The 143,528-nt window shown below is 49.7% G+C and overlaps 2 protein-coding genes and 1 non-coding gene across 3 annotated transcripts; all 3 read left to right on the forward strand.

Annotated features, from left to right (window-relative positions):
* Positions 1–21,294: 21,294 nt before the first annotated feature.
* On the forward strand, positions 21,295–35,084 carry LOC113916036 (vomeronasal type-1 receptor 48-like; the record flags this gene model as incomplete). The annotated part of the gene is given in 2 exon segments (XM_027581886.1): positions 21,295–22,122; positions 34,962–35,084. Coding segments are annotated over 2 exon segments (951 nt in total), but the record flags the coding sequence as incomplete, so codon positions are not given.
* A 3,276-nt stretch (positions 35,085–38,360) lies between these two features.
* On the forward strand, positions 38,361–38,464 carry LOC113919072. Its single transcript, XR_003518809.2, has one exon. It is a non-coding gene; the product is annotated as a U6 spliceosomal RNA (small nuclear RNA).
* Positions 38,465–48,837: 10,373 nt separating this feature from the next.
* WNT7A (Wnt family member 7A) lies at positions 48,838–114,738 on the forward strand. Its single transcript, XM_027585333.2, has 4 exons — positions 48,838–49,137; positions 54,056–54,282; positions 73,493–73,764; positions 112,295–114,738. Exons 1-4 carry the CDS (start codon positions 49,067–49,069, stop codon positions 112,772–112,774), a joined length of 1,050 nt encoding a protein of 349 aa, XP_027441134.1. The 5' UTR covers positions 48,838–49,066; the 3' UTR covers positions 112,775–114,738.
* The last annotated feature ends 28,790 nt before the right edge of the window (positions 114,739–143,528 follow it).

Consider the following 143,528-nt stretch of genomic DNA (forward strand, 5'->3'; position numbering starts at 1 on the left):
TGGCAAGATCTCATTCCTTTTGATGGCTGCATAATATTCCATTGTGTATATATACCACGCCTTCTTTATCCATTCCTCTGTCGATGGACATCTTGGCTCTTTCCACAGTTTGGCTATTGTGGACATTGCTGCTATAAACATTGGGGTGCACATACCCCTTCGGGTCCCTACATTTGTATCTTTGGGGTAAATACCCAGTAGTGCAATTGCTGGATCAAATGGTAGCTCTAATTTCAACTGTTTGAGGAACCTCCATACTGTTTTCCAGAGTGGTTGCACCAGCTTGCATTCCCACCAACAGTGTAGGAGGGTTCCCCTTTCTCCACATCCCCGCCAACATCTGTCGTTCCCTGACTTGTTAATTTTAGCTATTCGGACGGGTGTGAGGTGGTATCTCATTGAGGTTTTGACTTGGATTTCCCTGATGCCGAGCGATATTGAGCACTTTTTCATGTGCCTGTTGGCCATTTGGATGTCTTCTTTGGAAAAATGTCTGTTCATGTCTTCTGCCCATTTCTTGATTGGATTATTTGTTCTTTGGGTGTTGAGTTTGATAAGTTCTTTATAGATTTTGGATACTAGCCCTTTATCTGATATGTCATTTGCAAATATCTTCTCCCATTCTGTCGGTTGTCTTTTGGTTTTGTGGATTGTTTCTTTTGCTGTGCAAAAGCTTTTTATCTTGATGAAATCCCAATAGTTCATTTTTGCCCTGGCTTCCTGTGCCTTTGGTGATGTTTCTAGGAAGAAGTTGCTGCGGCTGAGGTCGAAGAGGTTGCTACCTGTGTTCTCCTTTAGGATTTTGATGGACTCCTGTCTCACGTTTAGGTCTTTCAACCATTTGGAGTCTATTTTTGTGTGTGGTGTAAGGAAATGGTCCAGTTTCATTCTTCTGCATGTGGCTGTCCAATTTTCCCAACACCATTTGTTGAAGAGACTGTCTTTTTTCCACTGGACATTCTTTCCTGCTTTGTCAAAGATAAGTTGACCATAGAGTTGAGGGTCCATTTCTGGGCTCTCGATTCTGTTCCATTGATCTATGTGTCTGTTTTTGTGCCAGTACCATACTGTCTTGATGATGACAGCTTTGTAATAGAGCTGGAAGTCCGGAATTGTGATGCCGCCAGCTTTGCTTTTCTTTTTCAATATTCCTCTGGCTATTCGGGGTCTCTTCTGGTTCCATACAAATTTTAGGATTATTTGTTCATTTCTTATCTTCTTTGAAAAAAGTGGATGGTATTTTGATGGGGATTGCATTGAATGTGTAGATTGCTCTAGGTAGCATTGACATCTTCACAATGTTGGTTCTTCCAATCCATGAGCATGGAACGTTTTTCCATTTCTTTGTGTCTTCTTCAATTTCTTTCCTGAGTATTTTATAGTTTTCTGAGTACAGATCCTTTGCCTCTTTGGTTAAATTTATTCCTAGGTATCTAATGGTTTTGGGTGCAATTGTGAATGGGATCGACTCCTTGATTTGTCTCTCTTCTGTCTTGTTGTTGGTGTATAGGAATGCCACTGATGTCTGTGCATTGATTTTATAGCCTGCTACTTGACTGAATTCCTGTATGAGTTCTAGCAGTTTTGGGGTGGAGTCTTTTGGGTTTTCCACATATAGTATCATATCATCTGCAAAGAGTGAGAGTTTGACTTCCTCTTTGCCGATTTGGATGCCTTTGATTTCTTTTTGTTGTCTGATTGCTGTGGCTAGGACTTCTAATACTATGTTGAATAGCAGTGGTGAGAGTGGACATCCCTGCCGCGTTCCTGACCTTAGGGGAAAAGCTCTCAGCTTTTCCCCATTGAGAATGATATTCGCTGTAGGTTTTTCGTAGATGGCTTTTATGATATTGAGGTATGTACCCTCTATCCCTATACTCTGAGGAGTTTTGATCAAGAAAGGATGCTGTACTTTGTCAAATGCTTTTTCTGCATCTATTGAGAGGATCATATGATTCTTGTTCTTTCTTTTGTTAATGTATTGTATCACGTTGATTGATTTGCGGATGTTGAACCAGCCTTGCAGCCCAGGGATAAATCCCACTTGGTCGTGGTGAATAATCCTTTTAATGTACTGTGGGATCCTATTGGCTAGTATTTTGGTGAGAATTTTTGCATCCATGTTCATCAAGGATATTGGTCTGTAATTCTCCTTTTTGATGGGGTCTTTGTCTGGTTTGGGGATCAAGGTAATGCTGGCCTCATAAAATGAGTTTGGAAGTTTTCCTTCCATTTCTATTTTTTGGAACAGTTTCAGGAGAATAGGTATTAATTCTTCTTTAAATGTCTGATAGAATTCCCCTGGGAAGCCATCTGGCCCTGGGCTTTTGTTTCTTGGGAGATTTTTGATGACTGTTTCAATTTCCTTAGTGGTTATAGGTCTGTTCAGGTTTTCTATTTCTTCCTGGTTCAGTTTTGGTAGTTGATACATCTCTAGGAATGCACCCATTTCTTCCAGGTTATCTAATTTGCTGGCATAGAGTTGCTCGTAATATGTTCTTATAATTGTTTGTATTTCTTTGGTGTTGGTTGTGATCTCTCCTCTTTCATTAATGATTTTGTTGATTTGGGTCATTTTTCTTTTTGATCAGTCTGGCCAGGGGTTTATCAATCTTGTTAATTCTTTCAAAGAACCAGCTCCTAGTTTCGTTGATCTGTTCTACTGTTCTTTTGGTTTCTATTTCATTGATTTCTGCTCTGATCTTTATTATTTCTCTTCTCCTGCTGGGTTTAGGCTTTATTTGCTGTTCTTTCTCCAGCTCCTTTAGGTGTAGGGTTAGATTGTGTATTTGAGACCTTTCTTGTTTCTTGAGAAAGGCTTGTATTGCTATATACTTTCCTCTCAGGACTGCCTTTGGTGTATCCCAAAGATTTTGGACAGTTGTGTTTTCATTTTCATTGGTTTCCATGAATTTTTTTAATTCTTCTTTAATTTCCTGGTTGACCCATTCATTCTTTAGTAGGATGCTCTTTAGCCTTCATGGATTTGAGTTCTTTCGGACTTTCCTCTTGTGATTGAGTTCTAGTTTCAAAGCACTGTGGTCTGAAAATATGCAGGGAATGATCCCAATCTTTTGGTACCGGTTGAGACCTGATTTGTGACCTAGGATGTGATCAATTCTGGAGAATGTTCCATGGGCACTAGAGAAGAATGTGTATTCCATTGCTTTGGGATGGAATGTTCTGAATATGTCTGTGAAGTCCATTTGGTCCAGTGTGTCATTGAAAGTCTTTATTTCCTTGTTGATCTTTTGCTTAGATGATCTGTCCCTTTCAGTCAGGGGGGTGTTAAAGTCCCCCACTATTATCGTATTGTTGTCAATGTGTTTCTTTGCTTTTGTTATTAATTGCCTTATATAATTGGCTGCTCCCATGTTCAGGGCATAGATATTTACAATTGTTAGATCTTCTTGTTGGATAGACCCTTTAAGTAGGATATAGTGTCCTTCCTCATCTCTTATTACAGTCTTTGTTTTAAAATCTAGTTTGTCTGATATAAGGATTGCCACCCCAGCTTTCTTTTGGTGTCCATTAGCATGGTAAATGGTTTTCCACCCCCTCACTTTCAATCTGGGGGTGTCTTTGGGTCTCAAATGAGTCTCTTGCAGACAGCATATGGATGGGTCTTGTTTTTTAATCCAATCTGATAGCCTGTGTCTTTTGATTGGGGCATTGAGCCCATTTACATTCAGGGTAACTATTGAAAGGTATGAATTTAGTGCCATTGTATTGCCTGTAAGGTGACTGTTACTGTATGTTGTCTGTGTTCCTTTCTGATCTTTGCTGCTTTTAGGCTCTCTCTTTGCTTAGAGGACCCCTTTCAATATTTCTTGGAGGGCTGGTTTCGTGTTTGCAAATTCCTTTAGTTTTTGTTTGTCCTGGAAGCTTTTTATCTCTCCTTCTATTTTCAATGACAGCCTAGCTGAATATAGTATTCTCGGCTGCATATTTTTCTCGTTTAGTGCTCTGAAGATATCTTGCCAGTCCTTTCTGGCCTGCCAGGTCTCTGTGGATAGGTCTGTTGCCAATCTAATATTTTTACCATTGTACGTTACATATCTCTTCTCCCGAGCTGCTTTCAGGATTTTCTCTTTGTCTCTGAGACTCGTAAGTTTTCCTATTAGATGTCGGGGTGTTGACCTATTTTTATTGATTTTGAGAGGGGTTCTCTGTGCCTCCTGGATTTTGATGCCTGTTTCCTTCCTCACATTAGGGAAGTTCTCTGCTATTATTTGCTCCAATATACCTTCTGCCCCTCTCTCTCTTTCTTCTTCTTCTGGGATCCCAATTATTCTAATATTGTTTCGTCTTATCGAATCACTTATCTCTCAAATTCTGCCCTCGTGATCCTGTAGTTGTTTCTCCCTCTTTTTCTCAGCCTCTTTACTTTCCATCATTTGGTCTTCTATATCACTGATTCTCTCTTCTGCCTCATTTATCCTAGCAGTTAGTGCCCCCATTTTTGATTGCACCTCATCAATAGCCTTTTTGATTTTGACTTGCTTAGATTTTAGTTCTTTTATTTCTCCAGAAAGGGTTTCTCTAATAACTTCCACGCTTTTTTCAAGCCCAGCTAGTATCTTTAAAGTCATGATTCTGAACTCTAGGTCCGACATCGTACTAATGTCCGTATTGAGTAGGTCCCTGGCTGACGGTACTACCTCTTGTTCTTTTTGCTGAGGTGATTTTTTTCGTCTTGTCATTTTGTCCAGAGGAGAATAGGTGAATGAGAGAACAAAATGCTAACAGGTTTACAACGTCCCCAGCAAATATACTGTATACAAATCAGAAAAGACCTGAAACCAGGGGAAAAGAAAGGGAAAGAAAGAAAAAAGAAAGAGAGAGAGGAAAAAAAGATAAAAACAAAAACAGAACAATACAAAAAAAGCAGAATGTGATCAAATATGATCAGGCTAGTGCATAGATCAGTGCCACACACTAGATTTTGTGCGTATTTTGGTCTGTTAGAAAAAAGTGCCTCCTAAAATTTTAAAGGAAGAAAGACATATATGTACAAAATAAGGGTTGATACAATGAAGGGATAGAAGATGACTGTAAAGATGAAAATTATAAAAGATTTTATAAAAGGACTTGATAAGATAAGAAGTTGTTTGAAAAAAGAAAGAAGATTTAAAAAAAAAAAGAAAAAAGGGAGAGAATGTGATCAGGCAGGAGACTAGAACAGAACTATACACTAGTGATTTAGGGTATATTTTTATCTGTCAGAAGAAACTGTATCTCAAAATTTTAAAGAGAGAACAACTTATATATATATGCCAAAAATAAGGGTAACTACTATGAAGGGATAAAATATGACTCTAAAAATGAAAAATAAAAAATGTTGTTTTTTTTTTAAAAAGAGATTGATAAGATGTTGGTTGAAAAAGGGAAAAAGAAAAAGAAAAAAAAAACAGTTAACAAAAATTAACTTTGATGAACTAATGAATCATGGTAAAAAAAAGCCATGAATTCTATGTGCAGTATTCCCCTAGCGCTGGAGTTCTCCCGTTCTCCTTGATGGGTAAACTTGGTCTTGTGGCTTGCTGGCTGTTTGTGCTGATCTTCTGGGGGAGGGGCCTATTGCTGTGGTTTCCAAATGTCTTTGCCTGAGGCGGAATTGCCCCGCCCTTGTCGGTCCGGGCTAAGCAGGCTGCTCGGGTTTGATCTCAGGAGCTTTTGTTCCCTGCAAGCTCTCCGTACAGCCTTGGACGACCAGGGCAAAAATGGTGGCCTCCCAATCTCCACCCGGGGGAGCTGAGAACTCGGGGCCCCGCTTCTCAGTGCGCCCCCAGAGAAAAGCAGTCACTCCCTTGTCCCCGGTCTCCGGCCGCACTCCGTGCTCACCCGGCCTGTGACCGAGCGTTTGTATCTCTGGCACCTGACCCTGTGTGGAGTCTCCAAACCCAGCAGATCCCTGCGGTGCGCTCCTGCGCCGCTCCTCCCTGGGAAGGAAGGGGAGTCTCCCCGGATCTGCCGCTTGTTGGGTCCCTGCTGGAGGAGCAGTGGCCCGACTGGGCCGCGAATCACAGTTTATGGCAACCCTGAGCTGAGAGCCCGCGCCTCGGCTCTGTCTCTGCAGCTGGCTTCCCCGCTCTGATACCTGGGAGCTCTGGCGTACTCAGTCTCCCCTGGTCTTTCTGTGACCCCAAAGGTCCTGAGACCCCACTGTCCCGCGAGGGTTCCACCCCCGCTTAGCCACTGGAGCGACGTCCCTCAGCGGAGCCGACTTCTAAAAGGTCCGATTTTGTGCTCTGCGACTCTATCACTTGCCAGAAGCGGCTGGCGGAGGCCCCTCCCCCACCGTCTATCTTCCCGAATATCGCCTCGGATTCACTTCTCCGCACGTCCTACCTTCCAGTAAGTGGTCGCTTCTCTGTTCAGAGAGTTGTTGCTACTCTCCTCTTTGATCTCCTGTTGAGTTCGTAGGTGTTCAGAATGGTTTGATCCCTATTCAGCTGAATTCCTGAGACCAGACGAAATCTAGGTCTCCTACTCCTCCGCCATCTTGCTCCGCCCCCGGAAACATTGGCTTTAAATGACACATTAGACCAGATGGACTTAACATATATATAGAACATTCCATCCAAAAACAGCAGAATACTTCTCAAGTGCACATGGAACATTCTCCAGGATAGATTATGTTAGGCTACAAAACAAGTCTCAATAAACTCAGGAAGATTGAAATCCTATCAGGCATCTTTTCTGATCACAATGGTATGAAACTAGAAATCATTTACAAGAAGAAAACTGGAAAAACTATAAATATGTGAAGTTTAGACAGCATGTTACTAAACAACTACTAGGTCATAAAAGAAATCAAATGAGAAATAAAAAAATAGAGACAAATGAAAACAGAAATACAACATACCAAAATTTATGAGATACAGCAAAAGCAATTCTAAGAGGGAAGTTCATAGCAATCCAGGCTTATTTCAAGAAACAAAATAAATCTCAAATAAACAACTTAACTTATACCTAAAGAAACTAGAAAAAGAAGAACAAACAAAAATTACAGGCCAATATTCCTGATGAACATAGATGCAAAATCCTCAACAAAATATCAGTAAACAAAATTCAACAATACATTAAAATGATCATACACAGTGATCAACTGGGATTTATTCCAGGGAGGCAAGGATGGTACAACATCTGCAAATCAATCAATGTGATATGCTACATTAATAAAATGAAAGATAAAAATCATACAATCATCTCAGTAGATGCAGAAAAAGCATGACAAAATTCAATATCCATTCATGATAAAAACTCTCAGTGAAGTGGCCTCAACATAATAAAGGCCATAAATTACAAGCCCACAGCTAACATCATATTCAACAGTGAAAAATGGAAAGCTTTTCCTCTATGATCAAGGAGTAAGAAAAGAATGCCAACACTAGCCACTTTTATTCAACATAATATTGGAAGTCTTGGACAACCAATTAGGCAAGGAAAAGAAATAAAGGGCATGAAAATTGGAAAGGAAAAAGCAAAACTGTCACTATTTGCAGATGACATACAGAAAACCCTAAAGACTACACCAAAAAACCTGTTAGAACTAATAAGTGAATTCAGTGAAGTTGCAGGATACCAAATTAATATACAAAAATCAGTTGCATTTCTATACATCTATGTCTATACACTAATAATGAAGTGTCAGAGAAATCAAGAAAACAACCCCGTTTACAGTCATATCAAAAAGAATAAAGTGCCAACACCTGTTGTTTCTTGTAAAGGGGAACCCTCTTGCACTGTTGGTGAGAATGCAAACTGGTACAACCACTGTGGAAAACAGTATGGAGGTTCTTCAAAAAGTTAAACAGAACTACTCTATGATCCAGCAATTGCACTAGTAGGTATTTACCCAAAGAATACAAAAATACTAATTCAAAGAGATACATGCACCCCAATGTTTATAGCAACATTATCTACAATAGCCAAATTACAGACACAGCCCAAATGTCCATTGACTGATGAATGGGTAAGGAAGATGTGGTATATACATGTATATATACACACAATGGAATATTACTCATCCATAAAAAACAATGAACTCTTGCCATTTGCAATGACATGGATGGAGTTAGAGAGTATTATGCTAAGCAAAATAAGGCGGTCAGAGAAAGACAAATACCATATGATTTCACTCATATGTGGAATCTAAGAAACAAAACAAATGAGCAAATGGGGAAAAAAAGGAGAGAGGCAAGCCAAGAAACAGACTCTTAACTATAGAAAACAAACTGATGGTTACCAGGGGGGAGGTGGGTGGAGGAATGTTTAAATAGGTGATGGGGATTAAGGAATGTACTTGTGATGAGCACCAGGTGTTGTATGAATGTGTTGAATTGCTATATTGTACACCTGAAACTAATATTACACTGTATGTTAACTAAGTGGAATTTAAATAAAAACTTAAAAAAAGAAAAATAAAGTGCCTAGGAATAAATTTAAGCAAGGAGAACTGAATGGGAAAAAGTATTTGCTAGTGATATATATGATAAGGGGTTAATATCTAAAATAAATAAAGAACTCATACAACTCAACAGCAACAAACAAACAGACAATCCAATTAAAAATGGGCAGAGGCCTTGAATGGACATTTTTCCAAAGAAGACATATAGATGGCCAACAGAACATGAAAAGATGCTCAAAACTATTAATCATCAGGAAAATTCAAATCAAAACCATAATGAAATATCACCTCCACCAGTCAGAATGGCTACCCATCTAAAAGACAAGAAATAACAAGTGTTAGTGAAGATATGCAGAAAAGGGAAACCTCTTGCACTATGGGTAGAAATGTGAATTGGTGCAGCCACTATAAAAACAGTATAGAGGTTCATCAAAGAATTAAAAATAGAACTACTGTATGATCAGTAATCCCAGGGCTGGGTATTTATATGAAGAAAATAAAAACACTAACCTGAAAAGATATCTGCACCCCCATGTTCACTGCAGCACTCTGTACAATAACCAAGATATGGAAGCAATCTGAGCGCCCATCAACGGATGAAAGGATAAAGAAATTGTGGTGTTTATATACACAATGGAATATTATTCAACCATAAAAAGGAATGAAATCTTGCCATTGTGACAACATGGATGGACCCTGAGGATATTATGGTAAGTGAAAATAAGTCAGAAAGACAAATACCATATAATCTCACTTTATATATGGAATCTAAGAAACAAAAACAAAAGCCAAGCTCATAGATGCAAAGAATATATTGAAGGTTGCCAGCGGTAGGGGTGTGGGGGGTGGGAGAAATGGGTGAAGGGAGTCAAAAAGTACAAACTTCCAGTTATAAAATAAATAAGCCATGGGGATGTAATGTATAGTATGGGAACTATAGTTAGTAATCCTGTATTACATACTTGAAAATTGTTAAGTTATCATAAGAAAAAAAATTCTGTAACTATGTATGGTGACAAATGTTAGGTAGAATTATTGTGGTGATAATTTTGCAATATGTATGAATATCAAATCATTATGTTGTAGACCTGAAACTAATATAATGTATGTCAATTATGCCTCAGTAGAAAAAGATGGCATCATATTAGTTGAAGGTGAACTGTGATGAATTAAAGATGTATCTTATAAACCCTTTATTAATCAACATTGTGTAAAACTAAAGAGGACTACCAATAGCCAATTATGAAGATTGAGTCATTAGATATACAATTAATGCCCCCCAAAAAAGGCAAAAAGGGGGAGAATCAAAGAAGAAAAATGTGAAAACATGTGACATGTAAAAGACAAATACCAAGATGACAGACTGAAACCTATAATATCAATAATCTCACTATATGTAATGGTGAAACACCCAATTAAAAGGCAGAAATTGAAAAATTAGGTTTACAAAGCCAAAGCTAATTCTAAACTGTCTTTAAGAAATCCCTTTTGAACAGAAGGGTAAGTTTAAAATAAAAGGATGAAAATAACACTTAAAAGAAGGCTATGGGGGCTATATTGATGTAAAACAAATTAAATTTCTGTACAACAGCTATTATCAGGAGTAAAGCAGGACATTTCATAATGATAAAAAAGTCATTGCATCAAAAGTAGTAGAAATCCTAAACATTTAGGGGGTAGTAACTAAATCTTCAAAATACTGAAGCAAAAAAATGGTAAGAACAGAAAGAGGAAACAGACAAATTCACAGCTATTTTCAAAGATTCAAAATTCTTCTCTCAATGATAGAAAAAGTAGGCAGAAAATTATCAAGTGTGTGGATGATGCGAACAACCCTGTCAGCTAACACAATGTTATTGACATTTTTATAGAACTCTCCACATAACAGTAGCAGAGTATATATTCTTTTCTAGTGTACATAGAATATTCACCAAAAAAGACAATATATTCTGAGGCATAAAACAAATATCAATAAATCTAATGAGCTGAACCATACAAATTATGTTTTTTGACCATAATAGAATTAAACAAGAAATCAATAACAAAAGATGCCTGGAAAATAATCATATATTGATAAATGATAAAATGCACTTCTAAATAACACATGATACAAGGATTCACTCAAAAAGGATACTAGGGAATTTTTATAAATGAATGAAAATGGAAATATGTATGATGAGGCTAAAACTGTGCTCAGGTAGAAATATATAATATTAAATAGCTATATTATAAAAAGAATGGTCTCAAACTTACGTAAGTTTCTACTATGAGAACTTGGGAAAGAAAAGAAAATGAAATCCAAAGTTTAAGCAAAAGGATTAAAATTATAATGCTAAAACAGAAATCAATGGGGGGTGGTATGCCATAGAGAAATTAGTGGCACCAAAAGTCAGTTCTTTGAAAATATCAAGACAATTGATTAAGCTGTAGTTAGACTAGGACAAAAAGAAATAGGAGTAGATTAAAAATCAGGAATGGGAAGGGAGACATTACTACAGAGCCTATTAAGCAATAATTAAGGATTTTCAACAAGCCTGCCAGATAAATCATTTTGGGGAAAATGGTCTTTTAAACAAATGATGCTAGGACAACTAAATATTCATATGCAAAAGAATTAAGTTGGACTCTTTCATCACACCTCTTGGAGGAAGTTATTGTAGTCAATTTTCCTGACTCTGGGTTAAGTAAAGCCTTCTTAAATATAACACCAAATGTGTAAGTGATGAAAGAAAAGGAACATATATTGGTAGAGTTACCATACAACCCAGCCCTTTCACTCCTAGGTTTATAATCAGGAGAACTGAAAACAGGTATTCAAACAATACTTTTATATTAATGCTCATAACAGTGTTATTCATAATAATCAAAAAAGGAAACAACTCAAATGGAACAATGGAACAACTGATGAATGGAAAAATAAAATATGGCATATCTATACAATGGAATATATATTCACAGACAAAAAGGAATGAAATACTGATACATGCTGCATGGATGGACCTTGAAAACATTGTATTAAGTGAAAGAAGCCAGTCACAAACCATCATAAACTATATGATCTCATTTATAGGAAATGTCCACAATAGGCAAATCTATAAATATAGAAGTGGATTAGTGGTTAAGAAACTCTAGGGTTGAGAGAAAATGAGAAATGATTTCTAAAGAAAAGAAATTTCTTGGGGCGCCTGGGTGGCTCAGTCGGTTAAGTGGCTGCCTTCGGCTCAGGTTATGATCCCAGGGTCCTGGGATCGAGTCCTGCATCGGGCTCCCCGCTCCGTGGGAGACCTGCTTCTCCCTCTCCCACTCCCCCTGCTTGTGTTCCCTCTCTCGCTGCCTTTCTCTCTCTGTCAAATAAATAAATAAAAATCTTTAAAAAAAAAAAAAGAAAAGAGATTTCTTTTAGGATTATGAAAAATTTTTAAAACTGTGGTGATGGGCATACTTCAGTGAATATATTAAAATCTATTGTATACTTTAAATGGGTACATTTAATTAGTATGGTATAGAAATTATATGGTGTAATGAATCGTATGATATGTGAATTTTTTTCTGAATCATTTTTCCTTTATTTTTTACAACGCTATAAACATCTTTATCAAATGTGTTTTTTTAAAATATTATCTTACATAAAACACTGTAAATTTAAGGTGTGCAACATGTTGATTTGATACATTTATATATTAGAAGATTATTGCCATTGTATCAATAGTTAACACCTCTACCTTGTCACATAATTATCATTTTTTGTGTGTGGGTTGGAATAACTGAGATCTGGTCTCTTAACAAGTCTGATTATAATACAATATTGTTATCTATGTTCACTATACCATGCAGTAGATCTCTAGGACTTATTTGCTACTAGTTGCAAATTTGTATCCTTTTTTTTTTTTAAGATTTTACTTACTTATTTAAGAGAAAGCAAGTGAGAGGGAGAGAGAGCAGGAGAGCTGGAGGGTCAGAGAGAGAAGCAGACTCCCTGCTGAATGGAGAGCATGATGTGGGGATCGATTCCAAGACTCTGGAATCATGACCTGAGCTGAAGGCAGACGCTTAACTGACTGAGCCACTCAGGTGCCCCGCAAGTTTGTATCATTAAACAACATCTCTCCTATTCCCCCATTCCTCAGCCCCTGGTAACTGCCATTTTAGTCCGTTTTTATGAGTTTGGCTTTTTTTAGATTCCACATATCAGTGATATCATACAGTATTTGTCTTGACTTATCTCACTTAGCATAACATCCTCAAGATCTATCCACATTGTTGCAAAATGAAAGATTTCCTTTTTTCTCATGGCTGAATAAATATTCCATTGTATACCTACATATACCAAATCTTATTTATCCATATACCTATATATACCAAGTCTTATTATTTATCCATTCATCCATTCATGGGTGCTTAGGTTGTTTCTGTACCTTGGCTATTGTGAATAATGTTGCAATGGACAAGAGAGTACATGTATTTCCATATCCTGTTTTTGTGTTCTTTGTGTATATATGGAGAAGTGGAAATGCTGGATCACTTTTAGATCTATTTTTAATTTTTTGAGGAACCTCCATATTGCAGATACATAAAAAGATACTCAACATCATTCATCATCAGAGAAATGCTGATAAAATATCACCTAACACCTGTTAGAATGATTATCTTCAAGAAGATAAATGTTGGCCGATGTGGAGAACAGCGTCCCCTCATATACTGTTGGTAGGAATGTAAATTGGTGCAGGCACTGTGGAAATCAATAAACCTGCTTTAAAGTTTTATTTGTTTATTTTTTTAGTAATCTCTACAGCTAATGTGGGACTTGAACTCACGACCTTGAGATTAAGAGTCTCATGCTCTTCTGACTGAGCCAGCCAGACAACTCAACAAACTTGCTTTAAAATTAGAAAGTAGGTGGAAAATTTTATTGTGACAGATTTGACAACTTAGAACAAATTGACAAATTTTTTTTAAGACATAAACAACCACAGGTCACTCCAGAACAAATATATAAGTTGACTAGCCCATAGCTATCAAAGGAATTGAATTAACAATTTAAAAATTCCCACAAAGGAGAATCCATCTGAGATGCAGTTAGTGGTGAACCAACCAAATATTTAAGGAAGAAATAATACAAATGTAATAAAACATCTTCCAGAAAATAGAAGAGGAGGGCACATTATTAACTTATTTAAGGCAAGCATTACCTTGATACAAAACCAAGGACATTCCAAAAAAAAAAAAAAGACCAAAATTCCTCATGAACATAGGCAAAAAATTCATAAAAAGAATACACAGAATCCGGCAATACATTTGAAAAAATCATAACCACTGAAAGTGTCATTAAAGAGACATGAAATACTTAGGAATAATTTTAACAAAACTTGGAAGATCTGTACACCAGAATCCACAAAATTTGTTCAGAGATATTTTAAAAGACCAAAAAAGCAATTCAGTCATGTCATCAGGCTCCACTTCTGATTCTTGTTCTCTTGCTATTTGCACCACATCTGCAATTACTTCCTCCCCCCAAGTCTGGAACCCTCAATTTGTATAAATGGAGTATCTGCGAAGTGCAATAAAACAAGGTATGCCTGTAGTTCTCTACATAGTTCTCCAACAAAAATTGTGCCTCAGCTAGAGAATATTGCTTAATATACACATAGCCTCAAACCCGGTGTATGATCAGTTGTGCCTTATAAGTGCCTTTTGTATGTTTAGTTTAATTTATAGATGACAAATGTAATGACAATGATGGGGAATTTGACACACATAATAGTGACAAACCAAAGTATGCTCTTTCATAAATGTAAGGCACATTTGTAAGTGCTGACATTAATCATATTACTTATACATCATTTCCACCCTAGTAGATGTACATTATTATTCTCAGAGTACGTATGAAAAAGTGTGTGTGCCCTTCCTTCTTTCCCTTCACCTTGTAATCTGTTCCACCCAAAAGATCAAGAGCACACAAACTTGTATTGGGGTCTAGCAAGGGGAGTCTTCCTTCCATTATACCCTCCACTTCCTTTGTGACCACTGGATCCAGTGATATGACCTTACCATTCTTCACTAATTGGTGACCCACTTGATGATATTATCATGTGATTATCTATGATTTGGATAAATGCACAATTTCTACAGTGATTGATTTTTTTGATCAGGGTGTTACAGAGTCTTAACTGCCATATCTTTCTGATAGCTTCACTATCAGCTCTAAGAGCTCTTGGTGGTAACTTTTCAAAATGAATGCTCAGATTTCTTTTTCTTTTTTAAAGATTTTATTTAAAGATATGAATTAATTGTCATCATGTTGCCTGTGAAGACGTTGTTTTTATAGATTGTCCCTGTAAATTTCTGTTGTATAGGACTCTTGGGGTCTTTCTCCTTTTATAGAACCCCCCTTAATATTTCTTGCAGGGCCAGCTGAGTGGTCACATGTTCTTTCAGTTTCTGCTGGTCGTGGAAGCTCTGCATCTCTCCATCCATTCTAAATGACAGCTTTGCCGGATAAAGTATTCTTGGCTGCATGTTCTTCTCATTTAGTACCCTGAATATGTCTTGCCAGCCCTTTCTGTTTTGCCGGTCTCTGTGGATAGGTCTCAACATGAATGGCCTAAATGCTCCCATAAAACGGCACAGGGTTGCAGATTGGATAAAAAGACAGGACCCATCCATATGCTGCCTACAAGAGACTCATTTTGAACCTAAAGATACATCCAGACTGAAAGCGAAGGGATGGAGATCCATCTTCCATGCCAGCGGACCTCAAAAGAAAGCTGGGGTAGCAATTCTTATATCAGACAAATTAGATTTTAAACTAAAGTCTGTAATTAGAGACACAGAAAGACACTATATCATTCTTAAAGGGTCTATCCAACAAGAAGATCTAACAATTGTAAATATCTATGGCCCCAACATGGGAGCAGCCATCTACATAAGCCAACTGTTAACCAAAATAAAGAGTCATATTGATAACAATACGTTAATTGTAGGAGACCTCAATACTCCACTCTCAGCAATGGACAGATCATCTAAGCAGAAAATCAACAAGGAAACAAGAGCTTTGAATGATACATTGGACCAGATGGACCTCATAGATATATACAGAACATTCCACCCTAAAACAACAGAATACTCGTTCTTCTCAAGTGCACATGGAACTTTCTCCAGAATAGATCACATACTGGGTCACAAATCAGGTCTCAACCAATACCAAAAGATTGAGATTATTTCCTGCATATTCTCAGACCACAATGCTTTAAAGCTGGAACTCAATCACAAGAAAAAATTTGGCAGAAATTCAAACACTTGGAAGCTAAAGACCACTCTGCTCAAGAATGTTTGGGTCAACCAGGAAATCAGAGAAGAACTTAAACAATTCATGGAAATCAATGAGAATGAAAACACCTCAGTCCAAAACCTATGGGATACTGCAAAGGCAGTCCTAAGAAGGAAATACATAGCCATCCAAGCCTCACTCAAAAAAATAGAAAAATCCTGAATTCACCAACTAACTCTACACCTTAAAGAACTAGAGAAAAAGCAACAAACGATGCCTAAGCCATGTATTAGAAAAGAAATAATTAAAATTAGAGCAGAGATCAATGAATTAGAAACCAGAAACGCAGTAGATCAGATCAACGAAACCAGAAGTTGGTTCTTTGAAAGAATTAATAAGATCAATAAACCACTGGATAGACTTATCCAAAAGAAAAGAGAAAGGACCCAAATTAATAAAATTATGAATGGAAAGGGAGAGTTCACGACTAACACCAAGGAAATAGAAACAATTATTAGAAATTATTATCAACAACTATATGCCAATAAACTGAGCAATCTGGATGAAATGGAGGCCTTCCTGGAAACCTATAAGCTGCCAAGACTGAAACAGGAAGAAATTGACAACCTGAACAGGCTAATAACCAGTAACGAGATTGAAGCAGTGATCAAAAACCTCCAAAAAACAAGAGTCTAGGGCCTGATGGATTCCCTGGGGAATTCTACCAACCATTCAAAGAAGAAATAATACCTATTCTACTGAAACTGTTTTAAAAAATAGAAATAGAAGGAAAACTTCCAAACTCATTCTATGAGGCCAGGCTTACCTTAATCCCCAAACCAGGCAAAGACCCCATCAAAAAGGAGAATTTCAGACCAATATCCCTGATGAATATGGATTCCAAAATCCTCAACAAAATCCTAGCTAATAGGATCCAACAATACATTAAAAGGATCATCCACCACAACCAAGGGGGTATTTATCTCCGGGATGCAAGGGTGGTTCAACATTCGCAAATCAATCAATGTGACAGAACACATTAATAAGAGGAGGGAGAAGAACCATTTGGTCGTCTCAATTGATGCAGAAAAAGCATTTGACAAAATACAACACCCCTTTCCTGATTAAAACTCTTCAGAGTATAGGGATAGAGGGAACATTCCTCAAGTTCATTAAATCCATCTATGAAAAACCCACAGTGAATATCATCCTCAATGGGGAAAAGCTGAGAGCCTTTCCCTTAAGATCAGGAATACATCAAGGATGCCCACTCTCGCCACTATTGTTCAACATAGTACTAGAAGTCCTAGCAACAGCAATCAGACAACAAAAAGAAATAAAGGTATTCAAATTGGCAAAGAAGAAGTCAATCTCTCTCTTTTCGCAGATGACATGATACTTTATGTGGAAAACCCAAAAGACTCCACCCCCAAATTACTAGAACTCATACAGCAATTCAGTAATGTGGCAGGATACAAAATCAATGCACAGAAATCAGTTGCTTTCTTATACACTAACAACGCAACTGTAGAAAGAGAAATTAGAGAAACAATTCCATTTACAATAGCACCAAAAACCATAAGATACCTTGGAATAAACCTAACCAAAGAGGTAAAGGATCTATACTCTAGGAACTACAGAACACTCATGAAAGAAATTGAAGAAGACACAAAAAGATGGAAAAAATTCCATGCTCATGGATCGGAAGAATAAACATTGTTAAAATGTCTATGCTACCCAGAGCAATCTATACCTTCAATGCTATCCCGATCAAAATTCCAATGACATTTTTCAAAGTGCCGGAACAAACAATCCTAAAATTTGTATGGAACCAGAAAAGACCCCGAATCGCCAAGGAAATGTTGAAAAAGAAAAACAAAGCTGGGGGCATCACGTTGCCCGATTTCAAGCTATATTACAAAGCTGTGATCACCAAGACAGCATGGTACTGGCACAAAAACAGACATATAGACCAATGGAACAGAATAGAGAACCCAGGTATGGACCCTCAACTCTATGGTCAAATAATCTTTGACAAAGCAGGAAAAAACATGCAATGGAAAAAAGATAGTCTCTTCAATAAATGGTGCTGGGAAAATTGGACAGCCACATGCAGAAGAATGAAACTCTCTAACACCATACACAAAGATAAACTCAAAATGGATGAAAGACCTCAATGTGAGACAGGAATCCATCAAAATCCTAGAGGAGAACATAGGCAGTAACCTCTTTGACATCGCCCACAGCAACTTTTTTCAAGATACATCTCCAAAAGCTAGTGAAACAAAAGCAAAAATGAACTTTTGGGACTTCATCAAGATAAAAAGCTTCTGCACAGCAAAGGAAACAGTCAACAAAACAAAGAGGCAACCCACAGAATGGGAGAAGATATTTGCAAATGACACTACAGATAAAGGGCTGGTATCCAAGATCTATAAAGAACTTCTCAAACTTAACACCCAAAAAACAAATAATCAAGTCAAAAAGTGGGCAGAAGATATGAAAAGACACTTCTCTGAAGAAGACATACAAATGGCTGACAGACACATGAAAAAATGTTCATCATCATTAGCCATCAGGGAAATTCAAATCACAACCACATTGAGATACCACCTTACGCCAGTTAGAATGGCAAAAATGGACAGGGAAAGAAACAACAAATGTTGGAGAGGTTGTGGAGAAAGGGGAACCCTCTTACACTGTCGGTGGGAATGCAAGTTGGTACAGCCACTTTGGAAAACAGTGTGGAGGTTCCTCAAAAAGTTAAAAATAGAGCTACCCTACGACCCAGCAATTGCACTCCTGGGTATTTACCTCAAAGACACAGATGTAGTGAAAAGAAGGGCGACATGCACCCCAATGTTCATAGCAGCAATGTCCGCAATAGTCAAACTGTGGAAAGAGCCGAGATGCTCTTCAACAGACGAATGGATAAAGAAGACGTGGTCCATATATGCAATGGAATATTACTCAGCCATCAGAAAGGATGAATACCCAACTTTTACATCAACATGGATAGGACTGGAGGAGATTATGCTAAGTGAAATAAGTCAAGCAGAGAAAGTCAATTATCATACGGTTTCACTTATTTGTGGAACATAAGGACTAGTATGGAGGACATTAGGAGAAGGAAGGGAAAAATGAAGGGGGGAAATCGGAGGGAGAGATGAACCATGAGAGACCATGGACTCTGAGAAACAAACTGAGGGTTCTGGAGGGGAGGGGATGGGGGGATGGGTTAGCCCGGTGATGGGTATTGAGGAGGGCACGTTCTGCATGGAGCACTGGGTGTTATGAACAAACAATGAATCATGGAACAGTACACCAAAACAAATTATGTAATATATGGTGATTAACATAACAATAAAAAAATTAAAAAAAAACTAATGATGTATTGTATGATGACTAACATAATAAAATTTAAAAAATTGTTTAAGATAATTTTAAAAAAAGATTTTATTTATTTATTTATTTAAGAGAGAGCCCAAGAAGGTGGGTAGAGGGAGAGAGAATCTGAAGCAGACTCCCCGCTGAGCACAGAACATGATGCGGGGCTCGACCTCATGACCCTGAGATTATGGCCTGGGCCAAAACCAAGAGTCAGATGCTTAACTGACTGAGCCACACAAGTGCACCTGAATGTTCAGATTTCTATTTGGCATTTCTTACTCAATTGTGTTTTGTTTTATTTTGTTTTCCCCTAATTTGCTAATAGCCTCTCCCTCATCTTTCACAAAATGACCTTTCCAGATGTAGCCTATTTCAGAATTTTCTTCCATTTTATTTTCTCTGTGGTATTATGTCATTTCAAGTATCTCTGAGGGCAGCTAGTTTTCTCCACTAATGTAAAATGGGATTTTTTGGTGCCTGGTACATAGGTAAGTCAGATGCCATCTCAACATCAGCTATTCCTAAGAGCCTTATTTGAGGAAGGATGGAATGGAATATTACTCAGTCATCAAGAAATGAAATCTTACCATTTGTAACGAGGTGTGTGGAACTAGAGGGTATTATGCTAAGCAAAATAAGTCAATCAGAGAAAGATAATTATTGTATGATTTCACTCACATGTGGAATTTAAGAAACAAAACAGAGGATCATAGGAGAAGGAGGGGAAAAATAAAATAAGACAAAACCAGAGAGGGAGACACACCATAAGAGACTCTTAACTACAGGAAACAAACTGAGGGTTGCTGGTGGGGAGGTGGGTGGGGGGGTGGGGTAACTGGGTGATGGATATTAAGGAGGGCATGTGATGTAACGAGCAGCGGGTGTTATATGCACCTGATGAATCACTAAACTCTACTTCTGAAACTAATAATACACTCTATGTTAATTAATTGAATTAAAAAATAAATAGACGGATGTGGAGGGGATAGAACAAAAAAAAAGAGAGAAAGATTAACTTTTTTTTAATGCTATTAATTAATTTCTGTTTTAGAAAATCAAAAATTCCCAAAGACTTTAGAACAAGTGCCCACCTTGGATGTAACTTCTTAAATGCTATCTTATGTTGATAGCAACTAAATATAATACAAGTACTTGTCGGGTACCTGTGAAAATATTTGAGCCTTACATTCTTGATTTATAGACGACAAATCTGTGAAAATATGTGTCTGGACCCATTTTACAATGTTATGTACCTCATATTTCTAAGTCTTGAGTTAAAGTAAATACTTGCATTGTACAGGGAAAATATTCCTTGAGTAGGGCCATCACCTAGCTCTCTAGTATAAATTTTACATTTGATCCTCATGAGATATCAGTAATTACTTGAAAGAGACTGGCATGCCTGAACTTCTATGGAGAAACAGCTTTCAGGGTGGGGTGGACACCAGTCTTCTGGTTAAAACCTTTCAAGAAAATAACCCGGAATCTATTTAAATTGCTGTTATGTTTACTACCCTAGTACCATGTGCCAAAGAATAGAGAGAAAAGAAATTTGGGAATGTGTTCCTGCAAATGATTGATAACTTGATTCTGCTCACTTAAAAGTGTTTCCCCAACCTCTGGCATGAGAATGAAAAATGCATAAGATGTGAAATTGTCTTGGGGATTCTGAGAAAAGAGTAAAATTCCACCAGTGCCCTATGAACATAATTTATTAAAGTGATCTATTATTTTGGTAATTGTTCCTCCTCTCTCTAGGCAGGGACAGAGCTAGGGAATTATTAGAGAATTGCATCAATTCTCCTAAGTCATATGTATGAAGAACTAAATAATAATAAAAATAATAGCTAACATTTCTATGACAATCCATATGCATCAGGCACTCGTCCATGTTTGGTATATTGACTTAATCTGTTTATTTTCATAATATCTTTAGGCTATAGGTATTATAGTTATCCTTGTTTTACATGCAAGATAACCAAAGCTCAGATGTGTTGAAGTGGCTGCTCAGGGTCACGCTTGTACCAAATGTCAGATCATATTAAACTCACTAAAGGGTAGGAAGCAGTACATTGAGATTACTCCACCTATTTTGAAGATGGCAATAGTGCTGGTTGAACTGATGGTGTTGTTCACATTTGTGATAAAGACTTTTTCTTGAGCTTCTCCTCAGGCATTTACTACATGCTCATTTTCCACCATAAAGATAAATAAAAATAACAAACTTTCCAGTTTTATTGACATAAAAAATGCCTTTTTTTCTGAAGTTGGAATTGGGATCACAGTCAATACCATCCTTCTTGTCTTCCACATCAACACCGTGTTTCTCGAGCACAGGCCTAAGCCAACAGACCTGATCATTGGTCACTTGGCCCTAATCCATGTAGTCATGCTACTAACCATGGGGTTCATGGCTACAGACATCTTTGGGTTCCAAAAAACTGGGGATGACATAAAATGTAAATCAGTTATCTATTTGTACAGATTGATGAGGGGCCTATTTTTTTGTACCACCTGCCTACTGAGTGTCACCCAGGCCATCACCCTGAGTCCCAGAAGCTCCTGTTTAGCAGAGTTCATACATAAATCGTCACATCAGAACAAATACTGCATTCTCTTCCTATGAGTCTTTAATATGGCCATTAGTGGTCGTTTCTTAATGTCCACTATTGCCAACCCCAATGTGACCTTAGCCCGTCTTCTATTTGTCACTGAATCCTGCTCACTTTGTCCCATGAGTTACTTCCTTAGGTACATATATTTTGCACTGGTGACATTCCAAGAAGTCTCCCTGATGGGGCTCATGGCCCTCTCAAGTGGGTACATGGTGATTCTTTTGTATCAGCTTAAAAGTCAGACCCAGCATCTTCACAGCACCGATCTTTCTCCAAAAGCCTCCTCAGAAAAAAAGGCCACCAAGACCATTCTGTGACTCATGAGTTTCTTTGTGGTCATGCACTTTTTGGACCGCATTGTCTCCTCTTCTTCAAGAATGTTGTGGAACAGTGACCCTGTGTGTCTGTGTGTCAAAATGCTTGTGGAATATTACTCAGCCATCAGAAAGGATGAATACCTACCATTTGCAAAGTGAAATAAGTCAATCAGAGAAAGACAATTATCATATGGTTTCAGTCATATGTGGAATATAAGAAATAGTGCAGAGGACCGTAAGAGAAAGGAGGGAAAACTGAGTGGGAAGAAATCAGAGAGGGAGACAAACCATGAGAGACTCTGGACTCCGGGAAACAAACTGAGGGTTACAGAGGGAGGGGGGTGGGGTTGTGGGGTAACTGGGTGATGGGTATTAAGGAGGGCACGTGATGTGATGAGCACTGGGTGTTATACGCAGCTAATGAATTGTTGAACACGACATCAAAAACTAATGATGTATTATATGTTGACTAATTGAACGTAATAATATATATATACATATATATAAAGTTGCAGAGCATTCCAAAACCTGATTCGATAGAAATTGAAGAGCAAAGAACTAGGTCTCCAATACTGAAGATATTGACAAACGTTGAAGAAATTTAAAAAGGGACTTAACCAGATTTCCAGACCTGGGAAGACCTCCTGCACTCCCCCCACCCCTGCCAGAGTTCCCCTGCATCCCAGTCTGACCCTTTTCCTCTTTGCCTTAAAATATAAAAAAGTCTTCCTGTTACCCAAAAAAACCTTCTCTTGAGCAAACAGTTCATCTAGCTATCCTACATCTCCTTTCCCTTTATCTGCCAGATTTCTTCAATATAAGTTTTTTTAAAAAGGGATTTAAAAACATGAGCAAAGATAAAAGGACAATAAAAGTAAAAACGAAGTAAAAGTGAGTCTCATAAAAGTAAATATACAAATTCTAGATATAAAATGAAAATTTTTAAAATTGAAATTAAAACTCATGCATGAGTTCTACTTTTGCCATGGTGGAACCTTTCACTGATTATAGTTAATATATTTGGACAAAATATTTTTTAAAAAACCATCTGAGGACACAAAAGGAAACAAAAAGTCAATTGTGGGGGGGAGCGAAAAGCTGGAGATAGAGCCTACAAAGAAGATAGTTTCCCATTTCTTTTTATAAAGCATTTTTTTCTTTCTCATGAAATGGCATGAAGAAGGTAATGGAAGTCATGTCCTTCTGACCAAAAGAAACAAGGAAAGGAGCCCTTGGGGGATAGAGGGTATGAGAGGGAAAGCCAGAGATGAGACAACCAGAGAAGGGGTTCTCCAGTTCTGTACCTGTCCCAGCAAGGGTCTCATCCTAACCCCTGAACATGTTTGGGTAACATGAGCCAACAGAGCGGAGATTTAGCCACGGGGCGCAGGAGATGAAACAGAATTTACAGACTGAAACTGACCAGGTTGTCTTCTAAAACAAAAACATCACCATTCTCCATAGCAGGTCTGAGAGCACAGCAGAATATTCAGAAAGTCCAAGACACAATGCAAAATTACCCACCGTACAAAGAATAAGGAATATGTGAGCAACTCTAAGGGACAGATACATTCAACAGAGGCCAAACCCATTGTTCACACAGATGTTGAAATTACTGGAGACTTTCAGGAAGCTTTTATGACTATGCTCTATAAAGTAAAGGAAAATAACTGAAAAGGAACAGAAGATAGGATTCTCAGTAGAGAAAACGAAATTACAAAAATAGGCAAATGGAAATTTTAGAACTAGAAAATACTATATACCTGAAATAAGACCTCTCTCCCCACTTAATCACAGAATGGAGATGATAGGAGACAGTCAGCATACTTGACAGCACATTGACTGAGGAATATGAGAAATGAGAGTGAGTAACATGGACAGAGCTTCAGTGACCTGTCACACAATATCAAAAGGTCTAAAATACATGTAATTGGTTATCATGATAAGAGAGGGGAAAGGGATGGGGGAAATAATTTTTTAAAATAATGATCATAAAACTACCCAATTGTGATTTAAATACACGGAATTTTAGCAAACAGAAGCAGGAAAAATTCAAAGAAAACCATGCCTAGACAGATCATAATAAAACTGCTGAAACCTGAATATAAAAGCATCTTGAAAGAAGCTAGAGATGAAAGGTACATTCCATATTGGGAAACAATGATTTGAATGACAATGGATTTCTCGTCAGAAAGAACAGATGTCAAAAAAACAGTGGAAAAAATATCTTTAAGTAATACAAGAGAAAAAAAAAAGACCCCCCCCCCAAAAAACACCTCCCAAACCTGTTCTATATCCAGAAAAAAATATCCTTCAGGAATAAGGGTAAAAGGAATTAATCCTCAATTAAAGTAAAACTCAAAGAATTATTTGCCAGCCAATGTGCTCAATGAGAAATGCTGAAGTAGTTCCTCCTGAAGGGAAGTGATCCAGAGGGAAAGTTTGTACGTCAGAAATTAAAGGAGAGCCCAGAAATGGCAAATAGCTGGGTAAGTGAGAAATATTACTTTTTATTTCTTCCTAGATTTTCATTAAAATGCACAGGACTGTTTAAAGCAAAACTTATAACACGAATTAGTGGCGGTTTCACTATGTGTATGTGTAACACATAAGGCAGGAATGGTGTCATGATGAAGTTAGATGGCGTTAAAATTTTGAGGATTTACATAAAATGGTACTGTATTAATTCCAAGTAGATTGTGAGAAGTTAGATATGTATGTTATAATCCTCAGGGCAGCAACACATATTGCCAAAATGCCACATGATAAATTAAATTAGAATATTAACATTATTAAGATAATTCAAAAGAAAGCAGCTGGAGAGGAGAAGAATAAAAATCAGAAGAGACAAATAGAAAATACATAAGGAAATGACAGATCTTAATCCAACTGTATCAATAATTATACAAAATGTTAATAATCTCAACAATCCAAATAAAGGCAAAGATTGAGAGTGATTTACGAAAAACAAGTCCCTATTGTATGTTTTCTAAAATAGGAATACTTTAGATAGGTAGTGAGAGGTACACCACATAAAAAGTAAGCAGAGGATGTCTCAGGTGGCTGTTCTAATGTCAGATAAAATACATATAGCAATTGTTTACCTTTTTAAAAATGGGTATAAAATACGTAACACATAAATTGTAACATCTTAACCATGGTTAAGTACGTGGCTCAGTGGCATTAGCACATTGACACTGTTGGGTAACCATCCCCACTGTCCATCTCCAGAACTCTCTTCATCTTGTGTAGGTGAAAAACCCTGTCCGCATGAAACATAACTCCCCACTGTCCCTCCGCCCAGCCCCTGGCGACCACCAGCCTACTTTCCATCTCTAAATCTGCCAACTCCAGGGACCTCAAATAAGTAGAATCATTCAGTATTTGTCCTTTTGTGACTGGCTTATTTCACTGAGCACCATGTCCTCGAGGTTCGTCCAAGTTGTAGCCTGTGTCACGGTTTCCTTCTGACCCTCAGAGTCCCCTTCCCATGTTTCCTCTGGCTAGAACGACGTGGTTTCTATTAGTACTTCATGAGAGAAAAGAAATGGGGAACTCACCCTCAAGCAGGATGCATCTCCCAAGTTCTGGCTCACTCCATAACTGGCCTGCTTTCCTTCACTTTTGAGAGTTCTCGGATAGATTTTAGCTGTAATTAGCAAGAGCAACAGGTTTCACCAGAGTAGAACGGGAAATTTTCCACTAGATTTCAACTTAAAATGTTTTCACTTTATTTTTGTAGTTTTCATATGGATCTGATGGTAATAGAAGTTTTCCTTCATATTAGTTTGGACTGCAAATTTTACAAATGTGTGTGATTCAGAATATACATTCTCTAGTTATTCCTCAAGAACAAGAAGGAAGCAAATAATCATTCATAAAATAGTTCCAAGAGTAAGATCAGCTATGTATGAGTGAAAAAAATCTATTTTCAGAACATTCATAAACCTGATTTCTGTTGAAATTAAGAATTCTGATGTTGTAATAACCAACAGTGCAGATATTATAATAACCACGTATGTCAGTCATATAAGCCTGAAAATATTAAAGACATGAATATAAGACTTACGCCATGAGCAAAGATAAAAAACACTTGAAAAAGAAACCAGATATATATCAGCCTAATTCCTGAGCACATATGGCACACATATAAAACAATAGAGCTACTTGATCTAATACACAGAATCTCAACTAGTCGTACAGGCTGACTGACCCAGACCAGGTCGATTGCCTTCTACAGCAAAGCAACATCTCAAGAGGCATATACCAGGACTGAGAGCACAACATAACATTCACGATGTCTAAATATAATACAAAATGACTCAGTGTACAAAGTATCAGGAAAATGTGACCAATTCTAAGGGAGGAACACAATCAACAGACGCCAACCTTATATTCTACGATGTTGAAAATACATTGCTAGGTAGTCACTCGGTTTGTGGTCATTTGTTATGGCAACCCTAGAAACCTACCAGGGTTTTCTTCTGATGTGTAATAAAGTGTGACTCACTGAGGAGCGCTTTACCGCATTCATTGCATTTATAAGGAGTATCATCTCTGCAGAATTTTGGTGGCTAAGGAGCTTTAACTCCTGGCACTCTAGCTTCTCGCTTTCCTTGAAATCAGAGGAATTCTTTACAGTATGACTTGTCTGCTCCCTTCCCTAGTGACGGCCTTCCTACATTTATTACACTTATGGAATCTCTCCACTATTAATCCCGTGAGAGCTTATGAGGTTTGTTATGACTGAAGGTTTTCCCATACTGATTACATTTTAAAAGTTTTACTCCTGCCTGGGTTGTGCTATTACAGAATAATTTCCCACAATCGTTATGTTCATAAGAATTCATGCTAGCAGCTTCTCTTGTTTTCGTCTACACTACATTTGAAATGCCCTCAAATAATGATGGGGTATTTTTCTTAGAGGAATAAGCTCTGAGCTCAGATGAAATTGGTTTTTCACTTTTACCATATTCCTGTCCTTCCTCCACAGTCAATGCTTTATTGTAAATGAACACAACTGGCTTGAACTTTCCTTTTCCATAAATTGTGTAGATAACTATTCTTTGTGAATATTTTTACAATCTACTTAGGCATATTCTTGGTCAGAAGTGTCCTGCTGTGTGTCTGAGACTCTGGTTTCAGGTCTACTCTTCAAGAACTAAAAAGAGCTCAAGTGCAAATGGTCCCCGCCCTATCCGAAAAAGTCCCCGTCGTAAGCCAGTTGGTACCAAAATGGACAATGTGGGGAAGACGACATGGGAATTATTTCAGATATAATCTTATATAATGCAGAAAATCCATAAGGCACACACAAGAAGTAAGCAGAGGAGAATGAAAGATAAAGCGCACAGACTGGAGTTACTAGAAACTGAAGAGCTTAGAGAGATGTCAGGGAGAATAACAGAGTAAGGACTTCCAATACCCTGCTTCCCAAAAGCAATGAGGACACTGGAAAAAAATAGTCAAAACCAACCCTTTCAGGGGCGCCTGGGTGGGGCTCAGTCAGTTGAGTGGCTGCCTTCGGCTCAGGTCATGATCCCTGGGTCCTGGGATGGAGCCCCGCGTCGTGCTCCCTGCTCGGCAGGAAGCCTGCTTCTCCCTCTCCCTCTGCCTGCCTCTCTGCCTACTTGTGCTCTCTCTCTCTCTGTCAAATAAATAAATAAAATCTTAAAAAAAAAAAAAACAACCCTTTCAGACTCTTGAAATTAACCAAAGATTTGTAGTAAGAGAGCATTTATTCAAGAAATGTGGCTGAATGTGGGTAAGCCCAGCAAGTTCTGTGGCATTGAAATTGCTCTATCCGTCTCCTCTCTTTCCTGGTTCGTGGGTATCTTTGAAAATGTCCGCGGGTATCTCTGAAAATCAGGAGCCAGCAGTCATGGTGAAAATCTACAGCCCAGCAGCCAATGGAGGAGAAAGAACTGGTTGGAGCCCTCCAAGAGAACTGTCACTATTTTACCTGTCTGGAAATTCCGGAGATAACCCCACTCAAAGGCCTTCTCTTCATTTGCCCTTACTCGGAATTACCCACCGTGAAAAGCCTTGTCAACAGGCCATCTGTCAAAAACTATCAGTAGCAGTTGAGCTCCCTGAGGTGGTGATAATAGGTGGGGTAAAAATCAAGTTAACCAAAAGCTTTTAGAAAGTAAAATCTGGAGAACAAGCTGTCAGTGGGGGGGGGGGGGGGGGGGGGGGGGGGGGGGGGGGGGGGGGGGGGGGGGGGGGGGGGGGGGTGGGGGGGGCAGGACGGGGCGGGGGAGAGAGCTCTGAATTCCAGGGAGTCTAAAAACCACAAGCACACATAGGGTATTGTGCACACTCAGGGCTTCAGGTATGCTAGGAAAGACGTGACAAGGCCCTGAGCTCTCCCCTGGGACCGATCATGATGCTTTGTGCAAGCAGGAAGCCAAGGCTAAGACAGGGTTATTTAGTGCCCTGTAGTGTCAAAGTCATGCCCCTCAGTCCCAAGATGAGCAATGTTAACACCCTGGGCAGGTATCCTTTTATCTCATTTTCCTCAATCAGAGAAATATTACCTATGGTTGTGACCTTTACTACCTCCACTCCCATTCTCCCATCAGCTCACCCAACTGGCTTCTGTTTGTACCACCTGACAGACACCAAGAGCATCAGTAACCCCCATGTGCCAAATCTAATCATCCCCTCTGGGTCTCTCTGTTCAGTCTCAGTGGGTTTTCAGCACAGGGTGGCTTCACCTTTGTTGAAATTAGCTCTTCTCTGAAATCCACGTCATTGCATTTATCTGCTTTGCCATCTGCCTGACTGTACACCCTTTCCTCTGTCTCCTTCAGTTGTTTCTCTTCTCTCTAAATGTTAGTGGGTCCAGGACTCAGGGTGAGGTCTGTATACTTCTGTCTGCACCCTCAGTGCCATGGTATTAAATATGATCCAATTCCCATGACTTCCTGTCTCCCTCCTACCTAGAGTGCTCTCCACAAGGATATCTAATATATCTCATACTTAACAATGCAAACGCAGAAGTCCCCCCTGTCCCCTGTCCTGCCCTGGGGAAAAAAACTGTCCCTATTTTTCCTGCCCCAAGTCTCTTTTCCTCTCTGTCCAGTAGTATCAGGCAACATGAACCCTCTCGGTGGCTGTCATGAGCATACCATGAAGGCGCGCGCACACACGAGGTGTATCTTCCCACAACATCAGCTTTATTGAGTCACAAAGCAAGGTTAACATCATTATAAAGCAGGTTCAGGATTCCAAACTCAATGACATTTCACCCCATAATTAACTTGGCTTCTTACATGACACACAAAGCAGAACATAAGACAATCCGCACGACAAACAAGATAACACGGAGGGCAGGAAGTGAACGAAGCGAACGCCAGGTCAGTCTGTGGACACGCAGTGGAGATAAGGCCTCGGTCTGGTCCGGATCAGCTCTCGGCACTTGCTGCTTCTGATGTTCAGTGAAGGATCTCAGTTCTGTGTGGAGATCAGTCAGGCAGAGAGCCTTCAGCCGCAGCTATCTTTTTGAAGTGGTCAGACAGAGGGGTCCATGTCTGAGGAGTCTGACGGTTTGCTGCAAAAATCCTCCCATTTTAAAGAGATTTAATCAGTCTCGGGCCCCTGCAGACCTCTTCCGCTTGCGGTCAGTCCCTGGGGTGTCGTCAGCTGGCGCTGGTCTCGGCAGTATCTGGTAGCTGCAGTCCACTTAGCTGCTCGTGTCATTGCTTGATGCAGGCCCCTGCGTGACATGAGTGACTCCATCTTGCTTTCTATGGTTGCCCAAGCCAAAAGCTCAGGAATCAGCTTTAGTTTTCTTTTCTCCCGTATCCATCACACCTATCCCATCAGCAAACCCTGCCTTCTCTAGAGCCAAAATAATATATACCCCAAATCCAACCACTTTTATTCTATCACCTAGTCACATGGTGTGATATAATACAATATATGTTCTATTGATACCCATCTCTGTGGTGGCAAGATCTGCTAGGTGCTCACAAATCCTCTTCAAACAAGATTCATTTCCCAGTCTCCTTGCAGTTACTTCAGACCAGATGACTGAGTTCGTGCTGCTGGAATATGGAAACAAGTAGCATATGTTGCCTCAAGCCTAAAATGTCCCCCTCAATCGGCCTCTCAGAGGCTAGAAGCAGGGGTCGAGGAGTTGGCAGTCACAAGTCATTCCACCCCAAACCCCAAAACACCTTCTGGGGTTGCCTCCCAGAGTTGCCTCTCAACCACATCACACTATGCAGTATGAGAAATAAACTTTTCTATGGTAAGCAACTGAGATTTGGGAGCTTATTTTTGGCACTGCAGCCAGCATGTACCCTAAAGGACACATACAAAAAGCACATGTAGAGATGGACCCACTTGGACCAGTAGATATCTCTGTGGCAGTGCTTGAACTGGGTGCATCAGACAAGGAGAACCTCTGCCTAATTCACAATGTTTTTATTTTCGTAAGGATAATGAATATATAGATTTTAGGTGTGGGTAACAAATTTAAAAGACAATCCCTGCATTCCCCTCCTTCTGCTCCTGGAAAACTCTATCCCCTAACTGTCCTTTCCTAGCTCACCTCCATGGTTCCCTGGGCTCCATGGCCCTGGCTCAGGGCTAGGGAAGAAAAGGAACTATGAGACACAGTCGGTGAATCAGTCAACAGACACTTACTGGCACCAATTCCCCTGGGCCCTGTGCTGCTGCAAACTGGGCACTAGGAGATAAATGAGTCATGTTCCTCGATCCTGGGCTCCCACAGTCTGGCAATTTCTCCTCAGAGTGACCACTCCGTGTCACGTTAACCAGCTCACAGGCTAAAGATGGGACTTGTCCAGGATACAAGGGAGCCCACTCTCTGGGTCTGTCTCTTCATCATTGTCCAAAGCTAGGAGAGAGGCGGAACAGAAGAGATCACTGCATCAGGGCTAGGATAGTGGTGTGTGCTCAGATCAAGGGGAAAGGCCACAAAGGTAGAAGTGATCAAATCAGGAGCACCTAAAGAAGACCTGTCTAAGGTGGGTCTTCATGGCTGAGCAGGGGCTCAATGAGACAGCAAGAGTAAGGGAAGGAGCATGCAAGGCTGCGTGAAATGATCCTTTACTTTCAAGGCACTGATGGCCTCAGTTTGGTAGAAACACAGGGGGTGTGCATGGGAGAGGCACTCTGGGCAGACGCCCCCATATGAATTTGGACTTCACCCACAGGGCTGCCCCAACCATTGTATAGACTGTGTCCTTGGGTGCCTGGCTACAAGGGCAAATAGGGCTGAATTCCAATCAAGCTCAACCCACCAAGCCATGCACCCTGGCACAAGTTTGGGTCTGCCAGGAGAAAGCAAAGCGATGCCTTTTTCTCACCTTCCCAAATGTGCTGTGTAGTCTAACAGCAGCCTGGTTTATCCTGCCCCCAACACCACAGTTCTCAAAACCTTTGAAAAGGTTTGTAGGATCTTACTGAATTTTCACAACTCTCTGGAATAGGGATTATAAGCACAATTTCATAGATGAAGAAATGAGGCTGAGAGGTGGAGAAAGACAAAACTCTCCAAGAGGCAGTTCTCAACTTCCAGGGATCCCCCCCGGGCCAAAAGATCTTGGGACAAACCAATGAGACTCTTGGCCATTTGCCCTCTGCAAAACAAAGGCTTGATGAATACAACTAAGATTTCTTATATGCATTATATAACATGACCAGAAATAGAAATATGAACAAGGCAAGGCGAAATCATAGCTCTTGAAATCATCCTAATATTTCCTTCCACTTTATTGGACTGTCTTTGGTGCAAATTCATCTATAAAAGGATGGCATATCCCCTCGTGACCTGTCAACAGAGACCAGGTCATGACCACTTTTTAAAAGAAATTTTTATTGTTATGTTAATCACCATATATTACATCATTAGTTTTTGATGCAGTGTTCCATGATTCATTGTTTGTTCATAACACCCAGTGCTCCATGCAGAACGTGCCCTCCTCAATACCCATCACCAGGCTAACCCATCCCCCGACCCCCCTCCCCTCTAGAACCCTCAGTTTGTTTTTCAGAGTCCATCATCTCTCATGGTTCGTCTCCCCCTCTGACATACTCCCCTTTTCTTCCTCTCCTGTTATCTTCTTCTTTTTCTTTTTTCTTAAGATATGTTGCGTTATTTGTTTCAGAAGTACAGATCTGTGATTCAACAGTCTTGCACAATTCACAGCGCTCACCGTAGCACATACCCTCCCCAATGACTATCACCCAGCCACCCCATCCCTCCCACCCCCAACCACTCCAGTAACACTCAGTTTGTTTCCTGAGATTAAGAATTCCTCATATCAGTGAGGTCATGTGATACATGTCTGTCTCTGATTGACTTATCTCACTCAGCATAACACCCTCCAGTTCTATCCACGTCGTTGCAAATGGCAAGATCTCATTCCTTTTGATGGCTGCATAATATTCCATTGTGTATATATACCACATCTTCTTTATCCATTCATCTGTCGATGGGCATCTTGGCTCTTTCCACAGTTTGGCTATTGTGGACATTGCTGCTATAAACATTGGGGTGCACGTACCCCTTCGGGTCCCTACATTTGTATCTTTGGGGTAAATACCCAGTACTGCAATTGCTGGATCGAATGGTAGCTCTAATTTCAACTGTTTAAGGAACCTCCATACTGTTTTCCAGAGTGGTTGCACCAGCTTGCATTCCCACCAACAGTGTAGGAGGGTTCCCCTTTCTCCACATCCCCGCCAACATCTGTCGTTCCCTGACTTGTTAATTTTAGCCATTCTGACGGGTGTGAGGTGGTATCTCATTGAGGTTTTGATTTGGATTTCCCTGATGCCGAGCGATGTTGAGCACTTTTTCATGTGCCTGTTGGCCATTTGGATGTCTTCTTTGGAGAAATGTCTGTCATGACCACTTTTTGATGAAAATCCATTTTGTGGCCCCTCCTAAGATGGCGGTGGGGGGGGAGCTACAATTTCACACATTTGAAATGTTAGAAAGTTCACTGAGAAACCAGTGCAAGTAATACTCCCTGATTTTTACCTAATACTACTTGGGTGGAAAATAAATGAGATTTTGGGGGAAAAGTCCTGCTGATTGAATTCTGTTTCCTGGCTTATGAAAAACAGAACCTGATAAAGAGAAGAGGATGTCCCCCTAACCCTGGCCAAGGTCCCTGAAGCATCCAGGCAACAAAGATTGGAGGAAGAAGCTGCGTGTGAATTCAGACCCTGAACTAGCTTCTGAGTGCAACTATGTGGTTTGCTATCCAAGAATGGATGATGGTATTGAAACACTGGGTAGGTAAGTTTCATTACTCCCATCCCTGTGTATATCTGGAACATTAATTAGATACATAAAATTCATCAAGAGTTGTACTAAAAATACGTAAGCTGTTTATAAAACAAGTTGTTAAGGGGCTTTCTAAAAGTTCCAACAACCAAGCCAGTTTACAGGTAGCCAGTACTCAGTGGCTACTAGAAAAAGCTTTGAGTACAGTTTCGGCGCCATCTCGTGTCTAGTATTGAGATCAGCACGTCCAAACAAGGAAACAAATACATAGAGCAGAGGTATGAAGGAGTTGATCTACTCTGGGAGGGGTGAGTAGCCAGGTGTTCCTGAAAATTTAGAGAGGGAAGGGAGATGCAACTGGAGGAGTAGGCTGGGGTCAGCTCCTGAAGGAAGGCTTTATCTCATGGGCACTGAAGGGGGTGAGCACCTCAGTGATGTCATCAGATGTGTGTTTTAGAACAATTCAGCTGTAGGCATATAGGCATGGGCTTCAGGTGCTTATGGGGTCAGCACGTGCAAGACTATGCTTACTGTCTCAATTCTTGGGCCAGATCATAGGAAGAACGGCCTTCTACCAGAATATAAGCAGGGATTATTGGCTGATTTGTTCACATTTCTATCCACACTGCCGGGTACATGATAGTTTTTATCAAAAAATAAAAGGGGCGTATTTTACAATATAAAGATGACATGATAATACTGTCAAAATGCAGATCCCCTACCCCATCCATCCCTAAAGCACCTTTTTAGTGAATAAGGGATACACTCTGACTTCGCACCAGCCCAATGGGCAGACATCACTCTCCTGACCTTACAGATGAAAACAAGGAGGCTCAGTGAGGTGGCCCTGCTAAGGGGCAAGGATCTCTCCCCATCTGTGACTCTTTCACTACTCAGACCCTAGAAAGCTCCTTGCTGCCTGTTTCATGTACTTTGGGACCAGGCAAGGCTTAGCTGTGTGTCAGCGGTGTCACACACGTACCCGCTGGACTGCCAGGTTACAGCATCTACCGCACGCCAGGGAAATGTTCTCTGAACAGCGTGAGGGACATTTACAGCTCCAGAAAAACAGTCTTTCAAGTGACCTTCCCAGGACGAACCCCAACGACAGAGGCAAAATTCAGTCCCACTAGGAAATATGAAAAGTCTGTATCATCCCCTGAAGGGGAGGGCTTAAGAGAGGCTGCACACACCAGCGTCTTCTGCCTCCTTCCATTGCCCTAATTTTACAAATGGGGAACCTGAGGCCACCAAAGGAAGAGAGTCTCTCTGAAAGTTACTTCGCAAGCTCAAGAGACCGGAGCGCGCGGCTTTCCCGCTGGTCCTAGAAAAGAGGGGTCCAGAGGCGTTGTGCCACAGGACTTCCGGAGCAGCCTCACCTCTGCACACCCCCAGCGCCTCCACCAGCCGCGACCCACTGCGCCTCGGTCCTGTCACCCACCTGCTCGGCTCCCCGGCATCCGCTCTGCCCCGCCCCTCGCTCCGCCTGGCCCCGCTCCGCTCCACCTGACCCGCTCCGTCCGCCAGCTTGGCTCCGCTCAGTCCAGTTCGGCCCACTCAGCCCTACCCGGCCCCACCCGGCCCCACCCGGCCCCAGCCGGCCCCACTCGGCCCCACTCGGCCCACGTGCTTGGCCTCTTTCAGCCAGGAGAACGCAGTATCTTCTCACCTCTGCCCCATCCGGCCCCAGGGCCACATGCTGGGCACAGCCGGGCTCCACCGCGCGTACCTCCTCGTCCCCTTCTTCAGTAACACGCAAAGCCCCCCGTACACCTGCCAGCTCCTCTCCTACCAGGCGTTCTGGGGGAGCTAGTCCAACACGACCCCGCAGGGGTGTCCCAGGATTTCCGTCATTGCGGAGGCTGGGCGGACTGAGGGACAGTCCTGGGTTCTGGCATTTGGTAGACCTGGTGTGGCGTCCAGGTCCTCCACATCGCCACTGGAGGACCTTGGGGGGCACTTCTCCCTTCGGAGTCTCAGTTTCTATTTGCAGAATGGAGCTGTGGATAATTCCGCTTTCCTGGGGCTAGTGGGAGGACCAGGGAGCCCGTGAGCACGTGTTGAGCGCCATTTGTGTGCGGAGCGAGTGTGGACGCAGAAAAGATCCTGGCGCAGCATCCTCCAGGAGCACACAAGACTAAACAGGGTGTGTTTTAGAAGACCAGGCCCTCTGCTTTGCTCTAGCTGTGTGGCTTTGAGCACGTCACCTAGACGCACTGAACCCTAAGTTTCCGCTCCCTGAGGCAGGCAATAGCTCCTTTCGCAAGCAACAACCATCTGCGCTTGCCCTCCCCCTCCAGCCCAAGACGTCTCAGAATGAGGCTGCCCAGGTGTCAGTCCCATTCTCCGTTGTTCAGAAGGTTGGGTTGGGTCAAGGATAGCCTCTCGTAACAACCCTCGTGTAACTAAGATTCATTCCAGAAACATTAAATAGCTTGAACTCAGAGATGGGAGAGAGGGCAACGGTTGGGTACTTGAGTTGCAGGCTGCAGAAACGGAATTTATTAATTTAAATAAAAACAATTGTTGGAAGGATACCAGGGAGATAGTGGAATAAGGGAAGGCTGAAGACAAGGGTCAGTAAAGCAGGAAGGAGCCGGGCTGTCCCAGGTGGTTTTGTGCCCCAAACTTCTGAACAATCTTGGACACTACTGCTATATGAAGGCACCACAACCCTTTCTGCTGTCTGACTGGGCTCTCACTGCTAATGGGGCATAGGTGTCCAGGCATTCTTCACATTGACCTGAGCAGGTTTTGAAGGATGAATAGAAAGTTGCCAAAGGAAAAGGGAAGGGGACCTTCCGAGTAGGAGCTGCATGTCCAGGGCATGTCCAGCATAGGGCAGGAATCTTGGGGCAACTCAGAATTCCGCTTGCCACACTGTGCCAGTCATCTTACTCAATGCTCACAAAAACCCTACAAAAATAGGTATTACTAATTTTTTGGAAAATTTTCTTATAAAAATGTTAAATGCTTTTATAAAGAATTCAAGCTATAGAGCAAAATGGTACAAAAATGAGGGGGGTAGGCTTCACACATATTCTAGTAACCCAGATATCCAGGGTTAAAATTAGGCCACATCATCCCAGATATCTTTCTAGGTATATCTATTGCTGGAGGCAGGAAGGAGAGAAGGAAGGAGGAAGCTTGGGTGGAAGGAAGGTGGAAGGAAGGGAGGAAAAGAAAGAACTATAAATTGGGATGACACTCAGCATGCTAATTTTTGTTTATTTCCATTTGGAATGTTTATTTTAATAATTACACAAATATAAGTTTAAGTCCTGAATTTTCATTTAACACTGTATCATGAAAAATTTCCAAGACTTTAAATATGCTTTGGAAGCAGCATTATAATGGCTGTACAATATTCTATCAAATTCATGAATTATAAATAATAATTTATTTTACTATTTATCTATAGTTGGACATTTTAATTATTGCTAATTTTCACTATTATAAATAACACTGCAGTAAACATCTTTGTATATATGTCTGTGAACCTATCTCCGATTATTTCTTTAGAAGTAGCATTACTGATTTAAAGACTATGAATATTTTTGAAATAATTCTCAGTTTGCTTTCCTAAAGTTAGTATTAATTTATAACCTCACAAATAGTGCATGAGTACCTGTTTTAGTGAGTACTGAGAATTAACATTTAAAGTATATTTTGTCAATTGTACAGATTAGAAATAGTATTTTATTGTGGCTCTATTGCATATTTCTCTAGCAATGAGTTTGGTAATTTTTTATATATTTTTGTAATTAATGTTTTTCAATCCATAATTGTCTATTCATGTTCTTCTTTATTAGAGTCATAGTGATTTTTAGAGCCTCTTATTATGTCTTAAGGATAGCTACCTCTTGTCAAAATTATTTTTACCCAACTAAATATTTACTTTTATATTGTTTATAGCTTTGTGCTTGTTTTTTATGATGTACAGAAATTTTAACTTTATTACATCATTTTTTCCTTTGTGATCTCTTTCATTGCCTTTGTCTTAGAAAATTCCTTTTTACCTTCATACCAGTTAAAAAGACACATCTGTTTTCATCTAGTATTTTAGAGTTCCATTACTTACACTAAAATCTTTAATAAACCCTTTAGTATGTTGTAAGTTCATTGCTTAGTTATGCTTCGATAGGTACATTTCCAAAAGTCTTTGCTGAATGAATCATCCATCTCGCTTGCATTTGTTTATGATGTTTCTTCACAATACACCTGTTTCTTAGTCTGTGTGATAAATTTTAAAAATAAAATATGGAGCTGATTTATACTGAAATTTAATGAAAGAAAAAGAATCTAATTGAAATAAGAACAGTTGCTAACTTTACTCATTGTTTTGTTACTGTTATCGGATATTATTTCCTACAAGACCCCCTAAGATTATAAAGAACATTAAGAAGTTGGGGGTCATGTGTTTGTTTAAATTAAGTGTTTCACACTCAGCTCTATTTTTCCCTGCTGTGAAGAATGAGAAAAGTTAAGTCCCTCACACTCTCTTCCCTGCCCACGCCCAACATTCGGCTGCCGGGCTATTGTTTTTTAATGCCAAGGTCTGTGATAATCACATTTACTCTGCCACCTCCCTTCCCTTGGATGTTTAGACCTAGTTCTGGGTTTATTTGGAAGCATTGCTTACTTCTGGTCCTGTTACTCTGCCTTTTCCCTCTCCGAGTTCCCTGTCTAAATTTATCTCTTGGTTGGCATAGTCCCACTTATAAATGTGAAATCAGGCTTGTTCAAAGACACTTTGCCCATGGCCAATCAGTGCAGGAGTCGAAGATTCTCATCTACATTCACCAGACTCCAGAGACAGTGCTCAGGAGAGCAATGGGAGCCACGAGCTTTTAGTCTTGGGGTGAAGGAGTATGGGTACTCTCTCTTCTGGAACCTTCTAGGGAGGCCAGAGGAGCCTGGATAGGATCGCAGCTAACTCTGATCCGGGGGGTTAGATTCGGGGCTGGGCAGGCTTTCTGTGGTGCTTCCGAGAGGGCTGAGGAAGGAATTAATGACACAGGTTGCTGGTCCTCTTGGCATAGATTTATCTGGAGTCTGACGACTACGGACAGAAAGTAGAACAATGAGTGTACTAGCTTTGGGGGCGCATATACGAAGATTGGAATGATACAGAAATTAGCATGGACCCTGTGCAAGGGTGATACACAAATCTGTGAAGCATTCCATATTAAAAGAAAAAAAAAAAGACAGTAGAACAATAGGGAAGCCCAAAGCATCTGTTTCCCTTCTATTAGAAACAAAAATTCCCCAACCAGGAGCCTAAACAAAAAGAAGTCTATTTTCCTTTCACTTCGGGGAAAAAATGAAAGCCCAGAGGTGCAGTCTGGGCTACAGTGGCAGCTCATCCACGCTGGCAAGCCCCGGGGTCCTTCTTGCTTTCCATTCTGCCCTTCTTTTCAAGATGGCAGCCAGAGGACCACCAAGAAGGGGAAATTCAATGGACTAAGAACCTGGGACTTCCACCTACATCTCTGGCCACAACAGAGTCCTGGCCTCTCCTAGCAGCCCCGGGTGCTGGGCTATGTCATTTTGTAAGTCTGTCAAAAGACAGAAGCTTCGTCTCATGGTAACAGACATTTCTTCATTGCTTTTTAAGCTATGATAGTGACAGCTACACCTACTCGTTTACGGATCTTTGTTGGAAGTGCCAAATGTGGGTCAGGCACAGGGCTCACTATTGTGTGTACGGTGGTGAAGTGACAAGGGTCTGGTCACATGCGTCACTTGGGGTGCTCACTATGTGCAAAGCACATGATATGTATTACTCCTTTTATTTCTTGTAACCGCACGGGGAAGTTAAGTATTATTATCTTCATCTTATGGACAAGTAAACAGAGGCTGTGAGAGGCTAATAATCTATTCAAAGGTCCATAATTATATAACAGAGTCAGAATCCAAACCCATGTTGGCCTCCTCCAAAGCTTCGGCTCTGAATAATTTTTTCACACCAGTGGTTTCCATCCCTGGCTGCATCCAATGCCTGGGACCTATCCCTCAGATTCTGATTTAATTGGTTGGAGGTGAAGCCCAGGCATCCCTAAGCTTGTATTATCTTGTTTAATCCTCACAACAACTGGAGATGGAGGTATTTTTCTCTCTATTTAAAATTAGGTAAACTACAATCCAGTGAGGTAGACTCACTGGCCCAAAGTCACACAACAAGTCCACAGTGGAGCTGGGATGTGTGTCCACATCTCTTTACCTTCTCTAAAGAGCTGGCCTTGGCTCCAGAGAAAGGTGACTTCCGTTAAGTTGTGGGGTACACTGGCCAAGCTCTCTGCTCCAGCCAGCCCAGAAGAATGGGAATGTGTGTGCCTGAGGGGCAGGGAACCACGTGGAAGCTGGGTGATAAACGGGTTGGGTTATGCCAGGATGTGCGGCGGAAGCCCAGCCTGCTGAAGGCAGAGGTGTGGCTGGGCCAGGGTGGGGGCCGGACATGGGGATGCACTTTTTCCCCAGCACAACAAGCTGCGGGCTTCCTCCTCCCTAGCTGAGCCCTGCCTGATATGTCAGGCCTGGAATGGGCCACTAGCCAGGGACTGGAGGGCTGGCAGGCAGGCAGGGGCCCAGGGCCAGTCCCCAGAGGAAGTCACATGGCGGGGGTCACAGGCCTGACCCAGGAATGGTGAAGGGAGGGAGATATTTCAGGCCTGAGAGGAAGGGCCGGGCCCACGAGATGAATCACCCGGGACAGATTATCCTGAGGAAGACCTTGGGGGTGGAATTGTGATAAGCACCGTTCTCCCAAGGTGACCAGGATCCCGTGGTCTGCTGGCCACTGATCAGCCAGGCCACGTGTGATGAGAACACTCAGATGTATCTAAGAAGGCCCACGAGCTCCAGATGCATTGCCAAAGTGACTTATCAGAGACCTTATACCATGAGGATGAGCATTTCCACTTTTCCGGACGAGAAAACGGCGCTCTGGAGCTAAGTCACTCGCTTGAGGTCACGTGGCTGAGGTGGGATTTGAAATGGGAGCCTGCCTTGCAGCCGGCAGGCCTCCCCAGAGCGGGGCGCTAAGCCTAGGACTGCCCTCCCTCTCCACTTGCTCCCTGTGTGGATCCAGAGTCTCACAGACAAAATGGCTGGGCTCTACTCCTAATGGCAAGCCCGGCCTCAGGTCTCAGGCTTGCTTCTGGATGAGGCACTAGACTTTTTCAAACTCCTCAAGGTATGAATGGGAAGGATGGATCTCAGAGAGGGCAAAGGGCTTACCCAGGATTCCGGAGTAAGTCAGTCAGAGGCCAGCTCTATCTGGCTCCTGCCTCCCAGCCCACGGGTCTGTGCACTGCACTAGTATTTGGATCCTCAACAGCCTCTCCTCCAATGAAGCCAGACGTTGCTGGCACTTGGAGAGCTGCTTAGAGGCAGAAAAGCGACTCCCCCTATGCCAGGAAGCCCTGTTTGATCTGGAGGGGACCTGGGCATCTGTATTTGTAATCAAGTCATTCTGATGGACTAAGAAGTTTGAGAAACCCTGGCAGGGATGATCTTTAAGATTCCTTCTGGCCCTAAAGGCTGGGTTCCAATATATGTCATTACCACCACCACCACCACCACCACCACCATCATCATCAAATACCAACTTATGCTGAGCGCCTGATATATGCCAGACACTCTGCTAGATGCTTTACATATATGACTGTGTGTAACTCAGAGGTAGCATTATTATCCCCATTTTACGGAGGAGGAAACTGAGGCTGAGGGGGTTAATCATTTTCCTAAGATAGCACAGCCAGTGACGGAGCCGGGACCCAAGGCTGGATCTGCTGCTCTGGTGGGCTTAGCACCCTTTCATATGTGACTCTTCCCCAAGCCAGCCATGTTTTGGGAGCCTCCAGCACCTGCTTTGGGATTCAGTCTCCCCATCTACGGGAGGGACAGTCTCTTTGCACCCTTCACACTCTGCCCCAAATTTGCAGACAGGCCTTTGGGTTTGCTGCCCAGCTGAGCAGTTAACAGGACTTTGGCAGCAGGAGGCGTGAGACGCTGCTTTTCCAGCCTTGATGCCCAAGTTCCAACTCCTCCCAGTCAGGATGCCTTGGCCCTGCTCATCCTGGCCCCACTGTGTTAAGCGCTGAATCACAGACCTGGAGTGAGCGGACCTCACACATAGCAGTGGGAGGGCTGGGATGGAGTTGAAACCAGTGCAGAGGCCCCCGTTGTTGGCAGGGGTGGAGAGATGTGGGGGAAGACAGAAAGGGAATTGATACTTTTATTAAGCATTCACTGTGTGCCGGACACTCAGCTAGTTGCCAGGCAAGCACCTGAACCTCTCAACATCTCAGTTTTCTCTTCTGGAAAATGAAGTGGTTACGAGGAGTAAATGAGGCCCATTCAATGACTCAGTCACCCAACAATCAACCATTGAAGGCTGATTATGTGCCATGCCAGCCGTCATTCTAGGAAATGCAGCAGCGAGGTGATGAGTATCTGTCCCTCATAGGGCTAACAGTGCAGCCGGGAAAACAGACTTATAAAAATAAGTCAACAAAGAAACACATTCGTGTAAAGTTGGAGAGAGTGGCAGCAAATGCTAGGAAGTGAAATAAAGCCAGGGTGAGATGTGTGCAGAGTGTTGCGAAGGGACAGGATGGATGGTCAGAGGCTGCTTGAATCAAGTAAGGAACCACCGATAAAAGTACCTGGGAGAAGAGCGTTTCCGGGGAGCAAAGAACTAAAAGAGCCCATCAGGGAGCCTGGCACACAGTGGGTGCTCAATAAATGGTAAATGCTATCATAGTTCAGAGGGAGGGAACAGTTCCTTATTTTACCGGGAGGGGGGGTGTCTCTGTGTTGCTGCTGCTTCCTAGCTGTGGGGATGTGGCCCGCAGGCACCCCCTTCTCGTCCCCCTTGCCCCCACCCCAGGAGAATGGGCCCGGAGGTCGACAGCCCCAAGCAGGAGGAGGAGGCCGAGCTTCTGTGGGAAAGGCTGCATGCACACCGCCCACCAGCCTGACACACAGTGGGAGCTTTCCTAAGTGGAGACTGCGGTGCCAGTCACACGGGGGGCTGGACGCTGGACAGCTACAAGATAATAGAGGCTCCCTCTCTCGTGAAAACCTCCACAGGGCTGGGTCATGGCCGGTGGCTTCGCACATCCACAGAATGAAGTCTACAGGCCTTTCCTCTCAACTCCTGAGCAGCTTTGGCAACCTTTTTTCCAGCCCTCCCGCCCCCCGTCTCCTCCCAGCTCGTGGCTCTCTGCGGGCTGGACACCCTGGGTCCTGCGAACATCGCCCGAGCATGGCATCTGTGAACCCTCTTCTGGAAGTGCTCACGTGAGGCGACGGGGGCCGACCACCACACAAGTCAAGGTGATACAGCGAGCCCTCTGCTCTGACTGGGCCAGCGCGGGGCCCCATGGAGATTAATATCCCTGGTGGAGGAGTCTGCCAGGGAGGCTTCCGGAGGAGGGGAACTGCATCTCAAAGCGTTTTGGTCATTCGGTTTTCACTGAAGAGGTCTTCTCTGGCCACATTGGCCGAGAGGCCCCATCAAGCCACTCTCTTTCACGCTCCTTATTAAGACTGCACTGTGATGGTGAGCAGGACCCCGTGCTGGCCCCTGACCTCATGGAGATCCCCCTTCCAGCACAGGGAGACAGACAAGAAGGAGACAAGGCACAGGAAGAAAAGCAGGGTCCCCGCAGTAGCCAGTGCTGTGAAGGGATTAGATGGGGGAAGGGAGGGAAGGTGGCTGGAGGTACAGCTACTGTGGACTAAGTGGCCTGGGAAGGTGTCTCGGAGGGGTGACATTTCAGGGACTTTCTCAAAGCCCACACAGGATAGTCACAAAGCGGAGGGGAGAACCTCATTCTCTTGGCTTCCTTAGAAGAGCTTCTGCTCCATGCCCCGTGGTCCCAGACTTCCCCCTGGCTGAAAAACCCACACCTTTCCAACAGCCTTCCCCAGACACCCATCACCGGGGGGCCTGGTTCACGGGAATCTCTGCTCCTCCCAGTTGCTCCCCAGCAGCTCTAAATACTTGAGTTATAGAAACTTTTTCTCTGGCTTGTGTTGCTACAGTTTTCTTATAAGCACAAATGAAGAAACAAAAGAAGCAAATACACATGGGAAGATTCTACAACCCGAACCCCAGGAATCCGAGAATGGAGACTGTCTTAAACATGGACATCCTATCCTGATCAGTGGTGGCACCAAGTGGTGGCTGTGGCCTTTCCATCAATTTAATGCTATAGTCGCATACACAGCACATTGTAAGCACTTGACATGTGGCATCTCAAACCTCCCAACAACCCTAGGAGGGCGAAACTCTTATAATCCCAAGTTTACAGATGAGGGAACTGAAGGGAGGAGAATTTAAGTAACTTTCCCAAGGTCACCGAGATAACAGAATGAAGCCAGAATTTGAACCACTCTAGAGCCTTCATTTACAATAGGGTCTGGTAACTAGCAGAACTCGGCATATTCCTAACAATACTGTCCTTGGGACCCAGGCAGCCGCTCCTTCTGTATCCAGCAGGGGGAGCCAAAGGCCAGGGTCCTCTGTGCCCCTGCCCCAGGCATGCTTCCTATGGTTGCAGCACCTGCTGAAGAGACACCCTTCTCCCTTGATCCAGGCAGAAAGAGCCAAACGGTGAGGAAAGTCTCTTGCTTAGCATAGCTCTGCCAAAGAAGAACTTCCTGCAGTAGGTCTCACTGAGTCAGGAAACAGTTAGTCACAGCTGGTTCGGGGTCTTGCAATGAATCAGACACAGTTCCTGCTGGGGGAGCTCTCAGTCAAGTGAAAACTTTTTAGCCCCAGAGAAAGCCCAACAACTCTTAAAAAAAAAAAAAAAAAAAAAAAAAAAACTGACCTGGATTTTGCAGCTATTAAGTGGCAGAGTTGGTATTCAGACCCAAGCCTTTTTGACGCCAAAGTCTATGGTCTTTTTCTCAAGCCATGGTGGTCCTCAGTCACGCTGGGTGCTGGGGATACAGAGGTGAGAGAGGGTCCTGTCTGCAAGGATCTCAAGTTCTAATGGAAAAGGGAGGCACGTGAGCCCAGACATCCTTCTGGTGGGAAGGGCTCTGCCAGGATCAGCTAAAGGGCCATGGAGTACAAAGGAAAAAAATGCATTAAATTGTGCTCTCTTCAAAGGAGGGGGTCATGTCTGTTGTGTTTACTGCTGGATCCCATACCCAGCACACTTTAATCTTCAGTGAATGTTTGATGGATGGTTGAATGAAAGAGGAAGAGACCAAGTGCCTAGGACACAGGCAAAGTTAATCAGGGAAGGCTTTTCAGTGAGTTCACATTTGGGAGGACCGTGAAGGATGAGAGGCGTTGGCCAGGTAGAAAAGAGGGGAAAGGCATTCCAGACATATGAAAAGGAATAACAGGATGGAGTAACAGTCTCAAGTTTGTTTGTTTTTATTACAACCCACAGTATACACACACAATTGGAGCCTTATTATGTATAATGCCCTCTGTTATTTTCTGGTCTATTTCCATTCTGTAAATATTAGTGGCCACCCACTAATTTTTTGTGATATGGACACAGGGGATTTGGGAAAATTAGAGGCTGAAAAGGTGACTTGGAGCCAGACTGTAAAGATCTTTGGATGCTCGAGTTGATGAGTTTGGACCCTTTTCAGTCCTTGCTTCCCCTGTGAGGTCTGATCCTGCAAACTCTTTTGGCCCTTCTCTAGCTCTTTGAGAAACTTCCTGCTCACTCCTGACTTCTTCCTCCCCAGTTGGTTCTTTCAGTCGTGCTGAGTTGGGGCTCTGTGCTGGGCTGTCTACACTCAGCCTTCTCGGCCTCCCCGAATCTCAGCCATGCCTGGGTTTGAAGGACTGCGCACTTCTCGCTGTGGAGACCGTCACCCTCGAAAGCCCACATCCACCCACCTGAGCGCCAGCACACTCATTCAACCGCCCCTTCAGTGACCACAGACACATCACCCTCCGACCTGCTTCTCCCTGTCCCATCTCTGTGTTGTCCTCACCAGCCACAGTGCCTCCAGGACAGAATCTTGTCCTTGGGGACATATCATGCTGTCTATTCTGCTTTCAAGGCAGCGCTCCAATCCGTCCACTTTTCTCCTTGCCACCTGTCACCACCCTTGTGTGGGCTGGGCCTTCCTGCCCTGCATATCTGTTGACACCTCCTGCCTCCGTGTGCTGCCCCCTTCTCTCAATTCCCCATAACAGCTGCCATGAGCCTTCTGAAGCATGAATCTGATCGTGTGACAGCCTGCTTCCCTTTATGATAAAGCCCAAACCTAGTAATATGCCCTGTGTCCCCAGACTCCCTGTTGAGTCTCATCTCTGCGACCCTCCCTACCCCCATTCCCTCTGATGCTCCATTCACCAGGCCCCTCAGACTTCCATGGGCCCTGCTTCCTCTGGCTTTGAAAACTCTGCCTGGTGAACCCCAACTCATTCCTTCTGGATCCCAGTTTCGGAACACCTCCTCCAGGAAGCCTTCCATGACCCACCCATTTGGAGCCCTCTTCTCTGTGTCCCCACGGTCCTCTGCGCATCTCCCGCCTTGACGCCTAATACCTCCTTCTCTATCGTAGTGGCCCCGCCTCTCTTTTCCATTAGACGGGAGGCATAATTGAAGGATTAAGAGCAGATGCTGAAGTCAAAACTCCGTAGGTTCAAACCCCAATTCCGCCACGTACAGCTGTGGGAGTTTGGGATTTTATTTAATCCCTCCATGATTCGCCTTCTCATTCTATAAGGTGATGATAATTATGTTAATAACAAAAACATTAACAAAAAAGGATGGCACCTGCCTCACGGTATTGTTAGAGGATTAAATGAGTCAGCGTGCTGATGACAGGGCCTGACACATAGTGAGTGCCACCTATGGGACTGATCACCAAATCAGCCCTCAGAAGAGTTGCTCCAGGAGGGCAGACCCTGGATTTATTTGACCCACTGTTACAGCCCAGCACTTGCCCCAATGTCCTGGTCATGAGCGTCCCCCCACATTTGTGACGTGAATAAATCTTGGGTCGAAGAGGATGGCAATGCGTACAGGAAAGAGAGGACACGTTTGGGTGATGGCTTGGAGGAAAACCGCTCCGAGCTAGGTGCTGACTCCATCTGAGGGTGGGAGAGGAGGAGGGGTACAGGAGGAAGGAGACAGCGAGGACAGACTTTGTGACTGTCCCTCCCAAGCCCCTGGCTGTTGCAGGCTCTCCCCACCACTGTCATTCATTGCTACCTCCATCCACGGGAGAGCTCCAGCCAGCCTAGAGATTACTGTTCGTTCCCTTCTTCTCTCTCTCTCTTTCCTACCCCCCTCTCAGTTGGGACCTTCCAAGTCCTGTCAGAGCTGCTTGTGACCCAGGCCCATCGTCCTCTCTTCTCCCCACACCCCACACCCCACCTTAGTTGTTCTAGTTACAATTGCTGTGTAACAAGCACCGTCCCAAAAATAGCGGCATGAAACAATCATTTCATTATACTCACAAGTTATGGGGCTTGGGAATTTAGACAGGGCATCCCCTGCGGGGATGACCGCAGAAGCCCCTGTCCACAGTGCCTCAGCTGGGAAGACTGAAAGGGAGGGATGATGTGGAGGCCGGGAATTGGAATCATCTGGAGACTCCTTCACCCACGTCCGGCACCTGGGCTGGGATAACTCCAATGCTGAACTGGGACTGTGGACTGGGCTTCCTCACATCATGGCAGCCTCCAGACTCCTTCCTTCAGGGCTCCAGCAGGAGTGTTCCAGAAAACAAGGCAGAAGCTGCATTGCCTCTTATGACCTAGCCTGAAAGCCTTCCAGCATCACTCCTGCCACACAGAAGCCCACCCGGATTCAAGCAAGGAGAGCACAGAGAGCCCACCTCTCAATGGGAGGCGTGTGTGGCTGTGTTTTAAAACCACCCACATCTTGTACCTGAATCCATGGGGTATTCTCCTCTCTGGTCTGCCTGGCTCCACTTTGCCCAGCCCTACCATTCACCCCCCACCTCCCCGGATTCTCCACGGGGCAGCCAAGGGGGAGCTTTTGAACACACACATCAGATGAGTCACCCTTCTTCCTATCCCTCCAATGTCTTCCCATGGAACTTCCCCCGTGAAATCTAAGCTCCCTGACTTCCCTATATAGCTCTGTGGGATCTGTGAACCCCCATCTCCTCCCATCCATCGCACTGGCTTTCTTTCTCGTTCTTGAGCACAGCCCCACATCCCCTCCTGGGGCTCATGCCCACCTCCAAGCTTTTGCATTGCTGTCCTCCCTCCTGAAATGCTGGGACCCCAGATCCTGTGTCCTTCAGGTCTCAACTCAAATGCCACCTCCTCAGATCTCAAATAATCCCCGGGCACCCAATGTTGTCTCTCTCACTCTCTGTTTTATTATCTTCACCCCTCCCTGAGATGTCTGAAATTACATAATTGTGTACCTCTGGTTTGTCTCCCTCACTAGCTCCAAGAGAGAAGGTCCTGGATCCTTCTTTCCTTATATCCTTTGTGCTCACTATGATCCCTGGCACAGACATTTGTGTGATGTGAATGAAGCCATGAACAGCGGTTTTCAGGGGCGATTCAAAAAAATTCTAAAGGATAGGCAGGCCTGGCGAGGTGGTGGTGAATGCTCGTGTGTGTGTGGGGGGGGGCTGTTTCTAATCTGGCTCTCCCACTTACTAGCTGGTGACTTTGGGAAAACACCTTCGCGTCTCTGAGCCTCAATTTCTTCAACTGAAACGTGAGTCCAACAGCCGCTAGCTCACTGGACTGGGGTGTACATCATAGGAAGGGATCTGCCCCTCTAGTCAGCTAGAATGCTCAGAGCGCCCTGTTTCGGGGAGCTATGCTGAGCTACAGCACCCGCCGCGCCCACCAGGGGTCGCCGCGAGCGCGCGCTGAATTGCCAGTCGCGCCAGGCGCCCTCGGGCGGCTAGCGAGGCCCACGTCTGGGTCCCGTACGGGGCATCCTGGCCTCAGCCCGACTCCGACTGTCCGCTAGAAGCGGCATTCCAAAAGAGGCTGCCCTACCTGGGCACCCACCTGCCGCATCCCCTCGAATAGACCGCGGTGGGGAAGGAATATACTGAGCCAGTTATCCCCGCTCCGCGGAAGGGGGCGCCCTCCTCTGAAGCTGGGCTCGGAAGCCTGGGGAAAGGGGGAACCCGGGTGTCACCTAACACCCCCCCCCACCCCGCCCAGCTCTGAGCGCTCGGCCGGGCAGGGAGGACGAGGAGGCAAGCCGGGGTGCGGGGGTTTTCGACTGAGCCTTGATCCTCTCAACCCCGCAGGCAGTCGCCGGGCGCCAGCTCAACCGCAACTTGCGAGTTAGCGACCCGTGGGGGTCGAGCGGACTCCCACCGCCCCCTGCCCGGCTCCGCGCCCGGGAGCCGGGAGGGGGCGCCGCGGGAGCGCGTGGGGCAAGGCGTGAGCGCGCGCTTGGAGCTGGCGGCCCTGTCCCGCGGGCGCTGGGTGCGGGGCGGGCGCTCCGGGGAGGCGGGCGGGGGAGGGGGCGGGAGAAAGGAGGGAGGGAGGGAGGGGCGGGGGCGGGAGGCAGCAGCGCCCCCGCACTCCCCGCGCCTCACACACTTGCACCGGCCGCTCGCGCGCAGCCCGGCGTCGCCCCGCGCCGCGCTCGCTCCTCCCTCCCTCCTCCCGCTCCGTGGCTCCCGCGCTCCCGGCGAGGTTCAGGCGCCGAGCGAGCGGACGGGCGCACGGACAGACGGCCCCCGGGACGCCTCGGCCCGCGCCTCCCGGGCGGGCTATGTGGATAGCCCCGCCGGGGCCGGCCCGCGGGATCAGCACAGTCCGGCCCGCGGCCCCGGCGGCCAGCGGGGACTATGAACCGGAAAGCGCGGCGCTGCCTGGGCCACCTCTTTCTCAGCCTGGGCATGGTCTACCTCCGGATCGGGTAAGGGCCGCTCGCATCCCCTGCACGCGTGTCCCGGCAAAGTTGGCGTGGCCCGGGGAGGGGGTCGGCCGCCGGCTACCAACTTCTTCGGCCCCTCAGAGAGGCTGGGTGGGCGCGGTGCTGGAGCTGTGGGCGCACAAAGACCCCCCGCAGGCGGGCGCCCCAGGGGCGCGCACAGCTCTAGACACTGGGCAGAGGTCCGGCCATCCTGAGGATGCCTGAGTCTGGAAGCCCCCAGAAACAGAGACAACCAGTAGGGACGGTCCGGCTTGGGGGACTCAGGAGAACTAGCTGCTGCGAAGGTCAGCCTCTCCTAGGGACACTTCTGACCCAAGCATAGGGCATAGGAACAGCAGGTCCCACAGGAACACCGGAGCCGGGAGTCAGGACGACAGCCGCTCCCAAGGAGCTCAGCCCCAAGAGCCCGAGAGGAACTCTGTACACAGAGGCGCGGGCACAGCCACTCCTGGAGACAGGGCAGTCCCCGGGTGGCAGGCGGGGCCGGTCCTTTCAACGGGGAACAGGTACCTAGAGGGAGGGACCTTCGCTGGCAAAAACACAAACCGCTGCTCAGATCCCTGACACCACCCGATTTCCAAGAACCCTCAATACTCCCCGAGCCCTTTCCCGGGCCAAGGGGACAGCGCCTCCCATTCCCAACGAACACACACAAAGGTAGGACGAGAGATAGCCCTAGACACCCAGAGAGACAAGCTCGTAGAGCCAGCGCCAGAGAGAGGCGGGCCACCCCGCCCCCTAAAACTGGGCACCGGAGTCCGCCGGCGCGCCTGCGGAGCAGCCCTCCCTGCTGCACTCCAGCATTTCCACGGAGGTGGGGCCTGGGGCGGTGCTCTGGCTGGAAAGTGGGAGGGGGGGCTCAGGACGCGTCTTGGAACTGCATTTGCAGGGCCAGTCACCCTTTGTACTTAGGAGATAATGCGTGTGAAGCACGGAGGGGTGGGGGTGGGGGGCTTGAGGGATTGATAGAGGTTCTGGCGCTAAAGGGCCACCTTGGCAGGTTTCACACAACCTGCTTTCCCACTCCAGGGGGTACCTCCCCACAGCTCGGCTTTGGGGAGGGGGGCAGACTGCGGGGCCTGCGGCGAGGGGGTGTGTGTGGCAGAGCCTTTGTGTTTTGCCACTACCACTCCTCCCCTTTCCCCACCCCGCGTCTCCGTAGCGGGCGTTTCGCAAGCTGAACGGCCGCGGCTGCAAGCAGGTGCGCGCAGAGCGGACCAGGCGGCCGCCCGCTGCGACCGCGGACCGAGAGGCGACCGCAGGCGGAGAGGCGGCTGCGGGGCTCGCGCGCTGTCTGCCTGCGGGTGTGTTTTAAGTGTTATTGATTCATCCGCGTCTGGGAGGCTTTTCTCTTTCTCCCTGCTTTAATCTTCATCTTGGCCCGCGCCCGCCGCCTCGCGCGCATCCAGCATCCAGGAAGCTGGTCGGGCTGATTGGCGCGGGCTCCGTGAGGCTTTATCTTCTTTTTAATTAGAATCGGGGCGGAGGGACTGGGGAAGGGAGAGAGAAAGGGAAAACAACAGAAAATAACCTCCCCTGGCTGCCCCGCCTGCCGGACCTCCCGCCGGCGCGCGGAGACCTCATTGGCCCCGCCGGGGCCCAGCTGCCCTGGCGGGAGGGAGGGAGGGAGCTACAGAGGGCGCTGGCCTTCAGCACCGCAGTCGCCCTTTGGGGCGGGGAGAGGTCCAGGTCAGGAAAAGGAATTGAACGGTGAATTTGGCCCGGGCCCTGCTGCTCCCTGAGGCTCGGGCTATCCATCTGTAAAATGGGCATGAGGGGTAAAGTTCCAAGGTCCTTAAGAAGCCTTGCAGCTCCCCAGATGTGCCTGGTTCCTCCCTGCTCAGGGCTGATGGCAGGGCATCTGCGGTATTCTTATTTAATGTGGATAGTTCCAGTGACTCAAGCACTACCCCCCCCCCCCCCCGCCGCCGTAGCAATCAAATCCAATAATAATAAAAACTACAACTGCAGCACAGTTATTGAGTACATACTAGGTGCCTGACACCTTTTAAACACTTTCCATGTCTTAACACATTTAATTTTCACAGCAACACTGTGAAATGAGGACTAATGATCAATATCCTCATTTTAGTGATGGAAAAGCTGAAGTACAGAGAGGGGATGTAACTCGCTCAAGGCCACACAGCTAGTAGGTGAAGGAAGCTTCGATGGTACCCTAGGCCTGACCTTTTCGCTGCTAGATTATTGTTCCTCTGAATTTTTGACTCTAATATATCAATTATACTCTGTTGGGGTAGGAATTCCCTGGTGGTAAGCTAAGCATTCACAGGTTCCCCCTGACTTGTGGCCACAACATCTCTGCTTGACAATCTTTCCATGCCGCCTCTTCTTCAAACATTTCAAACATTCTAGCTCTAGCCGTGTTAGACTCTCTTTCAGTGGCTGGGATGAATGAATGAGAGCTCTAGAGAGGCTTCTGTTTCAGATCGGTGACCCACTAGCCTCCAGATCTCAATCTCCGTGAGCCTCAATTTTCACATATGTGGAAAGGGTGATTCCTGCCCACCAGGGCTGTTTAGAAGGGTCACGTGTATCTCATGTTTGCAGCAATACCTGCCATACTGCCTTGGCATGGTAGGGATGCTGCAAAAGTTCACTGATGCATTCAGGGCATATTTGGGGAGGGGCAGCTGCTGTGTCATATAGGTACTTACCTTGAGTGATATTTTGGAAACTCCATAGTTCGTCATTCATTCATTCATTCATTCATTTAGTAGCCATTTAGTGAACCGACAGACATCACTCCTGCCCCCAAAGAGCTCATAGTCTAATGAGAAGGACAAGTGATAAACAAAGTGGGCACACAGAACCAAACATGTACATTAAAACACTTGAGAAGACTGTGAGTAATCCAGAGAATTACGTGAACAAAGCAGAGACTGTGATGCAAAGTTATGAGGGGTGTGATGGGAGGCAGGTTCCCTTAGCTGGGGTGGTCAAGGAAGATGCCCCATGGAGTCACAGGAATGATGGCAAGAAGCCAAGCCTGTGAAGCTCATGGGAGGAGAGAGATCCCAGGGAAGGGGACCAGTAAGGACAAAGGGCCGGAGGCAGGAAGAGGGCTGGTGTGAGGCAGGAGTGGAGGGAAAGAGGGTAGGACCGGTCAGTAATGTGCTTGGAGAGCAGTGGGGTCACCTCGTCTCCTGCACTGTTGGTACACAGAGCCTTGCTTTAAGAAATTCCAATTCCAGAACAACTTCCTGTAGCTGAGTCCCAGGATGGAAAGTGTGAGGCACTTTGCCCAGGGCTGGTTGTGACCTTCAGTAAATGGAAGCTCTTATTATTATAACCAGAGTGAGGCATCAGGGGTGAGGTCTTCTCTTTAAAAGCTCCAGATGCGTGGACCATCTTTGTGTAAAGGGAGGGCTACCTGAACCATCAGGGTTGCCACTGGAGCTTGTTTGGGGTTATCTTGATATTAGGAAATGGCCCCACCCTCGGCCAGATACCCAGGAGTCACACTGACGCCTGTCTTTCCCTCATACCCTTCCCCATCCCTCCCCTCAGCTCCACCCTTCTATCAGTCCATCAGCAAGTTTGGTCAGCTCCATCCGCAGCCACCCCTCCTGCTGCCAAGGCCAAGCCACCACCCCCTCTTGCCTGTCCCTTCTCCCTGCTCCTGCTCTGGCGCCCCACATTCCTCTCTCCCATGGGGCTGGCGCGATGGGATCCTGTCAGTTTCCTGCTTACAGCCTTTCAGTGCTCCCTGATGCACTTGAGAAAATTCTAGCCCTCTAGCAGGTTCTCTCCTCACACCCTCTCCCTCCCTGAGCCCTGCACCAGCTTCTGTGGGATTTTTCTGTTCCTTGGCGATCCCAAGGTTGCTGCCCCCCCCCACCCCCGAGAACTTGGCATCTGCTGTTCCCTCTGCCCAGATCACTCTCCCCCAGACCTGCCCACGACTGGCTCCTAGCCATTCAGGCCCTGCTGCACAGCACCTCCCATCCTTAACCACCCCAGCTAAAGTGGCCTCTCTCTCTTCCTTCCCAAGCCCACCTTCTTCATTTATGGCCTCTTCACTTACCTTCCTCATAGTGCCCACCACTGTCTGAAATGGTCTATTATTCATTTGTGAAATGGGTGTAGTCTCCCTCCAGAGCTCCTGGAGGGAAGGCCCTTGCCTCTCTCCCAGCATGGTGCCTGGCACCTGATAGGTGTCCAGTACGTATCTGCACAGAGAATGAATTAGGAAGGTAGGAACCATATGAAGAGTGAGAGGCATCCTCTAGCCTGGTCATTTCTGGAGTGGGGTACACACGCTCCATTGGCACACAGAGAGAAAATACTAGACCTATTTACAATTACTTTTAAAAGATTTTGTTTGTAAAACAACATATACATACATACCAGAGAGTATATATAACATATAGAAGCAGTTGCGGTTTGTTTTTTTTTTTAACATGTACCCACAACCTTTCATGGCAACTGCTGCAGGAAACTTTAAGGTTCTCATCCCCTTGCTTGCCTTTGCAGAGTTATCACATAGACACGATTCCTAAACAATATTGGGTTTTAGTTTGCATGATTTAATATTTCATCTCAGTTGAACTCTACCATAAATCCGAAGGCAACTTGCTTTGTGCAAAATGTTGTATTTGTGACATATGTCATCTTTTTTTGTGTGTATCTTAAGAGAAAATCAAGGCTCACTAATATTGAATATACATACCACACAAGTACTGATATGGAATACAAAATGAATAAATGTGGGTTTGGGCTGCAGTATCAAAAAAGTTGGGAGACCTCTGCTGGGAGCAACAGGGGGGTAGGGGTGTAGGGGGAGTAGGGACAACAGCATCAGACACCCTGGGAGGGCCTGTAGGCCATGCCCCCCACCTTGCTGGACTAACACTCCATTTCTCTGTGTCCCCTGCTCCAGTGGCTTCTCCTCGGTGGTAGCTCTGGGCGCGAGCATCATCTGTAACAAGATCCCAGGCCTGGCTCCCAGACAGCGGGCGATCTGCCAGAGCCGACCCGACGCCATCATCGTCATAGGAGAAGGCTCACAAATGGGCCTCGACGAGTGTCAGTTTCAGTTCCGCAATGGCCGCTGGAACTGCTCAGCACTGGGGGAGCGCACCGTCTTCGGGAAGGAGCTCAAAGTGGGTATGTGCTCACCCGGACAACTTACACAAGGTCTTAGAGGCTATGGGAGACCAGAATACCCTCAGGATCCCTCTGTGACCCTCTCCCCTGCCCCATGCTGGAATGCTCCCCTGTATGGGATCTGCAGGTGTCATGACTTGAATCAGGTCTCCTGGGGAGGGTCAGATCTCTAATTCAAATCCAGACCACTCCAACCATTTATGGCAAGGTTGAAAATCAGCAACCAGTGGCCTAAATGCTAATTGGCTGATATAGCACTGATGTTTCTTAAATTGAAGTCCAATTAAAAAAAATAGCATTTATACCTAAAAGTATGAATTTTTGGCTTCTTTTTAAAAATGGGCAGATCTACTCGTAACTTTCATATGTGCCTACATAGTTATAGTGGGGTCAAGCTGAGAATGAAGCTTCCTTTAAGATGGAGCCACTGCCACAGTCCCCACCGCTCCCTCTTATCGCCCAGTTCCCTTTTATGACTCACCAGGCCACTGTGGGCATTTGAATTGGCAACCCCTGTTTTGTAGGAATTGTGTGTTGCTCGGACATGCATACACGGGCGTGCGTCCGTGTGTGTTTGTGTGTGTGTGCATGCGCGCGCGTGTGTGTGTGTGCGTGCACACCCAGACATAGACACACAGACATGCACAAAGTATCAGGTCACACTTTTGGTTTGCAAAGCAACTGTGAGGAAAACCTGGTGGAAAGGGGGTTGGTCATTGGGAGGCCTCAATATTTGTGGAAAAGGCCATGATATGTGTCCTGCTTGTGTGTGTGTGGACTGGGGAGCCAGGAAGTCTGCATGCTTGCTGCCAAGCTGTGAACTTCCCTGAAAATAAGTCTGCCTCAGGTCTCTTTGGGCTGGAGTGGTTCACCCGGCCTGCTGAACTGCTCTAAAAGCACCCCTGAGTTCTCTCTCTCTCTCAGCCCCAGCATCAGTAAATTCAGTGGATATTGAAAAGATCCACCCCAAATCCAACCATTTCTCCATGTCTCCTTACTTCCTCCCCCTCAGGTCACACAGCTGGCGCCTCTGGGCTCCCTGGCGCCCCCATCATCCTGCTGCCCCCTGGCTATTCTGCAGACCTTCCTGCAGGCAGGGTCCTCCTTTGTAAATGAAAATCAGATCATGTCATTTCCCTGCTTAAAACTCCGTGGAGGCTTCCTCTCATTTTTAAAGTGCTGCTGACCTCTGCCCCCATCTGCTCCCATCTTCCCCCTCCCCCCTGCCCACCCAGGCTTGTCCTTTTTCCCAAACACACCAGGCTGGGTCCCGCCCTGGGGCCCCAGCACTGCACATTCCTTCTGCCTCAGATCCTTTCTCACAGTCAGCACCCCAGAGTCCCCCGTTCTCTGTGCACATCTCTCCCTCACGGCCTTCGGGCCTCTGGGCCTCCCTTGATCACCTGGGTCTAAATCCCCCTCCTATCACGAAGCTCCAGCCCATCAGCCAAGCACTTGGCACTGTGACTCATTCTTCACCCCTTGGGAATGCCAGCTCCATGAGAGTTGGGGCTCCCCGTCACACTCATCACTGGATGTTTCCTTCCTCCTTCTTGGTCATCTCGGTCCTGAGCAGGTCTTGTTTGGTCACCATCTTCTGTAGGCATTTGCTTACTCACACCTGAGGGGGACAGACCCCAGCTTCATGGTGAGGTTGGCAGGGGGCGAGACAGCCTCCTCTATAGAACTTCTCTTCACATGCATGCCCTTTCTGACATCTTCGTGGTTAGAATTTTGTCTTGTACCACCTGCCCTTCCTTCTCCCTCTTCTAGCCTCGGGCTGACTTTTCAGGTGGAGAATGGGGGCCCAGAGAGAGGGCGGGGCTGCCCTGGCTCACACGGGAAGGTGGCATCAACGCTGAGTCCAATTTAGGTCCTGAAATTCCCATCTTGTGAGCCTTCTGTTGGCACCCGTGGTTTTTCTGCCTTCTCTTGCTCACATCCCCAGTCCCCTGTCCGTGGGCTCCAGGCTTGGGCTCTGGCATTACTTTAAACTTGTATGTTGCTGACATATGAGATGTTACAGATGAGGAAACAGGCTCAGAAGGGACTGGTTAGAGGTCAATGAAAGTGAGTGACAGGGTGTCCTAGGACTGGGTTGATGCAGCCTTGGAACAGCCTGCATGCAGCCTTGGAGAATGAGCCCATAGCCTGGCATTATAATAGTGCATGCTGGGGTGCAGTGGAGGGCTGTGGGGCCAGGAGCCCCTGTTGTCCAGCAGCCCTCCCAGCTGACCAGAGTTGTAGAATCGAGGGAATCTATTGCACGTCGAGTGGCCTCAGGGAATCCAAGCAAAAAGAGGAGCCTAAGAAAACCCGGGGCATAGCAATGCTAGGGCAACAGGTCCACAGGCCTGGAAGTGAGTGGGAGCCAGGGCCAGGAGGTGTATGGCATCAATCTGAGCAGTTTGAACTCAAACTAGGTGGTGGGAGCAATTGGAGAATTTTGAGCAAAGGCCTAGCTGCCAAAGTAAGGTCATACTGTATGAAACAGCCACTATTTAATGATTTTTGACCTGCAAAAATGGCAACATCATATGATCCAGCCTAATAGTAATTTTGGAAGGCTCATTAAAGGGTGGCTATAAAATTCATTTGTTTATTTATGTCATTCATTAACTATACATTCACCAAATATTTACTGAGTGCCCACCATGGCTGGAGGCTGCTGTTGCAGCCTGTTTGGTCAAGGAAGGCCTCTGGATTCATAAGGGAGGTGAACCACGGGCATGTCTGGGGAAGGGCATGCAAAGAGGATGGATGTGCAAAGGCCCCTCAGGCAGGAATGTGTTTGGCAGTTTGAGGACCAGTGAGAGGGCTGGTGTAGCCGGAGTACAGCAAGCAGGGGGAGAGGAAGTCTCAGAGGTCAGAGAAGAAGCCAGGCGCTGGACAGTGTGACATCTGTCAGGCCAAGTCAGGGATTTGGGTTTTCCTCCAGTGAATGGAGAGCGAGGGAATGACAGGATCTGACTTTGGATCTAACAGCCTTGCTCTAGCTGCCGGGAATAGAATGAACTATGGAGGGGCCAGGGGCCAGTCGGTGACACTGGCTATGGCCTGAGAGATAGCAGTGCAGATCTGCTTTGGAGGTGATGCTGAGGATGAAGGGGGACTGATGACCTGAAGGCCAGTTAGGAAGGAGGCCCGGAACCTGAAAGGTGGTGGTGATAGAGCCGAGGACAAGGAGGTGCAGATGAGACCCCCAAGGGTCTGAGAAGTCACTTGCCCTCTGAGCCTTGGTTTCCTCATGTGTAAACATCTCCTCTTGAGGACACCAAGAAGCAAGCCTCAGATTTCAGCTCCCAGGCTCTTCCTCAGTGCCCTCAGTGCTCTTCCCCTCATAGGATTGCCTCTTCCTGGCAATGACCAACCAGCAAGGCTGCCTTGTAGGTGAGGCATCAAGAGTGTAGTCTTTGAGTTTGGGAGGAGCCCTGGCCATCAAGGCCACACTCTGGATGGCAGGAAACATCGCCCCCCCCCCGACCCTGATCCCCCAACCCCATACTTCTACTTACATTTCATTGGCCAGAATTCAGTCACATAACCTCACCTAGCTGCAAGGGAAGCTGGGAAGTCTAGTCTTTTATTCAGAGTAGCTCTGAGACCAGCTCAGGGTCTGTGACTGAGGAGGAAGGGGAAAGTTGACATTGGGGTGGTGGGCAGCTGCCCTTGGCATAGTTATCCATCTCATGCTGAGACCCAAATGCTCACCTTCTACTGCCTCCTCAGCCTCCGATCTTGTCTCCGGCTCTGTGTTTCATGGCTCTGTCTCCCCTCCTGAATGTTCTAGATTTTACTGTCTAGATCTCAGGAGAAGGCCATGGACATGTACCAGACAAAGCCCTCTTGGATGCTAGAAACTGAAACCCAGTCCAAGCCCTCTCAGGCAAAAAGGGGCATTTATGTTTGCTTAAGTCATTGCAAATGACAGGGATGGTGCTGACTTTTGGAATGGCTTCTGCCAACCCCAGACCTGCTTCTTGGGGTGGCGGGATGGCTCTGAAAGTGCCAGAACCACAACTTCCAGGTTCTAAATTTGCAAGAAAGATCATTAGCCTTTCTTTGGGGACCCCTACAGAAGTCCTAAGGTTCATCCCGACTGGATCAGCTAACAGGGCTTGACTCTGGGTCATGTGTCCATCCCAAACCAATCACAGCGGCCAAGGGCAGCAGTGCTTTTGTTCGCCAGACCTGGGAGCCCCACCTAGACTATGTCTCAGGGGAGAGGGCCTGCTCATGAGTCCATTAGCCAGCTCAGGCTTCTGTAACAAAGAACCACAGGCCGGGCAGCTTAGACAAAGATGCTTCTTTTCTCACAGTTCTGGAGGCTGGAAGTCCAAGATCAAGGTGTCAGCAGGTTTGATTTTTTTCTGAGGTCTCTCTCCTTGGCCTGCAGATGGCCACCTTCTCCCTGTGTCCTCACTTGGTCTTTCCCCTGTGCATGCCCTTGATGTCTCTGTGTCCTAATCTCCTCTGCTTACAAGGACACCAGTCAGATTGGATTAGAACCCACCGTAATGGCCTCATTTCACCTTAATCACTGCTTTACAGGTCATACCTCCAAAGACATAATGTCCCTTGTCACATTCTGAGACACTGGGGGTTAGGGTTGCAACATATGAAGGGGGCGTGTACATAAGTCAGTCCATAACAACGAGCAACCAAAGAGCAGAATGGCTCTGTGCTTTAGGGAAAGGCATACAGGATGTGGTGGGTGCTCAGAGGTGAAACCCCAAGGTGCGAGAAGTGGGCTAGACAGTAGAGAGGGCCCTTGATCCGGGTCTTAAAGGGTAGGAAGAATTTCACCAGTGAATGGGGTCCCTGGCTGAGGGAACCGTGGGGCAACGACATGGATGTTGGATTGCTAAGAGGATCTTGAACAGGTGTCTGCAGCCTCAGGAGGCAGGGGGTCAGTAGTCTCAGATGAGATTGTAGTCCAGCTCTTCAGGGGTCTTAAACACCAGGGATTATTAGAATGTGGTGTATGGCTCCACATCAGCTTTATCACCTGCTACCCATTGTGGCCCTTGGCAGCTTGAGAAGGCATTCAGCCCCCTCAGCCTTTTCCTTTTCTTAAATAATGCAATGAACTGCCCTTGAATCCACCACCCAACACAACAGCTAGAAAAAGAATGGGTAATTTACACCCGCTCCTGTGACCATCCCTTATTCACCCACTGCCTCTCCCTCCCGAGCCACACTTTCTCTATCCTGAATCTTGGATTTCCCATTCCTTGCTCATTTATGTCTGTTTTATCATACTGATATAGTTCCCAGAAGTAAATTATTTGGTTTAGTTGTGTTTAATTTTATAAAGAAAAGACATCACCCTATATGCAATCTTTTGGATTTACTTTTGTCACTCGCTAACAATAAAACCCATCTACATTGCTCCTTCAGCATAGACTGAAGTCTATGCTCCCTCGCTTTTGGTTATGGGGCATCTGGGATGTCTCTAAATATTTGCTGTCCCACTGACACCACAGGCCCCTTTGTGCATGTTTCCTGGCACCTATGTGTGCGCGTTTCTCAGGTGTATACGGAGGAATGGAATTGATGGTCACTGGGTATGAATGTCAACCTGATTTCCACAGTGACTGTGCCAAGTGCCCCTCCTGCCAGCCAGCAGTGTTGATCTGTAGCTTCTCCAACACTTGGCATTATCCAGACTTCATTTTTGCCTAGGGAACAGGTATAAAATGCTTTCTCACCACTGTCTTGATTTGCATTCCCCTGAGAAGTGATTCAGGTGAACTCTCTTCCCATATTTACTGGCTGTACTTGTTTAGTCTTCTGTGAGTTGCCTGTTCATGCTTTTTGCCCATTTTTCCATCCAGTTGTGTGTTCTTCCCTCAGGTTTGGCCATCGTGGTTGTAGTACTGAGTCGTGGTGTAGGGGAGGGAGGCTGGATCAGGAAGCACCCCCGGAGTGGTGGCTCATGTGGGATTTCCCTCTCCTGCCTTTTTGTCTTTTCATTGAGGATCCACAGAGGCCAGGCACTGTGACAGCCCTTTCTCACATATAACCTCATCTGTCCCCACAAGAGGAGGTCTGTCTACTCCATCTCGGGCTCTGAGCGAGGTGGAGGCTGACCAAAGTCACATGGATGTTTTGTGGCAGAGCTGAGATGGGTAGTGAGTTCCCTGCTGCTGGAAGATTCTTCTGTTTTTGTGAGCCTGCCAGATTTCAGATTCTCCAAGCTGACAAGTATTTGAGAACCTTGTCTTATTGTTGGGCCATGTGGCAGCCAAGTGAGCATTGGTATCAAAGTCACATGGCCAGGTTTCCATCCCAGTCCCACCACTAGGACTCTGAGAGAGTACCTCACCTTTCCTATCTCAGTCTGCCCATCTGCAGAATGGGGGAGTCACGTGACCCACCGTGCCAGGTGCCAGCATTGTGCGGGATTTAAGACCCTGGCACCTATAGATTAGGGCCATCAGAAAGCATCACTTCACTCCTCCCAGGAGGCTCATGTGCCCATCTTAGATGAAGATGAGCTCAAGGAATTGGGGATGCATGCACTAGACTTTATTCTTGGTGCAGTATAGTGGGGAGATGTAGAGAAGAATGGGGAGATGCTATTGGTGAAATTGCTAATCCAAGCTCACCATTTTGACTCTAGCTATGAAATGTGTCTGCCAGTCTGTCCACTTCTCACCACCTCCACCACCACCTCCTGTTCAAAACCTCCATCTTTAGAGAATTGTTGCCCAGACAGCTACATCAGCCTCCTCATGTACCCCTGCCTCCCCAGCCACACAGTCATCCAGCGTAACATCTTCCCAGCATTGTTCTGATCGTGGCAGCCCCCTGTGTAAAATCCTGTTGTGGTTTCCTATTCTTCTGGGAATAAAATACGGACAGGCCCCCTGGTCCTTTATAGACCTCGGTGATCTGCACCCAGACCCCATATCACCTCTACCCCAGCCCCTCTGCCTTTCTCTTGACTCCTCAAGCATGCCAAAGCCCTTTCCACCTCCAGGCCTTTGCCCTGGCTTGTCACCTCTGCCTGGATGCTCTCCTGTCCTTCCATTCCTGGCTCACATGTCACCTCCCCAGAGAAGCTTTCAGGACACCCCTGTGTCCTGGGCATAGACTGCCCACCCCTATCTGCCCCTTACCTTGCTGGATTTTTCTTATCACTTCACTACCTCAGGGCATATTCTCTATTTGTTCATTTGTGCAGCACTGTGTGACAATTCAGCCCTGAGGCCACCTTCTTGGTTCTTTTGCTAGCTGCCCCATTTTCTAGCTATGGACCTTGACCAAACAGCAATGATGATAGTGTCTGTTCCGTAGGCTGTGTCCCATAGGTTGAGATCATTTATTCCCCACGAAGCATTCAGAACTGTGCCTGGCACACAGGGTGTGCTCCAGAAATGATAGTTGTGGGTGTTGCTGTCATCTATCTCTTGGGCCAGAAGGCAGCTCTGTGAGGAAGCAGAGGCCTCTGACACAGCACCTGGCACGTGGAGGGCATGGCTGACCACAGATGGGCACAGAGGCTGTGGGGTCTTCCCTGGATACTAGGTACCTGCCCTTAACTCCCTCTGGAGCAGGACATGGAGAAGGGTGAGAGGGAGAAGCTTACAAGAGATAGCAGGTAACCTGCATATACCAGCGTTATGCAGGTCTTCATTCAGATGCCACCTCCTCTAGGAGGCCTTCCTTGACCATCAAGATTGGTCACCTGTGCTGATGTCTTTACAGCACTTACCATTCTCAGAAGTGACATTGCTTACTTTTGCAAGGATGTGTCCAATATCAGTCTTCTCCCTGACCCTGGGGGTGTCCATGGAATCCAGGCCTGTCATTCGTCTTCTCCTGGGGCACCCCCAGGGCCTGGCACACAGCAGGAGCTCAGGAAACACATGAAGCAATGCACCACCCTGAAGCTCCTCTCTACCCTGTGTGCCAGCAGTAGCTCTGAGCCCCTCAGGACAAGGCCTGGGTCTTATTTCTCTTCTGACTCCCAGGTCTGGGTTGTACCACGCTCACGGGAAGCACTCTGTTCCCTCCCGTTGTGTGAGTGAATGCTTTTCATTCTGACCCTGATACAAGACTGAACATTCATTCCTGCACATTTTCCATTTTAACCCATTTTAGCCTGGCATTCTGTTGGTTCTCCTTTCCACCTTTGCATTGGCTTCAAATGGGATACAAATGCTGATTAGGTCAAGGCCTAGGGAAGACCCCTTCCTCACAGCATGATTCAAGAGGACTTGTTCCCAGGGTCTGTTCTGTAGAACGGTAGGGTCCACTCCCTCCCTCCCTCTCTCCCTTCTGCTTCTCTCCCTCCCTCCCTCCAGCAGCTTCTCTGGAGAAACATAAGGGGGTTCGTTGGATGATAAATTGGGGAACTCAGAATGCTATGCTCCCTGCTCAAGGTCAGCCAGAATGCCCACCCACATATTAAAGGCTCTGAAAAGTCTTATGGGCAGGAGAGCAGCTTGACTAGGCTTCCTCTGGAGGGACCATTCATTTCTGACCTTGGACTCACTGACCATCTGGTGGAGCTGCTCTTCAGAGGCCCCCACACCAAAACCCACCACCACTCTGGAGACTCTCACAGATTGACCATGCTCCTAACGTGGGTTTGGAACGAACCAGGAATTGACCTAGGTGTATTCACTCACCACATCCTCCATCTTTCCAGCAGAGGCACGTCCTAGTTCTGACATTGGCATGCACAGTGAAACATATTCTGGTCAGCATTACCCTTGAAAGTCCCTTAAATCAGCCACAAAGTTCAGAATACTTGGTTTTCTACTGTAAAGCATTCATATGAATGTATAATGTATAGGTCGTAATGCACAGTATAGAAGGAAGGGTGTGCGTCTAAATTATAAGTACACATGTTAGAGTTCTTTTGTTTGTTGATTCCATATATAAGTGAGATCATACAGTATTTGTGTTTCTCTGTCTGACTTAGTTCACTGAGCATAGTGTCCTGAAAGTCCATCTGTGTTCTCACAAATGGCAAGAGTTCCTTCTTTTTTATGGCTGGATAATATCCCATTATCTATCACATTTTCTTTATCCATTAATATACACTTAATGTACAATGTATCCATTGATGTACACAAGTTGTTTCCACATCTTGGCTTTTGCAAATAAGGCTCCAGTGAACACAAGAGTGCAGGTCTCTTTCCAAGAGAATGATTTCGTTTTCTTTGGGTATGTATCCAGAAGTGGGATTGCTGGATCATATGGTCATTCTATTTTTAATTTTTTGCGGAAACTCCATACTCTCTTCCATAGTGGCTACACAAATTTACATTCCCACGCATACAGTATTTTCTTTTTTCTTTTTTTTTTAAACGAATCTTTTTTTTAAAAGATTTTATTTATTTATTTGAGAGAGAGAGAGATAGAGAGCATGAGAGGGGAGAGGGTCAGAGGGAGAAGACTCCCCACTGAGCGGGGAGCCTGATGTGGGACTCGATCCTGGGACTCCGGGATCATGACCCGAGCCGAAGGCAGCCGCTTAACCAACTGAGCCACCCAGGCGCCCTCACGCATACAGTATTTTCATTTATTTTCCTTTAGGGGCTTTTGGTTGAATTCATATAATTTAAATGCTCATGGGATCACACACCACAAGCGCCCCCTGCCCCACCGTGTGTCCACCCATTCATTCATTTATCTGTCCCGCAGATATTTCCTAGAATCTTCTGTGTGGTAGACTGATGAATCGACCACAGGCTCTGCCCTCAGGGTGCTCACGGTTTGGTGGGGACAGGCAGTGAGGCCGGGGCTGAAATGTGCTCTGGGATCTGATAGGAGAGGAGAAGGCAGTGGGCAGAGGAGCAGGCAGGCTGTAGGTGGGCTGGTCCACAACCGAGGGAGAGAAGGCTGTGGCAGGGGAGAAGCCATGAAGAGAGGCTTGCAGGTGTGACCCAGCCCAGAGCCAGGGTATCCAGAGTGGCCCAGGCTCCCTGGGCTCTAGGGTGTGGGGAGTGCAGAAAGGGGCTGCAGAGAGAGGTGGACGTGTATCAGTCCGGCAGGGCTTTGCCTGGGAGGGGAGCTGTCGGAAGAATTTCTTTCCCCTGTGTCAGGGGAGAGACAGGATGTGGGAAGATAATCACATTCTTAGCACATATAGAAATTTGCAATGTCCCCAGCATCATTGTCAACAAAGAAATGGTGATTTCCCACCGTGTGCTCCTGGGGACTGCTGCATTCTTTTCCAGATACTCACGACCTCCTGTTTGGTACTCTCCCGCCGGAATTTTTCCAGGGATGGGCACAAATGACCTAGGATTCAGGCCCGGGGAGAGGATTACCACCCTCCTGTGTCTGCAAACTGGCTGACTTGGAAGCATTGCTGGACTTCCGCTCCAGTGGCTTTTGTCACCACTTCTTGAGGGCTTGGTCGCTTGAGCAGCTCCCCCTGTCTCCCTGGGGTGACCTGCTGGGCCTCGGATCCCTCCTCTGGGAATCCGCGCCTCATACAAATGGCTCCATCTTTTCACCCGTTTCGGGCAGTGGAAGAGACTGGAGCACATGTGTGTGAGCTAATGACTGCTTGGAGGGATGGATTCGAAGGCTTTCCAGGGAGTGAGAGAGACCCAAGCAAGGGGCGGGCCAGCCCCACTTTCTCTCTGCCCTTTCTTAACAATACGCCATCTTGCCCGAGCGAAAGACCTATTCTTTCCCTAGTCTTGCTTAGGACGCAGCTAACAAAGGACTTTTTGTCTCGTTTGCATTTTTTCTGCAAGCCTCCGTTCATCCTGGGTTTTAGCTCTCCTGACGCTATTCTTTGAGATGAGTCTTTTGTTCTAATGTTCTCTTTCCAGCTTTCATATGGTGGACAGACAGACACGCACTCACATGCTCACACGCTTTTACATGCACTGTCATTCATTGGTCAACTGTGGAGGCTTCGCAGAGAAACAATCCAGCTCCCCACAACCTAGTGGGAAGAGACAGAATTCAGTTCAGCACAAAGTAAGGAAAGTGAAGGCGCCGGGCCACAAGCAGAGGGAGGGGACATCAGGAAGGTCCCTCAGAGAGGGGACGCTGGAGCTGCGCCCTGAAGGATAGGGTTAAACAAGCATGCATCTCGGAAGGGCTACAGTTTACTGATCCCTTACCTGGTGTGGACCGAGTCTGTCGTGTGCTTTGGTTTTTCCATCCAAACAACCTTAGAAGGTCATCGTATTCCCAGTTTGCAAAGGAAGAAACTAAGGTCTAGGGAGGTCAATTAACTCACCCACGGCCCTGCCACTGGCCAGTGGAGCCAGGATTCGAACCCAGGGCCTCCAGGGCCCTGCTTCTGACCACTGGGCTACATTGCCCCTCAGCAGGCAGGTGGGAAGAAGGGCACGTCCAGGCTGAGGGAACAGCATGCACAAAGGCATGGAAGCAGGAGGGGCAGATGTTGACCCTTTGTGGATGGTCAGCGGTGTGTGTGTGGCTTTGCCCAGTGGGAAGAGAGACCCTTGGTTGGAGCCGAGACAGGGGAGAACTGTGGGCCTATTACCTTAACCAGCCTGAGCCCAGACAGGTACTCCCTACACCCCCAATTCTTCCGATTGTTCATCGAGAGGCTCTCTGCTTCCTCTGGATGGAGACAGCCAGCTGTGGCATTCTGAGCCCAGAAGGGCTGTGAGCCGCCATGCCACGGGACTGGCAAAAGCAACCTTTTTCCATCTGTATATTTTCCAAATCATCATATATTTCAGCTCGTGTCACTGCAGATTGCTCACTCTCTGACCCACTGGCTTTAAATAGCAAAAGAAAAAAAAAATACAATGCACTTTGTGGTTTCCAGTAAGATACCGTAAATACACCCAGATAATATTCCGGTGCAAGCCATTTACAGCGATTGCACAGGGCGGTGGAATGGAATCTTTCGGGCAGGCTTGCTCATCAGTTTATTTCCTCTGTACCCGCTGGATCGTTACGAAGCTGGGCTGTGTGGAGGGCATCAGCCAGTCTCCCCATTTTCTCCTCAGTGATAACACGGTTCTTTACTGAGCACCTTCTGGGGGTCTGGGCTCTTTACCCAGAGGTTGCACTGACTCTTCACAGCAACTTGGCAGTGTCCTCCTCGTGGTTCCCATTTCACAGATGGGCAAGCCGAGACTCAGGGAGGCAGAGTCCTTGCTCAGGGTCGCCCAGCTGAATGAGGAGTAGAGCTGAAGCCAGCCACCTGAGCTTCTGGATGGAAAATTTACCTGCACTGAGAATTAAGGAGGATGGGGTGGAGGTGAGAGTGGGGACCCCATGCTGGGAGCCAGGAGAGCCTGGTTCTAGTCCCCCTGGTCTCACCGAGTCACTGATGACCTTGGGCAAGTCTCCTGGTCTCCATGAACCTATCATTCCAAGAGGAACCCATGGGCTTTATGTCTGTGGCTCTGGGAGTCTATTCTCTGATTCTGGGGACATGTGAGGCCTCTGTGCAGGGCAGGATGGTGGAGCCAGCTTCAGCTCCCCTGTGCCCCTGACTCACCTGCTTTTGCCACTGGGCTAGGCCACGGCGGGGTCATCACATGGGCCACCCCTGGGCCTGGAACCCTCTCTCCCCACAGAGAGAGCCGCATGGCTGCCCTCTGAGCTCTAAAGTCACCACCCCAGGTGCCCCCTGCTCTCAGCACTGCCCTGTTTTATGTTCTTCTGAGTCCTCAGCTGCCACTGAGTAATGTGATCTTGCTGTCTGTCCCCCTACGAAGGCAAGATCATGTCTGAATCTCTCCTCTCGGTGGCCCCAGCCCCCAGCACAGTGCCTGGCACCTAGTAGGTGCTCAAGAAATATCTGTGGAGTGAAGACAGGGCACATGGCCTGGTCAAGGAGGTTTGATGGAGGTTCTTCCTCTGCTCGTGGGTAGGAGGGACAGATGGGCAGTCCAGGCAGAGAGGGGGTAGGTCTGTTCTTGGAGGGTACATGGTCAGCAATGGCCAAGCCCAGTGTGGGCTGCTCACTGGCTTCCTGTGGGGACCCAACAAAGAGCCTGGGCTGGAGTCAGTAGGCCTGAGTGGGCATCATGACCTTGGGGAAGAAGAGTGGGTTAGACTCTGGAGTGGAGCAATTTGGGCTTAAATCCTGGCAGGTTGCATCACCTCTCTAGGCCTTAGTTTCCCCATATAAAAATGGAGATGGTAATGGTCCACACCTCATAGGGCAGTTGCCAGGATTGAGTTGATCTATATTGAGTGCTTAGGGGAGAGCCTCGAAAATAGTAAGCATTTTATGACTTTGCTTATTATGAACTGTGCCATTGGGCATAGTCTCTGCAGCAATAAAACAGACATCCTAGACACACTCTTGCAGATGTCTCATAAGAGACAAGCAAAGTGGCATTCGGGAAATTACCCAACTGGAGGGGCTTCCTCAGGCAGCTGAGACAGGGGCTGTGCTGGGAGTCCCGAGCATGGTCAGGGTCTAGAGCAGTCCCCCGGAGTGGTTGGAGACAGCAGGTGACTTCCAAGTTTGCATCCTGGTTCTGCCTGGGCAAGTCCCTTTTCTGAGCCTCAAAATAAGGAGCTGTTACTCATCTGGGATGGGTGCAGAAGGCACGAATAGATGGAGTATAACATAGCATCTCACCCTGAGAGTCTGAGGTTTTAAGATTTTGGGACCCTTGGGGCACCTGGGTGGCTCAGTCGGTTAAGCAACTGCCTTCAGCTCAGGTCATGTTCCTGGGGTCCTGGGACTGAGCTCCACTTCGGACTCCCTGCCCAGTGGGGAGTCTGCTTCTCCCTCTGCCTCTGCCCCCGACTCATTCTCGTTCTCTCTCTCTAGTGCTCTCTCTCTCTCAAATAATTTTTTTTAATTAAAAAAAAAGATTTGGGGGTCCTTTTCTACCTTCTTCTTGCCATCAAAACCTGTTCTTAGCTTAGCAAGCCATCTGATTTCAATGGTCTTATAAATTATTTGTTGATACGTTTTAACTGATAACTGAATGGCATCTCTTGACAGAAATAAAGGCATTTTGATAAGCATCCATGCCTTAAGCCAAAGGAATCTCTGTTACCCGTGGGCTTTCAGATGCAGCGAGGAGCCAGGAAGGGAGGTGGGTGGGACTGAGAAAGGACACTTGGGCCTGGAGTCCCAGTTCTGGCCAGTTTGTAGGTGGGTGGCCTCAGTGAATCATGTCTACCTCTCAGAGTCTTGGTCTCCTCATCTGTAATACTGTGGAGCATGGTGCCTACCAATGGGGCTTTTGTGAGATACCACAGATAGCCACGTGTGGGTCTGGCCCATAGTAGGTGCTCAGCACCCTTCTCCCCCCACCTCAAACCCTGCAAACCCCCCCACCCCTCAGCCTCTGGCTAACTCTGCGGATACCCTGGGGGAAGTAGGCTGAAAGGACCGAGTTCTCCACTGCTCCCCTCTGCCCGTCAGACCCTCTCTGAACCTCACCTGGGGTGGTTTTCCTAAGGAAGAGGTGAACATATTTTTCCGAAGTGCCTAGCAGGGAGCCTGGCAAATAAGCCCTAAATAAAGGTCATGTGGTCCTTGGCCACTCTTTGGAGCCTTCATTGATTCATCCATTCATCCATCCATCCATCCATCCATCCATCCATCCATTCAGGCAACAGAATTTACCGAGTACCTACTATGTGTCAGGCTCCAGGGACCCAGTGGGGAACATGACAGAATGCTTGCCCTCAAGGAAATGATATTCCAGCGGGAGTGGTAGGTGTGTGAGGAACAGACGACCAACAGATAAATCTAAAATGGCAGGAGGGCTATGGAGAAAACTAGATCGGGGCGTGGAGGGAGTTCTGTACCTCTCGACGGTGTGCCTGTAAGTTCCTCAATTATAATCACTGTAACACTTGCTAGCGTTATTTAAGCACCAGCTAAGTGCTTGGTGGTATATATTTCTTCCTACAGAGTAGGTGATACTAACAGACATGGACATGGAGGGGCAGAGAGGTTAAGTGACTTGCCCAAGGTCATCCAGCTTCTGGCAGGGTTGCAGCTGGAATGCAGGCCTGCTCATTCATTCATCCCTCACACCTTGTGGTGGGAGCTGTAAAAAAAAGTAAGCAAGACAAACATGGTCCCTGTCCTCTTGTGAATCTGAAGCATGGCTGAGCAGACAGACAGACTGGGCTGGATCAGCCCTATGCACTTACCTCTGTGGGAGGCTGTCTTGTCCTCCAGGGCATCATGGAGCACCGTGAGGCAAAATGGGACTCGGTAGTAATAATAACAAAAACAACCACGATGGTTGGCATTTCCCGAACTCTTACTACGTGCTGGACTCTGTGCACTTCCCCTCATTCAGTGATTCAGTCTACTTGCGTAGCCCATGATGCATAGATGCTGTCATTGTGCCCATTTCACAGAGGAAGCAGCAGAGGCTTTAAGAGGTTAACAGACCTGACGTGAGCTATGCAGCCAGCCTGATGCCCAGGCCAGTTTCCTCAGTGGTCAGGTGGGCGGTGGGGGAGAAAGGGAGGTGGGACTGGGCAGGGCCAGTCTAATGTTGGTGGGCAAGCCCAATGTCAAGGTCAATGGCAGGGGTTCACAGTGACCCTTTAGCATCCAGAGGCATTGGACTTGAGCAGCCAGTACCTGGGTTCCCGGGAGCTCTGAAGCCACAGGCTTTGCTTCTCTGGGTGTTGAGGTGAGGGCCAGCTTGGCAGGGAGGGGAAGGCCATAGCCCATGGTGGCACTTCACTCTGGTGTGGGGGGGTCCACCTTGAACTCAGGGGAGTTAACATGAGTCAGGGTGCAGCTGCCCTTCCCCAACCGAAGGGAGTGTGCCTGGGAACAGAAGCCATGTTTAGTTAGCTGTCTGCCCCTCACCACGTGCATCATCTGCATCACCGTGCGCTGCTCAGGGGGCTCGGAGAGACCAGGGCACCATCACCCACCGTGGAGTAGAGTAGCTACACACAAAATTACCGCAAAGTGTGCTGGTCCTGCCCCTCCTCACCCTGCCTCTGGCCCCACCCCAGGGAGGAGTCTGGAAGAAAGGCAGGGCTCAGATGACAGGCCTGGCTGCCCGCCTCCTCCTCAATTTGCATACTCCATTCTTGGTCTGATAAAGGGGACACAGTCTCCTTTCAGCTTCGGGAGCCTGCCGGTGGTGCCCGCTGCACCTCAAGTCATTTAATCCCCGGGGATCGTTCTTGACCTGTATGGGGTGTCTCGAGGCCGAGTCTGCAGCTCAGCTCTGCTGCCTACCGGTTGGGTGGCCTGGACAAGCCGGACCTTTCTCTTGGCCTCGGTTCCTTCAACCATAAATGAAGATCAATGTAGCTTCTGACTCTTTACCTTCCCAACCTCTCATAAAGAACCGTTACTACCGTCATCAATAGAAATTGTAATAAATCTGATATTTATTGGGGCCCCTTCTATCCCAGGCCCTGTACAAAATGCTTTACCTGTTAGTTTTTCTAATCCTCCCAGCTCCCCGAAGGAAGTTGGTGGTTGCCATCCCTATTTTATAGCAGAGGAACTGGAGCGCAGAGGGTTTAGGTGACTCACCTGAGGTCACACAGCTGGGAAGTGGCAGGGACAGGGATGACCCTGGGCCCCTCACCCTGTTCTCTGCATACCCTCTATCTGATGATTCTTTTCTTTGATGTCACCGAGGGTCTAATCTCACTGTTGGCTGTCTCCAGTATATTACTTTCTTGTGTGATTGTCTGTGCTGTGAGCTGGTATCTGGGGGCTTTGTCTTTGCTTCTCCAGGGGTCTTAGGGAATCACCAGCGTGGGGCCAGTCTTCCCCCTTGACTTGGGAGCCCCTGAGCACGCAGAGGGACAAGTCGGAGCCAAATCGCAAAGGCAGGGACGAGGCTCCCAGTTCCTAGGAGATTCTGGTTTCCTCACCCCTCACCCTCCCACCTCCTGTTCTGGCCATATCAGACCCGCTTGCTTGTTGTCTAGCTTTGCTGGGTGTGTGTGTGTGTGGGGGTGTGATTTTCCCAATCTACCCTCTTTCGGGGGTATCCATCAAGTCCTAGCTCCTTTCCAATGTCCTGCCTTGGTGGGACTCAAGGCCCAATCACTGGTCCTTGAGGCCTTAATTTGTCAGCTCCCTTTTCTGCAGAGCCCAGCCACATGAGATGACCACCTTCTGTTCCTTCTTACTCTGCTGGTGATCAGTTCTGTCTCCAACACGTGGCCCTTATGGGTTCCCTTGCTTTCCCATGAGCCCAGCCATGCATTGGAAGATCTTATTCAGCATTTCTTCATTTCACATAAGTGTTGTCAGGTACCCAGCCTGCCCGGAGGTAGAGTCTGTGCATGTGTCCACCCTGTGGCTGCCTCCTATCGAGGCTGCTTTGTGCCCAGCCCTCTGCAGGGCACGTGTGACACACATATGGTTTCTAACACCAATACGATCGATAATGTGTGCAGGGTCAGGAACATGGTAGGTGCTCAAATCATGCCCTTCTCCACACCCCCGAGGTTGGGATGCAGTTAAAAGGAGAGAGTGCCCAGGGTAGGGGTGTTTGTTGAGCTGGGTACTGGGCTAAGCATGTCGCACACACTCCTGTAACTTCTCGGGAGCCGCCGAGGAACTTGCCTAAGCCACGGGCAGGAAATGGTGGAGTTGGGATTGGAAGCCGTATGTGAACAGGGGTGCCAGGGATGGGCTGGCACGGAGTGTCAAAGCAAAGGACCCTGGTATAGTAAAGCCATCCGACAGGTGGAGAGGCCTGCACGTCTGCAGAGAGGGAGAGAGCAGGAGTTGGGAGGGGGGCAGGTTGTTTGTGTCTTAGCCACCTGGGTGAGGGAGGCCTGGAGGTGGATGACGGGTGGATGGGGAAATCTTCTACCTGAGTGTGGGTCAGCGTGACCTGAGGCCTGAAGCAGCTTGGAGGCTGCCCCACCCACTCCTCACCCACTGATGAGGTCATCTGCATCCCAACGTGCTGGAACCCTTTCCCCTGCCCCTTCCTGAATGGTCAGCCCTGCCTCATCTGCCTGCTCTCGGGCATGTGGGGCCTCTTCCTCCCGGGAGCCCTCCCGGAACCTCCACCCTACCCCACTGTGAAAGCGAACTTGCTGAGGGCTCACTTGGGGCTTCCCATGCCTGGGTTCATCTTCATCCTGTACAGCAGACACTGCTCTCGAACCCATTTTGCGGATGGAGAGACTGAGGCTCAGAGAGGCTAAGAGGCAGGGTGGCAGCGCCACTGTGCCCAGCTACTCAGGACCCTCCCACTCCCATTTAAAGCCCTGGCACCATCCTGCAGAACCTTTGCACATCCTTATTGGCAGCTCCCAGCCTCCCGGCAGGACCATCTCCAAATACCTGGGAAGACCTGTGGGAAAACACAGCCTCAGTGCTCCCCCAACCCTCCCCCTGTTGAACCTTCCTGTCCAGGTTCCTTCCTGCCCCTTTCCACCCTGACTGGGCAGTGCCTCTCCCCTTCCCCAGCCCTTGCCTTCTGTATCAGACTGATGCCTGAGGACACAGACGTGAATGGGGGCCAGGTCCCAGCCTTCTCTGGAGAGGCTCACAGTCTAGTGAGTGGGCCATGGAGAAGAGGAGGGGCTGGACCTATAAACAGCAGGTGACGCACAACAATAATAATAGGGACTGTGAGCATACGACCCGCTGTGTCAGGCAGGTGCCATGAACCAGGCATGGAGCTGACAGCTTGACACACACAAACTCTTACTGCTCTCTGTCATTGCTCTGAGAAAGGTACAATCGCTCTGTCCCCATTTTACAGCTAAGGAGACTGAGGCACAGGGAGGGGTCGCAGTTGGCTGAAAGTCACAGAGCCAGGGATTGATGTTCCTGGGATTTAAGTCCAGGCCCCTAGCCCCAGAGCCTGTGCACACCGTAGGTGTTTAAGAAATGCTGCTTTGTGCTGTGTTGCCGGATGCTGTGAGCGTGTGCGTGTGCGCAGTTTACACGGCCACATCAAGGGTGGTGGGACGTGGGTGGGAATCGACAGAGGGGTCCCCTCATCCGACCTTCCAGAGGCCGGACGACCGACCCTGCATGGCCCAGCTGACGCCCCAAGGGCATTCGGTGACGGGATTGGGTGGGTGTGTGCCTGCGGCGGGGGGGGGGGGGGGGGGGGGGGGGGGGGGGGGGGGGGGGGGGGGGGGGGGGGGGGGGGGGGGGGGGGGGGCAGGCAGTGTCATCAGCCCACGATGGAGCTTTCCGGGGGGTCAGGAACGGTGCTCAGTGAGCCCAGCTCCCCCTTCGTAGCCAGGCCTGGCCTTCTCCTGGGGTGCCCTGGATTTGACCCCCGTCTTCCCACTCTTGTCCTCACAGGGAGCCGGGAGGCTGCCTTCACGTATGCCATCATCGCTGCCGGCGTGGCCCACGCCATCACAGCCGCCTGCACCCAAGGCAACCTGAGTGACTGTGGCTGCGACAAGGAGAAGCAAGGCCAGTACCAGCGGGACGAGGGCTGGAAGTGGGGTGGCTGCTCTGCCGACATCCGCTACGGCATCGGCTTCGCCAAGGTCTTTGTGGATGCCCGGGAGATCAAGCAGAATGCCCGGACTCTCATGAACTTACACAATAACGAGGCAGGCCGAAAGGTAGGCAGCCAGGGAGGGGAGCCGGGCAGCTCTTGCAGACGTGCTGGAAAACAGCTTTTCCCTAATGGCTGGTGTTGGGTATCTGGTGGCGAGCCACAGCCTCATTCTGCTCGACTCTGTTGTCCATTTGCTGCTGGTCAGGATCCGCGTATGGCATGAAGCGTGTCAGTTACTGGAGAGATTGAATAACTGAATCTCTGTTAAAATCAATTGGATGTAACTCAGCAAGATGGAAAGAGGGAGGGATGGATATGAAGTCTTATCCTTGGGTCCACAAAATCAGCCATACAAAACTCTGACCATGGGCACGGGTTGAGGTGAGTTCAGTAGGAATCATCCCTGTGGAACAGCTGCCAAGGCCACTAAAATGTCCTTGGTCACCTTAATCAAGATCTGGAGCTTAAAATAAGGGAGGTGACTGTTCCGTCTTTATTGCCTCCTCAGATCCTCCTGGATTCTGGGCTCAGCTTAGAAGAAAGTCAGGGATGTTTTGGGATATTTCTAGTGGAGGTGGCTGGAATAGAAAGGAGGCTGGACACTGTCCCATGAGGAGCTGGCTGTCTCAAGGCAAGGGAGCACAAGGGTCAGCAGGCCCAGAGTACAGAGTGAGGGCCCGTGAGGATTGAGGTCACAGAGAGGCAGGTCCTGCCAGTGTGAGGACAAGCTATAGCCACTGAGAAACAGATTGAGTTATCAAGAAAGTGAGCGCCCCGTCTCAGGAGGTATTCAAGTATAGGCAGCTTGACCAGGCATCTCGGGGCACCCAGGTTAGTGCTGCCTGGTGTGGGCAGTGTCCCGGGACAGAGGCCTGAGGTTGGGAATCGGTTCCGGAAGTGCCTGTGAAGGCCAAGGTGCTCGGAGCCCACCCTGGAGCTTGCAGGCCCCGGGGGTTCTGGGAGAGGAAAGTCTCTGGGGACGGGTTGGAGCTCCATGGCAAAGCCCCTGTGAGCCAGGGCAGACAGGGAGGGGGGCTCCATGCCGCCTGGGTGGGGGATGGACCACTGTAGGGACGAGACACATGTAGGCACCACCGGAGGCCACAGGGGCCGGGCAGAAGCAGGAGTGACAAGAGCAAGGGAGACCGCGCACAGCGCTATGGTGAACCAAGGAACCCGGGCCCCATTTACGAGACTCCAGCTTGGTTCCCACCTGCTGTGGCCGTGCAGGAACGCCAGCCTGCCGTGGCCAGACTCAGGGTTTACGTGTAATCTCTTCATTTTTAAGTGTTGGCATTGAGAACTGGTAGTCACTGGCAAACGCTTAAAAATTACAGAAAAGATGAAAAGAAAGACCACCAGAGGCTCAGACACCTCCATCTCCTGCAGAGTGTGGGCCTTGAGCTGCTCATTCTGGGGACAGATGATGATGTGGCACGGATCTTGTTCTGTGAGAACGCGACCGTGGAATGGCCGTCTTCTGGCTCTGGATGTATCAGCTCACTTAGTCCTTAAGGCGTCCCTGTGAATGGTCTTGTCATTGTCCCTGTTTCACCGGTGAGGACGTGGAGGCACAGAGCCGTGAAGCACACGCAGCAGTTCCCACGGCTAAGGAGCAAAGTCAGAATTCGAACCCAGCGCATCTGGCTCTCCGGCTGGCCTATTTGCTTCGCCGCATGGCTGCGGCCTGGTAGTCGGAGCGCGGGCCGCCTGGGTTCACATTCTGGCTCTGTCCTTCACGGGAAAGAAGCAGAGCTCTCAGGAGTGTCCTCAGGGCTGAGGTGGAGAGCACTTACCCCAGGGCCTGGCACGTAGTTTGTGCTGCCCAGCACAGGTTGGGTGTGATCACAAGTTGTGCAAACGTGTGTCACGTTTGAGGGAGTCTGGCGAGTGGTGTTGGGGGTAGCCTGCACACCTGCAGAGGTGCAAGCCCCCCTGGGGTGCAGAGGAATGAGACAGGCCAGCCGGCCCTTCCTGCTGCCCTCAGGCCCCCCACCCTCCGCCTCCGCCTCCTCTCCAGCCTCCTGCCACATCCCGTGTGTCAGAGCTGCCCAGGCAGCCTCGGTGAGTCACATGGGCAGAGCTGCTCACCTGGCCCGCCCCAGGATGATGTCCTGGGGTAAAGCGTAAGGCCCTGCTTATTCAGTCCCATGGCTGGGAGCTCCTGCCTGGGGCCAGCAGCCCCCTCCAGGGTTCTCCGCTGTTCATCCCTTCCTGTTTCTGTGGTCGGATCACTCCTTGGGGCTGAGGTCACAGCTCTCAGGCTCCCTCCTGCCCTAGCAGCTCTCACTCCCTGGAGGCGGACGGAAGGAAGGCAAGTGGCTTCCCTCTCCCGGCCTGTGCCTACCTGGCTGGGCCCCTGGGAGAACTAAAGGAGAGAATTTTTAGCCTGGGGTAAGAAAAGTTCTGTGTATATCACACGGGAGAAGGGTTTAGAAGCCACATCACTGGAGCAGCTATGAGGGCCGTAGTTGCTGTTCCAGGTGGCTCTTGGGTGATGCAGATGCTGGGAGTTGTCGGAGGTCATAAAACCAACCTCAGTGGGCTTCCTGGAGGAGATGGGCCCCCCAAATGAGTGAGGTTTGGCTAGACAGAGAAAAGAGGTAAAGATAACCCAGGTCTGGTGTGGGGACGTAGTGGCAAAGGCCCAGAGGTGGAGACTTAGGGCTAGTCGAGGGGCCCAGAGGGGCTGGTCTGTGGGTCCCAGAAGGTGTAACAGCCAGCAGCTGAGGAGCCTGCAAGGTCACTTGCCAGGCTAAGGAGTGAGGGCCTTGCATTCTGCCCTCAGATTTTCCTGTGGCTGCCTTCTTCTTACTGGTCCAGTTTCAGCTCAGATATCCTCTTCCCAGAGAAGCTTCCCTTTCAATTCCTTCCTAGCCTTTCTCAGATGTTGCCTTGTTCTGGGGCTTCCTCCTCTCCCTAGACCATAAGCCTGATGAGGACAGAGACCCTGTGTGTCTCATGCATGGCTACACACCAGAGCCTGGCATACAGAGGCATTCTACATACACACGGAGTGAAGAGTTGAGTACCGGATGGTCACTGGGGAGCCACTGATGGTTCTGGAGCAGAGGAGGTGCAGAAGTCATAGAAACAGACTCGGGGGAGGCCGAGTGAGGCCTTGGATAGGGTCAGGAACAGGGTCTGGGAAGAGAGCAGGCTGGGTCCAACTTGATGATTCTGAGCAGGAACGACTCTCCTAGCTCAGGGAAACGCAACTGAAGGGATGCTTACCACACCTACCAACCCCACTCTGGTTTGGGAGGACCCGTGAGGCTGTCTTCCTGGGGTAGCCATTCACCCAGGCACTGTATATTTTCCAGAGCCGAGGTGGAATTCGGGACTTCCCAGTGTACACAGGGAAAGACCCGAGCAACCACCAGTCTGGCCCCTTTGTGAGGTGCAAATGGAGGCCACCCAGGGCAGTGGCCCTACTACTCAGGCAGAGCACAGTGGGAAGGCAGCTTCCCAGCCTAGCCCTGTGCTGGCCAGACTCACACCCTGCTACAGGGCACCCTGAGTGCCCAGGCACACATCCAAGTGGTCAAAAGCAAGGACAGCCCCTTAGCCTGGAGTTAGTAAGGCTCGGTGTATATCAGCTCTGGGTCCCATCCCTATCTGAAGCCTCCATTTGGCCATCTGATCCCCGGTGCTGGTCAGGGCCATGCGAGGGCCCCAGGGGGAGATGCCCACAGGGTCCTGCAATGTGCTATTTGTAATTCAAAAGCGTGGGGTCTCACCGCAGGGCCTCCCCCACAATAGGCTTCCATGGGCCCCACGCACAGCAGAGGTGGGGAGCTGACAGGAGAGAGGGGGCCAGCCCACAGCCGCTCCTGGCTGAGCATCTTGGAAAGGATCACAGATGTGTTTATCACTGCTCCCTTGCTCTTGCTGTGAGAAGACAAGACTCAACCCGACCGCAGGCTCTGGGCTTGTCGGCAATGGTGAGAGAGAAAAGGGGGAGGAAGTCGGGGAAGGGGTATGTGTCCTAAGGGGCAGAGGTGGTGGCAGGCCCCGTGAGGGGAGACCCAGGGCAGCCCACCGCCTCACCTGGCAGATGAGGGAGAATAAAGGCCATGGGGCGCCCTGCCCTTACAGGTCTCCAGCTTGGGCGTGAGCCCGGGCAGAGCCAGGCGCTCACCTGCAGATGTGGGGCCTGGGCCTGGGGAGGTGGGGGCACCGCTGCGGGCCAGCAGGGCCTTCCCTCCCTACACCGTCTCATGCAGTTGTGTGGTCCCCAAGGTCGATTTAGAGTGGTCAGGTGAGAAGAAAGAGGTGGGGTGCCGACAGCTCTTTTGGGGAGGTGATTTTACAATTACAGTCTCTGCCTACTGGCATTTTAGGGCCATAATATTTATGGATTGAAATCCCAGACCGTTCAGGTTCGGATTGTAGGATATTGGTTCACATCCTCACACGGGGAGTTTGGAATCATAGGATCTTTGGTTGGGAGGGAGAGAGGTGTCGGAAGCGTTGGGCTGAAATCTTTGGATGGCGGAGTCTCTGGCTTTGCATGATTTCTTTCCAGCCTTTTGGGGAGATGAACTAGTCTGGAGACCTCTAGGAAGAAGGGACTCTTTAGCAGAGCTTTGAAGGATAAGTAAGTGTCCTACTCACAAGGCAGGTGGGAAGGAGGAGGGTAGTTCAGGCAGTGCGGGTGGCCGGTGTGGTGCTCTGTGTGTCCGGGAGAGAGGGGTAATAGGTGATGTACAGGCTGTACAGGGAGCTAGGACCAAATGCAGGGCCTTGAATGCCAGTTCAAGGAGTAAGACGTTCCCCTTCTGTAGGAGGTTCTTGAAGGGGCTTTGGTCGGGGAGTGTGTGGGCAGGGTTCCGGCCCTCTCTGGGGCAGAGTGGAGAACAGAGTGAAGGGGCAGGGCAGCAGCATGTGCCCAAACCTAGTGGGGGCCTCGGGGGAGTGCAGAGGGACAGCCATTTAGGAAGCAGAATAGAGGGCGCCTGGGTGGCTCAGTCGGTTAAGCGACTGCCTTCGGCTCAGGTCATGATCCTGGAGTCCTGGAATCGAGTCCCACATCGGGCTCCCTGCTCGGCAGGAAGTCTGCTTCTCCCTCTGACCCTCTTCCCTCTCGTGCTCTCTCTCTCATTCTCTCTCTCAAATAAATAAATAAAATCTTTAAAAAAAAAAAGGAAGTAGAACAGACAAGACCCATCTTGAGTTGTGCTTGGGATGGATGGGGGGATGCCACTTCTCACTGGGGTCAGGACCTGGGGTAGGGGAAGACCAGTCTCGGGGGGAATGATTAGGGTGACTTTGGGACGGGGACACCCTGTGGGCTGCAAATGGGGGTGCTCAGGGACATCCTGGACGCTTGGATCTTAATTGGAGAAAGGTCTTGGCTGGAGCCACTTCCCGGCAGCCACCAGCAGGAGGCAGTAACAGAAGCCTGGGCTTGGTAGGCTTGTCCAGAGGGAGGATTCAAGTGGGAAAGCAGGAAAGCTGGGCACAGCCCTGGGGAAATGAGCACTGGGCAGGAGGGCTCCGGGGAGCAAAAGAGCAGTCGTGGAAGTGGAAGGAGAGCCAGGGGCGGGCCTTTCTAGATGCATTCCCCTGCATGGGTTGAATGCCCCTCACGAGGGTGCAGAGAAGCCCAGCCTCTGCCAGGTCCCAGCTCTGGAACCCCAGCCAGGCGGCTAGGGGCCCCACCTCTCAGAGCCTCCACAAAGATACTGCACCTGGCAGGGCAGGCTGTCGGAGATCTTGCTGTGCAAAGGGAAGTGTGCCGGCAGCTCTGGGGGCCTTGAGGGAGGGAGGGGCCCCCAGCAATCCCTTCCTGGGAGTGTGGTGACTGAGCCCCAGAGAGGCAGCCCTGGGGATGGGGGCCCAGCTGGGACGGGGCTGGCCCTGCTGGAATGTGCCGCTTGCTCCAAGGGAGGTGAGCTCAGGGGGATGGAATTCCACCAGAGTGAGAAGTCACCTTCCAGTCCCTGCCCAGCCTCTTGCTCACGGGAGGGAGGGGGGTTGGTCTTGTCCCTTCCTGCCCTGCCCTGTCTGGTCTGGGTGCTCCTGGGAGCTGGATTCCCACCATGCCCTGGCTGCAGGCGGGCCTGTGAGTCAGGGGACACCGGGGACTTGGCCCCTGGCAGCTGGGGCGGGGCCCAGATAAGGTTTACTCAGCTATGCTCCTCTGCACCGTCCCGAAGGCCACTTGCATATTTGACCAGATAGAGTGGTCCGTGGTGGCACGTTGAGGGCCAAAGGAGCCAAGCCCTGCCTGGTCTGAAGCTGGCTGTGAGGAGTTCCCCTCAGGCCTCTGTGCCCTCCATTTCTGCCCCAGATCCAAGCGCAGATGTGGGTTCTCACCTTCTCAGATGGAAAGGCTTCTAGCCAAAATTGAGGGACATGGGCCAGTGGCGGCCTTGGGCAAATCTTGTCCTCCCAGGCTTCAGTTTCTTCCAAGGTCTTCCAGATCTGCCACGTGGGGAAGGGGAAGACACAGGGTTCCTAGGACCAGTGGACACCAACTTTGTCTGAAGCTACACATTCCTGGAGTTTGCCAGTCTTGTTCCTGCCTCAGGGCCTTTGCACATGCTCTTTCCGCTGTCTGGAATGCTCTTGCCTCAATCTTTGCATAACTAGCTCCTTCTTTTCCTTCAGGTCTCTGCTCAGATGTCGCCTTCTCAGGGAGCCCTTCTCCCTGACTTCCCTCCCCTACGTCCACCTTAGTTCTCTTTGTACACTACCCTGCTTTATTTTCTATATAACACTGCCATGTGAAATGATCTTATTTACACAGCTTACACAAAAATTATGTCTTTATTGCCTGTCTTCTTCCACTACAATGTCGGCACCACCGGCTAGGGGTGATGTAAGTTCACAGGTGTGTTCCCGTGCCTAGAACAGTGCCTGGCATATAGTAAGTGCTCAAGAAGTATTTGTTGAGAAATGTGAATGAAATGACAAGTATCTGCTCTTATCTTGGGGAATTTCCCAGAAGTAAGATTGCCAGATAAAATACAGGACTCCCGGTTACATTTGAATTCGAGATGACAAATTGTTTTTTAGTATGAGTATGTCCCAAATATTATGTGGGACATACTTACACTAAAAAACTATTTGTTGTTTAACTCAAATCCAAATCTTTCTGGTTTCTTGTATTTTTAAATTAAATTTCATATGTCAACATATTATAACTGCAGTGGTCAGAACACAGAAAGGTCCTGTGTACCTTTGCCCTGCTTTCTCCAACAGCTTGTAAAACTATAGAACAATATCACAGCCAGGATATTGATATTGGTACAGTCAGGACACATAAGATTTTCGCCGCAGGGATTCCCGTGCTACCCCTTTTGAGCTATATCTACTTCCCTCCTTCCCATAACCCTGTCTTCATTCCTGGCAACCACTCATCTGTTCTCCGTTCCTACAATTTTATCATTTCAAGAATGTCATATAAATGGAATCCTATGGTATCTAACCTATTGGAATCGGCTTTTTTCATTCAGCATTATTCCCTCCAGTTCTATCCAAGGTGTTGTGTTTATCCATAGTCCGTTACTTTCTATAACCGATTCCATGGTGTGCCTGTGCCACAGTCTTTTTATAACCATTCACCTATTGAAAGACGTCTGGGTCGCTTCCAGTTTGGGTCTGTTACAAACAAAACTGCGTTGAACGTTTGTGTATAGGTTTTGGGGTGAACACAAGGTTCCATTCCTCTGAGATAAATGCCCCAGAGTGAAATTGCTGGAATGTAGGGTAGTCATATATTGAGTTTTATAAGAAAGTGCACTCCCACCAGCAATATACGAGGGAACCAGTTTCCCGCATCCTCACCAGCACTGGGTGTTGTGACTTATTTTTGCTTTTGCCATTCTGGTGGGTGTGTGCAATATCACACTGCAGTCTTTGTGAGCATTTCCCTAACGGTGGATGATGTGGAACAGCTTTCCATGAGCTTATTTGCCATCTGTAGATCCCCTTTGGTGGGATGGTGGTCCATGTCTTCTGCCCATTTTCTAATTGCCTTGTTTACGTTTCTACTGTTGGATTTTGAGATTTCTTTATATTCTAGATGCTAGTCTTTTGTCAGACACATGGTTTGCAAATCTTTTTTCCTCAGCGTATAGATTGTCTATTTGTCCTCATCACAGGGTCTTTTTCATTTTAAAGTTTGATCAGGCTCAATTGATCAATTTTCCCTTTTGTGGATACTGCTTTTGGTAGTGGCCAAGAACTTGCTGACTCCTGGCCCCAAAGATTTTCCCCAATGTTTTTTTCTAAAAGCTTTTGTAGTTTTCTATTTTACATTGAAGTCTGTGATTCATTTTTTAATTAACTAGTTGTTTTTAAATCAACAAAGGCTTAGTTCTTTTTTCAATTGCTTATTTAAAAAATTATTTTTTATTTATTTGTTTGTTTTTAAAGATTTATTTATTTATTTATTTGAGAGAATCCAAGCAGGGGGAGGGGCAGAGGGGGAGGGAGAGAAGCAGGCTCTGCACTGAACGCGGAACCTGACTCGGGACTTGATCTCAGGACCCTGAGAGCACGACCTGAGCCCAAACCAACAGTTGGCTGCTCAACTGACTGAGCCACCCAGGCACCCCATAAAATTTATTTATTTTTAATTGCAGTAAAATATACATAACATTTACCATCATAATCATTCTGAGATGTACAGTTTGGTGGTATAAGTGCATTTACCTTGTTTCACAACCATCACCACCACCCGTCTCCAGAACTTCCTCATCTTCCCAAACTGAAACTCTGTCCCAGTTAAACACTAACTCCCTACTCCTCCTCCCCTGCAACCACCATCTTACTTTCTGTCTCTATGCATCTGACTGCATGCGTGGAATCATGCAGTATTTATCCTTTTGTGACTGACCTATTTCACTGAGCAAAGTGTCCTCAAGGTTCTCCGATCCATTTTGGGTTAACTTTTGTTTAAGGTGTGTGTTTGAGGTCAAGGCTCATTTTGTTGGCGCATCGATGTGCTCAACCTGGCAACCTGGCAATCCTACCCAGCCCCTACTGCTCCCTGAAGGACAGTGGCCTCAGGACAGTGGAGGAGAATTCTAGAATCATTTTAGAACTGGGACGATCCCTTCCTTGGGCCCATTTAATAGAAGAGAGACTGACACCAGATGTAGAGAGCCCTTGCCAAGACCACACACATGCCAGGAGATCGGAGGTATAGGATGTGTACCTGGGGCCTGACTCCCAGCTGGCCCAGGTGGGAGATGGGCTAGCTGAGGTGATGATGTGGGGGCCGGGAGGTCCGTCGGGCACAGCTCCCTGGTATGACCAGGCTGGGGTGTGCGGGCCCAGAGGAAGGAGCCTGGACGGGTCTGGAGTGGAAGCTGCTGAGGAGGGTCAGAGGAAAACCAGCCCAGGCCTGGGTGGAGGAAATCCCCGAGGCCTGAGGTTTTTCCCGTTTTCTCTGATGACACAGCAAGGGCAGGGCCCAGCCAGGTCTAGTCACTGATGCCTTGGTGATAGCTGTGGATGGTGCTGGGGAAGGAAGGTGGTAAGATGGGGAGGCTACAGGGATGGGGAGCAGGGGAAGAGCGCATGGAAGACAAACATCTCTGGGTCCCCAGCTCCGTGGAGCCTGGTGCTCCAGCAGCCTCCTTTGCTCTGGGTAAACTGCGAAGACCACCTCCCCGCCCTGACCTGGGAATAGACACAGGTAGCCCAGGGTAGGCCCAGAGGAGGTGGCTGGCCACTCTGGCCTGGGAAGAGCTCAGGCTCAGCCTGGAGTGGGCAGCCTCATGGAGCTGTCACTGACCCCCCCCCACCCCACCCCGTCACAAAGGATGGGCTAGGGGTAATGGTGGTAGGGTAGCAGACAGGACCAGGACTCATGAAATGGAAGAATATGGGAAGATATAAATTTCAGCTCTGGTGAGAAAGAACTGGCTACCAGAAAGTGAGATCGGCTGGTGGGCAGGTGTGTGTTTGCAGGGAGAATAAAGACATGATTCTAATATTAGCTCTTGAAATGCATGTACTCATTTAATCCCACAACAGTTTTATGAGGTTGGGATTCTCTGTTGTCTCCATTTTACAAATGGAAAAACTGAGAAACAGAGAGGTTAAGAAACTTGCCCAGGGCCACACAGCTGGCAGGTGCCACCTTCAGATCTGAACCCAAGCCATGTGGCTCCAGACTCAGTTCCTAACCATTGAACTGTCTTACCAGCCTCAGAGGTTCTTGGGCTTGGATGCATTTCTTCTCACTTCCAGTTCTGACACACTGTGATTCTAAGATTCTCAGATCCCCTGTTGTGGGGAACTTGGAGACTCTGCAGTCCTCAGCCCCCTCAGGCACTGTGAATCCTCTCCCACTCTGGCACCATGGCCCTGGGCCAATCCTGGGCTACCGTCCTCTGCCTGGGAGAGGACACTTCAGGCCAGAGGGGAGTTGGCTGTGTGAAGAGAATTCTGCACATTGCCCCTCCCCATGGGGAGGGGCTCTGGGGTGTCATGGGGGGGTGCTCAGGATGCCACTGCCTGAGGAGATGCCCAGACTTGGCCATGCCCAGGAATGCCCACACCTGTGCAGGGACCTGGGGCACCTTCTGTTTTAACGGGGCTTCTGGGCTTGCTCAGCCTGTGAGGGCAGCCTGAGGGCCACATCCATCATCCCCTGCCAAATTCTCCTCATCCTTCCAGACAGTTGTGAGAGTCACCTTGGCATCTCTCAGAGCCCAGCATGGGGCCTGGCATACAGTAGGTGCTCTCAGTGACATGGGGTGCTTATAAGTGTTCCGTCTGATACAGTTGCCACAGGCCATGTGTGGCTATTTACATTCAAACTAATTACAAACGAGTAAGAGACATTCAGCTCTGCAGTCCACACGTCACGGGCTGGGGAACCACGTGTGGCTCGTGGCGACCGTACAGATGGTTTCATCATTGCAGGGAGGCCTATTGGACAGCACCCGCCAGCGTAGGGCGGCAGTGGGCACGGGCATTGGTGGTGTTATTAAGGGGACTCGGGAAGGTCTTGGCAGTAGTGGCAGCAAATCCTTTCACCTCCTGGCCCCTCGCCAGCCCAAGGGGTTCTCAAACAGTGGTCATCTGATTTCTCTTGGAAGGATTTCCCAGTGTGGCTGCTGGCCCTTCAGCCAGGGGGCTCATTTGAAACCGACCTGAGGTGAGGAGGGGGCCCTGCGGGGCCTCCCCAGTGAGGTGAAGTCGCGGGGGCTCGATTTCACCGTGGTGAGACCGAGTCAAAAGGCGCCCACCAGGGACAATTGCTGCCTTTGTCCTCAGGAGGTGGATTGGGACTCCTGGGTGTTATCAAATCTGCTGGGATGAGAGGAGGGGGAGCCGAGTGGTTGGGGGAAGACAGGGAGGGGCGGGGAGGGGCAGGAATGGTCCTGGAGGGAAGGAGGGAAGAGTGGGGTGGGGTCCAGGGATGTAGGGGAGCACGCAGGTCATTTTCCCTAATTCTGAACACTTGCATGTCCTTTGAGGAAAAATCCACATGCTAGTGTGTCCTGAAAAGGGGCTCCTTGCCTGACAGGGGCTTCCTTAAATCTGGACCTTGCAGTGTGTCTTTGAGATGCGGATATAAACACTGCTCACAGCAGTGAGGGCTCGCTCCGTCCCAGCACCCAGTCTATCCGTTTCACTGGCCTAACAGCCCCCGGGGAATGGGGAGGGGGTGGAAATCCTCGTGAACTCCATTCCACAGATGGACAGCTGAGGTCCAGGCGGCGACCTGAGCAGCGTCTCAGGCTCCTGGGCAGTGCCAGCGGTAGCAGAATGAGTGACCTCAACTCAGGACCTCCCCAGGACATGGGTGGGGGGCAGGCCCTGGGCCAGGAGGGTGCAGGCAGTGGGAAAGCAGCACTCAGCTGCTCTGTGCGCCTCTCGCAAGGCCTGACACAACATGAGCCAGCGCATTCCAAGTGCTCTCCACAAATGACCATGCAGGGTAGGGCCTATGTGATCACTCCCATTTTACAGATGAGGAAAACTGAGGCACAGACCGGTTACGTGGTACACTGAGGTTGCTCAGGTGGAAAGCATCTGAGTCAGATTTCCTCCCGGCCATCTGCCTTTGTAGCCTGTGCTCTTTGAAGCCTCTCCTCAGCCCACAAAAGTGTACATCGTGTATATATATATATATACACATATATATGTGTGTGTGTGTGTGTGTGTGTGTGTGGTGATATATAAATATAATATATGCGTGCACATATATATATATTTTGGCAGGGGGGTAAACCTGGAAGGATTGGTTGTATTGTGAAATAATAATTCTAACAACATTTGGGGGGTTTTGTTTTGTTTTTTTAAAGATTTTATTTATTTATTTGAGGAGAGAGAGAGCATGAGCCAGGGTGGAGGGGCAGAGGGAGAAGGAAAAGCAGACTCCCTGCTGAGCAGGGAGCCCGACTCGGGGCTCCATCCCAGGACCCTGAGATCATGACCTGAGCCAAAGGCAGATGCTTAACCGACCGAGCCACCCAGGCGCCCCTAACAATAACGTTTGCAAAACCTTTCTTTAACACTTCGATGGTTAAGGCTCAGACCTTGCCTCCAAGGGAGGGGTGAAATTGTGCCCATTTTGCAGATGAGGCAACTGAGGGTCTGGCTGGATGCCGCTCAGTCTGCGGGGAGGGTGGTTCTGTGGGGAGTTGTTCTCTCCTGGGCTTTGAGGGTCCGGGGCAGGGAGGCCAGGCAGGGGGCTCCTAGCCACACTGTGCCCTTGACTCACGAAGGGATGTTGGGCTTTGTTCCGCTCTGGGAGATAGGAATGATACAGCTGTGGAAAGAGCTGCAATGAGATCCCAACTTTGCAACTTGTTCGTGGCGTGACCTTGGGCAGTCCTCTGCCTCTGAGCCTCAGTTTTCTCGCCGGGAGAAAGGCAGTGACCGGTACTTCCCAGAGCCGTTGTGCAGACTGAAGGCTATCATGCTCCCAGAGTGCTGAGTCCCATGCTCTCCTGCATGATGAGTGCTGGGCAAACAGTAGCTGCTATTATGAATATCATTATTATTAGTAGCAATAGTAGTCATTTTAAAGCTACAGTAAGGTTTTAATTCCTATATTCTATTCCTAAGGGTCTTTCTAGCTCTCAAGCTCCATTTTTCCCACGTACCAGACAAGCAGCATGCTACGAGGACTAGCATGGGCAACGGGAGAAGGACATGTCTGGGAGGTCATCGGGATTTGTCACTTTACTGAACAGAAAGGGTTGCCAGGGGACCCAGCCGTTGCAATGCCACCCTGGTCCTGAGCTCTCTGTGACAGGGGAGGTCCATCTGGGTCTGTCAGTCATGTCCGAGCAGCCACCTCCGGAGAGGGTCCTGCCCCTGTCCTTTCTGGCCCCATGACACAGGCACACAAGCACTTGCCACGTTCCAGGATCTGTGGAGTTGCCCAGTACCGTCTCTTGCCCAGACTTCCTACCCCAGCTCCAGCCTCACACATCCAGCTGCTTACTGCTCCCCATTCTGGGATGTCTGTGGGAAACCCCACTTGTCCCAAACCTCCTTGCTCGTCTTGCTCCCATAAATGGGCTCCTGCGTCCTTCATCCCAGCTTAGGAAACGGTGGCTCCATCCTTCCAGTTGCCCAAGCCAAAAAGCTTGGATTTGTCCTTGACTCTTTCTTTCACAGCTCACATCCAACATGTTGGTTCTACCTACAACATCTCTCCAGAATCTTCCCCCTTGTAACAACCTGTGTCCGTGATCCTCTGGTCCAAGCTACCGTCATCTCTTTCCTGAAGTAGTACAATAGCCTCGTCTCCCTGCTCCCACCTTGGGCCCCTGCAGTCCTTTCAAGCATAAGTGAAATCATCTTTCCTCTGCTCATAACCTCACAGCGGCTCCCAATTTACTCAGAGTAGACATCAGGTCTTCACAATGTCCAGCACTGTGACCTGGGCCCCTGTGACCCTCTGGCCTCATCTCCTTCTACTTCCTCTTCACTCACTCTGTTCCACCTACACTGTTCCCTAAATACACTGGGTATATCCCTACCCCAGGGCCTTTGCATTTGCTCTTTCTTCTGCCTGGAATGCTCACCCTCCAGACAGTCACCCCTTCACCTTCTCAAGTCTTTGAGTCCTCTCCTGCCCCCCTATTTGAAACTGCAGTCCCATCTGCCTCACCACTTCCTGTCCCTTTCCATGTGTTCTTTTTTCTACATAGCACTTATGACCACCTGGCATAATATTGGTAGTTTGCAAAATGATCCCAGTGTGGCTGGAAAAAGTTAAAGTGTTTGCTGTAGCAGGCCTCCTGTGGGAACAGCGCAAGCTCAGACAGACGCTTCCTTCCCACCTTTTAAACTCAAGACTCTGTGCTGTGGATATTTGTTCCTACGGGCCAGCTTTAAATGGAGATTTCATTTTTAAACACCTATGTAGCCTTTGTCTTACTCCAGACACTATTCTAAGTTCCTCATATCTATTAACTCATAAAAATCTCCTAAGAACCCAGTGAGGTAAGGACTATTATTATCTGCCCTTTATGAATGAGGGTTCCTTGTGTTCAAGTTCCAGTGTTCATTGTGTTCAAGTTCATTGACTCACCCAAGGTCACACAGCTAATAGAGAGAGAGCCAGCATCTGAATCCAGGCAGTCTGGCTCCAGAGTCTATACTCTTGCTATATTCCTCTCTTCTGCACATTCACTCATTCACTCACTCGTTAAATATTTACAACGTGTCTTCTTTGTGTCCAGTGTAAGATTTTAGAGACCCCCAGATGACTGAAAAATGGTGCTGGCCATCAGGGAGCTCACAGGCTGCTAGGGAATGCAGAACAAGTAAATAAGGGGAAAGGAAAAAATACTCCTTCAGGAAACCTTCAATAACACCTGCTAAGAGTTAGGCACTGGAAATCAGAGATAAATGAGACACACAATTCCTGCTTTTGACGTTCTTACACCGTAATAACAGAGGGAAATGGTGAATAACTGCATGTGTTCATGATGGCATGAACTGGATCTGGTAAAGGGGAATGTAGGACCCCAGGATAGGAGGTCTAACCATCTGGGGGTTGGTTTGGATGGGTGGGTGGATGGTCATGTGGATGAACGGATGGATGATTAGGTGGATAGATATTAGAAGATGGTTGGATGGATGGATGGGTATTTGGAAGGATAGAGGGATGGATGGGTAGTATTTGGAAGGATCATTGGATGAATGGTTATGTGGATGGACAGGTGGATGAATGGATGGATGGATGAATGGATAGTTATTGGGAAGGATGGCTGGTTGAATGGATGGGTGAAAAGCTGAGCTCATTGCTGGCAAGTTGGACATTTTCCCAGTGAGATCACCAGACCAGCTGAAAGAAAGGGGTGGAAATCCATGCATTCATTAATTCAACAAGTGTTTATTAAGCACCTATTTATGTCTCTGGTACCGTTTTAGGCTCTGGGATTAGATGATACTTGCCTTTATGGAGCTGACATTCCAGAGGGAAAGCAGAGGACAAACAAATCATTGAATATAAAGAGAATCTACTGGCAGAGAATCATAAGTGCTATAATGAAAAAATCGAGCACAATGAGAAGACAGGGAGGACGGGAGGGGGTATTTTATATTAGGTAGTCAGGGTAGTCTGAGAAGGTGAGTTCTGAGCCGGAAGTGAGGAAGTGGGCCATGTGGGGAATAGCATTTGAGACACAGGGAACAGCACAGGCACAAAGCCTGAGGCCAAGAGCAGCGTGTCCCTCCCTGAGCGAGAGCGAGAGGAAATGAAGTCACGCGGTTGTGTCTGGGAGTGGGGCTGGGAGGAGGGAGGGCACAGCACCTCCTGGCCTCAGTGAGCTGAGGAGCGTGGGTTTGGTTGTGTCCTGGAAAGCCAATGGCGGACTTTGAACCTGGGCTGATGTGCATTTGGAAAGGCACCACCCTCCCCGCTTCCCTCCAAGCGGGTTCCCAGTCTGCTCCCTCCCGTCCGTCCTGTTCACAGTTGGGAGGCTGTCAGCATTTTAATTACAGCTCTCAGCTCTCAATGGTTTACAACTCAACCGTAAAACAGGCCCTGGGCAACCTGTGGCACCTCTGAGTGATTTACTTGCTTACCATTTCTATATTTAGTGCCACTTAATGCCTGTGGGCCAAGTTTTCGGAGAGAAAAAGAGGGAGGAATTTAGGGGGAGTTGGTTACATTTTGGGTTTTTTTTTTTCTTTTTAACACATAACATTTCAGTTATTTTCTGAGATTATGTCCCAGGCTTTAAAAAGTTAGGATGCCAACCATTGGTGTAGTCCCCGATACTGTTCATTTCTTTTTTTTTTTTTTTAAGATTTTATTTATTTGACAGAGAGAGACACAGTGAGAGCAGGAACACAAGCAGGGGGAGTGGGAGAGGGAGAAGCAGGCTTCCCATGGAGCAGGGAGCCCCATGTGGGGCTCGATCCCAGGACCCCAGGGATCATGACCTGAGCCGAAGGCAGATGCTTAACCGACTGAGCCACCCAGGCGCCCGGATACTGTTCATTTTGAAGACAGACTAGTCCCTCATGAAGCTACCCTTTTCTCTTGAAAGTATGTTTGCTTCCTGGCGTGAGAAAGCGGGGTTTAAAGGACACTACGGACCAAGTATATGACTCAAGGACAAAGGCATCAATTAATATTTCACGTAATACAGGCTGGACTTCAGGTCACTGTGGCTCCGACTCCCTACCTGAAGGGGAGATTCCCCCAGACCTCCAAGCAAGGCGTCTGCAAGGTGTCTCAAATTTAAACAAGCACATAGATCACCTAGGGGGCATGTGGAAATGCAGCCTCCTATTCTGTAGGTTCTGGAGTAGGGCCCAAGAATCCATATTTCCAACAAACTCCCACAAGGCCATGCTCTTTGGTCCTGGGGCCACTCTTTGAGCAGCAAGGATTCTGCCTACCTGTCCAAAAGAAATTAATACAAGCCGTGTATGTAATTTAAATTTTCTGGTAGCCACATCAAAAAGGTTAAAAAGGTGACATGAAGTTTATTAATATATTTCACTTAATCTAATGCACCTAAAATATTGTCATTTCAATATGTCATCAATTTGAAAATACTGAGATACTTTACGTTATTTTTTCCCCATAAGAAGTCTTTGAAATCTTGGCATTTGCTTTACACCTACAGCACATCTCAGTTAAGACTAACCATAGTTTGAGTGCTCATGTGGCCGAGCCATTTTGGACAGTACAGATCTAAATCTGGCTTGCATACCTCTGGTGAGAGGGAACCCTCTCCCTCCAAGCCTACTCCCATCCTGCAGGCTCTCAGTTGGGAGCTGCCCCTCCAAAACAACTAGGAAGAGCCAGATTTGCTCCCCAGGTCCTCAGGCCCATTGGCATCCTCTGCAGAAAGCGGTCCTGCAAGAATCTGGCGGCACCGACCTGGTCCCCTTGAAGCCCTGTCCTCTAGAGGCAAGAAACCTCACCTACTCTGCCTCAGTTAACGACCCTGAGATGGTGTCTGTTGTTGTTCTTAACCCCAGTTTTCTTGTTGAAGAACCAGGCTCAGAGAGGTCAAGCGATATTCCTGTGGTCGCCCAGCCGGGTGCGTGGCTCCCATGCAAGGTGGCAGCAGAGTTAGGACTCCCAGTCAGGACGTTGAAAACTCCTCTCTCTGCTCTAAGATGCTCCAGTTCCTTTGGTGTGACGTGGTTTCAGAGGCTCTTCCAGGCCCACTCACAATCCTCCGAACACACAGCTCTTGGTGGCAGGGCTGGGACAGAGCCCCAGGTCCCTCTGAGCCCTCGGGTCTCAGCTCCTGTGGCAATTCCTTGTAGCTTCAGAGGAGTTTATTCCTCAACTATGGCCCCCCTCCACCCGGGGGGGGGGGAGAAGGCCCCACCCCACCTCTCTGGAAACCGCCCTGGCACAGAGATAACCCAGGGTGTTTTTCCTAGTCGCCTGGCTGGAAAAAACCCGACTCCATCAGGGGCAGGAAAAAGCATATCTCAGGGGAGGTGTCCCTGCGCCCATGTCCTCTGGGATGTGTGGGGCAACATGGAACCTCAGGCCAGGCTAGCCCACCCTCCCAGATACCAGCTCTTGTGCCCGGACACCAACACCAAGAGAACCTCTGCTCTGGGATAAGGGTTCAAAGGGCTTCATTGGTACCTGGTCACCCGGGCAGGGCCTCGTTGGAGTTAGGGCAGTTCATCTGCGGGGTGGCTGGGGGCACAGAAGGTGTTCGGCCAGTGTGACCTCATTCCTGGGTCTTTCCTCCATGCTCCAGAGCACGCATCCCTTATGTCCCCTGTCATAGAGCCCCTCTATGACACCTGGGCACCTTGCTCTTCTATGGACTAAGTCAGGGCCTCTTCTACAAGATCCCACCATGAAGGAAGTGGCCGGCGAGGCTCCTGATCCAGGATGAACTCATTCCTATGCTCACGCAGTCACTCCTGCATTGCATTCAAATGCTGGCTGAGGAGATGCAAGAGGCGAGCCTCTTCTAGATGCCTCCTGAACAAGGCAAATAAGGGCCATGCTTTTCTGGAGCTGACATTTAGGCAGGGAGGGGAGAGGCAAATCAGTCATCTTCAGGTGCCCCAAGGGCTTGGGAGGATGTTAACAGGGCACTATGACAGGGGGTTACCCTGGGGACAGTGTACGGGGCACCGTGGAGAGGCTGTCCAGCGAGGGTCACTTTGAGGAGCAGAGCTGGAGCTGAGGAACCCAAGGAAGGGTGTCACAGGCAGAGGGAATAGCAGCTGCAAAGGCCCTGAGGTGGCATGGGTGTTGTGGGGTTCAGAAATGGCATTAAGTGCGCACAGAAGGGATTCAGAGTTGCACTACCCTCACCATAACAATTTTAGGATGTTTTCCTCACCCCCCAAAGACACCACGTACCTGTTAGCAATTAACAGTTAGTCCCCACTCCTGGCTCCCCAGCCCCAGGCAACCGTTAATCTGCTTTCTTTCTCTGTGGATTTGCCAACTCATATAACGAAATCATACACGAGGTGATCATTCGCGGCTGGCTTCTTTCACTCAGCATTGTGTTTTCAAGGACCATCCATGTGGAGCCTCTATCAATCCTCCATTCCTTTTTATGGCCGAAAAATAGTCCATTGTATGAATATGCCCCATTTTGTGTATCCACCTATCAGCTGAGGGATGCGTGCCTTGTTTCACGTTGGGGCTCCTGAGAATAGTGCTGTTGTGAACGTTCACATCCAGGTTTTGTGTGGATGCCTGTTTCTGGTCTGGCTCTTGCACCGTCCTTGTGTTTAGATACCAGGGGTCTTTGAAGTTCTCCGTCTTCAGAGTTGTCCCTGCAGGAGCCCCGGTCCCGGGGTGAGGAGAGGAGGGTCTGGACAGACAGAGGCACTGGGCTGCTGGGAGCTCAGGCTCTGCATCCTCCTCGGGCTGGCTAGGGCCAGCAAGGGCAGCAGGTGCTGTGGCCGATTCGCCACCAAAGCAGGTTCACAGGGACCTTTTTCTGGAAAATGGCCAAGCGGTCCTCCAGCTTCTGTGAGCTTCCTTGCCCTTCATCTGCGGTTCCGCCTGGCTGAGCCTCCACCTTACTGCTTCCTGCACCTGCTCAGGCCTCTGGGCTGTCATCCACAGGATGACCTGAGGGGGCTTCTCAAATACCAAGCCCCCCAGCCCCCGCCCCGGTCCTCTGCCCCGGTCCCATCAGGAGGCCGGGCTGGCCCTCTCTCCCTGTCTTGACTGCTCCCCGCTTTCTTCTGCCCTGGGGCCTTTGCCCATGCTGTTCTCTCTGCCCGGCCTGTCCTTGCCTCCTTCCTGTCCAGCTTCATCCTCCTCAACGTCAGTTCTCAGCACAGAAGGATATGTCCTCACCTCACTCTAGTCGGGCTCCACCATTACTGCTCTCAGTCATTTGTTCGGCAAGTATTTTCTGAGCACCAGCTATAGTCCTGGCACAGGCCTAGGTGCTGGAGACACGGCCAGGAGCAGACAGACCAAGTCCCTGTCCTTGAGCAGTTTACATTCCAGTGGGAGACAAGAGAAACCAAACAAAGAAAATGTGTGCTATGTCAGTTACTAACGCAAGGAACAAGATGAACCAGGGAAACAGGGGTCAGGGAAAGTGTTCTTGGAAAGGAGAGATTTGAGCAAAGGTCAAGGGAGGGACAGAACCATATATAGAGAGGGTAGGGAAGAGTGTTCCTGGCAAAGGGACAGCAAGTGCAAAGGCCCTGAGGCAGGAGCATCCCTGGTATATTGGAGAAACAGCAAGGAATGCATTATAATTGGAGTGCAGTGGACAAAGGCATAGGGTGAGGTCAGAGGTAGCAGGGGATGATGGGGGTAGATGGAGGGAGAACAGTATAATGAACCCCACATACCCAACCCTCAACTACAACAACCCCAACATTTGGCCAACAGCCATCAGCATTGTTTCAGTGTCTACCCCAAATCCCCCAAACTGGAACAGTTTAGGGCAAATTCCAGACATCATTTTATTTCACTAGTCAGTAAGGATTTTTAAAAAACATAACAATGGTACTGTTATTACCCAGAACAACATGAACAGTTCCTCAAGGCTGTATGATACCCCACCTGATTTAGATTCCTCCATTGTCTCAAAAACATTTTCCAGTCGGTTGTGGGAGGAGAACGGCTGGGGTCTGGGACCACAGGAGGGGCAGGTGTGTGCTTTCCTTCAGAGCCACCATTGGTGGGGGCTGACCTCGGCCTGTGGCACAGTTGGATGCATGGTCACCTTCCTCCCAGAGTGTAAGCTTCCAGAGAGCAGGGGGCTTGCCTTGTTCTGCCCACCTGGCCATCAACCTCAGGGCCCGGCCCAGAGCAGGGATTAAATGAACATGTGGTAGAAGGATGAATTAGTGAAAGAATGAATGCATACATGAATGAATGACTAAATGAAAGAACGAATGCATGCCAAGGCCAATTCACTGATGCTCCGGAAGTTGGGAGGAACAAGTGGGTTCAGTGGTTCTAGCGCCTCCTGCTGGCTTCCCTGCCCCTCATGCTATAGTTGGGGTCACCTGACTACCTTACTCCGGGCCACAGTCCACATCCCCCACCCAGACCCTGTCTCTCGGGCCGACGCTGTCGGAGGCAGCCCCCCTCCCTGGGTCAACCCTGCTCCCTCTGGGTGAGTCAGCTCACGGGAAAGAAGCAGACAGAGTGTGTCTGGGAGAGACGGGCGGGGGGTTAGGAGGCGGCACTGTGATCAGCCATTGCCCTGCTTGGAGCTTGTCTGTTCCACCTCTAAAATGGGGTTTCTACCTTAAATGCCCCCCACAGTCCTTCAAATGGGTTGTGCGAGTCTCAGTTTATAGATAAGCAAAGCTGAGGCCTGGCCCAGGGCCCCTGGCTAGGAAGGGCAGGGGAGCCCATTTGCTGGCCTCCACCACCTGGGTTCCCTCACATCTGAGGATGTGTGTATCCTGTGTGCGAGCGTGTGTGAGGGGAGGTGTCTGTGTGCGTAACGCACGCGAGCGTGTGTGAGGGGAGGTGTCTGTGTGTATGTGTACAAGCATGTGTGCAAGGGGTTTGTGTGTATGATGCCTACAAGCATGCATGTGAGGGTTGTATGCATGTTGTATGGATGCGAGTGTGTGTGTGGGGAGGTGTCTGTGTGTTTGACATGTGTGAGTGTGTGTGTGCGTGTATGTGTATATAGTGTATGTGTATATATGTGTGTGAGCGTGTGAGGGGTAGATGTGTGTATGGAGTGTGTGAGAGTGTGGGGGTGTATGTGTATGATGTGTGTGTATGGGAAGGTGTATGTGTTTGTGTCCGTGTGTGAGTATGTGGGGGGCTCTATGTGTGTGTGTACGTGTGCGTTTGAGCACAGGAGGGTATGTGGTGTGTCTGGGTGGGTGAGGGACTATGTGAGCATGTGCTAAGCAGGGGTGAGTGGTGTGAGGTCGTGTATGTGAGTTTGCACACACGTGTGTGACGGGTGAGGGAGCCGGCGATTGTGAGCACATGTGTGACAGAGTGTGTGGTGATGATTGTGAGGGTGTGAACAGCATGGGGCTCATTGGGGGCCATGATATGGGGAGGATGCATGTGCATGTGACTCGTGGGGTGTGTTTGGACATGACTGTGTGCAGGGGCAGACAGGTGTCCTGGGGGCAGTGGGAACTAGAAGGAGATAAGTCTAGGGGCGAGGGGGTGTTTGTCCCTGAGACATGGCTTCCTTCAAGTCCCCAGAGTTGGGCAGAGGCCAAGTTCGTGGATGCCTGGAGAGCCAGACAAAAGACTGGGCTTTAACCCCAACAACAGGGAGCCATAGATGGTGTTGGAGCAGTTGTAACCTGGCCAGCACTGAATTTCAGAAGGGCCCAGTCTAGACGGGGAAACGTCTCTCTCTGGTTTGGGTTGACACTCTTTGTCCTGAGGCCCTGGCGGCGTGCCCCGCCTTGCAGTCGGGGCTAACCTGCTTGCATTCCAGGGGCTCTGTTCTATGGAACGCGGCTCCCCCTGCCGTCCCCACCTGAGGCAGACAGGAATATTTGCTTGAAGTCAGTGCATCCAATATGACTTAAAGAATGTGGCTGAGAAGAAAATACTCCAAATGTTTACCAAAAAAAGCTGCCTTTTCCTCTCTTTCATCTGAGTTGCCAGAGGAATACAGCTGCAGCTGAATGACATGCAGCTTTTGGTCATGATGGATTGACACGCAAGAGGGGGGGAGCTGGGGCGGTGCAGGCGGAGCAGTGAGGAGCGGAGGAGGAGCAGGGGGAGGAGGAGAGGGAGGAGCAGTGGGAGGAGGAGGAGCGGGGGAGGAGCAGGAGGAGGAGCAGGAGGAGGAGCAGGTGGAGGAGGAGCAGGAGGAGGAGCAGGGGAGGAGGAGCAGGAGGAGGAGCAGGGGGAGGAGGAGCAGGAGGAGAGCAGGAGGAGGAGCAGGGGGAGGAGGAGGGGGGAAGCAGGGGGAGGAGGGCGGAGGGGAGGAGGAGGAGGAGCAGGGGGAGGAGGAGGAGCAGGAGGAGCAGGAGGAGGAGCAGGTGGAGGAGCAGGAGAAGGAGGAGCAGGTAGAGAAGCAGGAGGACGAGCAGGAGGAGGAGCAGGAGGAAGAGCAGGGGGAGGAGGAGGAGCAGGGGGAGGAGGAGGAGGAGGGGGAGGGGAGGAGCAGGAGGAGGGGGGAGGGGGGAGGAGCAGCAGGAGGAGGGGCAGGCAGTGATGATTCTGGGCTGGCAGCCTGCAGCCTCTCCTGCCAGGGCAGTGCTCACACCTGTGGTGCCTGGGGGGCATGGCCCAGGGCCAGCTGCCTGCTGGGTTATACGCTGCCCTAGATCAGGGCCACTGGAAGCGGCCCCTGATGTGGAAATGCACATGCAGGGCATTTCCAGGAAGGGCTCTGGGGAGACAGACCTGTAAGGAAGCAAGGGAGAGAAGGGGCTGTGTTGTAGCCCCCACAGAGGCTTCAGCTGGTCCCACGAGATGCTCCGGGGCTGGAACGGCCCTTTAGAGTTGTCCCCAGCTGAGGCAGGGAGACCAGGTCTTGGTAGCCAGCATCAACCGGTCATTGGCTGGAGTTGCCCCGAGGAGGGGCAGGACCTTGGGTGAGGTGGCTTCCATGCTGGCAGAGCAGCTCCTAGGAGGACCCCGCCTTGGAGGATCAGCGGCCACACCCCGGACAGTGGGGCGGTGAGTGTGGGTCCTGGAGGAGGACCCGGACGGACACCACAGTGTCCACTACACAAACCAGCCCACGAGACTGTAGCCTAAGGGAACAAGGCCATCCGGGCCCTCAGCCTTTTCTGTTCAGCTGACCCACAGAGCTCCTGAGGTGGACTGCCTGTGGCGGAAGACCAGTCCCCACGCTTCCTAACTGTGACTCCCTGGTGCCTTAGCTTCCTCGGCTGTAGAATGGGGATGATGATAATAAATCTGCCTCTGTGTGGAACATTTAGAACAGTGGCTGAACGAAGTGAGCGGCTTTTATTGGGGTTGAACATGGTTTCCTGCCCTCATGGGGCTCACGGTCTGGTGGGAGGAACCGGCGAAGCTTGGGCGAGAAGCCAGCCCAGAGCTCATTTCTGAGAAATTGTCCCTACTCTTAGCCAAGTCCAACACAAAAACGTCACGCAGCACTGTAAATAATTTAAAGGTCAGAATAACAACAGCCACATCTCCAAGGGCCTCCTTCGGCCTGGCACTATACCTTTGGTCATTCGGCCCTCGCCGTGCCACCAGGGCGTGAGTTCCACTGAATGAGGGGACAAAACCAAGGCTCACGGAGGTGGCGTACCTTGCCCACCAGTGTCCCGGCCAGGGTCTGGTGGATGATACAGTTGGGGTAACAGAAGAGAGTGTAATGGAGGGATTACTTCAAGGGGTGTGGGCAGCATTTGGGGCATCCTGTGAGGGCTGTTGTAGCACCGAGTGTTGGCGACACTGGGCAGTTCTTACTACCTGGAGGCCTGAAGGGGCAGGGAAGGGAACATGTCACTGGAGAGAGTATAGCTGGAGGAGAGGAACCATTTAGGAGCCGTGGTTATAGGTAGGGGAATGCAGTGAGAGCCACCATATGGCCCCACAGAGAGGGAGTCTGGGGACTAAGTGTCCCAGCCTCTCTTTCTTCCTGCCCTCCAGTCTTCTGCGGGGTCTCCCACTGGCTGGACCTGACCAGAGGCTGGGGGGCAGGGGGTCTATGGGCGTAGTGTTCACACGTGAGCCTCCGGGCTGGAGAAGGGGGCAGACAGACTGCCCAGCACATCTGGGCTCTCACGGGAGGTGAGCGACGGAGCCAGCCTTGACACCAGCAGGGACCCCATCTTGTCAGGCTCCTTGGGAATGTGCCCGTGAGGTAGGGAGCACCGGAAGTGGCCCAAGTGCGGTAAGGGACACCCCTTATCACACACACAGGATGAGGGGCAAGTGCTCAGCTTGGCTGGTGCAAGTGGTTTGGGTCACATGCTACTTGGGGTGGCTAGGGCATGGAGGCCTGGCAGAGGAAGCCGGCAGGACTGGGTGACCATCCTGCTCAGGTCACCTCCCTTCTGGGGAAACCAAACATCAGCCCTAGGGAGATGAGGCCTCCGCGCCTCGCAGACCTACCCCTGCTTTCTGTGCCTCTCCTTGACCAATGGCCAGCTTTCCCATGTGATCCAGCTCACGCGGGGTTTGTCCACAGAAGATTCTGGAACCAGGTGTCCTGCTGGGGAGAGGGTGGTTAGGATCTGAGAGTGGGAGCAAGCACCAGTGGTAACAGGGATGGGGGGAGACACTGCAGGCATGAGTGGGCGGTGTGCGGGTAGAAGAGGTGGCCAGCTTGGGGGCTTCATGAAGATACCCTGGGCTCCCGAGCCAGGTGCCGGCTATATGGACAAGCCTCAGGAGCTGGGCTGGGGTGTTTACAACAGCATAGGTTTCTGGGGCAAGTCGGCCTGGGTGTGGGAGGGCGGGAGGGAGGATGAAGGCCCAGAGCCTCTTTAGCGGGGTTCACTCGGCACTCACAATGACCTCTGCATCTGTGTGGCTACTGTACCACACTGGAATTGACACATACCCTGGGGACATCTGGGAGAATGTGGCAGGTTTCGGCCAACTGCTCTCCTTCCCACCCCTGTCCTCCTTGGCCCTCTGTGTCCTTGTCTTCTCTCTTGAAGATCTTTCTCTAACCCCTTCATTGTACAGGTGGGGGAAACTGAGGCCCAGAGAAGGAAAGGGACTTGCCTAGAGTCACACAGCTGTGTAGAGGCAGCACCAGGACCTCCAGCCGATTAGTCTTCCACCCCACATCGCTGCTCCTCTGCCCGTGTCCTTCCAGGGCTGTGCCCATACATCTCAGCATTCATGAATGAAATAGGAAAACTCACCAGGCTAGGGCTATTGTGTGAGATGCCCTGCACCAGGCCCCGATTGCCCTCCTCGCACTTAATCCCCACTGTCTCTTCTGAGGAACGACTTGCTCCTGCTTTACAAGAAGGAGCAAATCACTGAGGTTGCATCTGGTTACAAGTAACAAAACATCTTATTAGAAGTGGTTTCAATGAAAGGAGTTGGCTTTTTTTTGCAAAATAAAGTCTGGATGAAGTTTTTTTTTCAGAGGCTCAACAATTCTTCGAGGACCTGGGTTTCTATCCTGCTGGTCCGCCATTGTCCCCTTGTCAGCCTCTGGTTCTCTTAGTCACAATATGGCTGCCTAAGCTCCAGGAATCACACTCTCACATCACAGCATCCAAAGATAGGAAACGAGAAGTCACTCTCTCAGGCCTCTGTTTTTATCAAGTGGTGTCTTGGGTTTTCAGCCTCTGTGGTCAGAGGCAGGCTGGTTGTGATGAGGAAATGGACAGCCAGACAGGAAGTGTGCCCTGCTCCCTTTGGTCATGTCTGTCATCACTGGCATGTGGTGACCAGAGGTAAGATTTGAACCAGGGTTCTTGGGGCTTCCTAGGTAGCTTTAGGCTGCTTTCCATTACAACATGTTGTCATGTAGAGACCGATTCTGATTGCCTAAGTCACTGCTCATTACCTGGGGTGCAAATGGTCCAGAACTGACCCCTCCTGCAGAGGAGCCAGGCTGGCCAACAGTGGAGGGGTCAAAGGAAAGGAAGCAGCAGATACCCAGCTAACCTCAGTCTCCAGCCCTCAAGGTCCTGGCCTCCCCAAGGCCCTTTTAAGCAAACCAGTCTTTAGCCAGTCCATGCTGTGACTTAAAACCCATGGACTGGCTATCAGCTTTACAGAAAGCATCTCTCCTATAAATAAAGGGAGCTGTGTATCCATTAGGATATTTTAAGATAGAGGAAAACCAGCTTCAAAACAAAGGAAATTCATCAATTCATGGAACTGAATGGTCCTGGGGTAATGCATTCAAGTCCAGCTTGATCCAGGATGCAGAAGATATTCCTAGGAACCAGTTGCACATACCCATCATCCTCTCTTTCCTCAGTTCTGCTTTCCTAGTTAACTCCATTCTCACACCCATATGATTGCAAGATGCCTATCCATAGCTCTGGCCCTTGCATTCCTTCTTCACATCTGGCGGGAAATAACCAGAAAGGTTCTTATTTTTTCTTCACACTGAATCCTCAGGACTTGTTCTGATTGGCCCTGACTGGCCTGAGTCAAGATCCTATCCTTGGCAATGACCAGTGGGATCTGGGAGCAATGAGCATTGGGAACCATGAGCAATGAGCAGCGGGATCTGAGAACAATGAGCAATGGGACCTGGGAGTAATGACTGGTGGGAACTGAGAGGAATGGGCAATGGGAACTGGGAGGGGTGAGCAGTGGGAACTGGGAGGAATGGGCAATGGGAACTGGGAGGGATGAGCAGTGGGAACTGGGAGGGCTGACTGGTGGGAACTGGGAGGGGTGAGCAGTGAGAACTGGGAGGGGTGAGCAGTGGGAACTGGGAGGGCTGACTGGTGGGAACTGGGAGGGGTGAGCAGTGGGATCTGGCAGGGCTGACTGGCAGGAGCTGGGAGCCATCGCTGACAGGGTGACTGCAGTCAGGGTGGCTGTGGGAAAGCCTCACTGAGGAGTCAGTGTTTGCAGAGCTCCAAAGGCCACACCAGCCTTGCCGTGAAACAAGCAGGGCACTGGAGAAGGGCCCTGGGAGCGGGAGAAATCTGTGCTGGCCGAGTCCTGCTGGCGTTTGGTGCGCAGGGCGGGACGCTCTGAGAAGAGGGCCATTTTTGGCGGCCCTTGAAGTGTTGGGGGGGTTAGACCATGGAGGGAGGAATGGAGCTGCATACCTGGAGGAGGGCGTGGCAGGAGGCTCGGACCGCCATGGGGTGGGCTATCCTCCTGGACTGTGTGGGGGCTTCATGTTCTTCCCAGTGGTCTCAATGTGGGAGAGTCTGTGAGAGGAAGAAGTGGAAGTCAATGCTGAGAAACAGCTTTTGGTTTTTAAAAATTAGACGTCACTCAGAACGCTTCGGAGGGTATCGGAGACTCCCGGTCACAGGAGTGCCATGCGGCATGGACTGGGTGGGAGCCGAGGTCGCTGCCTGACCTCACTCCCCTCAGAACCCCTTCCACCTCCCAGAAGTTCACCCCCCCCAGATCCTCTGGGCAGCCCCAGAGTCTGCCATGGCCCAGGACGCCAACTTCAATAGCATCTATTTGGTGTTACGATTCAAGGAATTTTCTGGAGCCAAGTTTCTCCCAAGGCCCCTCCCAGGCCCAAGAATCCTGCCCTGGGTAATTCTGGGCTCTGGGCAGCACCTGGTACATTGTTGGCACTTCCTGGGGGACCTGTCAGAAAGAGATTGATTTTTCTCCCTCCAGCGGTGCGGAAAATTCTTCCTGCTCTCCAGACAGGTTTGGGGCTGGGTTGGGGGGCAGAGAAGCAGACTGAGAGTAGCCCCGCCCTACCCTGTGCAGGAATCCCCACCACAGACCCCAGCTGCTGCTGCCACATTCTGCAGGACAGGGAGCTCATCACCTCCCCACAGCCCCCCATCCAGGTCTGGTCGCGTGGTGGGAAGGGCTGGCCTCTCACTGAGCGGGGATCTGCTATCCTGTGACTCCTCTCCAACTGGAGTCCCCGTTCTGCCCTCTGGATGGACACACAGTCCCTCCCACTCACCCTGCCCCAGGATAGGCCTGCAGAGCAGATGGGGCAGTGACCAAGGACACCCAGAAACTTCCTTCTCTAGGCTGAGCAGCTCCAGCTCCTTAGGTATGGGGTCTCCAGCCCTTTCCCCTATACATACTCTATCTGTCTCTGTCCATCTGCTGGGGTGTAGTTCAATTCTGAAAATCACATAGCAATCTCCTCCCTTACTGTGGGCCCCGGACCTCAGTTAATATGACCTCAGGTTTTTTAGCAGCTTATTAGTTCATATTGAAGTTGTGGTCATGTAAAGCTTTCAGTCTTTCTCAGACTCTCCTGTCCTGTGCTTTTGTAACCTTTTTTTTTTTAATACCAAAGATTATAGGGGTTTACCTCACTTCTGGCTGGTTTCAACCACATGTTTTAGTCTGTGGAAGTGACTGAATCCTGACTGGGGCTCTAGTCACATTATCTTCTGTGGGCATCCATGCTGACTAGGGCCAGATTTCAGTGGCACCAAAAGACTCCCCCGATGCCCTTCTTCCGGGGTATTCACTGTGCCAGAAATTTCCCCATAATGCCCTCAATGCGTGCTCTTCCTCTAGCCTGGTCCTTCTTTGGGTTCCTTGTTTCAGTGCATAGTCTCCTTATCCATGAGAGGCCTGTGAGTTGCCCTGGGCCCCCGACAAACTCCCCATGGATCATTCACCAGGTATTGCTGATTTTCCCCTCCTGTCCCCTCCTGCCACCACCTATGTCAGAGCCACTGTCGTCTCTGGCTTGGGTGATGGGGACAGTGTCTTTCCACATCTCCGCCCTGCCACTCTGACCTTCTCTAACCTAATTTCCTTTCTGTCTGGAATGATCTCTAAAGGTGTCATTCAGACCTCGCCACTCCCCTGCCTAAAAGGCCCTCAGTGGCACTCCTTAGCTTGCAGGTGATCCAGGCTCCTCCCTGCCCTGAGTGGCCAGCCCCCCTGCCTCTTCCCATTTCTTTCGTGGGCAGGCCACATCCCTCCTACCTCTGGGCCTTGGCATGTGCTGTTTCCTGGTCTGAAATGCTGTTTTCCCATCCTGCTAAGTTTGGCTGATTCTATTTGATCCTTCCTGTTATTTGGCTGCCAGCTCAGCCTTTGCCTTCTTGCGGGAGGCTTCCTGAAGCTGCACACAAGAGCAGCTACTCTTGGGTCAAAAGTTTTCTCTACATTCTGTTCCACTCTTTCATAGAATGCACCAAATTTACAGATTCAAGAGGGTTATTATGGCTGCTCCTGGCTTGGATCTGTAGGCCCAGAGAAGGCAGGGATAGCATCTCCCTGCATCACGGTCCTCCCAGGGCCCCTGCAGTGGGGGTGATACCGAATAGCACACAGTTGGTGCTCAATGTAAAATGAGTCAGTGAATGAACATGAATAGACACACACTAGGTCCTTCTTTCCGCTTCCTACTGGTCAGTACCTTCTCCATGCCAGGCTTTCTCTGCCAGAGGCTAGGGAGGTGGAGGTGAATGGCCGGGCCCCAGCCTCTGAGGAATGTCACAGGTGGGGTTCTCCAGAAGCAGAGGCTGAGATGGAGTTTCAGGTCCAAGCTGTTGAGTAGGACTCAGCGAAGGGAAAGGGGAGGAGCAGGGCTGAGCTGAGGTGGTGCTGCAATGTTGGCCAGACAAAGCCTTGGAAAGAACTCTGGGGCAGGTACTGCCCATCCAACTGGCCAGACCTGTTACCCCTGCCTCTCTGAGCCCCTGGCTGCCGCCCACCTGCGAAGGCTGCAGTTCTGCAGGTGGGACAGGCCCTGGAGTATCTGACAGCTGGGGGTGTATGCTGATTCCACCCCCGGTCCCAGGACATGCTGGAGCTGGCTCCTATGGGCTCACAAGACCCAGTGTTAAAGATTCAGGGATTTGTGAGCCAGTTGTTAAGTCATTTGTAGCTTAAAATCAGCCATGATAGGAACATTTATCCCAAAGAAATTAGCAAACACTATAAAAGGCACAAAAGGTCTTCCCCCACCCCACCCCCCGAAATTTACTAGTACATCACTAGCTGCAGCTTTGATATAAGACTTCCCTTGAAGGGGCATCTGAATGGCATATCTCCATGTCCACCACAAAGACCCACTGTCCTGATGGGAGATGCTGACAGGTGGATCGTCTCACAGGGCGAAGGTGACAGGTATCAATAGCCCAGGACAGTCATAAAGACCATGAGGGAGTCACTGACAATCAAGGAAGCCTTCGCGGATGAGGTGACTTTTTTCTGACATGATAGCATATTCAAAAGCACAAAAAGCAATCCCATACGTAAGGCTCCTTTCTCCCCAGATCCCTGGCACTGGGTGCCCTCCCCAGAAGTAGCTACTCTTACCAATTTCTCATGTATTCTCCAGAGATATTATTCTGTGCTCTTACTAACACCCATGCCCACATCTTTTCCTCCTCACACAAATGAGCTCACGCTCTGCATACTTTTCTGCACCATGCTTTGTTCTCTTCACCGTGTCTCTTGCAGATCAGCCTTCATTAGTAAGTACAGAACTGCCCGGTTCTCTTTAACAGCTGCAGAACATTCCAGTTTACAGAAGTGTCAGAATTTATATAACCAGTCCCCACTGGCGGATCTTTTGATTCTCTCGGCCTTTTGATATTTCAGATAACGCCTCCGTGAGGCACTTGGTCATTTGGCACATACGTGAGCCTCCCCAGAGGGTACATATCCAGTGGTGGAATTGTTGGGTTGAGCCTCTGAGATGGCGGTAAAGATTAACTGGGTAAGGAACAGGGAGCCAGAACCAAGAGGTGGACAAGGACGGGCATGGCAGTCAAGAGGAAGGGGCTTGTTCTCAGCTCGCCTCAGAGGAGTGGCATGCGGCCGCTGGGGTCATGGCCAGTACACTGGGTGCACTCAGACAAGGAAATTAAGGAGAGTTTAGGAAGGGACTGCTGTCCAAGAACTGATGAACAAGCGACAGCCTGTGGCATATCCATATGACAGAGTATTATTCAGTCATGGAAAGGAAGGCTGTATTGGTACCTGCTACACCATGCTACACGGATGGACCTTGAAAACCTTCTGCTGAATGAAGGAAGCTAGACCCACAAAAGGCCACCTAATGTATGAAGCCATTTATGTGAAATGTCTAGAATGGGCAAATCATAAAGACAGAATGCTAGTTAGTGGCTGCCTGAGACTGAGGGGAAGGGAGAAATAGGGAGTGACCCCTAACAGGTAAGGAGTGTCTTTCTAGGGAGATGAGAATGAGGGGCCCAGGGGGGGCGAGCAGGAGGAGTACCCTTCAGGACTTCCCTCCTGCCCTCTAATCCCCCACTAGTGCTTCCACTGGTCAGACCCACCTGGAGGTGACAGCTGCATTCCATTGGTCCCATGACCGATATGCACCAGGCCCAACCAACCAATCACCAGTAGCAGTGGTCGGGGGCCGTGTAGTCTCCTTGAGGCGTGAAGCAGGAAGCAGAAGCATGGGGAGTGGTCTGGAGAGACTACGGATGCACACTCTGATCTTGCTTATGTCTCTCCCTTTCTCTGAGCCTCCCTTTCTTCACCTGTGAAATGGGAATGATAACGTCCATCTCTCAGGGAGTGTCAGGAAGATCAGACAGGGCTCCGGAAACACTGTATCAGTTAGAGGAGTATGGATACAAAGCCGGGACAGACAGAGTTGGAAGACAGAGAGACAGCATCAGAAGCAGCTCTGGAAATCATCTAGTTCAGACCCTTGGGTTCAAAATGGGGAAACTGAGGGCCAACGAGGGTACCTGGCCAGTCAGCAGCAGACACAGCCCAGTCTCAGCACTGGAGACCATCCCTGCATACAGCTTCTCTTCTGAGATCGTTTTCTTAAAAATAGGCTTTATTTTTCAGATCAGTTTTAGGTTCACAGCAAAACTAAGAAGAAGGGACAGAGATCTCCCATAAACACCCTGCCCCCCACACACGAAGTCTCTCTGCACCAGAGAGACACATTTGTTGCAACCAATATGAGGTCCTTGTAAGTCCTGACTCAAGTTCCGGGCCTCCGCTGGCTTCCCTGTCCGCTCACGATAAAATCCCACCTCCTAGCCGACCAGCGGCCACAGGTGGAGAAGAGAAGGGAACGTGTTCCCCTCATCAGGTAAAACGTGGACCCTGTAGCAGCCACTTCTCGTCTCCCCCGAAGTCCCCCCAGCCCGCTAAGCTGAGGCTCCTTGCTGTGTTCAGACCCCAGGCCACCGGTGGGGTGGGAGGTGGGAGAACTCCGTGTTCTCCAGAGACCCTCTGAGACACCAGACCGTGAGCCTCACAGATTTATTTTCCCCTTTACTTTCCTGCTGCATCGAGGCCTCTCTGCATCACAGGATGGTAAAATGGGAGCCCCCAAGCAGTCGTATGTGGCTGCTCTGTAAGCTGGGACCCAGTAGTGCCACCAGGGCCATAAAATATTGACATGGGTCCGTCCCAGCTGCTCCAAGCCCTCTGATCGCCCCTCCCCGCATCATAGCTGCTCCCGGGATCCTCCGGACTTCCCCTCCAGCCAGCCAGGAAGGGCCTCTCAGACCCTGAACATTTAGGGCGCGTTGCTCAGGCTCGCTGCATGCTGGTCGTGGAATAGTTTGAATGCACCCTGTAGGTGAATTTACCTTTGGGCATTTCCTGGGCACCTGCTGTGTGCCAAGCACTGGGAAAGTGCATGGGGTTGTGTCATCTTAGAGCCCGTAGACCCTCCAACTACACGTGTCATTGAATCACAATCCAGACTCTCCCAGTGTAAAAGGAAGCTTATCCTGAAGTCCCTCTGGACAGCTGAGAAGCTGGTAGTCAGCCTGGCCTCCGGGGCTGGGAGCGGGGGTGCAAAGAATGTGGCTTTGTCCCACACTTGTTTCCTCTGCTGTTGTCCCCTGCCTCGGGGAGAGGGCTGGGTGCCCACCCGGATGCCCGTCTGGGTGGCCAGTTCTGGCCAGGGCGGCTGTGATTATGCCCAGCTTAGCGCGGATATAATGCAATCACTGAGGCTCTGAAAATGCAGAGTTTGCAGGGTTAACAGGCTGGACATCATCTGATTAGGGGCCCACACAAATACTAGCATGGCCTCAGGCCAGCTGTGGCCTCACAGGAAGAGGGAGGCAATGTGCGGGAGGCTGCATGCAATGGGAGTGGTAGCTGCACCCAGCCTGACCCCGGAGCCTGACCTCCGGCACCAGGGCTCCTGGCCCAGCATCCGCCACACGAAAACAGTTGGTGTCACAGCCTCAAAAATATAACCTAAGGCTTTTTCACTAAAACCTTCCAGAGACTTTTTAGAAAACCCACTGTATTAAGGTATAATTCACACACCATCCCCAGTACACTTATGGAAAGCGTACAGTTCCGCACTCTCGAACATAGTCTTAGGTATGTTCAACCATCATAATTTTCGAGTATTTTCATTACCTCAGAAAGGAACTTGTGCCCTCCAGCCGTCACTCATCTCCCCCAGCCTCTCCCCAAACCACTAGTCTACCTTCTGTCTCTATAGATTTGCCTATTCTGGACATCGCATATAAATGCAATCACACAATTTGTGTCTTTTGTGTCTGGCTTCTGTCCCTGAGCATAATGCTCCCAAGATCCATCCATGTTGTAGCATGTGTCAGCACTTCATTCCTTTTTATGGCTGAATAATGTTCCATTGTGTGGATGTGCCACATTTTTGTTTATTCATTCATCAGTTGAAGGACAGTTGGGTTGTTTCCACTTTTTGGCGATTATGAAGAATGCTGCTGTTCACATTGGTTTACAAGTTTTTATGGGTGTATGTTTTTATTTCTCCTGAGTATATACTTAGGAGCAGAATTGCTGGCGGGGTGTCTTAGTCTTTTTAGGAGGCAAAGTACCACAGACTGGGTGACTTATAAACAACAGACATTTATGTCTCACAGTTCTGGAGGCTGGAAGTCCAAGATAAGTCACCAGCATGGTCGCCTTCTGGGAGCGCCCTCTTTCTGGTTCAAAGCCAGTGCCTTCTTGCTGTATCCTCACATGGTGGAAGGGGCTAGGGGTTTCTCTGGAGCCTCTTTTATAAGGCATTATCCCCTTCACGACAGTTCCACCCTCATGACTTAAGAATCTCCCAAAGGCCCCACTTACTGTCTCCCCGGGGGGAGGAGGGTTGGGGGGGTTAGGATTTCAACACATAAATTTGGGGGGTGGGACTCAAACATTCAGGTCATAGCACTGGGCCATACGATAACCCTGTGTTTCACATTTTGAGGAACTACCAGATAGTTTTCCACAGGGCTGCTCCATTTCACATTCCCACCAGCAGTGTTGTGAAGGTTTCCATTTCTCCACACCCTTGCTAACACTTGCTATGTCTGTATTTCTTCTGTCAGCCATCCTAGAGGGTGTGAAGTGGCTATTTTGATTTGCATTTGCCTGATGCCTAATGATGAGCATCCTTTGATGTGCTTAGTGACTGTTGTACCCACTGCATTTTTTTAATTGTAACATATAGCTTCTGTGCAAAAAAGCACACAGGACACTTACATTGATTTAAAAGAAGAATTATAAGGCGCCCAGGTGGCTCAGTCGTTAAGCATCTGCCTTCGGCTCAGGTCATGATCCCAGGGTCCTGGGATGGAGCCCCACATCGGGCTCCCTGCTCAGCGGGAAGCCTGCTTCTCCCTCTCCCACCCCCCCTGCTTGTGTTCCCTCTCTCGCTGTGGCTCGCTCTGTGAAATAAATAAAATCTTTAAAAAAAATAAAAGAAGAATTATAAAGCATCCGTATCAAGGAACAGACATTGCCGGCACCCCAGAACCAGGTGACCCCTGTCAACCACAGCCCCTCGCACCCCACCCCGGAGACAGCCACCGTCTTGATATTTGTGACCCTCATTTCTTGATTTCTTATTGTGACCCTCATTTTTTTACTTCTTATTATAACTTTCCACCTCTGTAGGTGCCCCCGAACAATACAATCTACTTTTGAACTTGTTATAGATGAACTCATTCCATGGACGTCTTTTCCAATTGCTTTTTTCCCTCCCCACCGTATTTCTGAGCTTGACCTCTGTTGATGTGCTTTGCTGTAGCTGTTCATTGTCACTGTCCTGTAGTGTCCCGCTGAGCGCACCCCTCAGCTTATCCATCCCACCATGGCTGGACATATGGAGAGTGCCCAGTGTGAAGATACCATGAAACCACACTGGGCACTCTCCACATGTCCTTCAATGCTGCTGCTATGAACGTCCTTGAACCTGTTTCCTGTGCACACAAGCATATGATTCTTTCAGGTATATGCCTTGGAAGTGAAATTTCTGAGCCATAGGTCAGCATATCTTATTAGACACCGTGCATTGTAGGCACACCCGCCGGCTGTGCTGAGGGTTCTAGGTGCCCCGCATCCTCAGTATCGTCTGAATCCGTTCTGAGTGTCCCCCAGCACGTGTGTGTTGAAATCTCTGACTGCACTGCAATCCCAGTCAGTCGGAACCTGCTGCCTAACCCTGCCCCCAAAGCGCATCGCCACACCCCTGAGCCTTGCTCTTTTCCCACGCTTCTCAGGCCCAGGCGGGGAGGAGGGCTGGACGCTTAGGAACTATCTCCTCACTGACAACCAGAAGGGACATCTGTGTTATCTGGGGGGCTGCTCATTCAGTAGCAGCTGCGCGTGTGTGCAGGTCGTATGAGGACGACAGCACACAGTAGGTGCTCTGTCACACTAGGTATCCTGGAATCAGAGCATTCTGCCAACTGAAATCTCTGTCCCTGAACATTCTGGATGCTTGTGGCATTGCTGGCTCATTTGATTCCAGATACTGTGGTTGAAACAGGGTGGTGCTCCCTTCCCGTTGAGTCCACTGACCCAAGCACTGGTCACCTCCTCCTGGAAGCAGAGCTCCCAGGACTGGGAGGACCCTGAACAGGAGCCCATCCTTGGAGACAGGAAACTTATCTTGTCACCTCTGTGTCCCCAGCACCCATCCCGGCCCAGGCCCAGAGGCAGAGCTAATGACTATTTTTTGAATGTCTGATTCTGTTCCAGCACGCTGGCTTTTGCCAAGAAAAGATGGAATTGACTTCATTCCATGTTTCAGTGAAGGCGGCTGAGGCCCAGAGAGGGGGTGTGACAATTCCAAGGTCACAAAGCAAGTCAGCAGAGCCACCAAGCAGTTGATTCACAACCCTGAGCAGTAAGACGCTTGCCTCTGAATGCCCCACAGACCAGCTCCAGGACTTAGCTGAGCCTCAGTTTTTACCCCTGTAAAATGGAATCCTATTAACCTCATAGAGTTAAATAATGCCACATACGAAAACATGGGCCCAGTGCGTGTACAGGTGATCAATAAATGTTCAGTCATTTACTCATTAATCCACTTTTTTTTTTCACTCTATAACAGGCAAAGTTAATTTGCCAGTCCAGATGAAGACCATGAAAATGCTCATACACTGTGACCCAGAAACTATGCTCACTAATACATCCCCATCCCAGTGCCTGGTACACAGTAGGAGCTTCATAAATGTCTGTTGGAATAAAATCGGGCTGAAGATGATGAAAAAGGAAGAGAAGCTTTAGTTCCAAAGATACTTCCTTCTATAATATAGTTTAAACAAAGAAAGAAGGCAGGGAGAGAAAAGATTTTAAGAAGAACAAACCCCAAAGCCTGAAAACAACCTAAATATCCAGTACCACGGGGGTTTGGTAAATGTTACTTTCTTTGCTTGCAGGGATATTCCAAGGCAGGGGTCAGCAAACTATGGCTCACGGGCCAACTGCCCGTGTACCAGCCATTAATTTTGCCTGTCCTTGAACTTCGTATCAGTGGAATCACACAGTCAGTTCTTTCTGGCATCCAACTTCTTTCACTCAGCATTACATCTTGGAGATCTGTTCTTTTTGTGTGTATTATTAGTTCATTCTTTTCTGCTGCAGTCAGGTGCTTCATTGTATGATTACAATTAGTTACAATTACCATCCATCCCCGTTTTGCATACGGGGAAACTGCAGCACAGAGGACTCAAGAAGTTGCCCAAGGGCACACAGCAGGTTGGTGTTAGATCTAGGATTTAAACCCAGGGTCCAGCATCTGTGCTTTTCGGGGGTTCACCGTATAGTGCTGCATCTCAGTGCTATGGCGATGGGAGCCTGAGGGGAACTGGGAACTCAGAAGAAGAGGCACACCGTGTAGCCTGGAGGTCAGGGAAAGCTGCCAGGGAAGGCTAAATCAGAGCCAGGGTTCCCAGCCTCGGGTGTTCACCGTGCCTGGCAGATGTCATAAGTGGTCAAAGCAGATGACCTCTGAAAATACATACTCGAGGTCAGGGAGGCGATATGGAGTGGTGGGTACTGTGACAGATTGAGGGATGCCAGCCTGGGAAGGAGGCAGCTGCTGGGACAGCTCCAGGTGTTGCTGCCATGTGACAGTGCTGGCAGAGGCTGCGGGGAGCAGGACTGCCATGCTGCCATTGGTGGCCAGCTGCCCTCCCCGTAGGTCAGTCCTCAGCTGTACCCATTAGTAAACGATTTGAATCTCACCCTAGAGTTGCCAGATGCCCTTTCTGTTTGCCAAAACGCAGAAACCAACCAACCAACCAACCCCGGAAGTCTATCTGCCGGTTTTTAAATGTTGGTTCAAAAATTATTTTAAACCTGTGCCGGCCAGGGGCGCCTTGGTGGCTCAGTCGGTTAAACGTCTGCCTTCGGCTCAGGTCATGATCCCGGGGTCCTGGGATCAGGTCCTGCGTGGGGCTCCCTGCTTAGTGGGGAGTCTGCTTATCCCACTTCCTCTGCCCCTCCGCACTGCTTGTGCTCTTGCTCTCCATCTCTCTCTCTTAAATAAATAAATAAAATCTTTAAAAAAATAATAAAAAAAATAATAAAGCTGTGCAGGTCAAAGAGAACCCTCTGTGTGCCCTGGACTGGCCTGAACTGACCTGAGCACCAATCTAAGGACCAGATAGGAGTTGGAAGGGGCCGGGAGAGCAAGTGAGCTCCAGGTAGAAGCACAGCACAGAGGCCAGGGGTGAGAGGGATTTGAATCCAGGTCTGAGATTCCCCCCACTACAAGGAACCACAAAAGCCCGAGCGGGGGAGGCTGGGCGGGGCTGGGCGGGGCTGGGCAAGGCTGGGCGGGGCGGGGCTGGGCCGGGTTGGGGGCCGCCCCGGGCCGCTGCGTGCAGTGTGCAGTGACGTGTGCTGTGCTCTTTCCCGCCCACCCCTGCAGATCCTGGAGGAGAACATGAAGCTGGAATGTAAGTGCCACGGTGTGTCCGGCTCGTGCACCACCAAGACATGCTGGACCACGCTGCCGCAGTTCCGGGAGCTGGGCTACGTGCTCAAGGACAAGTACAACGAGGCTGTCCACGTGGAGCCAGTGCGAGCCAGCCGCAACAAGCGGCCCACCTTCCTGAAGATCAAGAAGCCGCTGTCGTACCGCAAGCCCATGGACACAGACCTGGTGTACATCGAGAAGTCGCCCAACTACTGCGAGGAGGACCCGGTGACGGGCAGCGTGGGCACGCAGGGCCGCGCCTGCAACAAGACCGCCCCGCAGGCCAGCGGCTGCGACCTCATGTGCTGTGGCCGCGGCTACAACACCCACCAGTACGCCCGCGTGTGGCAGTGCAACTGCAAGTTCCACTGGTGCTGTTATGTCAAGTGCAACACCTGCAGCGAGCGCACCGAGGTGTACACGTGCAAGTGAGCCCGCGACTCGGCGGCTGGGTGCTTCCAGCCGCAAGTCAGACTGCAGGGGGGACCGGACAGCTTCCGGCTGCAGTCAACCTGGCAGGTCTCGTCTGGGATCTCCGCGGGGGAATGCTGAGCTTGTCTTTTCTGCTGTGGGGACACCTCTCCTGGGTTTTCCGCAGGCGCCCGGTGGAAAGATCTCCCCAGAGCCCTGGACTGTTCTCTTCCACACCCAGTGCTGCTCCGCCCCACCCCACACACCGCCTGGGGGGGCCTCCCCGGCTGGAGCAGAGCCCTTTGCACCAGGAGCTCTGGGCCCTGGGGCCTCAACATAGCAATATTTAACAATTTATTCTGATAAAAAATAATATTAATTTATTAAATTAAAAAAGAATCCTCCCACCTCATCGGGATCCGTTTTCTGCAATCAAAGTGGACTGCTTGCTTTCCTTGCGGGATAATTTTGTCGCTAGGACAAGGAGTCAAGTAGAACTGTACATAATTATCCTTTATGCAGATATTTCTACTAGTTGATTTTGCAAGTACCCCCCCCCCCTTGCAGCACTAGATGTTTAAGAGCAGACGTCCTTTATACATATATAGATATATATACACACGCGTTTATATTTTTTTGCTGTTTGCTGCTACTTATCCAGAAATTTAAGCTGGTCCAGATTTGGAGTCGTCTCCCAGATTATGATTCCCATCCTGTAGTCCTCCCCAGCTCAAACTTACACCAGTAGAAGAATCCAGTTTGGAATACAGAGAGAGCGGAAAGATAATAATAAAACTCCCAGCAGTTTCCATCTTTTGGAAAGTGAGCCACTGGATAAGAGAGAATATTTTGTAAGAGACTATTTTTATATGAATATTTTATTTATATCAAGTCTGCCTGTATGATTCCATGGCCTGTGCTTCTTCTTAATTCTGGTACTTGCTTTGGGCTAAGGAGGAGCGAGGCCTGGTTCCCATAGGGACCCTCACATAGCTGGGTTCTCGAGTTCTGTTGGCCAAGCGGGCAGAAGTGGCCCCTGGATGCCTGGGTTGGGGTGTCATTGGTATTACCTGAGAAAAGAATCAGATCCCCAGCCTACGCCTTTTGAGCAAGGTCACCATGATGAGCCATGTGGCGGGCAGGCCCATGCCCTTGGCATTGGGTGACCATTAGAGGGCTTGATGGTTCACCACACGGCAAAAATCAGCTCAGGAAGCCCGCTCCTCACCAGGATGCCCCTCCCATTGCCGTGTGTCCTGACAGGCGAGGCACAGTCCTCAGTTATGGAGCAGAAAAACGGAGTGAGGGGTCCCATGAGCAGCAGAGCTCAGCAGGGCTTCCTGGATGTCACGGTTCTAGAGCAGACCAGCAGAGAGTTGTGGATGAGGCCTCTCTGCTCTGGGTCCACCTATATCCAGTGCCCTGCCGACCTGCAAAGCTCTCCTCCAAGAGGGCTGTGGGTGTTCTAATATGTGTCCGTTTGCATTTCTGTGTGCCAGTGTGTGTGTTTGTGTGTGTGTGTGTGTGTGTGTGTGTGTGGACCTCCGGGTGTCTTGGGGTAGTCACGTGACTTTGCACCTTCAAGCACCTCTGGGGTGCTGACGTGCCTACATTGTGTGTTCTCCTGCATATACCCAGCTATGTGTGTGTCCTCTCTCCATGTGCCTGAGAGATTCAGGAGGGGTGGTGTGCATGTGGGTGTGTGCCTGTGCATCTGCTGGTCCCCAGGTGTCTCTGCTTGCGGGTGAGGTGTGGTGTGAGGCAGACTACAGGGACCTTTGGCGATTGTGTTGAGCCACAAGAGATGGCACCTCTGAATTCTGTGCCCACAGACACTGGTGAAACTCAGATACCTCTGAGACCACAGCCTGATGGCCCCACGCACTGGGAGCCCCTCAGTGTCTAGGCTGTGTTGGGACTCCCCAATGTCAGCACTGGGCCTGGATCACAGCATGGACAAATAAAATGGCTGGATGGTTGGTTGATTTCTTCCATTGGACCATTTATTTCTTCTTTACTTGGGTGTCAGGATGGGTAAGGATGTGAAGGAATGAGTGGATGGATGGATAGCTGGATGGATGGGTGAGTGGGTGGATGGATGGATGGATGGATGGATGGTGGAGTGGGTGGTGGGTGGGTAAGTAGATGGGAGGATATCTGGATGGGGGAGTGGGTGGGTGGATGGGTGGATAGGTAGGTAGGTGGGTAGGTAAGGGAGGAGAAAATAAACAGAAGCTTCTTATAGATCCCATGTTACAGTCCTGTCTCTGTCTTAGAAAAACCAGAGTCTACCATGAGCAAAGAGAGTTTCCAAGCTTATAGTCCCTCTGTTCTGGCCTCATGGTGCCCAAGATTTGGGAAGGTTCTGACCAGCCTCCCCAGATACCAGAAATTACCCCCATGACCTTAGTCAGATGAAGAGTGTGTCTGGCTTGAGGGCAGCGAGGCCTACGAGAAGAATGGCCAGGTTGCCTGCCCAGCCTGTCACCTGGCCCCTTAGCACACTTGTAGTTCCTGACCCTGGGCCTGCTCCCTCTCTGATGTCCCCAGCTCAGTTGAGCTCTGAGCCTCAGTTTCTCCATCTGTAAAAGTAGGATAATAATATTTACATCACGGGGTCCTCCTAGTGGTGATTGTTATGGCACTTTGAGTTGCAGAGCAATGGATGAATGATAATATTATTATTATTAATGGAAGTACTATTCTTTCCATAATGACGAGATTCTTCAAACACAATGGTAAAAAATATTGGGCACTGTCTTGGCAAAAGTTATTTCCCCCTCTTTGGTTTATTCCTAAAATGGCTTTTCAATAAAGCAGACAGGAAAAAGGCCCACTTCTTAAAGAGACTGAATCAAAAATTTAAGTAAAATCCCCCACCTTTTTGGTATTTTGACAAACACCATGAGGATGGTGCAGGCTGCAAGCTGAATTCGGCCTTTGGACCACCAGCATGCAGCCTCTGATTTGGACGAAAACTCTCATTTTACAGATGGAGAAACTGAGGCCTAGAGAGGAGCAGGGCTTTATGCAAGGGCACGCAGCAAGTCTAGCAGAAAGAAGACCAAGGGTAGGACTTGTGCCTCCTGGAAAGGCCTTTCATCAACACGGTGCACCCTAGCAGCCCGCAAAACAGTTTGGAGGGGGCTTGGAAGGGTAAATTTCCTATTTGTTGTTCAGACATACATATAGATGCACACAGGTGTGTGCACACACATTCCCGCATCCTCTGGACTTAAGTTTAAACCTAGTCCAAGGCTCCCACAGGGCAGGATCTGGGCCTTCCCGAGGGCCCCGAAGGGATAGGCCTGCAGGGGGTGCCCCGGCAGCTGGCCCAGGGAACCCTAAATCCTCCCATTCTCCCCCTGTCCCAGTGCCTCACCTTCTCCACCCTCTGTCAGCTGTCTGGTCCGGGACTCAGTCTTGGGTCTTATCTTCCTCTACGCCCCCATCGATCAGCAAATCCCATTAGTCTACGTCAAAATACACCCAAATCTGACCGCTCTCTGTCGGCACAGCCAGCAGACTTTGGTGGCAGGAGTCTGGCTACGTTCGCACCATGCTGGGGTCCTCTTGTTCCAGGTCCTATTGCTGGAGCACGCTTCGGTCTCCCTTGCAGTTGAGAGTGGCCGGGGAGCTGGGCTCTGGACCACGAAGTGGGGGTGGTGTGCTCCACTCCCAGCCCATCAACACTTAGCATGCTCTTTGTCTTCACAAGGCCTGACCCAGCCACCCAGAGGCCATAGAGTATGGGCAATGGAACCACAGAAGGAAGGGCTCCGAATTGTCCCTGAATGGCCACTTTGAGGAGAGCCACCTTCTGATCAGGAACACTGACAAGCAAAAGTATACATATTGTTGTGGAAGCCGCTGAGATTTGGCAGTTCATCTGTGACAGCCCAGAGCCCCTCCCTCACGAGGCTCCAGCTCGTGGCCTTCCTTCTGTTCTTCCAAATGTGCCATGTTCCGTCCTACCTCTGGGCCTTTGCATCTGCTGTTCTTGCTGACCTTTGCATGGCTGGCTCTTTTTAGTTAATAAGACTCAACTCCAATGCCAACTCTTCAATAGTACAATGCCAGCGACCCTGGCTTCCAACACCTTATATCCACTATTTTGTTTCTTTGTGGCATTTACCATTATATTGAATGGTATTTCTCATTTATTAGTGGCTGTGCAGATTAGCGGTGAAGAACATGGGGCCAGATGCCCTGTGTTCAAACTTGCCTCTGCTGTTTTCTGCTGTGTAGTTTAGAGCAAGTAACCTAACCTGTGCCTGCATTTCCCCATTTGTAAAATGGGGACAGTAATAGAATCAGTGCAGTGATTAACTGAACTAACACACACAAACTGCAAAACGCAGTGCCTGGCACACCGTCAGGGCTGAGGAAGTGTGAGGCTTGGATATTAATACATTTATTAAGTTTCATGAGTGTAGGACTTCATCTGTCTTTGGTGCACTGGGTGGGTCTCCAGTGCCCAGCCCATAGTTGGGGTTAATAAATCTTTGTTGAATCAGAATGACTGAAGACGTGGAGCCTGTTCTCAGATTCGCCAGGCTCCTGCTTGGGCTCGGGCGAGCTTCTAGAGGCTAAGGAGCTGTGGGACGAGAGTTGGCGGGTCCTGAGTGCTCAGGGGCCAGCCGGGAGTGCAGAGACAGATTCAAGCTCTTTTAACGTGATCACAGGACACATCCACTCTTCGACAAGGTGGCCACTGGTTGACACAACGACGCTCCTGGCCCCAGAAGAATGTGCTGGAGGCAACAGCAAATTTTGCTGCCATCTTCCAGCTTAGCCTCCAAGATACCCAGCCACCCCTGACCCAGAGAAAGCGTCATGGCACAGGCTTGTGGGCGTGCACACGGACCCACGTAGCACATGGACACTGAGCAAGGGACCCAAAGGGACCTGCATGGGGCAAAGGGAGGGACCAAGCACTCACAAAGGGGAAGTGCAGGCCCACATCTGCCATGAACGGAGCCCCCAGACAGACCTCACTGGCAGGCCCTGAGGGACACACACACAGGCCACGCCAAGGGGTACCAGGTCATACTCATAAGATGTACACCCAGAGGCCCGCTCACAGATTGAGCAACCTAGGTTACCTGGACGTTGGCTTGACCTTCACTGTTCTCCTATAATCCCTGGCACCTGCTTGCGTCAGGCCCCCACTCTGTGTGTGTGTGTGGTGTGTGTGTGTGTGTGTGTTGGGTGCAGGGGCAGGGCGGGAATCAGGGGAGTGCAAGTTGGAGGGCACCCAGGATGCTCCTGGGCTCCATTCAGCTCTGCCCCCTCTGACCGTGGGAGGGACTGGGCCAGAGGGCCCTTCTAGGCGCTGAGCCTCAGCAACCCTCGCTGTAAGTGCACTCTAACCACAGGTGGGCTCCTCGTGGCTCTGGGAGTGGACATCGTGGCCAAGACCGCACCAGCACTGTCTCATGCCAGCCCAAGTTCTGTCCCTGCCGCAGGGACGTGCGGGCGGCTCCGGGCGTCTAGGGGCCTCTGCCTGAGATGGGCCTCAGACAGGGATTCTCAACACGTGATCCGCGGACCTCCCTCGGGATTAGGAGATCACAAGGTCACAACTATTTTTATGGTAATACTAAGATACTTGCCTTTTTTACCCTCACACACTCACAGTGTAAGGTGGGCTTTTCCAGAGGCCAGATGATGCGCAGGAGGCCGGATGCGGTGGCGGATGTGAGAAGGCAGCAGACTTTGATGAAGCCGCACGGGAGAGATGGGCAGAAATGTAAAACACATGCCACTTTTCTCACTGTTTTATTTTATTGGTTTTACAACATAGAGCTATTTTCACTTAAAAATGTGTTATTTATGTAACGGGGCTCATCATTGAAGATGAACACATAGATATTTACATTTTTTTCTCAGCTTCTGATAGATAAAACAACTGATAGATAAACTGATAGATAAAACAGACACACGCGGGACAGCTCGGGGCCTGCCATCACTTCTTTAAATGTTAAGGGGTCCTGATATCCCGGTGTTTGAGACCGGCTGCCTTACATGCATGGCTAGCAATTGATTATTGCTCCTCTGCTCACCCCAATTCAGTCCATAATACAAAGGGGGAGCATATATTGAGCCTGGACTGTGTGCCAGGACGCAATCTAAGGGCTTTAGAAGGATCTTGTGGACTCCCCACACCAGTCTCATGAGGTTGGTACTATAAAGACAGGAGAAAACCCAGGCTGAGTTTCCAGCAATCAAATGGGGTTGTGGGGTTAGTTTAGTGGTGGGGTCAGGACCCAAACTTGGGCAGTCTGACTTGAGGGCTCCACCTTCCCCAAACCCAGCCATCTCCTGCCCCTCCTCATGCCTAGGGCTGTCAGGTGATGCACGAGAGGCCCAGTTAGCTCTGGATTTCAGATAAGCAACAACAAAAAGTTTAGTGCAAGTAGGTACCAAATATTAACACGGGGCATACTTATACTAAGAACAATTCATTGTTTATTTGAGATTCAAATTTAACTAACATCCTATATTTTTATTTGCTGAATCTGGTGACCCAAACTGTGCCCGGGGCCTCTGGGGGCTGAGGGCCCCCATGTTCTGGATGTCTGCCCCGGACAGCATAGCCCTACCACTTTCTGGCTGTATACCCTGAGATCACGCCTTCCCTCTCTGGTCTGCATTATGATCCCTCCCCCCAGGGCAGAGATGAGAGGTTGGGGGAGCTGGGTTGTGATGATCTTGGGTACTTTTCATTCTGGTAACATCTGCTCTCAAATTCAGAGCCTGGGGAAGTCTTTTCAATACCTGCCTAACTGCTCCCTTCACACACCCCTACACGCCACCCCCTGCCCCGCACCCCTCCTCCATAGTGGGTGAGCAGAGAGGACTATGTTCTCTGCAGCCTCACCCTGACCCTCTCTGGCCTCCAACAAGGCATGGCTGGGTGTTGCCACCCAGCAACAGGCTCTTGAACACCCCCAGGTCCTGGGCTCCCCCATCCCAGGGATGGCCATTCTACAGACAAGGAAACTGAGGCTCGGCTCCCAGCGCCCGTCATTTAGCACTCAGTCAGGCACCAGGCTGCTCCATCAGGAATGTCTTCTTCTGCCCTGCACAGCCTCCAGCCCACCTGGCAGCCCCCACCTGCTAGCCAGCACACCTGGACGGTGGCAGAGGCATGACTTGCAGCAGATACTCTGACACGGCTCTTGCCACTGGAAGGCAGCCAGGGCCGCATATCCATCAGGGATGGGGCGCGGCTAAGTCAGTGAGCATGCCAGTCGACTTTTTCACTTAATATATAATGACTTCCTTGAGTTAGATCCTCTCTCTGCCAGCCTGGCCCTCTTCTCTGCTGTTTCATTTTCTTCCCCTTTGACCTCTGGAAGGATGATCGATGAATGTGGTTAAGCACCAACTACAGGCAAAGGAGGCACCGCGTGGCAGGAGCTCCGGCAAAGTGCACTTAGGAGAGAACTTAGATGGCAGTTCGGGCAGGCCGGTCGAGTCGTCAAGAGCACAGGTCCGGTCACCGTGAGCTGTGTGATCCTGGGAAAGTTGCTTCACCTCTCTGGGCCTCAGCTTCCTCGCCAATTCCTGAGTGTTAGTGTGTGCCAGGCCCTTTCCCAAACACCTTACACAGACTTTCATGTAATCCTCACAAACGAGATGGGCGTTGATATCAGCCTTGGTAGAGGAGTCCCACAGACTCAGGGGCGGGGGTGTTAAGCAACAGAAGCTGACTTCTCAACAGTTCTGGAGGCTTGAGTGCAACATCAAGGCATGGCCGGGTTGGTTCCTACTCAGGGCTGTAGGAAAGAGTCTGTTCCTTGGCTCATAGAGGGCTGCTTTCTCCCTGAGCCTCTCCGCATTGTCTTCCCTCCATATTCTCTGGGTCCAAATGCCCCTTTTTATAAGAACACCAGTCATACCAGATTAGAGCCATCCAAATGGCCTCATTTCCACTTGATCACCTCTTTTAAAGACACTATCTCCAAATAAGGTCATGTTCTGAGGCCCTGGATATCAGGACTCCAACATATGAATTTGGGTAGGCGGGGAAGACATAATTTGACCCATAACATCTGGGTATAGGTAAGGACGCTGAGGCAAGGAGTTTAAGTAATGGGTTCAAGATCACACATGCTTCAAAAGCTGGAAGTGGGATTCAAACCTCGGTTCCAGAGCCCACTACTCTGAAACCTCAGCAGCATTGCCTGTTGGAAACTGAGCCAGGCATTCCTGCTTGATGGGGCTGTGCCAGGGACTGCACATCCGAGTGTGGAAAATGTTTAGAACAGCGCCCGGCACAGAAAAAGTACCCAACAAATGTTAGCTATTAAGATCAAAGTCTGGCAGGCCTGGGTTCAAGTCCTGCTCTGACCTCTTGTGCCATGTGACCTTGGGAGTGGCTTCTCCTCTCAAGGTGGGGAGGATGACAGGCCTTCTCTAGACATCACAGCAAGCTTCCTCCGGGCTCCCGGATGTCTTCTGAGTATGTGCTGCCGGACACCTGGACGGCACTACAGGGCCAAGCTTCCCTCCATCTCCCTGGGTTCTGGGCCCCCTCCAGGTCCGAGGCTCTCTGACCTCCGTGTGGCCTCCCTCAGGGCACGGTGAAGGGTCTGACCCAGAGCACACATCAGTCTGTGTTAGCAGAAGGAGAGGTGATGGAGGAGAGAAGAATCTAGTTTAATTCAGGTGAGGAGGGTACAGAATTATTGGGGTGTTCTCTTCTGGCCAAGATGGAGCCACGGCCACCGATTTACCCTCCTGCCTAAAACCAACGAAACAGAACAGGATTTGGTGATTGTCAAAGCACAGGATTTCAGGCCACACAGGACAATGATCCCTGCAAAACGGGGAACAAATGAAATCAGCTCGATGGTTGCTCGGCTTGCTGCCTTGAGGGTTTCTAGGCTGGGGCACTGGGACAGGGAGCTGCAGCGCCTAGAGTTCCCTGGGGTCCACAGAGACCGAGGCAGCCATGGCTCACAGGGCAGAGCGGCAGAGGAGAGGGTCGTCCAGATCTGCAGGGGGGCCCGAGGACCCAGCACAGCAATCAGTTCACAGGACCACAAAAAGCATCCAGCACCCAACAAGGTAAAATTCGCAATGTCTGGCCTTTGATTAAAGATCGCCCCCACTGCCTTTCCCTACTCAGGCCTCAGGACTGTGGCCCTGGCCTCCCAGCTCTTCCTGGGCTCCCCTGACCACTGTGCCTCTCTCTTCACACTAAAGAGCAGCTGCCTGTTGGGGCCTGCCTCCCCCACCAGACAGGGACAACTCAAGGACAGAGACTGTGTCTCATCTTGCACTGAGGCCCCAGCAGGGCAGGGCACTCTGTGGGCACTGAATAAATGCTCTGTGGATGGATGGATGGATGGATGAGATGGATGGAGGGATGGGTGGTTAATTCACTAATGACCAGGCCTTTCCCTTCTTCCCTGCTGGGTTCTGAAGTCTTCATGGTTAGGGATTATTTCATTCTGCTCTGTGTGCCAAGGTTTCAGCACCTGCTCAGCCTGAGTGGGCCCTAAGTACATGTTTGTTGATTGAATAACAAAACAAGCTTGGTGCCTGCTGCCACTTCTGTCTGGAATGTTCTCCCCAGACATCCCCATGGCTTCCCCTTCACCTCCTTCAAGTCCTTACTCGTGTGTCACCTTCTCAATGAGGCCTGACCACCCTATTTAAGACTGAAAGGGGCTTCTTCCTTCTGGGACTCCAACCTTTTTACCCTTGCTCTTATTTCTACCTTTTCACTTACTCTCTCATCCACTTATTTACTATGTTGACTGTTTCTTATCTGTGCTTCCACTACCACCAGAAAAAAGAAAAAGTCTTAAACACAGAGCTTTTGGACTCTCTTATTTTGCATAATTTCCCCAATCCTGAAGACAGTGTCTGGTACATAGCAGCTGTTCAATAAGTGCTTGTTGAATAAGGGGATGGCTTTTGTTCTGCTGATGACTGCCCTGTGGTCTGGGCTGACTCCTTGATCCCATATTTAAAATAATAACAATGACAAACAGTAACGAAGAAGGTTGGACGGTGCGGCAGTCACTGACACTCTGCTTACAAAGGTTCTGTCTCTCCATCCTCCGGGCACATAGTAGGGTCGCACTCCTCACCCTCTTAGGGTCAGCCTCGGATTGGTGTTGGCCGATTTGAATGGAAGGGGCAGTGATGTGTCTCACGTCCAGGCGGACACTTTAAGAGCCAGGCGCACCTCCCACCTCCCTTGTCCCCTTGCCAGAGGGATGGGCAGTGCTCCCCACGGTGGCTGCTGCTCTGTTATGCCACCGAACAAAGCCACAGCTGACCCATTTGGGACATTTTGCATGAGTGAGAAATTAACTTTTGTTGTATTAAGCCAGTGGGATTTGGGGGCTTTTGTTACAGCAGCATAACTTACCCTCACCTGACTGAGGGTCCTGACAAATGGGATTTTGCAGCCCGAGGGTTACCCTGAGGGCTCAGTCCCCTCTGCTCTGGGAGGGGTTGGACTTGCCAGGATAACAATGATTGTGGCTTATCAGGGTTGTGTGCTTAATGCCCCTTGATTGTCCCATTGTGTGGGCGCAACAACCCAGTGAGTAGGCACTACTGTTGTCCCCAGGGGACTGGAGGTACAGAGGTGATATAGTGTGCCCAGGTCGCTGAGAGGGGGCAGGGCCGGGGAACTGAAGCCTCAGGATGGTTCTTGTTCTCACTTCTGTCAGCCTTCAGGCCCCAGCCACTGTCATCCCGAATGCCAGCTTGCCCCACGAGAAAGGTGTGCGGCTCCATGCCTGGCCTCTCTGGTATATTTGGGTCCAGGCCAATGGTAGGGGGAGGCTGGACTCCGAGTATGTTAGCTAGGGCGGTTTCATGGAAGAGGGTCTGCTGACCAGAGAAGGAGTGGGGGCCGAGCGGGCACCAGCATGCCGCCTCTGGCCGCTGGGGGCCTCCCTCAGCGTGACCGTGCGTCAGTGTGCACATTCATCCACACTCCTTGAGGGCTCAGCCTCTCCCCGATGCCAGGCCCTTTCACAAAGAGTCCCCAGAGCTCCCGGCCCCTGACCAAGTAGCAGTGCTTGGGTCAGAGTGTCTGCTCACCTGGACCAGCTGGTTTAACAACGGGGGAGGGACGGGCCCTAAGAGAAAGCCACACAGCAGGAATGAGAGCTCGGTTTGCCTGGATCTAACTTTTGCAAAGCCAGCCTCCATGATTAGATGCGCCCCCTCTGAGAAGCCTTCTTTATTGAAATTTGGCATGGTGATGAGAGATTTCCCCTATGCATCTGGGTGATGGGGAGAAGGAAGCAAACGTTGGCCTGAGAAGCCTCACCAAGGTCTCTGATGTCAGTCTCACTGTACCCATTTTCACAAGTGTGAAGCCTGAGGATGCCAAGCAAAGGGATGACTTGTCTGACGTCATGGGCCTTCTAAGCAGAGCCAAGACTCACACGGCCGGGCTCCTGACGGTAGCCAGGATGTGTCCTGCAAGACCAGGTCCTGCCCAGCCTCCTGGCCACCATCTCTGCAGGAGCTGCCCCCTTTAATAGGGAGCTGAGCGAAATCACCCAGGACAGCTGACTCTGGGGGAGGCAAAGTGACACAGGACCTTAGCTGCGAACTCTGTGACTCGGGCCAGGCTTCCACCTGCTGAGCCTCAGCCTCCTCAGCAGTAAACAGGGATACAAGGGACTCTTTCTGCAATGAAATAATGAGGTCAAGTGTGCCACACCGTGTCTTGCAAATAGGCGCTCAGGACATGGCCATCTACTCTTGAGAGGTGGCATCCATACGGCAAAGCCCACTGCCCCAAATAGCACTGCAGGGCGCCTCCTTACACATCAAATGTCGCCTAAGGGACCTGGATGAGACCATCTCGGGTAAGTATCCAGGAGCAGAATTGCTGTGTCCTGGAGGCTGGGGTAGGTGTGATTTCATTTGCATGAGCCCTGGGAGGTGGCTGTCTTGATTGGCTCCACCAGCTGCCATCCCCACGCAGGGCACCGGGGGTCCTCTCTGCCCGTGCCCACACCAGCACTTGGCAGTACCCGGCTTTTCAATTCTTGCCAGTCTAATCATCACAAAGTGATACCTTGGGCTTCTCTGGTTACTACTAATGAGTTTGCTCATCTCTTTGTGGTCTTCTTGGCCTTTTCGGTCTTCTCGTCTGTAAATGGTCTATTTATGTCTTTGGCCCACTACCTGGGAAGACTTTTCTGAGCTTGCTACCTGGCCAGGCCCTCCCACTCCACAGGCATCTTGTCCTGAGGAAGCCTGCACAGCCATACATCCACAGGGCTCCGGGGACACCTGCAGTTCCCTGCACTTGGCCTGTCTGTGCTGCATTCTCCCCACCCTGTGACTTTCCGGCTTCATTCATTCACCCATCGTTTCCCAGCACAGCTGGAATAAGATTCAAACACCATGGCCAGCCCGAGGGTCCACACCATCAGCTTGCACTGACCTCTGCTGATGTCCTGGCTGGCTCACTGGCTCAAGCGAAGACTTCCTGGCCGGGTCTGAACTGCCATGCTCATCCACAACCTCGGGGATGCCGCATGGCTCCCTGCCTGCAGGCAGGGTCCTTGTTCAGAAGTCACCTCCACCCAGAGGCCACCCCGACAAGACAGCCCCGCCTAAGATACCAGTGCACCACTACCTCATGCCCTGTAACCCTGGACCCAGATTTATTTTTCTTGCCAGCACTTACTGACACCGGTCACTCCGCTGCATGTGTTTTCCTTTTTTGTTTTTGTTAAGATTTTATTTATTTATTTGAGAGAGAGAGAGTGAAAGAGAGAGAGAGCATGAGCAGGGGGAGTGGCAGGCAGAGGGAGAGGGAGAAGCAGGCTGCACACGGAGCAGAGAGCTCAACCCCCGGGATCATGACCTGAGCTGAAGGCAGACACTTAACCAACTGCGCCCCCCTGGGCGCCCCCATGTTTTTGTTCAGTGGTGTTTAGAGGTGAAGAAGCTGGCACATGCCAAGCCCATAGCAAGCATAGGGTAGCCCCTGGCAGGAACCTCCAAACAGACCCGGTGCACCTTCCTCAGCACCACTCAGACATAGCTCCTGGGGCAGCTTTAACTCAGATCCACCTGGATATTCAGGTGAACCCACTTAATTTCTCTCCTGAGTCCCACTGCCTGCTTCGAAGTCAAGGCGCTTAATCTGCATAAGAAGAGCTATTGGTGGTGGAGGCAGAGCAGTCCGGAGCATTTGTGCTCACTGCCTCAGAGCAGAGCCACCTCCTGGGGGCCCAGCCCTCCTGTGTCTAGGAGACAGCTCTGCAGGACCGCTTGCCCCCAGTGAACCAGGAGCAGCAGGGGATATGCATCATATCCAGGCCTACGTGGGGAAGAAGCCGGTGGGTTCTGACAGAAGAGTCATAAGGTGGCAGGAGCCTGGGCCTGTCTCCTGCCACACGCCCACTCCAGACCGCTGAAATGCAAGGGGTCACTTCGATTGCATTAAGCCACTGAGATCCCCAGGTTTTGCTGGTAGAGCAACTGGAATTACCAACTAGAACAGTAAAATTGGAGCCATGTCCATCTGTAGCTAGAGGCAGGTGTCCAGCCCAAAGTCTCAGCAAATGAGCTGATAGATGTGAGTTGGTGAGCCCGTCCTTCCTGCTTGGAGCTCTCTCCAGGCATGCTGCCTCGGGATAAAGAAGGACGTCTTCTTCTTTCATAGCTTTTAATAACAAAAGCATTACACCTTCCCTGGTTTAAAAATATACCGAAGTGTCTATAGTAAAAGATAGAAATATGTTCCAAAATCCTGCTCCCCAGAGGGAGCCTCTAGGCCCACACTTGGTGTATGTGAATGCGAACATATACATATATGTTCCAGAGACATGCTTCTTCCCCAAGGTATTTTCCTCAACTCCACATTACACATAAGTAGACTTGCCTCATTGTTTTCAACAGTCATAGAGGATTTCATAACATGGAGGTACCCCAATTTTTTTCCTCAACCTCCTGTAGATGGATCTGGACAAGGATTCTGTTGTTTTTTCCACCATCACCAACAACATGGTAACAAAGGTCCTTGAACATTTGTCTTTCAGCACTGGTGTGAGTCTTGCTGCAAAGTTTTCTTGTCTCCTAGAAGTGGGGGTTCTGGGTCAAACAGTGTTGGCTTTTACATGTTGAGGGATTCCCCCGAGAAGGGGGTTGATCATCCTGCGGGATGACCCTGGATAAACCGTGGAAAACCTAGGAGGTAGGGAGCTTTCCTTTGCTGGAGGAATCCCAGGGGCTTTAGACAAGCACCCACCAGGGTGCTGCAGAGGGGACTCCTCCATCAAGTTCTGGGTTGCCCTGGACAACCCTTGTTTTTTCCCACTAGCATGTTTTATTTCCGTACAAACGTTCTGGGGCTGATCCTGGCTGAGAATCGTATGAGGTTCCTTCATGGCCACAGTCTTAAGTTCCCTCTCCTGGGGGCCTGCTGGGGGAGCTAGAGCAGCCTCCCGCCAACCCCCAGCTTGAGGATGCAACTCCCCCATCTTCCCCTGGGACAGTCCTGTGAAATCTGCGCAAGAAACGCGCAGCCTTGTAATCAGTGCCACTGTTTGTCACCAGATGTTCAGAGGCAGGGGTGTTAATAGATGCAGGCAAGGAGGAGGGAGAGGAGGGGGGATGGAAGCTGCTGGGAGGATGGGCAGGCTCGGGGAGGCAGGAGAGCCCCACACTGGGGGCGCGCAAGAAAATGCATCTTAGGAGGGACTGAGAAGAAGGAGGGGCATAGGACATTTAGGGTCTCCCGGCAATGAGAGGTAATGAGCCTGAGAATAAGGATCTCTGATTTTACTACAAGATCCGGTAATACTGATGAGAATTTCTGTGATCTGGTGCCTGCATTCTATGACTCTGTTTTGAAATGCTCTGATGTCGTGATTCCGAGCCTCTGATTCTGTGTTAACGCTCCAAGCGGTGCACAGGGCAGGTGGTTTTGGAGCGGGGCTCCTGGAGACCCAATCCAACTCTTACGAGTGTTGAGAACTTGGGCGCACTGCCTGCCAGCACCATGCCTCAGTTTGCTGGCTGGTAGATGCAGATAGCAAGGTATTGGCCCAAAGTGTCTCAGCGAGGGTTCAAGGAGCTGATGCACGTGGATACTCAGGCTGAGAAGGGGGCCTGGCACACAGTGAGTGCTCAGCAAATGCTGGCTGTCGTTGTTCTTCCATTAGTTTCGAGGGCTGGCAGTCCGAGTGTTGATTCTGGGAGCCGAGGCCAGGGATTGGGCTATTGTTCTAAGCTGCTTCTCCAGGTCTGGAAGTGTCTGGGGCTCCAGGACCAGGGTCCACTGGGCGACCAGCCCTCCACAGCAGGCAGCTGCTGGAAAGCAAAGCAAACACGCAGAAGGAAGGAAGCTCCTGGGGCCGCAGGAAAGCAAACAAGGGCCACTTCCTCCAGCCGCATGCTGCGGACAGCCAACCTTTCCCAGAGCTGTTCCTTGGGAGTCCTCCTCAGGCGCCCGGCCCGTGTTTGGACAGCTTGAGGGGCGTGGGGGGCAGAGAAGGTGGAGCAACAGAGAGCCTGGCCTGGCCTGGCCAGTCGCAGGCCCCTTCTGCCTATGCCCCCCGTAGGGCATTTGCCATGCAGCCTACTTGACTGCAACCTGGGCTCTGGCCTACAGGCCTGACTGTTGGGGGGCCAGGCCTGGGGGGTGGTCCTCAGGATGGGGCACCCCGGCCGCGATTACAATAACATCGATAATAATAATTAGTGCTGATTAAAAGCTTACCAGGAGCCAGCTCTATTCTCAGTGCCGTATGCAGAGTATTTCTCGTCATCTTTGTAACACCCCCCCCATTACTATTGTAATTTTACAAGTGAAAAAAAACGGAGGCAGGATTGAGTAATTTTACAGCCCAGATGGTCTGCCTCTGGTCACTACACTCTCAGTAAACCACACATTGCCTTTCAAGAGGTCATGATAATGATACCAGCAGGGAGGACTTTCTGAATAATCTGCTTTCATGATTTCTCTCAAGTCCCTTAGTGACCCTATTGGGTGGGTCTCATGAGCCCCATTTATCAGGGAAGGTAAACTGAGGCACAGTGAAATGGAGCTACTTCCCCAAGATTATCCAGTTAGAAAAGGTAGCAGCTGGGATTCAACCTGTTTCACTCCAGTGCTAAAATCCATGATGTTAACCACGATGCTAGTATATTTGTTTCTTCTGGCTGCGGTAACAAATCACCACAAACTTGGTGGCTTAAAACAACGCAGATTTATTCCCTTACAGTTCTGGGAGTCAGAAGTCTGAAATCAGTCTCACTGTGCTAACACTGAGCTGTTGGCAGGGCTGGATCTTTCTGGAACCTCTGAGAGGTGAACCCCTTTCCTTGACTTTTCAGCTTCTAGTACCACCTGTATTTCTTGGCTCACGTCTTCCTCTGTCTTCAGAGCACATCGCTCCACATCACCCCAATCTCTGCTTCTGTCATCACATCTGCCCCCCTCCCACCTCCCTCATATAAGACCATTACAATTACATTAGGTCCTTCTGCATAACCCAGGATAATCTCCCCATCTCAAAATCCTTCATTTGTTCGCATGCTCACCATCCTTTTTGCCATCGACAGTTTCCAGGGATTAGGACATGACCATGTTTGGGGGGGCATTATCCTGCCTACCACCAGTAGGTTAGGCTAAAGTTTGCTAAAGTGGAGATAATGAGCTCCCCACCCCTGGATGTATGGAAGCACATCGTAGGCCCACTCAAAACCTTGGCAATGGGAGTCATGGGTGTTTAACTCAGAATCTGAAGACCTAGAAGCTTATTCTCAGACACTCTGGCACGCTTCCAGATGGAGAAATGGAAGCATCCTTTGTTCTAGTGGGGGTGACTTCACCACCAGGGCTCTCCCTCAGCATGGCTCTCAGGGGACTTCTCACACCCAGGTTTGTGTCACTGGGATGTGCATCCAAGCTTTCCCTCCCCTGCCCACTGCGAGCTTGCCAAGGGCAGAACGCAGATGCCCTTCCCTCTGGTGCCAGCCCACGGTCCGCGCCCAATTAATGTGTGTGGGAAGATCAAGCAGTGAAAGCTCAGAGGGCCCCTGTGACTGGTAGGTTGTGGATAGCCCGGGTGGGGCCTGGCACACTGTAGGGGCTCAACAAGTGTGTGCTGAATTAAGTCACCCACCAGGCTCTACAGTAGCGCCCTCCAAGAGAACGTTCGGCAGTGCTGGAAATGCTCTGAAGCTGCCCTGCCCCGCGTGGGAGCCACGGGCCAAACGTGGCTACGGAGTCCTTCCAATATGGCTGGTGTGACTTCACTTAGGCTGAATTCTCTCTCAAGAACCCCAAGACCTGGCCTGAAACTGGGCCTCCTTAGCCTCCCCTCCCCACCCCTCTGTGCGGGTTCCCTTGTAATGGTCTCTAGCCCAGTGTCAGCCGGCCTGCCTTGTCGCAGCTCTCACAGGCCTGCACGTCCATGCCAGCCAGCATCCTGGAAGGCCCACCGCGAGCTGTGGACATTCGGTCCTCACAATAACACAGGGAGGTGGGTCTCATTATTTCCACCTTAGAGATAAGGAAGAGAGGGCTCCGTGAGCGCCAGAGGCTTCCCTGTCCATGCAGGAAAGCAGGGCAGAACTAGACCACTCGGCCAGGCCTCTGTGTGCTGTTGCACAGCAATCTGGCAAGCAGAGGAGCCTGGCAGCCTGAGGCAGGGAAGAGACAAAAGCAGGACCCCCGGCCCCGCCCACACCCCCAGGCCACCTCCCCAGCCTGGGGCTCGCAGCGGCCCAGGCCCCGGGGGGCTGCCCACCGGCAGATGGCTACACTGGCAAGAGGCAGGGCAGCCCCTCGCGGGGCCAGACCCAGTTTCGACCAGGGCAGAGGAACAAAGGGCTTTCACGGGGTGTAATCCAGGCCGAGGGGAGAAGAATGGTCAGGTGTATGGAGAGGCAGGTTCACATGGAGGGAAAGGGCGAGCGGTGCAGGCCCGGCTGGCACGGGGGCCCGGGTTCCGGCCCACACTCCCAGGGCGGCAGACGGTCGCTGGCAGCGAGTGAAGGCCCCGTTTGTGCGGTATGTCGGCGGGGAGGGCAGGCCTTTTAAGGGGTGAGATCGTGTGGCCCGATAGCACACCGGGGCCTCTCCCTGGGGGGGCCGGGCCCCCTGTGAGGACTGTCGGCCATTGTTACCTGCGCCTCGAGTGAAGGAAAACGGGACATGGGCGGTCAGCCGATACCTGTGCGATCTGGCGGCCGGGGGCAGCTCCGCCGCCCGCGGCTCCAGTTACAGAGCCAGGCCGGGGTGGGGTGCGGGGGCGCCGGGCCGGGAAGGGCCCGCGGAGCTGCTGGTCCGGCTGCAGGCCCCCCCGGCATGTCCACGGCACACGGGGTGGAGTGATCCGCCCAGGGTGAGGACCGTGAGGCCGCGGGGGTGCGTGCTGGGTGTCAGGGATCATGGGGCACCCCCCCTACTCCGTCGGGAGAGGCCACGAACACGCTGTGCGGAACTGCTTGACCACATGCGTCCAACGGTCAACACGGAAGACGAAGTCCAGGAAAATGTGGGAAAATTAAACCGTGCGCAGGGAGCGGAAGAGACGCCCATCTGTAGTGTTTGCCAATGGCCCTGGTGTAAGCGCTGGTAGGAGCCTGCCGGGGCCCACCGCTAACATTTACCTCCTAGCCAGCACACGTGGGGATTCTGTGGCCTCTGGGCAGTGGCAGTCACAGCCCTTGCTGTTGGAGTATTCTGTGCTGTTAATGTGTTCAGCCCTCGTGTGATAGATAGTAACATTTTACAGAGGAGGCACAGAGAGACTGAGTAATTTGCCCAAGGTCACACAGCTGTGATGGGGTAGAGCTGGGATCTGAACCCAGGCAATCTGACTGCAGAGTCTGTGTGACTAAGCACCACTCTACCCTGCCCCCAGCCCCTGCTCCCCCTGCCCCCCTTAATATGGTGAAATAACAGCCATTTCCTGTGCACTAGCAATGAGCTGGCCATGCTCCCAGGTGAGCTCTCTCATTTAACCTGTTCAACCACCCTATCTGGAGGCTGCTCCCATTTGACAGAAGCCAAGACTCAACTCTGGGAAGTGACATGCCTGGAAAATGAGGCAAGGTCATAGCAGGGAACAGACAGCAGTTAAGTGGGTAATTAATGAAGGGGCCGGTTACAGAGACGTGGGCAGGGTCAGAGAAACCAGCCAGGGACCGTGAAGTACACTGCCAGCAGTGGGGGACTGCTCCCTCCTGGGGCCTGGGGCACAGAACAGCCCTTCCAGGAACCTGCTGCGGGCAGCTGCAGCTGGACGGGTGGCTGCCGGACAGGAGCCACAGGCACTTGGGGGTTGCAGCCACCGCCACCTGCCACCCAGCAGGAGGGCCAGGGGGCCCCCTCACCCTCTGATCCCTTTCAGTCCAGGTGAAGCCAGTGGGCTGGGAGGCCATGGACGCAGACTCAAGGTCAGCCCCCAGGGCACAGAGCAGGGCCCTTGAGTGGATCTGGAGGGGCTTATGGAGAATAGGCAGGCTGCTGTCTCCCCAAAGCTGGTGAATGCCAGAGCCTGGGCTCCCGCAGAGTGCACGCACTACCCAGGCTTCCCATCGGGCCACTAGCTCGCTGCATTGCCTGAGGACCACTCATGCCTGGCATGGCCACAGAAATGACACAAAGTCCCAAGGATATCCTGCCTCCATCTAGCAAGGGCCTATTTGTCCATTTACCAACCATTTCTTCATGCTGAGTGTGCAGGAGGCCCTACGCTAGATGCTCTGCTGGACAGAGTAAACCACAGAAGATGTGGAGCCTGCAGAAAGTGTTCTACCCCCTAGGCATCCAGTTGGCATCTGCAGGGTGCGGAGTTGCCAGAGTCTGGCACTTACATGGCATTTTAAAATGGTTTTACAAATTGAAGATGTCCTTGACGACATTTTATATACATATATACATATGTATATATGTGAATGTGTATATGTGTATGTGTTTGCGTGTGAATATGCATGTATATGCAGACATGTATATATGCACTAGATACGTGTGTCCATACATATATGTGTCGCACACACACACTCACATACACATACATGTATCTGTCTTTGCTGGCAGACTTTGTGGGTATTCTGTATTACTTCATTTACTCAGCCATTGAACGAAATGTACTGGGGTCACCTGCGTGCCAGGCCCTTGGATAAAGGCGATGGGGAAAGAACTGGATGCAGAGCCACGTCTCTAGAAGCCCCTGAGCTGGGTCAAGGACCCTGTCACTGAGCGATAATGAGCTGTAGGCCTTGAGAGGCCAGAACCCAGTGAAGAGGCCAAGATGCAGAGGAAGTAAGAGGAAGCAGAATGTGCAGCAAAGCAGATGTAGAGGGGATGTCTGCAGGGCCAGGGAGAGCGAGATGGGGCTGCCATGGCTGGACTGCAGCAGGAGTCAGAGCGAGCCAGAGCCAGGGGGCCAGCCGAGCTCCGGGCTGTGGAGGAGCCCCAGGTAGATTCACACAGGTCCGGGCTGGACACAGATGTCCCCTCAGCAGGGTGCCTGAAGAGCCCCGGATGGAGGCCTGACTTACAGGGTTTGGGCAGGACTCAGGGAACCTCCGGGGTCGGAGCAGCGCCCAGGGCTGGGCACAGGGGAGTGCCAACACCACCCTGGACCTGGGGGCGGGGCAGGGAGTGGTTCCCAGGAAAGGGCTGGAGCCACAGGTGGGGGGCCTCATGCCTGGAGCTGCAGCTATAGAGAAAGGCAGCCACGGTGACCCTGGACAGAGAAAGATGGGGACTAAGTGCACCCATGCCCTTCTTCTGCCTTTCCACCGGCCGAGCCCAGCGGGAGCAGGTGGGCAACAGAACCTGGATGATGGGGTCCCCAGAGGTCAGCCTCTGGGTGCCGAGCAGGGTAGAGAAGGGCAGGGAGTGAAAGGGGTAGGGTAAGAAGAACAGCCAGCCTAGTGGGCAACAGTCAGGGTGTTTAAGACCAAGATCTCTGGAGCTATTTAGACTGAGTCTGGGTGGCAGCCCCCACTGGGGTGGGCTGTGGCCCTCCTACTCCCTCCCTATCTTACAGACCTGTGGCTTCAGAAACGTTGGACCAGGCACGCTTACAGACCAGGCTGTTGTACAAGCTACAATGGGGCTACGCTGGTGTGGGGCCACGTCACTTCTGTGTAACCTGTGGGCAGTATGGCAGGTGGCACCTGAATGTCAGATCCACCTGGATGGAGTGGTGACGCCAGAGTTTCAGGGCAATGCACTGAGAGGGGGTTAAAGGCTTGGTGATGAACCCCTCAGGGCTTACCACGACCTGACACCCTGGACGCCCGGATGGCATCTGGCCATTGCCAGCAACCTGAATGCCCGCCACGAGAAGCTGCGCCACCCGCCCATCCAGCTGTGAAACCTCCTGGCCTCTGCCTCAATCGCCATGCCTGTCAGCTGGATTTCCTCAAGCCTCTCATGGAGACTGGGGGGCTCCACCACCACCACCTGAGCCGTGTGCCCTCAGACACGGGGCTCCTTCTCCAGGCCTCTTGTTTCTCCCCCCATCATATAGGAATACTAAATAGGAAAACAAACAGAATGTCACGGGGCTCTGTCAGGATGAGATGAGGCACCGAGCTCTGTCCACAGCAGCTGCTATTGTCATCGAGACTCCGCATTCACAAATGTCCGCTTAATGTCGTTTCCGATAGAGATAGAATGCGAGCCACGTAGGTCCTTACAAGCTTTTCTAAAAAAGTAAAAATAAACTGGTGCAATTCGCTTTAATGTCATTTAACCCAATACATCTCAAAAGTTTGAGCGCGTGAAACATAAACGGTCATATGTCAAGGGCTCGGTAGTCCCTTGTGGCCAGTGGCGATGGCATTGGCCGGTGCTGGCTGATGAGTGCATGCCACGCACGCAAACATGCTTCAGGCGGGGGAATCAATCGTCTTCCTGCCAGAGGTACTATTAGCACTGGACATCCACAGGTGAGCTGGATTTGCAGATGCGGGGATGGGTAGGGTCATCCAGGCTTATGTCCTTCCTGTTCCGAAGATGGGGAAACCAAGGCCCAGAGAAGTTGTGAGTGAGAAGCCTCGGCATGAGTTACAAGAAGGCACTTACTTAGAAAGTGAGTAGGGAACAGGTATGATCCCTAATGCCAAGCACAGGGTGGGTGGGGGGAGGGAGGGAGGGAACGGTGTGAAGAAGTCAGGAGGGCAAGGGGAAGGGGAGGATGAGGAAGTGAAGAAAGTGAACCCTGAAGGGAAATCATCTATGGCTTTAAAAGAGCCGGCTGCATCCTGCTGCTGCTTAAGATGCTCAGCCTGCCGTCGCCCTGGTAACGAGAGAAAAATCACAGAGCAATTTGTAATCAGTAGTGGTTTCTGCTGCTCCCTGGGAACATTGTTCCCCTTTGGAGGCCGCATCGCTGAGTAGGAGGGGCCCTGTGGATCCCAGAGTCTTACCCCCACCCAATGCAAGAGACCATCTGCAACATCCTCCTTGCGAGGCTGTCCATCCCCAGCTCACATAGCTCCCCTAACGCAGAGCTCCCTCCTTATTGGTCAGCCTGCTCCATGTCTGTGGAACCTGTCTGGGAGGAAATTCTCCCTCACATCACACTGGAGCCTGCCTCTCTCTGCTCTGGCCACTGGAGCCATAAGCGCCACCTCCTGCCCCTGCCTGGGGCAGCCTGCAGAGACTCAAGATGAAGCGTGGCATCTCCCCAGTCCCACTTACCGAATAGTGTCTGCAGACTCTTCCCAATCCTGGTTGGTTCCTCTCAACCAGTCCCAGGCACAGGATCCAGGAAGAGTCTGAGCAGCATAAAGCACAAATGTCACCTCCCTCATTCTAGGTATAGACCTTGATTAATAGGACCTAAGGTCAAGTTGGCCTGGCCATGGGCCCAACCTCCCTGCTCTCTCTGTGTCTGTCTCCAGGTGAACATACACTGGTATGAAACATCCACTCCCACAAAATCAGGCATCCCACCACCTGTGTCCTATCCATTCTAAGGTCTCACAGGCAATTCCATGAGGCCAATATAGAACTCCTGATTATCCCCCACCCCAGATCTTCCTGCTCAGACCATAAACTTCAGCATCATTCCTCACCTGTCTTTCTTCTTCATCTTCCATGCCTGATCCTTGAGCTTACTGTTCCCACTCCTAAATAGCTCTGGCATCCACCTACTGCTCCCCCGCTCCTTCACTGCTCCCCCCGCCCCCCCCCGGACCTGCCACCATCAGCTCTTGTCCCGGTGGCTACAAGAGCCTCCTGGCGGGTCTCCTGGCTTCTCTTCCCACCAAGAAATCAGACATGTCATTACCTTGCTTGGAACAGCCCAATGTTCCCTGCCCCAGTGACTCCTCACCTGGGCCTCACTGAGTCCCCAGAATCACTCCTGCCCTTCCTATCACCCCTGCACTGCAACCACACCGGCCCTTCCTACTCCTGGGCTCCCCAAAGCTTCTTCCTCCTTCGGAACCCTGGCCCTAGCTTTTCGCCCTGCCTGGGACATGCTTCTCCCAGCTATGCTGCCCTGAGTCAGCTCTAGTCTCCTCTCAGAGGGGTCTCTTTAAGCTGCTCCGGGTGAGTCCCCTGCACCCCACTGCCCCCCACCCAAGCTCCGTGATTTTTCTACCCCTGCATGGTTTTCAATTCCTCTATCGCTGATGCAGGTTTTCCCCAGCTTTTGTTCCTTTATGCTTAGGTGCTCGATGAGGTTCCCAGTGGGCTGGGTGTTCCTGGGAGCAGGCCTGGGACTGCTTTGCTGGGTCTACCCTAACACCTGGTGCTCAATACGCAGCAAGTGCTCAGTGAATGCTCTAAGAACGCGTGTGTGGCTCCCACATCCTCCCTATGTGTTGCAGACAGGTGTCAGACCGTCAGCATCAGGGCCAGGGGATGCACTCGCACTCTGCCTGGGCCATTCACCCGCCTTCTGCCCCTCTCAGGATCAGTTCCCCCCTCCTCTCTGAGGCTCCCTTCACAACCTGGTGATGAAGAGGAGCAAAGTGATTCCTAGAGCCTTGCCTCGTGGCTGCTCAGGTGGAGGCACCCCGGCAGGGCCTCTCTTGGGACCACTGGCTCATCGTGCAACCCCCACCAGGGGCCTCTCCCCCATGCTATGGCTAGGGCAGCTTTTCTTCCCTTCAGGCACAGCAGAGCCCACAAAGTTTCTGTGGTAAGAGGCAACTCCATGGTCGGGGCCCCAGAAGCTCTGGAGTTCAGGGGAGGGGCTGCAGGTTCATCCTTCTCGGGGCTAGCCCAGGCCTCATCAGGACCCCTAGTCTGAATGCGGGCTCCAGGATACAGGAGGCCCCAGTGTCAAGGCTCAGACAAGCACGTCCTGAAGGGCCAAGGCCCTAATAATTATTCTCACATTGTTCCCAACTGCTCTGGGAACAGGTGCAAAAGCCCTGCTCCCCATTTTGTGGATGAGGAAATTGAGACTCAATGAGAAGTGGCCTGGCCAAAGTCACGTGGCACATAAGGTGGGAAGCAACCAGCATCCTGAATCGGGCAGACCCAATCCCAGGCCAGAGAGTGAGCAGACTTGGGAGGCTCAGGGCTGGACCCCGAAGTACCAGAGCAGATAGGGAGGACTCATGGCACAGGCTGCCGGGAGGGTCCCTAGGCACCTCTGGACCAGCAGAAGAAGGTTCTGGGACTCTAGAGTTCACTTATTGTGTCACCGAGGGCAAGCCCCTTCTCTTCTCCAGGCCTCAGTCTCCAGTTCTGGAAAATGGAGCTGCTGTGCCAACCAGAGAGGGCTGGAGGGAGGCTCAGAGGAGGATGGGACATGGGGGAGGCGCCGAGTGGGGGAAGGGGAGGACGGGAGGCACACCGCTCCTGAGCTGCACGGAGGCCCCCATGGCCCTGTCCTCTGCCACCCCAGCCCCCATTTCCCCCCAGTCTGCTCCCCGGGCTCCATCACTCACTCTGTGGTCCATTACTGCCTGTCCCAACTCCGGCCCTGGAAGTTGTCCAGTCGCAAATGGAAAGGAGCCGGGGGTTGGCAGAGCTGGCCGGCCTGTGGTTCTGAGGACAGGAGACTCCTCTGATCAATGGGGTCTGGAGGAGGTGGTGTAGGGGGAGAGAAAGAAGCTGTCTCTATGCCCGCTCCCTTTGCCCTTCCACCCCTGACCTGGAACCGTTTGCACGGGCCCACCTTCCTGTCCTTGATGCAGAGACCCTGGACTCGCCCGTGAGCAAACCCAGTGGAGAGGGTAAGTGATTTACTGCAAGTCGCTCATCACACAGAGCCAGCCGGAACTAAGTTTGGGCAGACCCAGTTCCTGACCACAGACTCTTCCCAGCTGCCTCTCGTGGGTTTCATTCTGGGGAGTGGCATTTTCATTTGTAAGTGAAGGGTCTCATAGATTTTTGGAGAAATTGGAGTGGGGAGGACTCTCCTAGCTAAATTTCTGCAAGAGGCCGGTGAACATGCAGCTCAGCCACTGCTTCCCTGTGTCTTTGGGTAAGTGGGCCTTTGTCTCCACTTCTGCAAAATGGGTTAAGCATGGGGAGGTTGAGTAAAGGCAACCAGTCTTGGGACTGCCCCCGACTTAGTGCACCCCCCACCAGCCATACCCGATGGCCCCCATCCCAGTACTCCAGAGGGGTGATGCCCAGAAGATGCGTGGGCTCTGCTGGGCCTGAAAGGAGGAGGGGCTGCCCCAGCCAGGGTCTGGGAGAAGGGCCCTGTTGGGGAGCTGCCCAACGATCCAGGGTCCCAAAGAGGCTTTGCCAGAGTGCCGACACCCAAGTAACTGTGAGCCAGGGAAGGCTCTGGGCATCACTTTTTTTCCTCTCCATCATCCAGGTTGTGAAGGGAGCTTCAGAGAAGGAAACTGATCCCCAGGGAGGTGGAGCGCCCTGCCTGGGGTCTCAGAGCAGGTGAGCAGCCCAGGCTGAGTAGAAGCACTCGGCCAGTCGGCCCCCTGTAGAGCTAGCTGTGCTGTCCAGCACGACAACCACCAGCCATATGTGGCCCCCCAGCACTTGAGATGTGACAAGTCTGGATTGAGGTGTGCTGTGGGTGTCCACTATTCACCCAATTCCAGAGGCTTAGTTCGAAGAAAAGTAATATAAAATGTCTTATTAATAGTATTTTAAATATAGATTATAGGCTGAAATGATAATATTTTGGGTAGAGGCACATAAATTATATTATTAAAATTCATTTCACTTGTTTCTTTTTACATTGTTTAACACGGCGACCAGAAAACTTGGTTTTAACACATGTGGCTGTGTTTCTGCTGGGTGGCACCGTGTCACCCTCGCGTTGCTGAGTCCTGTGGTCCCCCTGCCAAACTGTGCTGCGCTCCCCCCGCTGCTGGGCCTGATTACCTCTCCCAGGGTGCCTCGGGGTGTACGCTAGGGGTGGGCCAAGCTCCGTCCCAAGGTTACTGTAAGAATTAGTAGAGAGAATGCCTGTCAAGTGCTTACAGCGAACACACAGAAATGTCCAGCGTTGTGGGTGATTGTCACTGTTGTCATCGCTATTGTTACCCGCTGAGGCCCAGAGAGGGAAGCACCTGTCCTGGGGTCACGCAGCAGGGCAGTGGGACCAGCAGCCTCCCCAAGGCAGGGTCTGGGAGCCCCTCCACCCACACCCCAGACGTCCAGGCCTCGGTGGCGGGAGGTAGAGGGAGGAAGGCAGCTGGGGGATGCTTTGAATTGCTCAGGTCCAAGCGCCTGACACAATGAAATTACTGACCAGGCCAAGGCCGGGTGGCCCAAGGCAGGCCTGGCCTCTGTCTGCTTAGCATACTAGGCGGGGGCCCCTGTCCCTTCCCGGAGAGGGCTCAAGGAGCAACCATAATGTCCCGATTGTCGGACAATGCCATGATGGAGGGCCCTGTCACATTTTTGTCCCCGTTACTGGGGTCCCCATTCACGGCCACTGTCACCACACTCAGAACAAGCCAGGCCTGGCAGCCTCCTTTGCATTAAAATGGGATGAGAAATAAGCCTCCTTCACTGTTCAGCTGGGCAGAAAACGGGATTAGGCCAAGGGACAGGGCTGAAGGCCCCCGATGGGGGTCGCCCGGGAAAGGTGGGTGTTGGCTGCTGCCCGCCCCAGCCAGGGCAGGGCCTCACATGCACAAAGCACCTCTCCCGGGGCCTCAGTTTCCCTGGATCTCAACATGGGAGGGAAGGGGGCCCCTGACTAAACAAATGCCTTTGGACATGGTTTTGTAGCTGAGAAACTCACATTCACAATAAAAAATCCATAGAAAACCGGGCAAAGAAGAGCTGTCAGAGTTGGTTGGCGGGTGATGAGGGGCGGAGAATGGCCAGAGAAGGGTGCCTGTCTGTCTGTCTTCTCACTCTTGATGCTGTTTCCCAGCAAAACCTTGGAGCTCCTGAACAGGGGCAGGAAGCCCTCAGGATAAGGCTCTTTCTAAAGCAGTCTAGAATTAGCACTCAGCACCCAAAAGACGAGTCAAATGTCAAAGGACTGGAAGCAAGCAAAAGGCCCCGTGGTGGGGGGTCTGGCCTAGTTAGTTCAGGGGAGCTTGTGGCCACTGAACACGTCACCACTCGCAGATACAAACATATGCCAAGGTGTGTGCACAAAGATGTTTGTGCAGCCTGGCTTGCACTAGCAAAAAATCAGAAACCACCCAAATGCCTCTAAATAGGGGACAGCTACATAAATCAGCAGGCATTCACACCTTGGAACACCATGCACCACTAAAACAGATGGGGGACGTCTGTGAAATTTGAAATAGAAGGATGTTCGAGAAAGAAACAGTAGCAAGTGTAAAAAGAGATGCAGACAAAGGGGTCCATTTGGAGATAAAGATATACTGTGTGTAGATGCATAGAATATACCTGCGTCACAGTATGAGAAACTATGCACATTGGCTACCTCTAGAAAATTCAAGAGGTTGAAAAGGAAAAATTTTACTTTTACTTTTACCCTAGGTACTTTTTTATTGTTGTATATTTATTTTCCCCATGAAAATAAATATATTTTCTTCCGAGGGTCCTCCTTGTTTGCTGATTCAATAGGATCAGTTTACCCAACATTAGGAAGCTCTTCTGAGTGCCGTGCCTTGGGTGTTTATGATGCCAGCCCCCCAAACACTCCCACTCGGAGACAGAGACAAGCCAAGAGCAGCTAGCATCTACCAGATATCGCCCCAGAGAAGGAGAAGCCAGCTGGGTTTTGAAGGATGAATAACAGTTCTTCAGACAGATCAGCAAGGGAGAGTTTTCAAGGCGAGGGAGAGGAGAGAGAGTATGGCATGCATTGTGTGCATGTATGTGCATGTGTGTGCATGTGTGCACGTGCATGTGTGTACGTGGGCAGGAACTTGGGCTACAATGCCCTCCACTCTATCTACAGTTCCTCAGCACGGGGTATGTACTCGTGGCTACCACTTCTCGAGTGCTCACTCTGTGCTGGGCACTATTCTCAGCACTTCATATTCATGAACTCTAGGAGGTAGGTGGCACTCTTTACATTACGCCCATTTTACAGCTGGAGAAGCAAGGACTTTAAGTGGTAAAGTAGTGTAGGCAAGTTCAGGAAGCTCACAGGTCCCAGGGCTGGGTTGGGTACCTGGGCAGTCGGTACCAGAGCCCACTCTCTTCACCAGTACATTGTATTGTCTCCTGCAGCTGGAAAATGTGTGGGCCAGACCCTGCAAACTGCGTATTTTTATATATGTGCATAGTCTCTCTGGCCCGTGGAGAGCCTCAGAGAGATGCTTTCCCTTTGCCCAAGGCCACGCAGCTGGCAAAGGGACAAAGTACAGATAGCAACCGTTGGGTGTCCGGCTCCAAAGCCCACATTGCTCTTACCACGGGCACCTGCTTCTGGAACGGGGCAGGCAACTCAGGGCCAACAGCGCCCAGGTGGTAAAGGTACAAGGGAAGGTGAAAGCAAGTGGGTTCCAGGGGAGGTGATAGGGAACAGCAGGGAATGTAGGTACAGGAGGGTGTGAGCCCCGTCTGAGGCTCTCAGATGCCTTCTTCCAGAGCCCTGTGCGGCCCAGAGAAAACACAACAGGGGCCATCGGTATCTGACCTCTAATTGGGTCCAATCTCTGCTGGTAGAGAGGGAGCCAAACCAGCCATGCCCCCTCTCTGGGCTCCCCGCCTGCCCCAAGCCAACCAGGAGGCCGACCTTCCCCTTACAGATTCAGGAACCTCAATTCCTCTTGCCGCAGTTCACACTGGGGTTTATGAGGAAGCCACCGTTCATGGGCAGGGTGGGGGGTGGGTAGAAACTCATTTGCAGCCCAGCATCACGCGATTCACCTCGTTGTGGCATTTCAAGCCAAAGGGAGGATGTCCCCAGCACCCTGCCCTTGCCTGAGCCCTGGAGACACTGGCTGGGGAGCTCCACGTTAGATTAAATGGCATTTACGGCAGCTGTAAGCACGTTTGAGTTGATTACCCTATAATTTGTATGCAGTTGCAGGTCATTACCTAAATGACAATTAAACACTGGCACCCTGTAATTAGATGTTTTTATGAATTAGGTCCTGAGGTATTAATGTCAAATTTCTACGTTCGGCCCCTCCCCCAACTCTGATGTCCTTCTCCCGCCAGCCTCGGGCCCAAGGCCTACTTGGGCTTTTCTGAGGCCCTGGGCTGGCTTCAGCCAGAGGCTCTACCACTTCCCGGATGGTGGTCACCAGCGTGGGCATCTGCCATCACTCACAAGAATGTCAGGTCCTTGAGAACAAAGATGGCTTCCTCTAGATCTACTCCAAGCACACAGTGTGTCTCCATTCCAAATGTGTTTATTGAGAACCTTCTATGTGCAAGGCACTCACTAGGTGCTGAGCTTACAGTAGTGAATGTATCAGACAAAAATCCCCACTCCGGAGGAGCCGATAGTCAAAGAACAATAACCACAAAAATGAGTAACGTATGTGGTGTCTTAGAGCACCATAAAGGTTAAAGAGAGATAATGGAGCTGGGATGGGAGACGTGACACGTTGTGTGGAAGAGGGTGTTGAAATTTTAGACATGGTAGACAGAGGTCTCCCTGAGAAATGAAAGGTCTTTGGAAATGAGGCAGTGAGCCAAAGGGGCATCTGGGGAAAGAGCTTTCCAGGAGCAAGAGCAGCTGATGCAAATACCCTGGGGCACCAGTGTGCCGGGTAAACCCAAGGAGTAGCCAGGCAGACTATGTGGCTTTAGTGCAGGGGATGAGGTGAGGCAAGTCGCAGTTTCCAGATCATGGGAGCTTGGAGGCCCCAGGGAGACTTTGGCAGGCATTTGAAAAATATTGGTTGAAGGAATGAATGGATAAACTGGAAGGAACCTGGGAGGCAATCTAACTCCAAAAAGGCTTTTAAAACATTTCTTTTCTTTTTCTTTCATTGTAAACTCTCTATCCCTGAGTGCTGGGCTCTGCGCTGAGTGGTCAGCCAACACCATGTGGATATTGTCCCAAGCCCCATGGGGAAGATACTGTTATCCCCAAATCACAGTGAAGAAAGCATGCCTTGAAGGGGACCAGCCTGACCCAGCATCATTTTTGGAGCCGAAACTTGTGCCTTACAGTCAGGCTCCCTGCTCACTCTCCCTCTGCCTGCCCCCCCCACCCACTTGTGCTCTCTCACTCTCTCTCAAATAAATAAATAAAATCTTTTTTTTAAAGTGTGAGTTAGCTTTACCATTAGCTCTGCCCCTCTCTGGCTATGTGACCGACCTTGGGGAGTCCCTCCATGTCTCTGAGCCTTAGTTTCCCAGGGTAGTGGTTGTGGGGTGTTCATGAGATACCAGTGGGAAAAGCAGGTGTTGGTGTTGGTTATCACTGTGGTGAAGTCATTAGAGCCAGCCTCCACCCCCAAGATGCCC

The sequence above is a fragment of the Zalophus californianus genome, chromosome 1 (genome assembly GCF_009762305.2).
Source record: "Zalophus californianus isolate mZalCal1 chromosome 1, mZalCal1.pri.v2, whole genome shotgun sequence".
Lineage (NCBI taxonomy): Eukaryota > Metazoa > Chordata > Mammalia > Carnivora > Otariidae > Zalophus > Zalophus californianus.

Bases quoted from the DNA above. Each gene is read 5' to 3' on its own strand.
- WNT7A (XM_027585333.2), top strand. From the start codon at position 49,067: ATGAACCGGAAAGCGCGGCGCTGCCTGGGCCACCTCTTTCTCAGCCTG. The intron at 49,138-54,055 runs GTAAGGGCCGCT...CCCCTGCTCCAG, and splicing joins ATGGTCTACCTCCGGATCGG to TGGCTTCTCCTCGGTGGTAG. The intron at 73,765-112,294 runs GTAGGCAGCCAG...CCACCCCTGCAG, and splicing joins ATAACGAGGCAGGCCGAAAG to ATCCTGGAGGAGAACATGAA.